At 39.6% G+C, this 144,179-nt stretch overlaps 7 protein-coding genes and 1 non-coding gene across 13 annotated transcripts; 6 read left to right on the top strand and 2 right to left on the bottom strand.

Moving 5' to 3' along the window:
* The first annotated feature begins 12,157 nt into the window (after positions 1-12,157).
* Positions 12,158-12,239, top strand: Trnas-gcu (transfer RNA serine (anticodon GCU)). The gene has a single exon. It is a non-coding gene; the product is annotated as a tRNA-Ser (tRNA).
* An 11,712-nt stretch (positions 12,240-23,951) lies between these two features.
* Positions 23,952-30,783, top strand: Zscan9 (zinc finger and SCAN domain containing 9). The gene is given in 7 exon segments (XM_074082686.1): positions 23,952-24,189; positions 25,030-25,430; positions 25,432-25,495; positions 25,653-25,838; positions 27,655-27,808; positions 29,285-29,587; positions 29,590-30,783. Coding segments are annotated over 7 exon segments (1,401 nt in total). The 5' UTR covers positions 23,952-24,186; the 3' UTR covers positions 29,880-30,783.
* A 5,181-nt stretch (positions 30,784-35,964) lies between these two features.
* On the bottom strand, positions 35,965-45,019 carry LOC109694828 (zinc finger protein with KRAB and SCAN domains 4). 2 transcript variants are annotated; one of them, XM_074082668.1, is made up of 5 exons: positions 44,358-45,019; positions 42,840-42,987; positions 41,374-41,456; positions 40,061-40,184; positions 35,965-39,429 (listed from the first exon to the last, which is right to left on the bottom strand). In XM_074082668.1, the coding sequence occupies exons 1-5, from the start codon at positions 44,706-44,708 to the stop codon at positions 38,567-38,569; spliced, it is 1,569 nt and encodes a 522-aa protein (XP_073938769.1). In that variant the 5' UTR covers positions 44,709-45,019; the 3' UTR covers positions 35,965-38,566. The 2 variants fall into 2 exon arrangements, with proteins under 2 accessions (XP_073938769.1, XP_020032605.1); XM_020177016.2 differs by having other exon boundaries at positions 44,271-45,017.
* A 29,672-nt stretch (positions 45,020-74,691) lies between these two features.
* Nkapl (NFKB activating protein like) lies at positions 74,692-78,301 on the top strand. The gene has a single exon (XM_074082670.1). The coding sequence runs from the start codon at positions 74,737-74,739 to the stop codon at positions 75,943-75,945; it is 1,209 nt and encodes a 402-aa protein (XP_073938771.1). The 5' UTR covers positions 74,692-74,736; the 3' UTR covers positions 75,946-78,301.
* A 5,518-nt stretch (positions 78,302-83,819) lies between these two features.
* Positions 83,820-93,344, top strand: Zscan26 (zinc finger and SCAN domain containing 26). Its single transcript, XM_020177029.2, has 4 exons — positions 83,820-83,879; positions 87,876-87,955; positions 89,336-89,453; positions 92,049-93,344. The coding sequence occupies exons 2-4, from the start codon at positions 87,941-87,943 to the stop codon at positions 92,921-92,923; spliced, it is 1,008 nt and encodes a 335-aa protein (XP_020032618.1). The 5' UTR covers positions 83,820-83,879; positions 87,876-87,940; the 3' UTR covers positions 92,924-93,344.
* On the top strand, positions 89,337-112,653 carry Pgbd1 (piggyBac transposable element derived 1). 5 transcript variants are annotated; one of them, XM_074082650.1, is made up of 7 exons: positions 89,337-89,453; positions 100,518-100,981; positions 102,393-102,537; positions 104,281-104,363; positions 106,980-107,100; positions 107,774-107,831; positions 109,994-112,653. In XM_074082650.1, the coding sequence occupies exons 2-7, from the start codon at positions 100,592-100,594 to the stop codon at positions 111,552-111,554; spliced, it is 2,358 nt and encodes a 785-aa protein (XP_073938751.1). In that variant the 5' UTR covers positions 89,337-89,453; positions 100,518-100,591; the 3' UTR covers positions 111,555-112,653. The 5 variants fall into 5 exon arrangements, with proteins under 5 accessions (XP_073938751.1, XP_073938754.1, XP_073938753.1 ...); XM_074082652.1 differs by lacking the exon at positions 89,337-89,453 and adding an exon at positions 97,478-97,681; XM_074082651.1 differs by lacking the exon at positions 89,337-89,453 and adding an exon at positions 97,478-97,899.
* A 1,760-nt stretch (positions 112,654-114,413) lies between these two features.
* On the bottom strand, positions 114,414-119,129 carry Zscan31 (zinc finger and SCAN domain containing 31). The gene is given in 5 exon segments (XM_074082687.1): positions 114,414-116,007; positions 116,511-116,661; positions 117,442-117,473; positions 117,476-117,913; positions 119,052-119,129. Coding segments are annotated over 4 exon segments (1,305 nt in total). The 5' UTR covers positions 117,822-117,913; positions 119,052-119,129; the 3' UTR covers positions 114,414-115,231.
* A 6,028-nt stretch (positions 119,130-125,157) lies between these two features.
* Positions 125,158-141,097, top strand: LOC109694831 (zinc finger protein with KRAB and SCAN domains 4-like). Its single transcript, XM_020177021.2, has 6 exons — positions 125,158-125,214; positions 132,151-132,620; positions 133,964-134,111; positions 134,426-134,490; positions 134,779-134,899; positions 135,931-141,097. Exons 2-6 carry the CDS (start codon positions 132,201-132,203, stop codon positions 136,779-136,781), a joined length of 1,605 nt encoding a protein of 534 aa, XP_020032610.2. The 5' UTR covers positions 125,158-125,214; positions 132,151-132,200; the 3' UTR covers positions 136,782-141,097.
* Positions 141,098-144,179: the final 3,082 nt, after the last annotated feature.

Raw genomic sequence — 144,179 nt, 5'->3', positions numbered from 1 at the left:
TTGCTGGATCATATGGCAGATCTATGTTTAGACTTTTAAGAAGTCTCCGTATTTTTTTCCAGAGTGGTTGCACTAGCTTGCATTCCCACCAGCAGTGTATGTGGGTTCCTTTTTTCCCACATCCTCACCAACACCTGTTGTTAGTGCTGTTTTTAGTGATGGCTATTCTAACAGGGATGAGGTGGAATCTTAATGTGGTTTTGATTTGCATTTCCTTTATGGCTAGAGATGATGAGCATTTTTTCATGTGTTTTTTAGCCATTTGAATTTCTTCTTTTGAGAAAGTTCTGTTTAATTCACTTGCCCATTTCTTTATTGGTTCATTGATTTTGGGAGAGTTTAGTTTTTTGAGTTCCCTGTATATTCTGGTTATCAGTCCTTTGTCTGCTGTATAGCTGGCAAATATTTTCTCCCACTCTGTGGGTGGTCTCTTCAGTTTAGAGATCTTTTCTTTTGTTGTGCAGAAGCTGACACACAAGTATTCTTTTTTTTTATTATTGTTTTATTATTCATATGTGCATACAAGGCTTGGGTCATTTCTCCCCCCTGCTCCCAACCCCTCCCTTACCACCCACACGTATGTTCTCCCTCATATGTGGACTTTAGACATAAGGCAAATACAGCAATGTAGTTGGACTTGTGTCACATGATAAGGGGTGAGCACTCACGGGGAGTATGGGGATAGCTAAGAAACCCAAAACAGGAAAGTTTTTGATGTCCCTACTATAGAGGAACTAATGCAGAAACCTTAAAGTGACAGAAGTCAATATGAGAAGGGGATCAGGAACTAGCGAAAATGTCAGGTAGAGATGAATCAACTTGGGATGTAACACATTTGTACATGGAAGCAATGCTAGGAATCTCTCTGTATAGCTATCCTTATCTCAACTAGCAATAATGCTTTGTCTTTCTTATTATTGCTTATACTTTCTCTTCAGCAAAATTAGAGATAAGGGCAGAACAGATTCTGCTTGAAAGCGAGGGTTGGTGGGAGGGAGAGGGAGTAGGTGGGGGGGGTGGGGGAATAGGGGGAGAAATGCCCCAAACAATGTATGCACATATGAATAAATGAATAATAATGGTAATAATAATAATAATACAAGGAATGATACTTGTTGACAAAGAATGTCTCTTGGTTTTTCTCAGGTCACACTGAGAAAAACTGAGGGGACATTTGACATTTAAAAAGAAGGGAAATAAATCAGATCCATGAGAACTAGAGATGACAAAAATGATACTCATCTTCTACAACTAGGTACTCTTCTAAGCAGATTAGCATCCCAAATAGCTGCATCGGTCAATTGATCTCCCGAATATTTGGAGCTTCTTGCCATGAGATCATGATAGAGATTGAAGTTATGAATTTAAAGTCAGGAGAAAATGAGAATACAATGTTTCCTCTGATTCGTATTGTATTTTCAGTGGATGTAGTTATAATGAATGGTAAGAAGACATAAGTTGAAGTAATTAATAATTTAAAGTATTTTAAATCTAATACTATAGTTTTAAAGAAAAGCAACCTGATCTTTACATCTTTATGGGCTTTCCTCATCTACAAACCAAGACCCCATAAACTAATTACAACAGACCCTCAGTGGTAACCCCAGCACATGCTACTATAAGTATTAAGCAGGGTATTTATTAAGCATCTCTTTATATAATAAACTATTTTAAAGATATATGCAGAAATGAGTAGGAAATAAATTAATAGTTGAGGAACTTACAATCTAATGATAGAGAATAAGCAACAGAAACAAGTAATCATAAGGTCCAGGTAAACAATGTTAAAGCAGTCTTGTTCTTTCTGGAGGAATCTTGACTAGAGGATTCAATGGGGGGTGACAGAAAAGAAGACATTGTTACTAAACTTTTAAAAGAAAACTGCAAGAACAACTTTGAAGAAAGGGAACAAATTGTTGACACCTCATTTATGATTACAATATTTATAAAGATGATAATTGCAACAAAACAATGAGCTTTCTTTGCAAAGAAGCACTTTGTCCCATGCACACGCATTCCCACTTATCTGCAGTTTAACTTTCTGTAATTTCAATTACCTGTAGTCAACCACATACAAAAATGTTGAATGGAAAATTCCAGAAATAATTCATGAGTTTTTTATTGCTTGTCATACTGAGTAATGTGATGAAATATCACAACATTGTACCCTGTCTCACCAAGAATGCTAATCATCCTTTTGAATGTGACTCTTCCACAGAATATCACACTGCATATGCTTCGTGTCCACTACTTACTAGCCAACTGTTATCAGATTGAATGCAGCACTGTACTTGTGTTCATATAACTCTTACATAGTAGCCTAATGTATGTCATGATGCCTATGTCATCCGCCTCCTTCAATTCATTATAAAGTCATTGTATCATCTTATATTACAAGAATAAGGGTGTGGGTACAGTATAATAAGATATTTTGAAAGAGAAACCACATTCACGTAACTTCTAGTATAATATGTTAGAGTTGTTTTGACTTTATTATTAATTATTATTATTAATCTCTTATTGTACCTAATTTATAAATTAACTTTATCATAGGTATATATATATATATATATATATATACATATATATATATATGCACATATCTATAGATGATAGAGAGATGGACGGATGGATGGATAGATAGATGTGAAAAATCAATATATATAGCGTTCAATGCTATCCTCAGTTTCAGTCATCCACTGGAGGGCTTGGGTATCTCTTGAAAATAAGGGGAATTAAGAAATGTGAACAAATATATGCATACATTACATGTATAAAATTTAAGTTCCATTTGCTCTTTAGGCTTTGTTACTATTTAGTGAAGTGCTATCTTTGAAAACTACTCCTTGGTACCCAACCAGAGTTGCTTCCTCTTCATTGATATGCCTTCAGAGTTCATAAATCCTTTTGAAAATACTGGCTCCCTCCAATAAAATATGACTAGGAAGGCATGCTATGCCAGTAAAAAGTATGAATGTAGCCATTTTGTCAAAATTCTTGCTGGGCACCAGTGGCTCATGTCTATAATCCTAGGTACTCAGGAGGCAGAGATCAGGAGGATAGAGGTTCAAAGCCAGCGCTGGGCAAATAGTTAGAGAGACCCTATCTAGAGAAATCCTTCCCCCCCCCCGCAATAAAAATAGGGCTGGCTGGTGACGTTGAAGGGCCTGAGTTCAAATCCCAGTACTACAAAAAAAGGTCCTTTTTTGTTTTAATTGTCTGAAATGCATTCAGAAGTAAATATAATTCAACATTTAAGACAAGAATGCCTTGTCTGTGGGACATCTTGTGGGAGTAGGGAGGTAAATATTTTGGAGTTAAATTATTTTTGTCTAATAAAAATAGATAATCCTTATTTGTATGTAATTTACTAAAAAATGAAATAACAACAAAATACTGTCTATGTGGCTAGATCCCCTAATCAGACATTTACCTGGCCAACCAGCAAGCACTTAATCAGAAAGGTCCTACTACATTGGAGGTTGGCGTTAACTATTGCAGCTTTTTCTTCTTCTTCTTCTTCTTTCTTCTTCTTCTTCTTCTTCTTCTTCTTCTTCTTCTTCTTCTTCTTCTTCTTCTTCTTCTTTCTTCTTCTTTCTTCTTCTTTTGGCTGGAATAGCAAAACTGCATGTGTTTTTTGCCAACAGATATTTTAATATCCCATCAAGTCAACCATCCTAGGAATTGCCTTAGGTTCTAATGTTTTTCCTACAAATCTGATTATATTCTACCAGAAACAAAGCAGGATGACAACTCTGCAATTTTAGCAATCTTTTCAGAAAATTTAACTATGCAAAGCATAAAAGGCCAAAAGCAAAACCAAAAAAGTAATCTCACTAATGTTTATTACAAAAACATAAGTGCACATGCAGAGTATTAATTAAACATACAACTTATTTTCTAGGATTGTGCTATTAGTGGATTTACTACCATTAATTTCAGATTTAGGAGCAAGAATGTTCACCTTTAAAAACCTTTTAAGGTATTACACAAATATACGCTTGTACCATAGACAGAATAAGAAATACCAGTTCTTGGGACACCAATTAGGGTTACCCTCAGTTGCTCTTTTGCAGTAAGTCTAGGCCAACCTACTTTTGATAGCATGTCACTTATCTTTCAAAGAGTTTCTCTTATAACCGTATTCTATGCTCTTAGATGCAATATAAGGTTACATTGTACCTCAAAGACTTTTTCAAAAGCTGTGCTGGTAAATAAGTAGAACCCCATTAAAAGAATGTATAAACTACCCACAAAATTATAATTGACCTAACCACCAATGTTAGAAAAAGTTACAATGTGAAAGGTCTTCTTCTTTCACTGAGCTGTTTTTCTCTGTTTCATTTATATCAGCTATTGGGTACTTTCAAATATTCATGGGGTACACTTTGTAATTAAAAAATAGATACCAGAAGTTGGTTCCTGGCTGTTCTGTCTAGTGTTGTTATCAAGTGACTGAAGGACTGGCCTTTGTTCCCTTTTAACTATCAGGACTTCCTTACTTATTTGAACATATAAAAAAAAATGCTAGTTTTCCAGCACAATCTTAAAGAGGAAATCACACGCTACTAGATTCTCTACTTCTTTCCACTGGGTCCCACAAAGAAATTAAATATGTGATTCTCAATATTTTTCCTCCTCTGTACTTATATATACAAAAAATGATTGGATCTCTCTGTCTTCTTCCCTGTGCGTTTGTGTGTGTGTGTCTCTGTGTGTGTGTGTGTATGTGTGTGTTAAGATCGTGATAGAATACACTTTCCTACACTTAGATCTTTGCCAACTAAAAAATGAAGGATCAGTGGTTTTTGGTTTTAGTTTTGGTGTTTGGATTTTTTTTAAGACAATAACATCACTTCAAATTTTTAAAGAATATGGTGTCACATTGAAGTTGTCAGCACCTAAGAGTTAGTGGAATTTTTCAAAAGACTTCAGCAAATAAATATCACTGTCATCCTAAATATACTTTACCTCTGGAAATAAACATAAGTTTTGTTGAGTTGACTTATCACAAGTTGATATCCAGCAAAACTCCCACAGATCAATAAACAGTATTAAAATATGTTACAATGTAATTTGCAAGGCATAGCCTTAGTTTATCAAAAGTTAGACTTCTCAGTTATTGAAAAGGTCTATGTCATTATTTGTACAGCATAGATACCTTGAGATTTCAAACAATTCTTTTTCAGGAAAGAGAACATTCTTACTAATTCTAGGTTAAAAGAAAAGAATGGAACCAGAAATGTGGTTGGAAATTGTGAAACTTAAATTCAGATAATTAAATGAGGGAGAGAATTTAAACCAAACCCCTCTTCCTTATCTTTCTTAAACCATTACTTAATCCTTCAGGACTTTGTTGTTGATCTTGTTGTTGTTATTTTGTATACAACATATATTTAGCAAATGTTATATCTTCAGTAGCTGGAATAAGCACATGCCTCCAGGTAATCCCCACTCTCAATTTAGTTGTGTGTCTCTTTTTCAGTTCCTAGATTACCCTGGGAGTGATACTGGGCTCAGCCCTGGTTCTGCCACTAACCATCTGCATTACTTTTTTTTTTCATAGTATCATTTTTACATTTACTCACATATGTATACAACTTTTGTGCCTCCACACCCACCCCCATCTTCCAGGCAGAACCTGTCCCACCCTCTTGTTCTCTGATTTTGTTGAAAAGAAAACATAAGAGAATGAGAAAGACATAGCATTTTGCTAGTTGGAGATAAAGATAGTTATACAGAGAGATTCCTAGCATTGCTTCCATGCACAACATGTATTGCAACCCACATTGGTTCATCTCTACCAGACCTCTTCACTACTTCCTAGTCCCCTTCCCATAGTGGCCTCTGCCAGTTTAAGATTATTACATTCGCTACTCTACAGTGAGCACATCAACCACATGCAAGTTTTAGGTTTCCTTCCCTTTCCCTGTTCCTCCTATGTGTGTTATTCCCTTAGTGTGTGACCCACCATTGCAGTTACTTCTATGTCTGAATAACAGCAGAGGTTTTCTTTTTTGTTTCTTTGTTTTGTTTTTTCATAGTACTGAGGTTTGAACTCAGGGCCTACACCTGAGCCACTCCACCAGCCCTTTTATGTGCAGGGTTTTTTAGAGATAGGGTCTTGCAGAACTATTTGCTCAGGGCTGGCTTCCAACTGCAATCCTCCTGATCTCTGCCTCCTGAGTAGCTAGGATTATAGGCTTAAGCCACCAGCACCCAGCTATCTTTTTTTTTTTTTTTGAAGAGATGAGAGCTTGCTATGCTGCCCAGGCTGGTCTCAAACTCCTGGGGTAAAGCTATCTTCTTGCCTCAGTCTCCTGAGTGCTGTGATAATAGGCATGCACCATCGTACCATGCTATATACTTTCTGTGTTTTAGTTTTTTGTTTTTGGATTTACTGGGGTTTTGAACTCAGAGCCTTGTACTTAGGGTAAGAGCTCTACCATTAGCACTATGCTCCAGCCCTTTTTGCTTTCATTTATTTTTCCGGTTAGGATCTCATGGTTTTTTCCAAGGATTTGCCTCAAACCAAAATCCTCCATTCTCTGCCTGTCATATAGCTGGTATTATAGGTATGTGCTACCACACCCAGCACCTTAGTATATGCTTTGGATCTTGAATGTCCCTCAAAGGCCATGTATTCAAGCCTTGGTCCCCAACCCGTGGGGCTATTAGGAAGTCAAGAAACCTTTAGTAGGTGGGGTCTAGGGAGAAGATGTTAGGTTATTGAAGGAATATCCTTGAAGGGATTGTTGGGATCTTGGACCCTTTCTCTCTCTTTCCCTCCCAGCTGCCATGAGGTAAGCAGTCTCCTTCACCACACATGCTCCCACCATGATGTACTGTCTACCACAGGCCCCAAAGCAATCAACCCTGCACTGAAAACCTTTAGACTATGGGCTAAAAATAAACCTTTTCTTCCTATAAGGTATTTATCACAGGTATTTGATTGTGATAATGGAAAGCTATCTAACACAGGAGAGGAAATTTTTTATCATGTCTTCATTTTTCCACAAGTGGCCTACATTGTAGAGTTGGGAAACATTTGAGACCTAATCAATTGTGAGTCAAAGAGAGTAAAAAATGTTCTGTCATCTTTTTGCCCATTTCCAGTTTCATTTTATTTTTTTGATTTTTCTTTTTTTTTTTTTTTGGCAGCACTGGCATTTAAACTCAGGGCCTTTTGCTTGCTAGGTAGCCACTCTTACCACTTGACCCACTCCTCCAGTCCTCTTTTATAATAGGTTTTTTTGAGATAGGGTTTCCCAAACTATTTGCCCAGGGCTAGCTTCAAACCACAATCCTCTTGAGCACTGCCCCCTCAGTAGCTGGGATTATAGGTGTGAACCACCAGAGCCTAGCCTTTTTGTTTTCTTTTGTTGAGACAGGGTCTCACTATGTAGCCCAAGCTGACCTAGAATTTATGCATCTTCTGTCTCAGCCTCCCAAGTGCTGAGATTCATAGGTGTGAGCCACTACACCCAGTCTTCCAATTTTTAAAAAATTTTCCAAAATATTGCTAATAAGTATTTGTGCAAATAGGAGATTTTATTTAAGACTTGATAGCTGAGAAAGAGGAAACTCAAATCCCTCTGGAATCTCTATTGCTGGTTGCTGATATTTCTTAAAATAAGCATAATAATTGTGGATAAGAAAATGAGCTATGTTCATGTAGCAGTACAGTCATTTTCAGCCACGAGACCCCTCCAAGATTTCAGAAGTAGAGAGTCCTAGAAAATATTAAATTGCAAAGTTGTAACACGTTTAAAAGTTTTGCCCTTTTCTTGGATTTTATCTAAAAAGACTCTTATGCAACCATAGTAAGTAAAGCAACAACTTAAGGTAAATTTCAGGGTAGGAATTGGCAAATCAAGTCTGCCAGCTAGGACAAGGAGACCGCCTGAAGAGGATAAAAGTCTGGACAGATCTTTGATTCTATTTCTACAGGCTATGCCATACTAATTACCTCCTTTGACATAGTGGCTCTGGGCAACTGGTCTTTGCCAAGCTTCTAGTACAGTTCATGAGCCTCCTTTCCAGCTTCTGTACCAAGGTGGTTTCCTTGTTCCCTACACCTACCTGAGGAGACATTCTTAACTGGCTCCCTTTCTCCAGTGCACACCCACATTCCATAACTTCCATAAAGGGTTCCTAACCAAAGACGTTCACCATCCACTGGGGCTCAGGGACCTCCAGGCTGAGCTCCTTCTTCATTTACCTCCAGGACTGCAATAATGTATTTACATATTAACATTTTGTTGTTCATCAGCGCAATCAGGTGTGCTAGTGCTAAGCCCTAATTACAAAATAGGCCTCTAGATTGTAAAAATCATACAATTTTTGATATATTGTTCAGTCTTAAGGAACTCATTCATTTGCCCACTTAATATCTTCTAAAAAACAAACGATCACCTTTAGGTAGGCTAGCAAAAATGTATACTTTATGCACAATGAATGGAATGGGTGCATTAGTCATTTCTGCTTGGACTTTTAAGACTCAGGGTTTTATATAAATGATAAAGCTAGCATTAAAGAATGAGGGTAGTGTCAGGCACCACCCTCCAGGAATTTCTACATGTTCAGCCCTGTCCTTTTGGGTTTGTATGGAGCCTTCTTTACTTTGGAATGATTAATTAAAATTTATTAAATCATTGGCTAAGAGTGATCAACTCAACGTTCAGTCCCTCTTCCTTTCTCTGAGGTTAGGGGAGTGAAGCCCAATTTCCAGTCCTCTAAGCACAAGATTGGTTGCCCTGGCAACTAGTCCCCATCCCCAGGACTATCCAGGAGCTCACCAAGAGTCATCTCATTAAACAAAAGACACTCCTATCAGCCCGGAGATTCCACTTGCCTAGATGCAGCACTTGGGTAACATGCATGATTTCCTGGGTTTGATCCCAAGAACTGCAAAAATTAAAAATAAATAACAGTAAAAAATTATTGAAAGAAGCCAGAGGAGAAAGAAATACCTTATTCATAGAGAATCAGATAAGACTGAGGTGTGGCTCAAGTTGTAGAGTGCCTGCTTTGCAAGTGTAAAGCCCAGAATTCAAACCTCAGTCCCACCAAGAATTTCATTTCCTATAGTTCAATGAGAATTAAGAAATAAAGTTAGAAAGCTTTTGTAGGAGGAAAGGGAAAACAGTAATTGCAATCATTATGCTGTCAAACACAAAGTGATTCCATATATAAATATATATACAAAATATATAAATATATATAAAAATATATATAGTATAAATATATAAACTATATAAAAATGATTGCTGTTAAATCCAGTGTCATTTCTTAATATCTTGCTTCATTTCTAAGTAGCATTTGGCTCTGCTGCTACTTTTCTGCCTTTAAATAATTTCTTTGAATTTATATTTATTTGAAAAATTAATAACTAGATAACATAACATATACTCATGATAAAGTAAAAGCTTGCAAAAATGTTGAATACAAAAAATTTAAAAGTTTCATAATTCCACTCTTAGAGATACCAGCTGTTAACAATTGCTATTCATCTATCAAGATATTTTTTATGTTCATATCAACCAGAGCCTTCTAGACTTCCAGACGCTGCAAAATGTTCATGTCATCTTCATTCCAAGTATATAGAAAATAAGAAATGCCAAATAAGATTTGAAAATATTGAGATACATTGAAAACCATTAATTTGACTTTTAAAAAGGAGATATTCGATGGTTAAATGTGTAATACATACAATACATACATATACATTCACAGTACTCCTCTGAAGATAATATAAAAACCTTAAGCTTAAGACCTTTATAAAATTGAGGCTAAAGCTAAATGAACCCTACTGATATTAAGTATCTATTGTGTCCCCCATCTAAAACAAAAACACTGTACTTACTGTTTCTGAAACTTGCCTTTTTTAAACTTAACAGTGGGAAAATATTTGCAAATTACTATGTGTATGCATTATTTATTAATGATCACATACTGCTCTAATTTTTTTGCTTATCATACGTTATTTAACGAAACATTCCATTTTGGTAGATTAGTAACTTTTAATGTTCAACTATTAAGAATAGTGGTCCAGCAGAGCACTGGCTGCTCAGCCTGTAATCCTAGCTACTCAGAGGGCAGAGATACCAAGGATTGCAGTTCGAAGTCAGTCTGGACAAATAGTTCTTGGAAACCCTATCTTGGAAATATCCAAAATAAGAAGATGCTGATAGAGTAGCTCAAGTGGTAAAGCACCTGCCTAGCAGTCATGAGGCTCTGAGTTCAAGCCCCAATCCCTGCCAAAAAAAAAAAAAAAAAAAACACTCCATGATGTGTATATTTCTCCAATTTACTAATTGGTTAATGGATTAACTATTGAATTTAGGGGAAGCACATGAACTGTACAATTTTCTTTTTTCAGTGCTGGGATTTGAATCCAGAGCCTTATGCATGCTAAGGGAGTACTCTATCGCTGAGCTACATCCCCAGTACTAGACTTTGTGAATTTTAATAGTTCGTATGCAATTGTCTTTCAATCTGGTTTGCCTAATTTAAATTTTTCATGGGCAGTATTTTAGAAATCTAGAGGTGGATGATATTTTAATGTTTTTGAAGGACTGAAGGACGGACTGCAGGAGGTCCCTAAAGGTGATAAGTGGTCAAGGAGACACTTCTCCCTAGGAAACGACCGTTTGCATCTGAAAGGCATCTCCGCTATCAGGCAATGCAAAAAGGCTATAAAACCCCACTCCCCACTCCGACCCACGGGCTCACTGCTTTCGGGTCCCCCTGCATTCTCCAATATGCAGTCTTTCTCTTCTCTTTTCTACAACTAAATTCTCTACAAATAAAATCCTCTGACCTCTACTGTTGGAGTCCACCGGTGCTTTCATCCTCAGAGCGGGCTCAAGAACCCTGAGCACCTGAAATTCCTGCGCGTGTCACCCGTGCATCATTTTAAATATCCTTACATATACGTTAAGATAAAAAGCTTCAAATACATTTATTCACCATTTGATTTTTCTCTTTTGAATTGAATAGATGTGGGATCTTTTTTGGAGAGTGACTTTTTTTTCTGCTGGGTTTTTTTTTTTTTCTTTTTCTTTTTTTCGGTGCTGGGGACCGAACTCTGGGCCATGCACTTGCCAGGCAAGCGCTCCTCCTCTGAGCTAAATCCCCAACCCCCCCCCCTTTTTTTTTATTGGATATAATTACAGGTTCAGTAGTTTATTATTTTTGTGTTAGTATAGTAATAAAAGCAACTACAATAATGTCAAATGGATTACACAGTGACTATTATTTGTTAGACAATTTTCTAAGCAGTATACTGATATTAACTCATCTAATTTTCATTACAACATTTGATTTTTTTTCTTTAAAACTGGGATTATTATTCTAAGAGGTTTAGTTAATCAAAAATATCTTTTCACCTTGATTTTGGTGTTCAGGTTTTGTATTAAATCTAAATGCTTCATTAATTCATTTAACAATCGATAGTTAATGTTTGGTTACGCTGGAAAAGCATGATGATAAAACCAAGTGTATTCCCTGTCCTGCATTGTAGAGAGTGGTCTAAAGCCAACTTCTGTGAAACTCTTATTTAGTTAATAGCAGAGATAGTAGGAGTCAGACGAAGCCCTACATACAAAAGACGTGACCAAAGCCAGACCCACCCATCGGGATGCGCGAGTTCACTACTTCCTCACAAAACACGTTCACACTTGCTGATTTATCACAGGCGAATCAGTGTCAAGTCCTGGAGAAGGTAACAAAATGCGGCAGAGCGGGCTTTTCCCGGCTGAAGGGCATATTACAGAAGCAAGTGGGAAAGAATCCCAGAGTCAGATTTCTGAAAACTCTCAGAAAACAGGAATCTGGGAGAAGTTCTGACCCGCAGGCAGGCAAATCGCCTCCCTATGCAGAATACAGCTGCAGAGGGATGAGATGAAGATCCACACCTTTGTCCCTAGGGGCAAGCAAGGCGGTGTCTAGAGCCGCGTTAAGAGGCGGTTGACTTGCGTCCTGAAGTTCATCAGGTATTCGCCAAATCACTTCACTTCACCACCCTAAAGTTTTGTTGTGGTTTTGAAACGTACTTTATGACATCTGATTCAGCAGTTGTGAAGATTAAGCTAGGGAAAGGGCTATTAGTAGCCTTGTAGAGAGGAGGAAATCGAGTAGAAGGAGGCTCCTGTGTGACGAGGTGGCCGAGTGGTTAAGGCGATGGACTGCTAATCCATTGTGCTCTGCACGCGTGGGTTCGAATCCCATCCTCGTCGGAAGCTTTTGTTCCAAGAACCCCAAACAATGGTAAATGAATTCCCTAGCACCCAGTTGAGTAATTCCATCAACCTTCCTCGTTTTCTGCTTCTTCGGTAGCACTCACCCAATCTCTGAACTTTTTGTTAGTTGGTTTATGGAATTCATCTTTCATTTCTCCAACAATGTTTCATTCACTCACAATTTTGCTTAGCAAATATTCCCCACTAAGAAAAAAATTGAAAAATCAATTGCAAACCATAGGAAAAAAGAAATTGCCTGACTAACCCAAAGAAACTGATAAAATCACCTTTGAATATACACAAAATTTTGTATTCTGAACTTTATGGGTTTTTAAGGCGTTTGGGGCAAATCTTATCCCTGGTACAGTTTTCAACTATTATCCTTTATGATAATTTTTTCTTTTACTTATTTTTGGAACAGGGTCTCACTATTGTTGCCTACACTGACCTTGAACCCCTGGGCTCAAAGGGTCTACCTCACCTGGCAAGTAGCTGGGGCCACAGGTGCAGGGCATGCTGTACAGCGTTCTTTGTGGGGACTATAGATTTCTTCCTGAGAAGAAAAGAGTATTGCATCATTTCTAAGTTTCTACTTGAGACTTACTCTTGGTTGAAAGGCATACTTCTTCAAACTGGAATTTGAACTCATGAGCTCAGACTTGCTAAGAAGGAGCATAGGCACTCTACTGCTTGAGCCACACCTCCAATCCACTTCAATCTGGCTATTTTGGAGATGGGGGGCTCCCAAACTATTTGCCCAAAATGGCCTCGAATAGCAATCCTGATTTCAGCCTCATATCTAGGATTCCAGGCATAAGCCAGCAACACCCAGCTTATTTCTGTTTTTTTTTTTTAAGTACTGCATTCACACAATTCAAAAACTATTAAAAGCTATACAGCAAAGTTTTCCCACCGCTTACCCTTCCTACCAGAAGGATTCTGTTCTTAGAGCTCATGTATCCATGCAAAAAAAGTATGCTTATATTAAAAAATTAAGCTCATATATGTTCTTGTAGTGCTGGGGATGGAATAAAGATATAATGCTAAGTTAAAAAGATCATGGTACAAGATAATAATATAGATGCCGCTTGTTAAAAGAGATAAAATGTCTCTGTATAATTTTGGATATACCATTTTGCATGGCTTTGTGTCTACATCTGTAATATAAATATCTAGGATACACTGTCTCCTAGATTTTTCATTTGTTACTAAGCCCAGCTCCGCAGGAGTTTGTAAACTTCCTGAGGGTGATGTCCATTTCTGAGTTCTCCAAGATTCACCCAGTTTGGATCACAGAAAAGAAGTAACACGTTGTGACTCAAAAACTCTACTTTGGAAAACAACTTTCTCACTCCTTGGAGTTAAATATATCATTAAGTTAGAAAGGAGTGTTAGTTAGAAAAGGTCCTGATGAGATTTGAACTCATCAAATCCTTTTTTGAACCCTTACACAGCCAGGGGTCAGTGTGATAAATGAACTGACTGCATACTAGAGTTTGTGCTAGAAGCCAAAGTGTTTATCCTGTTTGTGACGGAGCTGTGAGGTGGCAACAGCTCATCATAAGACTTGAAGTACTGGGTTTGGGTGAAGGGTAGGGAAACTGGAGTGCAGAACTTTTGATCTGTTCCCGGTGGAGAAAGGCAATGGACCAAGTGAATGCAGCTGTGAAGTCGCTGCCACACACTTCTGGTGAGAGAGTAAATTGCCTTTTGGGAGGGAAATTGGCACATTATGTATCACAATGTAAAAATAGGAGTCAGGCAGGCACAGTGGTGCAGGTCTGTAATCCCTGCTACTAAGGAGGCTGAGGCCAGTCTGGGCAGTACAGAAAGGCTCACACCCCATTTAAAAAATTCAGACTTTAAAAACAGACTCACATATATATAGCAAAGTTATTTTCATGGAAGTCACCAAGGGAATTCAGTGAACATCTGGAGGAGAAAGGGGAGTCTTTTAAACAAGGGGTAGTACAATATTAGATGGCAGCCATGCTGAAAGAGATGAAGCTCTTTCTTTCCTTATCTCATATTAAACACAAAAGTCAAGGTTAGTGGAGTAGCTCCAGAGGTAGAGCACCCTTCCTAGCAGGTATGAGTTCAAGTCACAGTACTGCCACACACACACACCACACACAGACAAACTCTCACAAAAATTAACTCGTGATGACTTATAGACCTAAGTAAAATTGAAAATTTAAACCTAAAACTTTAAAATATTTTTTTTTATTTTTTGAGACAGGGTCTTGATTGTAGTCCAGGCTAGACTTGAACTCAAGATCCTTCTGCCTCAACAGTGCTGAGGTAACAGACATATACCACTGCATGGCTTGACTTTCAAAATTCTAAAAGAAAACTTCAGAGGAAATCCTATGACTATGGGTCAGGAAAGTATTTTTTATTTTTATTTATTTATTTATTTTTTATTATTCATATGTGCATACAATGCTTGGGTCATTTCTCCCCCCTGCACCCACCCCCTCCCTTACCACCCACCCCACCCCCTCTCTCTCCCCCCTAACCCCCTTGATACCCGGCAGAAACCATTTTGCCCTTATCTCTAATTTTGTTGAAGAGAGAGTATAAGCAATAATAGGAAGGAACAAGGGTTTTTGCTGGTTGAGATAAGGATAGCTATACAGGGCATTGACTCACATTGATTTCCTCTGCGTGTGTGTTACCTTCTAGGTTAACTCTTTTTGATCTAACCTTTTCTCTAGTTCCTGGTCCCCTTCTCCTATTGGCCTCAGTTGCTTTTAAGTTATTTGCTATAGTTTGTCTGCGTTGAGGGCAACAAATGCTAGCTAATTTATCAGGTGTCTTACCCATCCTCATATCTCTCTTGTGGGCTCTTGCTTTTATCTTGTGATCAAAGTTCAATCCCTTTGTTGTGTTTGCCCTCGATCTAATGTCCGCATATGAGGGAGAACATACCATTTTTGGTCTTTTGGGCCAGGCTAACCTCACTCAGAATGATGTTCTCCAATCCATCCATTTACCAGCGAATGATAACATTTCATTCTTCTTCATGGCTGCATAAAATTCCATTGTGTATAGATACCACATTTTCTTAATCCATTTGTCAGCGGTGGGGCATCTTGGCTGTTTCCATAACTTGGAAACATTCACAATAGTGAATAGTGCTGCAATAAACATGGGTGTGCAGGTGCCTCTGGAGTAACCTGTGTCACAGTCTTTTGGGTATATCCTCAAGAATGGTATTGCTGGATCAAATGGTAGATCAATGTTTAGCTTTTTAAGTAGCCTCCAAATTTTTTTCCAGAGTGGTTGTACTAGTTTACATTCCCACCAACAGTGTAAGAGGGTTCCTTTTTCCCCGCATCCTCGCCAACACCTGTTGGTGGTGGTGTTGCTAATGATGGCTATTCCTTTATTGCTAGAGATGGTGAGCATTTTTTCATGTGTTTTTTGGCCATTTGAATGTCTTCTTTTGAGAAAGTTCTGTTTAGTTCACTTGCCCATTTCTTTATTGGTTCATTAGTTTTGGGAGAATTTAGTTTTTTAAGTTCCCTATATATTCTGGTTATCAGTCTTTTGTCTGATGTGTAGCTGGCAAATATTTTCTCCCACTCTGTGGGTGGTCTCTTCAGTTTAGAGACCATTTATTTTGTTGAGCAGAAGCTTTTTAGTTTTATGAAGTCCCATTTGTCTATGCTATCTCTTAGTTGCTGTGCTGCTGGGGTTCCGTTGAGAAAGTTCTTACCTATACCTACTAATTCCAGAGTATTTCCTACTCTTTCCTGTATCAGCTTTAGAGTTTGTGTTCTGATATTAAGATCCTTGATCCATTTTGAGTTAATCTTGGTATAGGGTGATATACATGGATCTAGTTTCAGTTTTTTGCAGACTGCTAACCAGTTTTCCCAGCAGTTTTTGTTGAAGAGGCTGCTTTTTCTCCATCGTATATTTTTAGCGCCTTTGTCAAAGACAAGTTGGTTATAGTTGTGTGGCTTCATATCTGGGTCCTCTATTCTGTTCCACTGTTCTTCATGTCTGTTTTTGTGCCAGTACCATGCTGTTTTTATTGTTATTGCTTTGTAATATAGTTTGAAGTCAGGTATTGTGATACCTCCAGCATTGTTCTTTTGACTGAGTATTGCCTTGGCTATTCGTGGCCTCTTTTGTTTCCATATAAATTTAATGGTAGATTTTTCAATCTCTTTAACGAATGTCATTGGAATTTTGATGGGAATTGCGTTAAACATGTAGATTACTTTTGGGAGTATCAACATTTTTACGATGTTGATTCTACCAATCCATGAGCATGGGAGATCTCTCCACTTTCTGTAGTCTTCCTCAGTCTCTTTCTTCAGAAGTGTATAGTTTTCCTTGTAGAGGTAATTCACATCTTTTGTTAGGTTTACACCTAGGTATTTGATTTTTTTTGAGGCTATTGTAAATGGAATTGTTTTCATATATTCTTTTTCAGTTTGTTCATTGTTAGTGTATAGAAATGCTAATGATTTTTCTTTGTTGATTTTATATCCTGCTACCTTGCTATAGCTGTTGATTGTGTCTAGGAGCTTCTGAGTAGAGTTTTTTGGGTCTTTAAGGTATAGGATCATGTCATCTGCAAATAGGGATATTTTGACAGTTTCTTTACCTATTTGTATTCCTTTTATTCCTTCTTCTTGCCTAATTGCTCTGGCTAGGAATTCCAGTACTATGTAGAATAGGAGTGGAGATAGTGGGCATCCTTGTCTGGTTCCTGATTTTAGAAGGAATGGTTTCAGTTTTTCTCCATTAAGTATAATGCTGGCTGTAGGTGTGTCATATATAGCTTTTATAATGTTGAGGTACTTTCCTTCTATTCCTAGTTTTCTTAGAGCTTTTATCATGAAATGGTGTTGGATCTTATCAAAGGCTTTTTCTGCATCTATTGAGATGATCAAGTGGTTTTAGGATAGGATTTTTTAAATGAGACCAAAAACATAAACCATAAATGAAAAATGACTTTTATTTCATCAAAATTCAAAACTTCTTGAAAACAGTGTTAATATGAATGAAAGGACAAGACTCAGATTCAAAGAAATATACACACACAACTTTTACAACTGACCAAGAGGAAAACAATTCCATCCTCCATAAAAATGGGGAATGTAAGGTACTGCTGAATTAAGACCACGCCACGTGTGGAAAGGAAAGATTTATTAGAAATCCAGACCACTGGGCTGCCCCTCCCCCCCAACTCACTTGGGTGAATTGGGTAGTGGGCTTTATAGGAGGGGCCAAGCCATGGGGGAGGGAGAGAGTCTCTGGTCTATGATTATCTGCCATCACCAGATGGAACAGATCCACATGCCTGGCTAGTTGAGTAACTGGAAGTTCCTGAGTTGTTTTGCAAGCTGAGAAACAATCAAGCAAGGAGAAACAAGTGGTCATAAATCAGGGGGTCTGGTTTTAAGGTGTAGCTTCGGGTCCTTCTGCCCAACAAGGACCTAACAGGGAAAAGATTTGAATTCCCACTTCAACAAAGAAGATTGAAAATAATAATCAAAGAAATTCAATTTAAAGCCATAGTAAAGTACTATTAGTCACCTATTAGAATGACAATTTTCAAAACATTTAAGGCAGCGTTAATGAGGATATGGAGCAATGAGACTTCGAAATGGTACAGCCACTTGGAAAAAGTTTCACAGTTTCTTCTGGAGTGAAACATTATATTTAGTCTATGACCAACTATTTACTCAAGAAAAATGAAAACATGTCAACCTGTACATGAATGTTTACAGCAGCTTTATTCACAATTACCTAAACAGGAAATAACTCAAAGACCCATCACGTGGTGAATGGATGAGCAAATTGTACAGCACTCTACAGTGTAACTCTCAGCAACATGAAGAAGAAACACAAAACAAAACAATAGCCACAATGAAAAAACAAGCTCATGAAAACAAAAACTGCTGAGAAGGTGGAAGAGGAAGGGACGAGAGGAAGGTAGGAGGAGGAATAAGAACGAGTGATAGAGGGGAGAATATTCTCAAAGTACTTTATGTGCACGCACGTGTTGGGTCTGGAGGGCAGATGAGTATCCCATCCCCCATGGACAGCACTAGCATTCCTGCTTCCTGAGGAGATGGAGGCCTGCATTCCTGCATCCTAAAGAAGAGATAGAGTCTGATGGATCTGCCACAGGGCTGATGAGCAAAATGCTCTCAAGATTGTTCCTTCCCCCAATAAAGGTGCTAAGAAAGCCCGCCAATCCACCTCCAATGAGCAAAACCCACCTAACCCAGAGTTAAAACGTCCATAAAAACCCCAGCCTTCACCAGAGCAGCGAGCTACCGACTTCCGGGCTCCGCAGCACTTCTCTAGGTTTAGCCTTTCCTTTCTCCTAATAAATCGCACTTTATACACCGGCTTTGGCTCAGCATTGAGCTGACTCACGAGCCAGTTCCCTGGCCTGTGAAGGCAAGGACCCTCGACACTGGCACGTAACATATGGAAATGTCGTCATGAACCCCCATACCATGTACAACTGAATATACAATAAAAAAAAAAAGAAACCTCTCATACACACAACATAAATGAATCTCAAAAGTGATTTCCCAAGTGAAAGAAACTAGAAACCAGACGCAAATGCTCATATTGTATGATTCCATCCCAGAAAAGGCAAAAATTAAAGTATAGCTATCTTAAACAAATAAAAATTCTTTCTTCAAAAACAGAGAGCAGGAAGGTAAAAACAGGTTCTGTCTGGTGGTTGGTACCAGTGGGAGGGGAGAGGATATAACTAAAGGGTGTACAAGAAATGTAGTGGAAATATCACATACATATGTATATATGTATATTCACATGAATGGACAATGGAAAAATGAGACCTGTTGAAACTATTCCAGGAATGGGAGGAGGGGAGATAAGGGAGAATGATGGAGGGAGTGAATTCAGCTATGATATATCGTAAGAATTTTGGTAAATGTCACAATGTGCCCCAAGTTACAGCAATAATATGACAATAAAAAATTAGAGCAAAAATTCTGTTATTGATTGTCAGGAACTGGAATTAGAGAAAAGTTTTGCAAAAAAGGAGCAAAGGGGATCCTGGGAGGTGCTATATACAAACAATATGTCTTGTTTTAGTGGTCTCTACATGACTGTATATGTTTACCAAAATTCATCCAACTATACATATGAAATATAAATTTCACTCTGTGCATAAACTTCAATAAACCTGAGTTTTTTTGCGGGGGAGTGGTTCTGGGTTTAAACTCAGGGCTTCAAGCTTACTATATAGGCACTGCTTGAGCCACACCTGCAGTCCAACAAACCTGATTTTTAAAAATTAATCTCATCACTAAAATTCCATTCTACAGAAATATTTGCATAAGTGCCTAAGTTCATCATGGTGTATATATGAACATTAAAGAATGTTTAGTTAGCTGTATTTGAAATAGAAGGTTATTATAAGACTGCTTAAACAAATCATAGTGCATCAGCTTAATTGTACTAATTACAACCATCAAAAAGAATAAAATAGAAAATGATAAAAAGTATCCTTCAGAACAATAATGTACAGCAGTTTCTGGTTTTGTAATTATAATTTTAGAGCACATGTCCAATTATATACTCATTTTTGAGTAGCTTGGAAGAATACACAGTTGGCACAGATTTTTAAAAAAAAAAGAATTGGGGGTGCAAGGACTCAGTTATTACTGTATTTGCTTTTGCAATATCTGAAAGGCATGTCAGGCAGAGAATCATATGAACTTTTGTCATTAAAAAAATCTGTATGGGGGGAATAAAGGAGAACATTGGAGGGGATGAATTCAAGTATGATATATTTGATACAGAACTTTTGTAAATGCCACAATGTACCCCCACCCAGAACAATAAAAAATAAATTAAATTAATTAAAAAATAAAAAAAATCTGTATAAGATAATTAATGGTCACTTATATGGAACTAAGTAGTCATATTTATATTTGGTGCTGACCACCCACCACCCTGAGCTGTCGGTGATGATGGTAGGAAGAATAAAGTAGAGTCCCCAACTCCAAGATTCATTGTCCTTTTGGCTGGGGGGGGAGATGAGGAAAGGGTGAGTGCTAAAATGCACGTGGGGCAGTAGTTGTGGCTGCCTATCTTTGTCCCAGAGGCTTTTTATCACTTGGGATCAGCCTTTTTCTCCTTCTGGCACTGGAGATTGAATTTAGGACTTCATGCTTGCAAGGCAACCTCTCCACTGTGTGAGCCACACCTCCAGTCCTTTTTGCTCTTGTTATTTTGGAGGTAGGGTCTAGCTTTATGTCAGGCTGTCTTGGACAGGGATCCTCTTGTTTTATGCTTCTGACTGTAGCTGGGATGATGGGTTCACACTACCACATCCAGCTTTTTTCTGTTAAGACGAATGGGATCTCATAGACTTTTTTTTTAACCCAGCTGACCTGGAACCCCCATCCTCCCAATCTCAGTCACCCAAGTTGGGGGTCAGCCTTTTAAGGATCTCAAAATTCCTGGGTTGGGGGATTTAGTGGCAACCATCCAGGAACCTCAAATCAGGACCCTAAGGTGGCACGAGGAATAGGCTGTCAGAGCAAAGAGCAGTTGGGGGCACTGATGGACTTCCAGTCTTTGCTGGATGAACTCCCAGGTTCTTTTAAGCTTAAAACGTTCTCTGAGTCAGAAAGGCTGGAATTTAGGAATCAGTAGAGTCCAAGGCAGAAAGAACAGAACAATGATCAATTCAATAATCATTCCTCCTACACCTGTTTTGCAATGTGCACTCTTACAACAGGTGCAGGGCTCTGAACCCAACTGTGTGCTCTGAACCCCTAGCGGGTGTTACATAATATGCTAGATAATATAATATGCATATTATCATTCTAATTATTTTTAAACCTGAATTCTTAAATTCATCTGCTCCTAAAGATTTATGTATAATAGGTTAATAAATAACATATAATGAACACACATGTACACATGTACTGGTCATCTAGATTTTATAATTATGTAATTTTGCCATATTGTTCTCTCTCTCTCTCCCTCTCAAAATCCCTGCTGCCCTCTCTCCCTCCCTTCCTATTTCAAACCACATCATAGACATCATGACATACCACACTTTAATATTTCAATACCCATGTTCAAAAAATATGAGCATTTTTCTATAGAATTATATCATTATCATACCCAAATAAAGTTAAAACTATTAGAGGAATAGTTTTCAATGTATGCTGTTTTATAACTTTTGTATTTTGAGAGACTATATAATTCATTCATAGATAATAAATATTTAAATAAAAATAAATTTAAAGTACTGTTTTATTTATTAATGGGCCTTTTAATAGTTAAAACTGTCAGAAAGCTATAGAATTTGCCCAAGGTATCATTAAGTGACAGAAAAGAAGGATCACAAGAACCCAGTAGTAAGTAGAGTTTGGGATAAACAAGCCATTTCATTTTAATTCCCAACTAAGTTGGGGCTAGTGTGAGTAGGGTTTTCACCAAGTTCTGACTGATGGAGCATGGTAGGCATGAAAATCTAAAAGGTGTCTACTTCTTTTGAAGAAACATGTTTTCTTTCAATTGTGGAAAGAGATCAAGTCATCAACTTGCACCAGGTAGCCAGCTTTTCCCACTGACATCATACCACATCTAGGTGTTAAGATGGGTTGCAGCTCTTACAAATTGGACCCTCAACACTGGTGGTGACTAGATTCACCTTTGCAAAGGAAAAATTTGTTTCGTTTGGTTTGGGGCTTTGTTTTTTAAAAAGGCATCGTGACAGCCATGGTCACTCTGCTCAAAATTTCCTTAAGTGAATATGTGGAGATAGCTGAAGAAAGAGGTGCTGTGATATCCATAGAGCAGGCTGTCTTGCTCATTTGCTTACTGAAGTCCTGACATCCTCAAACACATGAGGTTAGTGAAGACACATATTTGGACATTTGGCACCCATCTTCCATCCTTCCTTTCTTCCTTCTTCCCTCCCTCCCTCTCTCCCTCTTTCATTTCTCTTCCCTTCCTTCCTCCATTCTCTTTTTCTTTTTTAGTTTATGACATAATCCACAAGAGTCAGTATCCCAATATGCCTACTTCTAGATTTAGGTAATCCTAAATATCATTAATTAGTTTTGTAGTCAGCGCTTCTCTCTAAACTGGTGTGGCATTTTCAAATATTTCAGTAAGGGTTTTCAAATATAAGTTAAAAATAATCTCTTCTGAGCCAGGACCATCCATCATAGTACCGCTTACCCCCAAAGAGACAGGTGGGGTCTCTCAGAGCTGTTTACAGTAAATTCCAGTCTGCCACCCACTTAACTCTAGGATGAAACCTGTCTGAGTCCTGTAGTTGATCTACTTAATAAGCACATATAAACCAATTAGAGAGTCTAACCAACCACGGGTAAGACACTGGGAGAAGTTTCATGACGTTAAGAGAAGTTCCGTATAGAGATAAAGTTGTGTTTACTTGTCGCAAATGTCCAAAATGGAAGAGAATAATGTACTTAAATAGTCTACTCAAGTCCAAAAGAAGTTGAGCATTTACTCCTATTATATGGTTTGTTAGGAAAGTTTGTAATCAGGGCTTTGCAAATGAACATGGTATATTGGGAGACCATGATGAGGATTTTGAGCACATTTTCTTCATGCTCGTGTTCTACATTAATGTTGATGATTACATACTTAATTGGATATTTGGAAGAAATAGAAGTATGAAGCTTGTGCTTATTTAATGCCCTCACAAGGCTAGGAAAACAACTCTTTCGGTGAGGAAAACAATTAAGTAAATTTGCAGAGCTACAGTTTTGGAGTTAAAACACATCGTGAAATTTTCATTAACACACAAGATACTTTCTTCCTGTTGTAATAAAATAAATGGGATTAAAAAAAACAAAACATGTATGCAATGCCACCATTCTGGTTGTTATAATAAAATGATGAATGACTAACAGTACCTGTAATTGTGCTCTTTTGTGCCAATCAATGCTTATTTATTGGTTTTGATAGATTTAGTATTAGTTCTAAAGATCCAGATAATTTTTATAGTAAAGCAGGGGAGGAAAGAAGGGAGGGAGGGAGGACAAGGAGGGAGGGAGGACAGGGAGGGAGGGAGGGAGGACAGGGAGGGAGGGAGGGAGGACAGGGAGGGAGGGAGGGAGGAAAGAAAGAAAACGGGCCGGAATAGATTGTGCATGTGTTCTGTGGACAATGTGGAGCATAAAATGAGTTAGACTGACATGATCGACGTCTAAGATACAGTACATGAAGTGAAAACGTTTAAGTAAGTGGGGAGTCAAAGCTAAACGTAAAATAGCTTAATGCGATTGTGTGTGAGAGAGATCAAAATGACACAAATCCTGAGCTAACGGGGACGCAGCGGGATCAAAAAGGGACAGATAAGGTTCACCACTTATTTCACCAATCTTTATTAATTTGTCATTGTCTGAGAATTTTTTAAAGCATAAATAATGTACTAATTTTTACATATTTTTTAAGTCAGCATTTTGAATAGTGATCTATGCTTCATCAATGTTTTAAGACCTCTAGGCGGCACACACACGCACAAAATTCTGATTATGGGATTCCGGGCTGGAAAAGAACTGGACGCCAGGAGGGCGGGGGTTGACGCCCAGGTGGGCGCGCAGGAGGCGGGACACCGAGACGCGGCATCCTAGACCTGCCCGGAAGTGCCTGGGCGCTGTCCGCCCGCGAGGACTGGCCGGCCGGCACCGACCCCGCGGGCCCATTGTGCCCGCCGCGCACGGGTAAGCCCAGCGCTGTGGCCCCGCTCCTTCTCCCTCCGCGCTGGTGACGGGTCTCGTGAGTCGCCCCGGGAGCCGGGGTTGGGGAGGCTGCGGCTGTAAAAGGAGCGTGGCGAGTGAGCCTCCGCCCGGGGGCGGCTGGAGCAGGAGAGGGAGCGACGGTCTCTGCCCGGGGTGTCCGGGCGCCCCTGGACCGACCCGCGGCTATCCTGGGGTGTGGGGCAATGGTGAGGATTCAGTATGGCCTTATCTGAAGCAGCGGGGCCGTGTGGATAGCTCACAGGACTTGGAATCCACCTTACACTTCCTGTAAATTTAATTCAAATAATACAAACCTTAAACGGTTGTGTTGAACATTGAAATATCAAGAGATATTTGGATAAATACTAGTTTGTTCATTCAGTCAAGAACAGGAACAATTATTTCCATTCATTTTCCAGTTTTATTTTTATGAAATTAATTCAAACTTTTTTTTTTTTTTTTAGAGTCTTGCTGTGTAGCCCCGGCTGGCCTGGAACTTGCAGTCCTCCTGTCTCAGCCTCCCAAGTGCTGGAATTATAGGATTGTACACCACATCTGGCTGAGTTCAAACTTTTTATCTAGAATTTATGAGTGATCTGTTTGGTATTTAATTCATAGATTATTTCCTCCATGAACTCTGTTAGGCAAGGTTTTTTTTCCTTTCCTTTTTTTTTTTTTTGTAACATTGAACACAGAGCCCCACATATGCTAGGCAAGCACTCTATCCTGAGCTGTGTCCCCAACCCCCATTCAGAATTCTCTAAGATATTCTATTTCTTTTTCATACAGAGAAGCTGAGATTGAACGAACATAAGAAATTAGCACAAGGGCACACAATTAGTAAATATAAGAACCAGAATCCAACCAGGGCAGAATAACTTAAGAGTCTGTGTTCTTTGTGTTATGACTTATATTTTTCTATTATTTCTATTCTTTGGTACCAAATCACTTTACTTTCATTGAAAATCCTTAGGGTCTGTGATAATTACTTATATTATCAGTCATTGCCATTTTTTTTTCTATAAACAACTTGTTTTACTGTTTAGGAAGGAGCCTCCAAGGGTGTGTGCAGCTGCAGGGAGCTATTCAGGGTCAAGATAAATACTTCAAAAGAGTTTTTATACTTGGATGTTCAAGTTCCTGAGGTGTGGGAAGAGCTTCTGACAATGAAAGTGAAGGCAGGAAGTCACCTCCAAAGGCAGGAATTGAGACTGAAATGCAATAATCCTCTGGCAAGGGAAGTCTTCCGAAGACACTTTCAGCAGCTCTGCTACCAGGAAACCCCTGGACCAAGAGAGGCTCTTACCCGACTTCAGGAATTTTGCTACCAGTGGTTGAGGCCACATGTGAGCACAAAGGAGCAAATTTTGGATCTGTTGGTGCTGGAGCAGTTCCTGTCCATCCTGCCCAAGGAGCTTGAGGGCTGGGTGAAGGAACATTGTCCAGAGTGGAGAAGAGGATGTGATTTTGCTGAAGGATCTGGAGAGAGAACTCGATGAACCACAAGATGAAGTAAGGAGACTTTCTAGGGAAAAATGTATATATGGGACATCAACTACCCTTGTAGACTTGCTTTGTAGCCCCTTGACTTTGTTAATAAAATAATACCCCTCCTTCCTGCTTCCTTCTTTCTGGGAAGTGTATTTTCAGACACTTCTTCAGAAATCAGATATTGTTTCCGTGTGTCCACATGGTAACTCACAGACATGGACAAGTCCTCTCTAAAGAGATTGTGCCTCTAGGAGAGCAGACTTCACTGCTGAGTCTTCAGTCCCAGCCTACAGAGCCCAAGCTCACATGTGACCCTAGCCTGGAGTCCCATTCTATTGGAGAGACAGGTGAGAGTCATCTGATTGTTGAATGTATCCCACCTTCAAGTAAGCAAACAAATGAACAATTCAGAATAGAGGATATAGAATCCAAAGACTAATTACCATATAGCAGCATTTCTTACTAGTGTCTAGCTTGCTCATCTTTGTCCCCTCCCCCTTCATTGTCATCTTCTTCCCAAGTACCATCCTGGAAGCTCTCTGGACTTCTGGCACATGGTTCATTATGAAGGTTTTTGGGAATCACTGTGAAATATAGATTTAGAAAATGGACTTCAAGTTTGACAGACATAGGTTCAGACCATGCTTAGTAGGCCACAGCTATATGGAGAATGCAATAGAATCAGACCTGTGATTTCCTTGTATGTAATTTTGTGGTGGTAGTGGCCAAACTTGGGGCTGAGTCAGCTGCCTTACCATTCTAGCTGTCACTACAGGAATTGGCTCAACTTCTGTGTAATTGCCCAGTAGATATCAAGTAATAATATAACCTCTACTGGGTTTTGTTAACAGCAAGTTTCTTCTGTCATCACTTTCATTTTTGGCCCATATGTATCAAATCTACAACTAACCTTGCCTTTCTGTCTCTAACCCTATTTATTTTATCTACTCTAAAAATGATACAGTTACTGTAGATTTCTATTACATGGAATGCATGGCTTAAAGTATATATGTTGAATAAATTCTATGTATACCACAAACCTTCCTTTGGGTCCTATGACTTCACCAGATTAAAATTTCTTCTGGTTTCATTGTCTTCTTTTATGATCATGTTTTCAACCAGCTCCTTTATGTGTTTTTTTCTTTGCCCTATGAAACGAGCTTTTCATTTTCTAGCCATCATTTCCTTTCTTATCTTCTGAACTGCTTTAAAAACCTGTGAGAACTGTCTTTTCTAGGAAGTACATCTGAGTAAATTAGTCTGCCCACCCATTCCATCCATTGAGATGTTCATATGTTCAACAAATATTTATTAATCATCTACTGTGGCTACAGGAGAATATCCAGAGGGCAGCTACAGATTGGAGAGTTCTCCCTATAGGATATCAATGTAGGTGTTCTGTTACAAATAAAGGAAAGCCAGTATTATAAAGCAGCATAACGTGTTCAAAATTAAAAGGCCCTAACTTATGTTCTGGTTCTTCAACTTTTTAGCCAAGCATTTGGCTAAAATATTTAAAATTATTTTGTATCATCAATATTCTTTTTCTTTTTTTTAACCTATGCCACCAATTTTAGTCACATTTTAAGTTAATGCCAATTATAAGAATCCAAATAATGCATGTTTATATAGTGAAAAAACTTATCCAAATCCTACTACTTAAGAGTAACCTCTCATCAATTTGCTGTGTATTTTCCAGATATTTTTCTATGTGTAGAGTCAGTCTCACTATGTATCTGTCTTCCCTCTGGCCCCCAGTTCTTTAAAGATGTGAGATAATGACATTATGGGGTTTTGTGGTGAGTGACATTGTTAATACACACACACACACACACACACACACACACACACACACACATATACATATATATGTATGTACATGGAAAGTTGTATAAATGGCTATTATTAAAAGGTGGGACCGGAAGTATGGCTCAACTGGTAGAGAACCTACTTTGCAAGTACAAAGTCTTGAGTTCAAATCCCAGTCCCACAAAACAGATAAGTGTTAATTCCTTTTTCACCACCTTTCGCTGGTGGAGTAACTCAAGTGATAGAGTGCCTGCCTACCAAGCATGAGACTCCGAGTTCAATCCCTAGTACCACAAAAATAATTTTTAAAAAATTTTTAAAGTGGGAATATCTTACGTTTATATTCTTCCTAGTTCCCATGTTCATTTCAGATGTAATTGTGAAGTTTGGTCAGAAGGGCAGTACTAATTCAACCTGTGGCCCATCTCTTCTCTACAGAAAAATTTCTGCTTTCCAAACCTGTTGTGATCCCTCAGCCAAAAGGGAGAGGAGAGCCATCGCCTAACAACAGAGGAGTCCTAAGAGGTACCTATTCAGGACTATACAGTCGAGTGTGGAAGAAAGAACCAGATATTTTGGTCAGAAGAGGAGGTCAGAAGCCATTTTCCTTGTGCTTTATCTGAGTTACAAGGTAGACTCACACCTGAGGAGCCTGAGATAGCCTAAGAATACCACAGCAGCTATTCCCTAGTATTCAGACTATTTGGATCTGTTTCTCTCTGTTCTTATCTTCAACTGCTCCAAGCAGAGAGACTGTAATTGGGTTGGCTAGATACTACCCAATGTGGACCAGTTAGTCTTATGGAACAGCCTTGGTATTAGGTGCCAGTGCCTGAGTAGACAGTTGAGGCTATAATAGTAGGATTACTTTCAATTCTTTCCATTTTTCAATTATTCATTCAATAAACTTTTTTGAGCAGAATCGTGCCAGGCACAATTCTTAAGGAATAAAATAATCTTGTTGTCATGAAAATTAGACTGTAGCAAGAGAGAGACAATAATGAGCATAAAAAATAAGATGATATATTTTATGGAAGCAAAAATAAAATAAGGGTTAATAAGGGTACAGTTTTGCCAGGAGCAGTAACTCCCACCTATTGTCTCAGCTACTTGGGAGGCAGAGATCAAGATGATCAAGGTTCAAAGACAGCCCAGGCAAAAAGTTAGTGAGAGCCCCGATTTTAGCAAAAAAGTTGAATATGATGCACATACCTGTCATCCCAGTTATACAGGAAGCATAAGTAGGAGAATAATGGTCCAGGCAGGCTGGAGAAAAACTGTGAGAACCTATCTGAAAAATAACTAAAGCAAAAAGGGCTGGAGGCATAGTTTGATGGTAGAGTGCTTGCCTAACAAGCTGGTGGCTCTGAGTTCAAATTCCAGTATCACCCCCAAAAAAGTACAATGGAAAAGGCAAGCAGATTTTTATTCTAAACAGAATGAAGATAGGCCTTGTTAAGAAGGTGAGAGTTGAACAAAGACTTGAAGTAAGAGTGAGCCTTTCTCTTATCTGAGGTGAGATGAGAACTTTCCAAGAAGGAAGAAATAATAGAGCAAAGGCCTTATGAAAATGCACCTTGGATGGTTGTGGATTTGAAAGTTAGGAAGCATAATCTGAAGCACTTAGAATGGTAGATGCTTAATACTTGTTCCATGAATGAATGAATGAATACATAAAGTAATTTTGATTGGAAGGTGCCATTTTGAGGCCCCCTACCTCAAAAGTGGGAGAGAATTCTAAGAGAAAACACCATAGTCATTACCCTTCCATTTCCATGTAAAAGTAAAAAACTCTCCCCAGGCCAAGTCACATTGGTCAGACTAAGCTACATTTTGTCAAAGAGAGAAAACTTCCCTAGTTACCTAGGGGAAGGAATGTTCATACTGGAAATTCTCTTCTCACCTCCTGTTCTATTATATATTTCTGTTGACACAATCATCCTCCCATGAGCTCTGGGAGCAAGTGACACTTACCTAATCTTTTTTGATTATTTGTTTCAGATGAAATGACCCATGTTGAGGACAGAGAATTGTTGCTAAGGAAAGACTGTCCTAAGATAGTGGAACCACATGGGAAAATGTTTCATGATCAGACCTTGGAAGTATTACATCAGGAAGTTCAACATGGAGAAAGTAGTGCATGTAAGGGTGATATAGAGCAACGATGGGAAAACCCATTAGAAGATGGGCAACACAGATGGAACAAGTGTGGGAAAAGCTTTTCTCAGAGCTCAGGTCTCATTCAGCATCAAAGAATTCACACTGGAGAAAGACCCTATAAATGTAATGAGTGTGGGAAAGCCTTCCTCACCGAGGAATCCACAATATACAGAAATGGTACCACTGTAAAGAGTGTGGAAAAGCCTTCAGCCAGAGTGCTGGTCTTATCCAGCATCAGAGGATCCGTAAGGGGGAAAAGCCCTATCAGTGTAGCCAGTGTGGTAAGAGCTATAGTCGGCGTTCCTTTCTAGTCGAGCATCAGAGAAGCCACACGGGGGAGCGACCTCACTAATGCTCTGAATGTGGGAAAAGCTTTAACTGCCACTGCAACCTCATCTGCCATCAGAAGATCCACACAGTGGCTGATCAAGTGTAGTTCTTGCTTCTGCAAGTTTTCCAGATCATTGGGCATTTGTGTTGGGTAGGGAAAGATGAGACACTGCCTCTTTCTCCCTGTGTAGACTAAGTGTGTTTGGAACAAATGTTGACCTATGGCCCAGGGACTTCCTAAGAGGTAAGTTTGGGTTTTCGAAGTTGCTGTTTTCTCTTGTGTTTGTTTGCCCCTTTCCTGTGATTACCCCTGCCCTTCATATTTACCCTCTTTGAGATAGCTGCTAAACTGTCTTGGTGATGTAATAAATGGCACTGATCTTTTTAGCATGCCTAAAAGATCTGGTATTTGTGCTCAATTCCTAAAGAGAATAGAGTTCTGCTGATGTTTATAATAAATGGGTCTTTTGTGTTCCCAATGATCCATGCCTACATAGTAAACACCTTCCCACCCTACAGTGTCCTTCTGACACCTACCTGACTCTCCCTTGGAATAGTAGCCAGCATTGGCTGGGTGCTTTACTATTTACAGAATGTGTCCATTTACTCAACCACAACTGTCCCTCAAAAAAACTCCACAGGAGAAGGAGTATTATTATCCATTATATAGCTGAGGAATCTAAAACTCAGAAAACCCATACATCAGAGCCCAGGCTTGACTCCTAAATTTTTATTTTCAGTAACCACTTTGTTTTAGAATAATTTTAGACTTATAAAAAAGTTGTAATGATGCGCTTCTCATCTACTTTTTCCCAGCTTCTAATGTTAATATCTATTGTTAGTTAATTCCTTGGCTTTTTGAACACAAATCCTAATTTTTTTATGGGACTGGGATTTGAACTCAGAGCTTTGTACTACCAGAGCAGGCTCTCTACCACTTGAGTCACACCGCCAGTCCTTTTTGCTCTGGTTATCTTTTTGCAGATGTGGTCTCCCTAACTATTTGCATGAGCTGGCCTCAAACTACAATCCTCCTGATCTCAGCCACCCACATAGCTAGGATTACAGGTGTGAACCACCAGGTGCCCAGCTTTTATATATATATATATATATATATATATATATATACACACACACACACACACACACACACATACACACACAGTACTGGGGTTGAATTTAGGGCTTCTTGCTTGCTGATGGGTGCTCTACCACTTGAGCCACACTCCCAGCTCTTTTTGCTTTAGTTATTTTTCAAATAGGGTCTCATGGTTTTTTTCCCTTAGGCTGACCTAGACCTTGATCCTCCTATTTATGTCTCCCCACATAACTGGAAGGACAGGTGCACACCATCACACTCAGCATTTTTTGTTGACATGGGGTCTTGCTAACTTTTTGCCTAGGTTATCCTTGAACCAAGATCCTCCTGATCTCTGCCTCCCCAGTAGCTGAGATAACAGGCATGTACCATCAAGCCAGGCAATCTTTTTATAGTGTCATGGTTCATATTGGTATTACCAGATTTCCTCATTTAAACTTAGCCACCTAAAACTCCTTTAATTCTTTCCTAATACATCTTCTGTGTTACAAAAAGTTACCTGTATCCTGAGTACCAGGTCTCATTAAAAATTGAATCACCATCTGGCTAAGATGTGGTACAAGCTACTATATGAAATATCTTCTGTTTGGTTTAGGTCTGGAGAAAAAAATTTCCTCCATGTGTTGTAGTTCTTTTAAAAAATGAAAAGTTCTATAGTCTTGAGTATTCTCACATCTCCCAAAAGAGGCTCTTTCCCAGTAAAGTTTACTCATAGGGACAAAAAAATACCTCCTCCATAGTACCACAAGACTCTTGAGGCTCGAGCTTCCCAAAAGCTCTCTTTGCCTCCCATCACTTACTCCCTTTTATGATTTCTCTACCAAAGCTTCAGCCCCATTTCTTTCCTTTAATTTGAAACAAACTTAAAATACATTGACTTAGGTTGAGAGTAATAAGCAGATGTGGTAACAGAGCTTCCTCTTGATCTAAGTCTCTAGCTCCATTTTTCTTATTTCTCCATAGATGGCCTAAAAAGTTGGATAGCCCTTAATAAGAATTTCCCAACACAGGGAAGATCGATTACCTAATGCACAACAGACCAGCTCCACAAAATACCAGCTTGAACTAAAACCCATTTTCCCTTTTCTGCAATTCCTTTGGATATCAACTGCACAGAATGAGATTAACTATACTCCTTGATATGGATCATGACATACTGACATCACACTGGTTCACGAATGGTATGCTTTTGATTGTTACCTTAGTAAATTAAGTAACTACTTTTAAAAAGAGCAGTCTTCAACCTACCCCACAAAACAAAAGATTAAACCTTGGAAATCATCTATATATCTAACCTTTTGATACCCCTTTCTCAGCTACCTGTCCTCTTCCAATTGAGGGAACATCAATCCTGAATACTAATTTTTAACATTTCTTCTTTTCCTTTTTTATATGTAGTTTTTTGCATATGTGTGCAATCCTAAGAAGTAGTGTATGTAGTTTTTTGCATACACTAAGAAGTATAATTTTAATGTCCTTTTACAAAATTTTGAGTGTGGTATGGATATATCTTATTTCCACAGAACCTGATGGAACATATACCAAATACCTGGCAACATAATCATTTTTATCATTGAGGGTAGTAATAGCTGTGACAATAATGTAATCTACTACAACTACACCAGAAAACCAGAAGATAAAAGGAAGTAATATGTGATGTGTTGATAGAGTTGCTAGAGATGTATTCTCCATTTATCTGGAATATTGAAACTGTTCACACAACTCTGCTATTACTTCACTTATCTAACAAATATTTGTTATGTACCTACTGGTAGCAGAAGATATTTTAATTACTTAGGGTTCATCAATGAGTAAGATATACAAACACCTCTGCCTTTCTGGAACTTATCTTTCTAGCTATGGGAGTCAAACATTGGAGTTAATAAATAAGTAAAATAAAGTATACCAGAATATGATGAAATGGGACTGGAAGCATGGCTCAAGCAGCAGATTGCCCGCTTTGCAAGCATGAAGCCCTGAGTTTGAGCCCCAGTACTACAAAAATATGATAAAATGGTATTTTTAAATATCCGATGTAGATATTTAAATCCCCAGATTTTTAAATTCTGACCCAGCAGGCTCAGAAGAGGATCAGCATTGTAACGAGTAGAGGACAGATTGAGTTCTAAATGTGATAGCTGATGTAGGCCTTACTGAAAGAATTATCTCTGAGCAGAGCCTGAGGTGAAGAAGTTAGTCAAGTTAATTATTCTAGGAAGAGTAAGTAGCTAGAGCAAGTGCTTGAGTGGATGTTGTAGTCAAGAAACAGCAAGGAGGCCAGTATGATCAGAGCAAGAGAGAGATGCGATGAGGGGTAGGAGATATGTTCAGAGAAGCCGTGTGAAGCCACACTTCTCCACCTCCATAAAAGTTTTGGACAGTTAAATTTGGTGAAAATGAAAACCATAGAAGGGTTTTAAGTGGCAGGATGATGTGTGTGATCTAACATAGATTTTTAAGAAGATTTTAAAATAGTTGCTCTGACTGACTTATTGAGAATGAGTAGCAGGAATAGAAGCACAGACTCATTTTTGAGCTACTGGAATAATAAATTTGGAAGACAAATAGTGACTTGGTCAGGATCAGCTTCTGTGTCTACTTTAAAAGTACACCGCAAATGAAAACCTAGTATGTAAGAAAAGACAGTAGTTCTCAGACTTTCCAAAGGCAAAGACAGTGTCTTCTTCATCTTTAATTCCTTAGTGTCTGAACACATACACCATTGACTTTATTGAATGGATGGCCGAGAACACAAAACATTTAAAAATAGGGAAAGACTGGAATTTCTGAAAGCAGGAATGTGTACACACTTTGGATTTCAACAGTAGGTACCAAGAACTCATTAAAAAATGAGTCGACTCAATTTCCAGATTCATTAATTTAACAGGAACTCTGCTAACTGCCGAAGACACAAAGGTGAGTCCAACACATATCTCACCCTATCTCTTATGTATCTCTCAGCCCCATACCAGCCCTTCTTGTCCTGTGATATATACAAGTGGGTCTGAGAGGCTACAAATTCCATTTCCCAGGCTCCCAGTACTGATGATGAGAATTGGTGGGAGAAAAAAAAGGAAAAATGGTTAGTTTTAATAATTTAGTTAATGATTGAAACTAGTTATTTTGGAAATTATGCAATGCATAATCTGTTTAAGAATTCACTTAGAAAGACTGGTGGAGTGGCTTAAGTGGTAGAGCACCTGCCTAGCAAGTGCAAGGCCCGGAGTTCAAGTCCCAGTACTGCAAAAAAAAATTCACTAAAGGAAAAGGAAAAACCATGACTTAATTGTCTATAAATAAGTTACATTGGGATTGGTTTCTAGATCGCTAAAAACCTTAAAGCTCCAACATCAGTAGTTGAAATAAAAACTGGGATTTTGAGCCAGGTGTTGTGCTGTAATCACAGCAATTGCAAGGTTGAAGCAAGAGAATTGCCAGTTTAAGGCAGTCTGAAATACACAGTAAGACACTGTCTCAAAAATAAACAAATCAGGTGCCAGTGGTAGATTTACAAACCGGGAGCAGGTGGCTCACGCTGGTGATCCTACACACTTGGGAGTCTGAGATCAGGAGGATCGTGGTTTGAGGCCAGCTGGGCAGTGAGTTCATGCGACCCCATCACAATCAATAGCTAGGTATGGTGGCATGTGCCTGTCATCCTAAGCTATGTGGGAGACTTATATTGGGAAGGATCATGGTCAGCCAACTGGGGCAAAAAAGTTTACGAGACCCCAAAACCCCAACTCAGTGGAAAAAAGCTGGGTGTGTGTCACATATCTGTCAACCCAGTGAAGGCGGGAAGCTTAAACCAGGTGGATCCCAGTCCAGGCCGGTCTGGGCAAAAACAAGAACCCGTCTCAAAAATAGCCAGAAGATAAAAGGGCTGGAGGCATGGCTGAAGCAGTGGAGCACCTCCCTGATAAGCATGAAATCCCGAGTTCAAATTCCAGTGCTGAAAAAAATTAAAAAGCTAGGTGTGATGGTGGGCACCTTGCATGTCTGTCACCCCAGCAACATCAGGAAGTTTAAAATAGGAGGATCATGGTCCAAGCTAGCTGGGGCATAAACATGAGACCCTATACAAAAAAATACCTAAAGCAAAAAAGGCTTGAGGGTGTGGCTCAAGTGGTAGAATGCCTGCCTCACATGCATGAGGTCTTGACTTCAAACCCAAGGACCGCAAAAACATTGGAATTTGTGGTCAAAAAGCAAGGATTTAACTAAAAAGATGTAATGTTAACAGTAGAAGCCAGGTAAAAGGTATGTGAGAAGTCCATCATTGCAACTTTTTTGTAAGGCTAAAAGTGTTCCAAAATAAAAATGTTACTAAAAATAAATTTCATGGTTCAAGCCTGGGCTCTGACGCATGGGTTTTCTGAGTTGTAGATTTCTTATCTATAAAATGGAAGCCCAAAAATCGCATGTTCTCCCCCATATGCGGATTAGAGACCTAAAACAAATGCAGTAATATTATTGGCACGGGTCACATGCTAAGGGGAGAACATGCACAGGAAGAATAGGGAAAGGGAAGAAAACCTAAAACTTGAATGTGGTTGATGTGCACACTGTAGAGGAGTGAATATAGTAATCTTAAACTGGCAGAGGCCACTATGGGAAGGAGACCAGGAAGTAGTGAAGAGACAGGGTAGAAATGAACCAATGTGGGTTGCAATACACACGTGCATGGAAGCAATGCTAGGAAACTCTCTGTATAGCTGTCTCTATCTCAAACTACCAAAATGCTATGTCTTTCTCATTATCTCTTATGTTTTATCTTCAACGAAACAACAAGAGGGAGGAACAGGTTCTGCCTGGAAGCGGCAGGTGGCGGGGGTAGGGAAGTGGCCCAAACAATGTATACACATGTGAGTAAATGTAAAAATGATAAAAGAAAAAGGGAAAAATGGAATGATAATACTCATTCCCCTATGTAGTTGTGAGGAACAGCTGTGGTTGTGTTGATGGATGCACTGTACAAATAGGAAAGCATCAAACAGGAGGGGGGAAAAAAGCAGAAAGGGGTCTGCCTTGCTTCACTTGTAGAAATGAAGTAAATCAGCCAATCAGCCAACATGAAAATTCCTAAAAGTAATTTAGAAAACACAAAAAGTGGCATTTTATTATACTTTATATACTTGTTTCCTAACTAAGCAATTTTCAGAACCTAATTTTATTTGAAAATTACTTGATTGCCCCAAATAATCTATAAGCTTATTTTATAATTCATTCATTTATAAACATACCTTTGTTTTATACAAAGCGGGGTGTCTAAAGAATAGTAGCAAATTTATTTTTTCTTTGAAATTACACAATACTGCCAAGTACACAATACTGCCAAGATGTTTTTTTGGGGGGATGGTGTTGGTGATCAAACCCAGGGCCTGTACCTGGTAGTCAAGTGCTCTCCAGCCCCCTAGATGATATTTTTACCATAAAATGTCAGCAACTTTCCAGTGCTTACTGAATAAAGTTTAAACTCCTCACTCTGGAACCAAAGACCCCCCAGACATACCTATCTCTTCAGACTTGCCTTATTTACTGAATTTGGCAAAGTTTCTGCGATCTTTTCAGCTAACATGTCACTCTGTCCATGTGAAAATAATGGTTCACACAACCGGAAGTAAATCTTATCAACGTTATTCTACTAAAAGCCTAAGTATGTAGGTTTGTGTATGGCCACACACGTTACACACACACGCGCACACACACGCACATACACATATACACAGGTAGTTAAAAGCTTTGTCCCTTCCACTGTCTAGCGCAGCAGGCACTAAAAATACTTTTCTACAATATTTCTCTCCTCTACAGAGAATTTTAGGCGCAGAACTGAGCAACATGAGTGAAAAGAAGCACAGGGGTCTTTTGTTAACCTCACTAACTTACACTTGTATAATGCTTTCTTGTGTGTAAAGGCTTTCACATACATCTCGTCATATAACAATAGAAACAAATGCCAAAGAAAAATTAACAGAGTAGCTAGTCTGTAATAGGTTTGAGCATTTAAGATTAGGATTATAGCAAATATTTAGAGAAAGTGAAGATTAAAGGACAGAAAAGGAAATGGCTAGCTCTGTGGAGATAGAAAAAGTCAGGTTAGTTTAAAAGAAAAATTTAAAAGATTCAATGAAGAAAGTCAACAGAACTTTGGAAAGCTAAAAAAGTTTTAAACTGAAATGGGAGAATAACAAATGCAATGAGAGGTCATAGGGAACAGCCCTTAGGTTTTGAAAGCCCCTAGTCAGTCTGTGGTAATTCAGAGCAGGAATACAGAAAGATGCATGAGAATAGACAGAAACACTATGCTGGTGACTGAAGAAAACATGGTAAAGGGTTTTATCAAAGCAGAATCCACTCATGACACAGTCTGGCAAAGCCAAAGGGTGGTGTTATATACTCAAGCACTTGAAAAGAAGTTATTAGGCTTCAAAGAATATGGGTGGTTTAGGTGCAAAATGAGGGATATCACAAAAGTCTTATTTCTTATGATTAACACACAGTATTGAGGGTTGATTTCACATGTTGATACATTGATATTGTGGAGTCATTTTCCTTAAGGAGCTTCAGAACACATACATTTTCTCCTATCCCACACACTTGGGTCTCTAGTCAGACCAGCTGTCACTAACTCATTCTTACTATTCCCAACCTGAAAGGCAGTCTTGAAGGCATGAATAATAATTATAAATATTTGGTGTGAATCTTCTGACTTGAAGGAAGTTTAAGCTTAGCTTGGCATAGCCTTGATACAGTTGCCTTTACACTTGGGGAGAGGCATACAGACTGTATCCTAGAACTTGGTTAGGCCTGGGATATGTAAAAAGTAAGAAACAAGATATTGAACATTATATAATTTATATCAAAATTCATAATCACTTTGATCTGATAATGAGTTAATTTTTATTTACCCAACTGTGAGAAATTTCCCCCTAAAGAGTAGCAAACTTAATGTATACTAATAGAATTCTATCAGATAAGCAGTCTCCCAATGTCTTAATGATTAAGAGGCTGTTTAAGGCATTCTTACTATATGTACTGTCCTCATGAAGAAATATGGATTTCCCCACCCCAACTCTGGCAACACTATGCACTTGGCATAAATACACTAGATGGACCCAGAATCTAGAACCATAGAGAACTAGAATCAAACACAAGTAGCCTTAATTAGAAATTTCTCAGAAATCTAAACACAGATTTTCAAAGCTGTGAAGGTCATTTCATTAGTACATTTAGTAAATGTTTATTAGCACCTATGTACAAGGCACAGTGAGGGGTAAAAGACCTCAAGTATCTTACCAACTCATAAAGGAGTCATTGTTAGTAAAATGAATAGTAAGAGCAGCAGTCCCCAAATCAAGTCATCCATCCAGGAGAAAAAAGTGCTAGCTGAGAGCAATTAGCTATTCTGGAAGGACATTTAAGTCCAATGGGTAAGAATCAAACACACCAGGTCCTACCTCACCCAGACAACACTCTCATGGCCTCTTATCAAGTAAGTTTTGGTCCAATCAATCACCTTCTAGAATGTAGTAGATAATTCATCTCAGCCAGACTACATTGTCTAACACCTTTCTATTCCCAACCCAAAGGGTAATTTTGATGTGTATTGTTAAAGCCCCAGCCCACAACTTCTGTAGTCAGTAAGGGCTATAGTTAAATGACAAATAAACACCCACTGGCATATTTGGGGCAGATTATTGTGACAGAATTTTTTTCCCTACGTGGCTTCTCTGGTGTTGAGCAAGGTATGAAGTTCGGGTAAAGCCTTTTCCACATGTGTCACACTGGTAGGGTTTCTCACCAGTGTGAATTTTTTGATGTTCAATAAGGCTTCTATTCTGAGTAAAACTTCTCTCACACTCATTGCATTTATAAGACACGGGAGTTTCAGTGTTCTCCCACTGGCTTTCCATCCTACCCTGACCTTCCCAGGACACTCCACGCTCAGGCTCCTGAACATTTTTATCACTATGGATCCTCTGATGTCTCAGGAGATGGGAATTACGCCTAAAGGCTTTGCCACAGATGTTGCACTGGTATGGCTTCTCCCCAGTGTGAATTTTGTGATGTTCAAGGAGGCTGCAGCTCTGGCTGAAAGTTTTCCCACAGTCATCACACTCGTAGGGCTTCTCCCCAGTGTGGGTTCTCTGGTGTTTGATAAGGTTTGAGCTGTGACTGAAGACCTTGCCACAGTCTTCACACTCATAGGGCTTCTCACCAGTGTGAACTCTCTGATGAATGACGAGGGCAGAGCTCCCAATGAAGGTCTTCCCACAGTCTTCACACTCATAGGGTTTCTCTCCAGTGTGGATTCTCCTGTGCTTGGTCAGGCCTGAACTCTGAGCAAAACTCTTTCCACATTCATGGCAATAGTGTCGCCTACTCCCTGTGGCACTTTTCTGCTTTCGCTGTAACCTGGCCTCCTGTTCACCAGCTTCTGTACATGTAGGAACCTGGGCAATGTCTTCACTCAGATGGCATGGTATCTGCCCAAGCTCTTGTTCTGGAAGTTCCTCAGCTGGAGTCAAGTCCCTGGTCTTAGTCTGCATTTCATCACCTGAAATAACACATGGCCAATGACCGTCAACTATGCCCTACATGGGAGAAAAGCTCTGTGATGTACAGCAAGGAGGTAAGAGTTACAGAGGTCTCTGTAGGCCAAGGATGAGGATTCAGGTGCAGGAATGAGGATAGGAATAAACGGGGCTAAAAGAAACCTAAGAATGGGAATGGAGCCATTGGAAGAAGGGTACACCTGGGAAGGGAGGGAAGGGAAGGAAGACAATATGAACCAAGGACTGTGTTGACAGTACATAGTTTGGGGTTGGGGGCTCTACGAAGAGCGTGGCAGGGTGGTATACCTAGAATTAGATACTAAAAGGGCTGAGCAGGAGACTGTAAACAGAGTAAGTAAAAGTACTTCTGAAACATTCTGGAAGAAACAGAGAAAGTAGGGACTCAGAAATTGATCACTGGTCAGTGATTGTAGCTGACCAGAACACTGTCAGGGTAGAAAATAAAGCAAGAATCAGGTTTAAGTAGCTAGTTACACAGCTGGTCATTAACAGGGGCTCAGAAATGGTGGTTCTGAATCCAAACAAACTCAAACAGCTTCTCACAATCCAGTGCCCTCCAACAGACAAAGGGAAAAAGACACTTTTTGAGAAATTAGTGCCTGTCAGTCGTACCCAGCGAGGCCAAGCCGCCACATTTCTCCTGTCTTTCATCTCTGTAGAGCTTCATCTGAGACGAATCCTGCTGTGTCCACCCAGGGGACAGAGTTAAGGCCACATTTTCCATTTTCAGCAACCTCTAAAACGTAAGTAATACAACCTATTACCTCTTCTGTGTTCACAATCAAACCTAAAGTGGATCTGTGCAAAGAATAAGCATATCCCTTCCCCATTTTTTTGTGATACTGGAGTTTGAACTCTGGGCTTTACTCTTGCTAGGCAAGCACTCTACCACTTGAGCCATGCCTCCAGCCCTGAACAAATCCTTTAAAGGATCTCTTTAATAGAGCAAGAATGGCACACCTATACCTACTTAATCCTATCTCAATAACATCTTTATAAAAAACAAAAAATGTCAGCTGGGATGCACACCTCTAATCCAGCACTTGGGAAGCTAAGGTAGGAGGAGCTGGAGCTCAAGATCAGCTGGGAATACATGGCAAGACCTAGTTTCAGAAACAACAAAACAAAACAAAAAAACTGTCAAAGGTAATAAATATTACATACCTTAAGTTAAGTACTTTCATGTGACGATCTAAATAGTCCAAAAAGTGAAAATTCTTGGAAGACCTGCATTGTGGCCAATGTAACAAAAGTAGTGAAGCATATCCAAACTCTTCAAAAGAGTTGTGGTGTGCTTTGGCAAAGTGAAGGTGAAGGCAAAGGCTCATTGACATTAATGGCTTTTAAAAGACAACTTCTGGGTCTCAGGTAAGAAAATAACTCAGAAGAAAAAGTAAAGAATACCACAGAGAAAGATCAAGCAAGATATGAAAATCTAGGTTAAGTAGGCTTTATCCCTATTGTCATATCAGTAATTTTAGACTAAAAGGACATGCTGTGTTTACCCTCTTCAAGTTTAAGCCTTTGAGGGCAGAGGCCAGGCCTTTATATCCCTCTCCAAAACAAAACAGGGCTAGGGCTGTAGCTGAGTGGTAGAGCACTTGCCTAGCATGTGTAAAGTCCTGTATTCAAACCCCAGCATTGCACAAACACCATCACAACAAAATCCTCAATTTTCATTTCCTGAATTGCCCTTGTTGAAGAAGAAATCCCATTAATGCGAGAGCTAACCAAAGGGATGGGGTAGGAAAGATTTGAGAAGCACAGAAACCTCTCCAACATAGCAGGAAAAGAGGAAAAGCCTCTTCAGTGAACACTAAATGAAGGTATTCAACAATAAGAAAAATGGAAACTGGCTGCTAACAAGCAACACAACACCAATGAAGGGTGCTATGTGTTGGGGAGGGAGAGAAGCTCCAGCTCACCTGGGACTGTGGAGTTGACCTGACAGCTACCATGGCATCTTCATTGCAACTGCCTCCCTGAGGAAGCCCAGGAACCTGGAGAACTAAGAAAGAAAGAAGCTCTGGAAGAGATCTACCTTGGCAGTCAGTCTCCCTGTCTTGTAGAATCAAGATAAAAAATTAAGTTAGTAAATTCTTGCTGAGATGTTTATACAGAATGTATTCCTTTCCAAAGTACAGGATCCTTACCAACTCCAATCCTAGGGCCTAAGAAGATCTGGTATGCTCCTACGGATACAAAAACAGATACAAATACCATGGGAAGAATTCTAGGTAAGACTGGCAAGTGAATACGACATAAAAACAAAACAAAGCCTTTCACTTTTTGTGGGAGATGGGGATGGACAAGGTTTTTTGTTGTTGGCTAAAATGTCTTCATAGCTATTAGGGTACTTTCTTTGGTTCTGAAAAACTAAGAGGAATGAGATAAAGCTAACTGTCAGATAAGGAACATGGGAGTCTGCTTTTCTAGAACTTGCTCAAGACTAGAACTTTTTTAGAACTAGAAGGAACCTCAGCTTGCTCTATAAGAAGGGCACTTTGGAAGGAGCAGAAAAAGACTTGGTTTAGGCCAAAACTTCTGTGAGAAATAGAGATTGTATGTGGATAGCAAGTCTAAGTGTTGTACATCCTGAGAACCTGCCCAAATGTCCACAGCAAAGAACACCCTGGAACATAGAGTAGCTTCATAGTAAATGATTTTCACCCTGTTTTAGTTACAGACTGTACAGGGTTGAGGAGATTTATACTTTTTAATTTGCAGCAGTCCTTCTAGATATTCTGGCTGGCTTTCCAAATTCTGTTTTCTTCCACAGCACTTTTGAATACCTAAAATTGTATTGATGTATTTGTTATCTTCCCTACTAGAATATAAGCTCCACCAGAGCAAGAATTCAATCCTACTGATGGCTCTATTCTCAGTGTTAACAGCACTGGCTACCATAGGGAGGCTTCCACAAATATATATTGCACAAATGGACACTACCATGTTATTAAAAAATTCTTGCTGAGCATAGTGGCATATGCCTATAATCAGAAGGCTAAGACAAGAGAATTAAGCCAGTCTGTGCTATATATAGTGAAGCCCTGTCTCAATAAATAAATACTTTCCAGACACCAATTTTAATGAAGTCTTATTTACTATATCCAGGTTTGGTTAGGAAAGCTTTCTACTATTGTTTGAACTTCCCCTTTTGGTTTCAGTCTTTGAGAGGATCAGTGATGGGCATATCAAGTAACTGTTAATGGATCTATCTTTGAGGTGGCCCTTGAATGAAATTGGATGAGGTCTTTAGAATTCATATAGCCCAAGGCTGGAGCTGTAACTCAGAGTGCTTGCCTAACATGTGTGAGGCCCTGGGTTTAATGCACACACACACACACACACACACACAAAGAATTCAAACAGACTAGAAGATAAAACTCACCTTTTTCTTCTAAGGCCTGGGATCCCACAGATTCATGCTTCAGCGGAGCCTTCATTGGCTGGAATTGGCTACTGTGTGACCCCTGAGCTGGTGTCAACAATGCTACCTTACAAAAGAGCAGTTCTGGACCCCGATCTCCAGTTGGAACCTAAAAGCAATTCATTTACTTTTATTTATTTGTCAAACACTTCCATCATACTTTCTATGTGTGACTACTTTTTATTTTCCAGGCATTAAGTCTAGATCACCCATGTAAGCTGACATTATCTGGAATTTTATAACTGGGAAACCGAGGCCCAGTTTAAGCAGCTTGCCCAAGTCACCCAGTTCTAAGTAGCAATATTAAAATGCAAGCCCAGGCAGAATGACTACAGAGTTCACGCTTCCTCATGATACACTTTTGTGCTTTTATGACCTCCTTTGGAAACTCATGCTGAATTCTCAAAGATCTAGTATCTTTCCTTATCTGAAAAATGAATATAATTTCTAACTTACGGGATTTGGAGGAGAAGTAAATAAGATTATAGTATGGGAAATCACCCAACACAGGACTTGACATACAGTATATCCTCACTAAATGCAGGTTTCCTTCCAGACATTTATAGTTTAATTACGGTTTTCAAGTTACTTTCTCATATGCAGCTCAGAATTTCCCACATCCTTTATAAAGAAAAGTTAATGAGATGACTCTTTGCTGTTACAAAGCTCAGTGCAATAGATCCAAGTAAGAACCTTGGTTTCCTAGTCACTGGTTAGAAGGTTCTGGACACAAGTTCTCTGAGAGAAGGTGTACAAGGACACTGCATGATGCAAAGAGGAAACTGTCTCATAAAACAGGCCAGAGACCAGAGGAAAAAACATCCATTTTCTACCAGACGTTCAAAACCAGTGCATAGAAAAAAAATAGTCTTTATTTCTCAGAAAAATTTAGTATTTCCTTCAATTATGAATTGAAGCAACAAATCAATGTGGTCGCCAACAGAAACTGTGGTTGCCAACAGAAACTGTGGTTGTTTTCACAGCGCATTACAAGAAAATATCTTCAGTCATTCACGGTCATAATCTCTTTGAAACGACCAGTTATAGCCCTGCCCCTAGGTCACCTTGTTTTGCATATTAACTAAAAAGCACACACATATATATATGTATATATATATTTATATATATACATATATATATATATAAAACTTTATCACAAATTTGATATTTTGCTAACTGAATTTTAGTAAGATTGAGTTCTCTTGCAATCCTTTACATTCCTTTATGTATTTAAGCATAATATCTAAGAAGAGATTGAGGGTATTTTGCCTTAGTGCAAGGGTACAAAGCAACGGAGAACTCCTGCATCTTAAGGAATGCCCTTCGCTGCGATTTTGAGATTTCAGGATGCACCGAGCAGAGCTCTCAGATACTAAACCCCGTTCTTTCTACCTGCAGCATAGGCTCATCCAGCTGCCTCTCCAGATACTCCAACAGCACCACCACCTCCTCCCCACTCTCTGGATGCTGCTCCCGCACCCAGGCCTGAAGGTCCCCGGGCAGGATGGTGAGGAACTGCTCCAGCACCAGCAGCTCCAGGATCTGCTCCTTGCTGTGCACATCTGGCCGCAGCCACTGTCCGCAGAGCTCCCGCAGGCGGCCCAGCGCCTCCCGGGGCCCCGCAGCGTCGGGGTAGCGGAACGCACGGAAGCGCTGGCGGCAGTGCTCGGGGCCCCGGGCGGGGCTGCGGGGTGCGCCCTTGTCCGCAGCCAGGGCGGAGGCCTCCTCCTCCTCTTCCTCCTCCTCCTCCACCTTCACCGTCAGAAGCCCCAATTTGTCCTCTGCAGAGCGGGCGTCCAGGGCTGCGTTTTCTCCCGGTTCTCTAGCCATCCTGAGCTAAGGCAGTATTCGAGTTTCACTCTGCGAGCTGTTTATCTTCAGACGCTTCTTGGAAAACGAGAAATCACCATTTATCAGTAAAACTGGAAGGGGTTTTCTCCTCTCATGCCCAGGGGCCCAGGTCACTCTTGAGGCGCAGAGTCGGTGCCTTTGTAGAGTCCTCCTCTGCACCCACCCCAAATCCCACAATAAATATTCCCAAAGAATGTCCTCGGGGTAAAAATGAACACTATCCAGACTCGGGAGAATTTGAGGCTGGGGCACAGGAAGCCTTGGTGGGAACCAATGCCACTTCCTGGGCTGTCTAGGAAGCTCCGCTCGGTGGTTGTCTGAATTAACCCATTAGTGTAACCTCTACTCAAGAAAAGGTTGTTAAGGGAAAGAATGACAGACCCTGGATCATAAGAAATAGAACTAAGTCTTTAAATCCTGGAAGGATGTGGCTAGGTCCCCAATTTTTTCTGATATAAAACAGCTGGCATAAAGTTGACATTAAAATTTAGCGGGAAAGAAGGGTTTCCCCAGAATTTTCACAACTCTGGCAGGGGTTTTAGTCTTTCTTAGAAACATAAAGAAGCAGAACACATCGCCAGGCAATTGTCTGGATATAATGACTGGCCCTGGTCCTTGCCTCCTCCTCCCTCTTAACCTGCCACTTTCTTTCCTCCCTTTTATGGCCAAACTACTTGAAGGAACCAGGTGCCCAGTTGCTCATACCTGTAATTCTAGCTACTCAGGAGGCAGAGATGAGAATCCTGGTTCAAAACCAGCAAATGTTCACAAAACCCTGTCTTGAAAATACCCAACACAAAAAAAGGGCTGGCAGAGTGGCTCAAGTAGTACAGTGCCTGCCTGGCAATCTAGACCCCACCTCTCACCAATTCCTAATACACCTAGACAGAAATGGCAATGAAAATAACCAGAGATCCCACTCCAAGTTTCCACTTTCCACCTGTATGGCCTCTTAGGCAATCAAGCTTAACACCTCTGTCCAGTTCCATGAACTCCCTGGCCTCAGAGACCCTATTCTCTCCTGCTTTCTTCCTTCCATGTTCTTTCCAGCCTGTATTCACAGGCACAGTGGTTAGATAAACAGACTCTGAAACCAGATTACCTATGTAAATGCGTGTGTGTGTGTGTGTGTGTGTGTGTGTGTGTGTGTGTGAGACTGGAGTTTGAACTCAGGGCTTTGCACTTGAAAAGCAGTTGCTCTACCACTTGAGTCAAACCTCCAGACCATTTTGCTTTGGTTATTTTGGAGATGGGGGTGTCACAGACTATTTGCCAAGTTCCTCCTGAGCTCATGATATCAGCCTCCCAAGTAGCGTGGATTACAGGCATGAGCCACCTGTGAATCTGGTTTTACCACTTACCTGGTGGGTGATCTGATACAATGATTTAACCTTTCTGTGCCTGACTTCAGATCTACAAATGAGGATAGTAATAATAGATAGGAATGTCGTGGGCATTAGTAGGAATTAGATAATATTGTGAAGATTATTGTGTAAAGTACTTAGATTAATGTCTGGCATGTAATAAGCTAGGCCTACCCTAAACTAGAAGGAAGCACTGAGTGACTTGAGCCAGAAGTGACTAGATTTTAAGCTATAAGTGATTGAAGGTTATTTGGCTGGACTAAAGTTATCAGGAAGTGCCCTTTCTACCCAGTGGAATGAAGAAGCTAGAAAATGCAAGTTCAGTAGGTTATCAAATAAGAAGAAAAATACCTTTCTGAGTTTTTATTCCTCAGTCTATTCTTCTAAAGTTCAAAGGACAACAAAGAAGGAAGAGAATTGAAGATAACAAGAGGCCGCAAAGGCCATTGCAAATGAAAACTACAAAATATTTTTGTCTCGGCAGCACCAAACCACAGGAAAAGAAAAAGCAAGACAGTAGAGAGTAACCTCAACTTAGGTACACACAATCAAACCTTCAAACAACTAAGACAACTAAATGACAGGAATCACCACATACCTATCAGTACTAACACTTAATGTTAACGGACTTAATTCACCCATCAAAAGGCACCTCTTCACGTAATGGATTAAAAGCGAAGATCCAACAATTTGTTGCTTACAGGAGACCCATCTCACCGACAGAAATAAGCATAGGCTTAGGATGAAAGGCTGGAAGAAGATTTACCAAGCCAATGGCCCCCAAAAACAGGCAGGAGTAGCAATTCTTATCTCTGACAAAGTAGACTTCAAACCTACATTGATCAAACGAGATAAAGAAGGACATTCCATACTAATAAAAGGGAAAATAGACCAAAAGGAAATAATAATTATCAACCTGTACACACACAATGTCAACGCACCCAATTTCATCAAACATACCCTGAAAGACCTAAAAGCATATATAAATGCCAACACAGTGGTTGTGGGAGACTTTAACACCCCATTATCATCAATAGATAGCTCATCCAAACAAAAAATCAATAAAGAAATCCAAGATCTAAAATATACAATAGATCAAATGGACCTAGTTGATGTCTACAGAACATTTCATCCAACTTCTACACAATATACATTCTTCTCAGCAGCCCATGGAACCTTCTCCAAAATAGATCATATCCTAGGGCACAAAGCAATCCTCAGCAAATACAAGAAAATAGAAATTATACCGTGCATACTATCTGATCACAATGCAGTAAAAGTAGAACTCAACAACAAAAGTAAAGACAAAAAACATGCAAACAGCTGGAAATTAAATAACTCATTACTTAATGAAGAATGGATTATTGATGAAATAAAAGAGGAAATTGAAAAGTTCCTGGAAGTCAATGAAAATGAAAACACAACCTATAAGAACCTATGGGACACAGCAAAGGCAGTCCTGAGAGGAAAGTTTATAGCCATGAGTGCATATATTAAAAAGACTGAAAGATCCCAAATCAATGACCTAATGATACATCTCAAACTCCTAGAAAAACAGGAACAAGCAAATCCCAAAACAAATAGAAGGAGAGAAATAATAAAAATAAGAGCTGAAATCAATGAAATAGAAACCAAAAAAAACCATACAAAGAATTAATGAAACAAAAAGGTGGTTCTTTGAAAAAATAAACAAGATCAATAGACCCCTGGCAAACCTGACTAAAATGAGGAGAGAAAAAACCCAAATTAGTAGAATTAGGAATGCAAAAGGGGAGATAACAACAAACACCATGGAAGTCCAGGAAATCATCAGAGACTACTTTGAGAACCTATATTCAAATAAATTTGAAAATCTTAAAGAAATGGACAGATTTCTAGATACATATGAGCATCCAAAACTGAACCAAGAGGAAATTAATCACCTGAATAGATCTATAACACAAAATGAAATTGAAGCAGCAATCAAGAGTCTCCCCAAAAAGAAAAGTCCAGGACCTGATGGATTCTCTGCTGAATTCTATCAGACCTTTAAAGAAGAACTGATACCAACCCTCCTTAAACTGTTCCATGAAATAGAAAGGGAAGGAAAACTGCCTAACACATTTTATGAAGCCAGTATTACATTTATCCCAAAACCAGGCAAAGATACCTCCAAAAAGGAGAACTATAGGCCAATCTCCTTAATGAACATTGATGTAAAAATCCTCAACAAAATAATGGCAAACTGAATTCAACAACACATCAAAAAGATTATTCACCATGACCAAGTAGGCTTCATCCCAGGGATGCAGGGGTGGTTCAACACACGAAAATCAATAAATGTAATAAACCACATTAACAGAAGCAAAGACAAAAATCACTTGATCATCTCAATAGATGCATAAAAAGCCTTTGATAAGATCCAACACCATTTCATGATAAAAGCTCTAAGAAAACTAGGAATAGAAGGAAAGTACCTCAACATTATAAAAGCTATATATGACAAACCTACAGCCAGCATTATACTTAATGGAGAAAAACTGAAACCATTCCCTCTAAAATCAGGAACCAGACAAGGATGCCCACTATCTCCACTCCTATTCTACATAGTACCAGAATTCCTAGCCAGAGCAATTAGGCAAGAAGAAGGAATAAAAGGAATACAAATAGGTAAAGAAACAATCAAAATATCCTTATTTGCAGATGACATGATCCTATACCTTAAAGACCCAAAAAACTCTACTCAGAAGCTTCTAGACATCATCAATAGCTACAGCAAGGTAGCAGGATATAAAATCAACATAGAAAAAATCATTAGCATTTCTATACACTAACAATGAACAAACTGAAAAAGAATATATGAAAACAATTCCATTTACAATAGCCTCAAAAAAAATCAAATACCTAGGTGTAAACCTAACAAAAGATGTGAACGACCTCTACAAGGAAAACTATAAACTTCTGAAGAAAGAGATTGAGGAAGACTATAGAAAGTGGAGAGATCTCCCATGCTCATGGATTGGTAGAATCAACACAGTCAAAATGTCTATACTCCCAAAAGTAATCTACATGTTTAACGTAATTCCCATCAAAATTCCAATGACATTCATTAAAGAGATTGAAAAATCTACCGTGAAATTTATATGGAAACACAAGAGGCCACAAATAGCCAAGGCAATACTCAGTCAAAAGAACAATGCAGGAGATATCACAATACCTGACTTCAAACTATATTACAAAGCAATAACAATAAAAACAGCATGGTACTGGTACAAAAACAGACATGAAGACCAGTGGAACAGAATAGAGGACCCAGATATGAAGCCACACAACTATAACCAACTTGTCTTTGACAAAGGTGCTAAAAATATACAATGGAGAAAAAGCAGCCTCTTCAACAAAAACTGCTGGGAAAACTGGTTAGCAGTCTGCAGAAAACTGAAACTAGATCCATGTATATCACCCTATACCAATATTAACTCAAAATGGATCAAGGATCTTAATATCAAACCACAAACTCTAAAGTTGATACAAGAAAGAGTAGGAAATACTCTGGAGTTAGTAGGTATAGGTAAAAACTTTCTCACCGAAACCCCAGCAGGACAGCAACTAAGAAATAACATAGATAAATGGGACCTCATAGAGCTAAAAAGCTTCTGTTCATCAAAAGAAATGGTCTCTAAACTGAAGAGACCACCCACAGAGTGGGAGAAAATATTTGCCAACTGTACATCAGACAAAGGACTGATAACCAGAATATATAGGGAACTTAAAAAACTAAATTCTCCCAAAACTAATGAACCAATAAAGAAATGGGCAAGTGAACTAAACAGAACTTTCTCAAAAGAAGACATTCAAATGGCCAAAAAGCACATGAAAAAAATGCTCACCATCTCTAACAATAAAAGAAATGGAAATTAAGACCACACTAAGATTCCACCTCACCCCTGTTAGAATAGCCATAATTAGCAACACCACCAACAACAGGTGTTGGTGAGGATGCAGGGAAAAAGGAACCCTCATACACTGTTGGTGGGAATGTAAACTAGTACAACCACTCTGGAAAAAAATTTGGAAGCTACTTAAAAAGCTAGACATTGATCTACCATTTGATCCAGCAATACCACTCTTGGGGATATACCCAAAAGACTGTGACACAGGTTACTCCAGAGGCACCTGCACACCCATGTTTATTGCGGCACTATTCACAATAGCCAAGTTATGGAAACAGTCAAGATGCCCCAGCACTGACAAATGGATTAAGAAAATGTGGTATCTATACACAATGGAATTTTATTCAGCCATGAAGAAGAATGAAATGTTATCATTCGCTGGTAAATGGATGGAATTGGAGAACATCATTCTGAGTGAGGTTAGCCTGGCCCAAAAGACCAAAAATGGTATGTTCTCCCTCATATGTTGACATTAGATCAAGGGCAAACACAACAATGGGATTGGACTTTGAGCACATGATAAAATGAGAGCACACAAGAGAGGGGTGAGGATAGGTAAGACACCTAAAAAATTAGCTAGCACTTGTTGCCCTTAATGCAGAGAAACTAAAGCAACTGTGGCCAATAGGATAAGGGGACCAGGAACTAGTGAAAAGGTTAGATCAAAAAGAATTAACCTAGAAAGTAACACACACGCACAGGAAATTAATGTGAGTCAACTCCCTGTATAGCTATCCTTATCTCAACTAGCAAAAACCCTTGTTCCTTCCTATTATAGCTTATACTCTCTCTTCAACAAAATTAGAAATAAGGGCAAAATAGTTTCTGCTGGGTATTGCGGAGGTGGGGGGGAGAGGGAGGGGGCAGAGTGGGTGGTAAGGGAGGGGGTGGGGGCAGGGGGGAGAAATGACCCAAGCCTTGTATGCACATATGAATAAAAAAAAAACACTCTCGAAAAAAATATTTTTGTCTCTATGAACTGCCACAGGAACTACAGGGCACTGCTCATAAAGTATCATTGACAAAATCAGTGAACCTGGATCTGCTGAACCTCTGATCTCCACCTAATACTGTGCACAAGCGAGACATAGAAGCATAATAAATTAGCAGTTCTCAAACTCATTAAAATTATTGGGGGAGCTTTTAAAACATCCTGACATCCTGGCTGCAACCAAGATTAATTTAATCAAAATGTCACAGGATGGGAATGAGACATGTAACTTTTTAATTTCCTAAGGTAAAAACAAAACAAAACAAAAGGCTCTTACAAAATTCCAATATACTGGCAAGTTTGAGAACTAATGAGTTAAATTATACTTTTAAAAAGCAACCAGCCAAATCCAAACTGTGGGATATTCTCTAGGACAGAAGATCCAGGATCTTCAGCAAATAAATAGCATTTTTAAAAGATGCGGGGGAGATACTGGAACTGTCATAGACTAAAAAAAGACCAAATGGACAAATCAACCAAATGCAATGGCAAATTTATTTTGACCCTGATTAGAACAAAACTATAAAAAGAAATATTTGAGACAATTAGGAAAACTAGTACATAGTGTTATTAGGGAATTACTGTGAATTTAATTATCATGATATATGGCTATGGTTTTTGTTTTTGTTGGGAGAGGATGTTGTTTCTTTGTTGAAACAATGTCTTGTTATACAGTCCAGACTGGCTTTGATTTCACCCTTGGCTCATGATCCTCCTGCCTCAGTTTCCCAAATGCTGGCATTATAGGTGTGTACCACCATACCAGGTTATGGTTATGTTTTTTAAAAAGTTCTCATTTGTTAGAAATTTTATACTGAAGTACTTGTACTTTGGGTAAACTGATATTGTGTGTGAGATTTGCTTTAAAATATGCAGAAATAAAAAGAGATCAAAACAAAGAAAATTAGTGATATAACATGGTAATTATTGAAGCTGGATAAGAGTTATGACTCTTATATGAGTCTTATGGAGATTCATTGTAAAATTCTTTCTACACTTGTGTATGTTTGAAATTTTCTGTGGTAATTTTCAATTTAAATAAGAAAAATCCTACCTTCCTTCATTACTGAATAGTCAGATGAAAAATCATTAGTGGGTCCAAAGGACGTGGGAGAGAGGAGGTAGCAGTCCATCCTGATAGCAGAAATTCACAAATACTGAGAACATGGATTTTGAAGAAAAGGAACTAAAGTTTTATTAATTTTGTTTTGTCAGGCAAAAGGAGGACAGTATGACCTAATTCTTTAGAAAAAAAACTATTCCTACTGCCAATGGAGGGAGGAAAGGCCTTTAAAGCATAGGCCAGAACATGGCCTTCTGGACATTCATGCAGAGGCATGACTTTGAGCCAGTTGGTGACCTTGAGTCTGCTTAGTTCCCAATGTGCTGTTATCAGTCCTTTGCTGTTGTAGACATTTCTTCATTTGCTAATGTGCTGAATGTTCTTTCACTCCCCTGGTCAGCAAGATAAGGAGAGAAGCATGATGACCTTGCGATGAGCTGTCAAGACATTTTTTACTTCCCTGGCAGGGGAGAATGGGACAATAGGAAAAAAGAGAAAAATGTCTTTTAAATACGTGTGTAACTGATACCAGGCTGGTCAGTAAGGTGAGTAAGTTAATTATTGGGTTAAAACTAAAACTGGAATTTTGGACACATGGCCCAAACTTCTGGGACTCCACATGCCAGGTCCAGCTACCAGCCCCTAAATGCCAAGTAAAGGGGCATGATGAAGGCAGAGAAAGGAGATTTACTACATGGCTGTGGACATGTCATGGGAAGAGGCAGAGTAAGCACTCAGCTTATCTTCAGCCATCTTCAGGGAATAGACATGAGTTATAAGTTTAAGTATACAAAAGAACTGGAGATAGGGGACAAAGGTATGCATAGTTACACAGGTGTGTTCTGGTTTACCATTGTCTCAGTCCAAAGATTCTGAGAACGGTTCCAGAGATGTATCACTGTCATCACTTGAAGAGAGCACTTTGGTTCCCATGAAATGATTACTCCTGTTCCATGGTGCAGCTTCATCATTATAGGAAATTTTCCTCATTTAGAGAGATGGTCTGTCATACAAGTCTCCGCTGTTCCTTACAGGAAGTTTCAGTCCCTTGTCATAAAGATTGTATCAGTTTCCGTCCTTTCTGGAACCCAAGGTGAATGCAAAGTGACTGCAAAGAGAATGGCTTAGAGCAAAGACAGATACAAAATGGAGGAAGGGATACCAAGCTTCTGTTTAGTTAATTCATGGGCCCAAGTAAGGAGTCAGTGATTTTCAGCAAAAGCAATTTCAGCACCTCTTACAAAACTATAGTTGTGAGCATATGTAAGTGTCTATTCCTGTTACAATTCTAGTGTGAGTGTGGAGCCAAAATGGAATGAAGAGAGTGTCTACCTGAGTGTGGGGCAGAGCGGGGCAGGGGACTATGTGGGCAAACTAACAGTGGAACATTACTACCATCTGTTTCGTAAGCTTCATTCTGGTTTCACCAACTATATCATATGAGGTCTGAACCCAACTGAGATGAGCAAGAAGGTATGGGGAAATTGATCATGTCACTGGAGGGTGTTTGGAAAAGAAGAGATTTCCTCAATAGATGAGGAAAACTCTCAATTTTCCAAGCACATGGTGACTACTTGGGAACTTGGAATAAGGACAAAATGAGTTTTGAAGTAATCTATGAAGGAGACAAACAAGGTAGCAGGCCAGCAGAAATTTATTTAGCATAGAAAGACAAACAAGGGTGCAAGGAAAGAGGTAGAATAAGCTAGCAGCATCCTCTGACAGCTGACAGAAGGCAGGAGCTCAAGACTCAAAGGATTGTCTTAGACCCAGGATTATATATGTCCCAAAATTGGGCTGGAATTTTCCAGTTCAGAACTGATCATCTGGATGTATGGTTACCTAGCAACTTTCCAATTAACCTCTTTTGATACCATCACTCAAAACTAGAGACAAAGGGTCTGGGTTGACCTTACAATTGAAGAGTCTTGTGTCATGGGTGTCTGGTCTTTATGGTCATTCTTTAGGTATTCTTTTCTGGTCACAGTGAACAGCAGACCTTGGGAGGTACACATGTTTCCCAAAGATGGTGATTAGCCAGGGGGAGAAATGCCCTGTCTCCTTCCCATGAGCCACCTGTTCACACCAAATTCTTCACACTGAAACATATTCCTCCCACTGGCAATAAAAAACTATAAAACCTGACATCCCCAACCCAACTCAGGGGACTACCAGATTGGTCCTGCCACATGCCTCTCTTTGCAGCCTTTTCTATTGCTTCTCTGCAAATAAAATTCCTTTGTTCTTTGCTTGAGTTCCTGCCTTTGATTTCTATCTAAGCATGGAACAAGAACCCTCACCACCAGAGAATTCCAGCACATCAACTGGTGACCACAAAAGGACCCTCTTCTTCATTTGAGGTCAGTACAGGTTGTACCAAACTGGAGGGGTCTACATAGGAAGTGGATGTGATCAACCAGCACTCATGTGGAGACTGTCCTCCAGGAGAGCCCCCCAACCATGACTTAGCTATGGTGGAACTCTTAGGCCGACATTTCTCTCTTTTAGGCAATTCTCCTTTAGGACAATTTCCTCACACAATCAACCCCAGATATTCATAGAAAGCTTCAAAAACTGGTGGCTAAAAGGAGCAGAGATCTGGACCAATTGGTCTATGCAGCTCCATCTGTATACCATAATAGGGACTTAGAAAAAGAAAAAAAGGACCTGGAAAAGGAAAAGAGGAAAGATAGATGGCAGGAGGCTCTGATCAAGTGCTCCCACCTAATGACAGGTCCTTCTCATCTCATCACCAAAAGACCAAAGGAGCCCCAGGTGATATCATCAAAAAGCACAAGGTCAGCCTCCTTATTGATACTTTTCAAACTATCCCTTTCTTACCTGGACCCAGGTCCTCCAAGAAAATTACTGTTTGGGGCATATTGGGCAAGCCCCTAGAGCATAATTTCATTTAGCCTCTAGCCTGCTCCTGGGGAAATTTCTACTTCTGTATGCAGGAATTACAGAGGTCCTTAACCCAAAAGGGCTCAAGACAGGCATGAACAAGACAAGACACATATCGAGAGGCTCAGCAGGCTGATGACCAACTGGCCAAATTTTATTTTTCTCAGCAAGCTTTATACAAAAGAGGAAGAGACTTAAACATCAAAAATACTCTGACCTAGTTATAACTTTTCTGTTTTTGCCATCCTATATTTTTACTGCCAGTGTCCTTGACTAAGTATAAACTCCTTTTCAGTCAAGGGAAACCATTTAGCGTTCCTTCCCACTGTGATAGAGACATGGTGCACCTGCAGATTCTGACCTTGTTGGAATGCTGCTAAGCCACAGAGACCTTGTAAGACTATGGCTTTTGGTTCCCAACATCTGTCACCCCTTTTTAATTGTCCCAGAAACCCCTACTCCTCTGCTAGGGTAAGACCCTAGGGTAAGATCTAAATTGGGGGTATGGCTCCTTTTACCCCCAGGAGAGTACTTTTGCTTGCCTTTGATAGAGGAATAAGTAGACCCCACAGTGTGGACAGATCGGCATACTGTGGTATGGGCACAGACAGTAGTCCCAGTCCTAATTCATCTCAAGGACCCCTCTCAGTTCCCCCCGCCCCCCAAAAAAAAACAATATCCCTTAAGACCAGAAGTTAAGAAAAGGCTAATTCCCGTAATCAAAGACTTAAAGAGACAGGGACTGCTAATAGAGTGCTCCAGCCCATATAATACTCCTACTCTTGGGGTCAGGAAGGGACCTAACAAATTGAGGCTAGTCCAAGATATCCACCTGATCCATGAGACAGTAAGGCCTCTCCACCCTGTAGTTCCAAATCCCTATACACTTCTAGCCCATATGCCCCCAGGTACTGCTTACTACTCTGTCCTGGGCTTAAAGGATGCCTTCTTTTGCATTCCCTTGCACACCAAAAGTCAACCTATCTTTGCCTTTGAGGACCCCACATGGAAGGCCAGACAGGTCACCTGGACTGTCCTCCACCCAGGGATTCAGGGACAGCCCCCATCTCTTTGGGTTGGCTCTAACCCAGAATTGGCAGAGTGGCAATAACCACAAGCTACTCTGCTACAATATGTAGATGATCTCCTCCTCTGTGGGCCAACAGAGCCTGTCATTTCATGAGCCACTAAATCCTTACTAAACTTCTTAGCAGATAGAGGTTATAAAATCTCTAAAGAGAAAACCCAATTGTGTCAGTCTAGAGTTACATATTTAGGTCTTGTCCTGGAGAAGGAGATGAAGGCTCTAGGAGAAGATAGAATCCATCCAATCCTGATGTTTCCTCTACCTAAGACTCTAAAACAATTGAGGACCTAGGACAAATTTTAAACTCAAAAGGAGGACTTTGACTGTATGACAGCTGTCTACTTAAATACCAGGACCAGGAACTGGGAGAGATGGAAATAACTTTAAGAACCTGTCAGAACCTAAACCCTGCATCCCTTTTACCAGAGATTGGGGGATCCTGAACACTCATGTGAGGAGGTGCTTATGGAAAATCATGCTGCCCAACCTGACTTGACCGATCAGCCCTTAGAGGACTAGTATCTAGAATTATACATAGACAGCAGCAACTTTGTCAAGCATGGGGTCAGACATGCAGGGTCTGCAGTTGTGACAGAATTTGGCACCCTCCAATCAGGTCCTCTCCCCCCTAATACAAGTGCTCAATTGGCAGAATTAATGGCCCTAACAGAAGCCCTAAAACTGTCAAAAGAAAGTCAACATCTATACAGATTCTAAGTATGCCTTCCTGATTCTGCATGCTCATGCAGCCATCTGAAAGGAAAGGGTATGCTAACCAATGGGATCTCCCATTAAACATACTCACAAAATACTAGCCCTCCTAGATGCTATTGCCTAAAGAGGTCTCAGTGATTCATTATAGAGGCCACCAAAACTGGGAAGATAAGATAATAAAGGGAAATAAAGTGGCTGATGAGGCAGCTAAATGGGCAGCCATGCAGGAATATACAGCTGGCCCTCTTCTCTGGGAAGGGACTCTCCTCCCCCTGGAGAGACCATAATATTGGCCAGAAGAAAGTAAACAAGTCTCAGACCAAGGGTACCAGTTGAATCACCAGGGCTGGTGGGTGTCTCCTGAAGGAAAGCTATGGATCCCTAAGGCACTCCAGTGGAAAATTCTTAAGACTCTCCATCAACTTTACCATTTGGGCTTAGACAATACTTTAGTTTGGGTCAACAAAATGTTTGGGGGGACTAAATTAAGGAACACTGCCCAACAATTTGTACAGGAATGTGAAAAATGCCAGAGAAATAATCCCAATAATAAAAGACACCAGGTGCCAGGAGCCCAGAGACAGGAGTCCTATCCTGGGAAAGATTGGCAATTAGACTTTACTTATATGCCAGAGAGACCTAAACCAAAACTACTGCTAGTATTGGTGGACACATTCACTGTATGGGTAGAGGCCTTTCCTTGCAGTACAGAACATGTTATGGAGGTGGCCTGAGTTCTAATCACAGAAATAATCCCTTGCTTCAGTCTCCCCAAAAGCTTTCAAAGTGATAACAGGCCAACATTTAAGGCAGAAGTAACTCAGGGACTCTCTACAGCACGAGGCATAAAATACCATCTCCACTGGCCCTGGTGTCCACTATCATCTGGAAAAGTAGAACAAACTTTTAAAAAGACACCTGGCTAAATTGGCCTAAGAAACCCACTCCCCCTGGACCAAGCTCCTCCCTATTCCTCTCATAGGCTCAGAAACACCCCAGGCAAGAAAGGACCAACCCCTTTTGAACCAGCCATTGGTTAGGCAGGCCCTTCCTAACCAATGATGTCCTTCTTAATGAAGAGATAGCTTAGTTAATATCTCATTTCACTCAACTTGCTAAATTCCAACAAACACTCTCAGAATTCAAACAAGCCACCCCTTGTTATAAAGGGACTTCCTCTCTTTTGCTCTGGTGACCTAGTCCGAATAAAGTCTTCAAATCCAATCCAGGACTTAGACACCCCTCCCAATAACTGGGCCATATCCAGTCATTCTGTCTACCCCCACGCCAGTGCAAGTGGATCCATCACTTGAGAGTCAAGGGTTGACATCCCACTGTGACCATCTTATCTCCATCTCTGGACCCAGAATCAGAGCCTGCTTCCCTCTTGTGTGAACCTTTGGATGAATTAAAACTGCTGCTCAAAAAGAAAACACCTACAGATACAGATAAGTCATCTCCATGAGCCCTCTCAATCCAAACCTCCAATACCTCCTAATCAGTCTATTCATTCTGTTTGTAATTACTTTGGGATCAGGACTAGCAACTACAGTCCCTTCTAATTGGACTGGAACTCAAAACTCAGCATTAGCATGTTCCTTTTATTTGCAAGCTATATTGCTATGGGACTTAGTCTTCTGGGTATGCTAGTGCCCCTATATGGGAAGAGCTACATCCCTTTGTGGGAGGCCAATAGGTTTTAAAACCTCTCTTGAGTATTTGCCCTTCCAAAATCCCTACTACAGGGTTGCTTGGCTTGCTATGAGAGACTAACAGCCATTCACCTGCTGGCATGGGTCTTATTAAATTTTGCAAGAGTTCCTTTCCCTTCTTTGATATTCAGGCCATATAACTTCTCCTATGAGATGGTTCCTCTTACAGGGGTCCCATGGAAGAACCAATCTACTATGTCACACTCTTGGCTTGGGTTCATTTCTCAGACAAAAATTTAGATGTTTAATGTCTCTGTCCCAGCCAGCTATATACCAGTTTATCATTCATCACATAAATTGTCAATAAAGGGTCTAGGGCCTATACTCCAAAGAAAGGACATATTCGACTTCACCACGCTTAGAGGGGACTATCATCTGGCAACCAGCTGGTGTTGTAAGAATAACTCTAAGCACCCCACTTTTATGGGTCCCAATGTGCAAGCCTCATCTCCAATCTGACCAAGTCCTCAAATCTCAAGGGTAAAAACTCCTATTGTGTACTTGCTACTGGTCAACACCAATGAGTCTTAATTAAAAATACAAAGGTATTAAAAAAAACTGAATAGCTCTATCTTGCCACCCCCCACAGGGAGTGCCTCCATCTTTTACCAGCAGCCTTAATATCTCCTTCTACCTGTTTCCAGGAGATACCTCTCAGGCCAGACTAATAACACCCAAGGGATTTTATGCTTTGAGGAAGGATATTGTTTTGTTGGAAAGTTACAAAGAAAGGACCTGGTATGGGGATTGCCGTGCCTACACCCAAATCATACTTGAGGAAATTGGGCAATTGCCTGACTTATACCTAATTGTGAGCATCTCTTTTTGGGATAATTCATAATACAACAGACTGAATTTTCCCAATAGATAAGAATGACTTCCCATAGGGATAAAAGAGGGGTTATTATAATCATTTTAGGGATAATGGCATTGATTGCAGCCCTAGCTGGAGTAAGGTATGGGGTGATCATCAACCATGTAACTGCAAAAACCTGTCCAAAGTAGTAGAGGGCACCTCAAATCAAGCTGCCCTTGCCGTTAAAGACATGCAAAGATCTTTGTCGTCCCTTGCCTGTATGGTCATGGAACACTGCCTAGCCCTAGATTTTCTTTTGGCTAAACAAGGAGGGGTATGTGCCATCACCAATACTTCCTTTTGCTCATATATAAACATTTCAGGCATTGTAGAGGAACATACAGGCTACATTCTCCAACAGGCTAAGTGACTCAAGGAACATTCCCTTGAAACTCAGGTATCCACACAGGTATGGGATCAAATAAAATGCTGGCTCCTCTCTACGACATGGTTTCTACATTTTCTGGGTCCTACAGTTGCCATTATTCTCTTATTTGTGTTTGGGCCTTGCATTCTAAACTTACTTGTCAAGTTTGTTTCTTCTTGCCTAAAGTCCATCAAACTACAAATGCTGATGGAAATGAAGACAACTTATTATCATGGTCTGTCAATAACCCCTTTCATGATCAGCCATGACACCTCAGGCCCCTTTTTCACCCCCTTTCAGCAGGAAGCAGTTACTGAATAGACTTCATTATCCCTGTTCCTAACAGCAGTTAGGGTGATAACTGAGAGGGAGGTCTTGAAGGATGGACTGTAGGAAGTCCACATATTCCCCAAAGATGGCTATTACCTAGGGGGACAAATGCTCCATCTCTTTCCCAAGAGACACCTGTTCACACCAAAATCTTTTCACCGAAGCATACTCCCCTCACTGGAAACAAAAAAACTATAAAACCTGATGTCCAACCCAACTCAAGGGTCTACTGAAAAACAAACAGCAAACCATCACAACACACTGACAGCAAGGGAGAGGCTGACGGATCACTGACCTTGCCCCAGAGAGAGGGGGCAAGGCAAAGAAATAAGCCCCCAGTAAACAAGTAGTAGAGGGCACCTCAAATCAAGCTGCCACCTCCAAAGTGAGACAACTGGTGGACTACAGAGCTGATCTCCTGAACCTGAGCACAGCATGCAAACTTAAACTGCCACACCTCACTGAGGGAGGAGCTGACCAAGCAGCTGCTGCTGAAAGACAGAAGAAAAAACACTACCCACAAGCCAACCACCTGGCAAGACTACAACAAAGCTTCTGCTTAAAATACCAACACCAGAACTGGATGCCAGAGGAGTAAATCAGAACTTAAACTAAGACTGAAATTCTATTGTTCCTGAACCTGGAGTTTGGTTTGTTTGTTTGTTTGTTTTGTTTCTTGTTTGTTGGTTCATCTCTCCCTGTTGATTTCTTTGTGTTTTTTGTTTTGTTTTTTTTTTGTTAGTTTTATTTTTTTTAAACTTATTAATTACTTTTACTTTTTTCTTTCTTACTAAAACTTTAAAATGCAATCTGTTTTCATTTCAATAAAAAGATGATCACTTATTTTCAAGTCTTTTCTGTTACTAAATCATTGAAATCAACACATAAGTGATAGGAACAAACTATTACACTTCTTTGCTATATCTTTGAAATGTATTGTATTGTCATTTCAACATTAAACGACATAAGTAAATTATTAATTTGCCATCCTATATCCTTTGTTTCTAAGTCTTGAATATACACTATACCTTTTACAGTTATGGTACATGATATTTTGGAGTGACCAAGTTTCTAGGGCTCAATAGACATGTGTGACTATTGTGTTCCTTGGCAGATAGGGTGACATTCTAATGGAAGAGAAGAAGGAGTACATACATGTGGAATGGTTTAGACCACAAGGGAGTTGTACATGATACATTAAGAGACAGAAGTAGAGAGGTAAGGAAATAAGGGAAGTGTTGTGGGTTGGATCTTAACTTCTTTTTTTTTTCATTTTTCTTTTATTATTCATATGTACATACAAGGCTTGGTTCATTTCTCCCCCCTGCCCCCACCCCCTCCCTTACCACCCACTCCGCCCCCTCCCTCTCCCCCCCAATACCCAGCAGAAACTATTTTGCCCTTATTTCTAATTTTGTTGTAGAGAGAGTATAAGCAATAATAGGAAGGAACAAGGTTTTTGCTGGTTGAGATAAGGATAGCTATACAGGGCATTGACTCACATTGATTTCTTTGTGTTTTTTGTTTTGTTTTGTTTTGTTAGTTTTATTATTGTGGGTATTCTACTTTTCCTTTTACTCTATTATCCTTTTGTTCTTTTCTCTTTCTATACTATCAACTTAACCATTATCATCCCCTCATCCCTACTCTCACCCCCTTTGCTCTCAATCCTTCTGTGCTAAAACTCATTGCTCCCCTATCTCACAACTTATTCTATCCCCTCTCACCCACTGTCTTCCCAGTCCTCACCTTCCCCTCCCATTCTCCTCAAACATGTCACCTCCCTCCTTCACACTCATCACCCACTGAACACCCTACTATACCAACTGTATACAACCCCAAATCCTTGCAGACCCTAACACAAACACCCTCTTCTACAACAACAGAAATATACCCAAAAACACAAGGAACACAAAACAGCAGCCCCCAACTGCTTTCCCCACCCACCCACCCCAATTCCCATCTCCAACTTTAGTGCCACCCTATCCAACTCCCCCAAATTTCTATAGCTAGCATTACAAACATTAATCCCCCACCTCCCACTGCTTATAGATATTACCACCAGGGGATCTTCTATATAGCACATAAACTACTGGTCAGGTATTAAACTCATGAATTAGTTAATACTAAATTACACCCAGACCAGGGACGGAAATAGCACACACATACTCAGCTAAAAACCCAATACAGCCACAAAACAAAATTAAATCAAGGGAAAGAAAACAGATGACTGAAACCACCAACTAGATTATTAAGAACATGGTTCCACAGTACCAAGTGGAGCGATGGGAGGAAGAAAATGGAATGGAAACCATTCTCCCCCAAAAAATAATTTAATACAAGATTCAGAGGGAAACAAAGAGAATGAATACCCAGTTCGAACTCCAACAAAACAAAGATAAATGGCACCAAGGAATACAACGATGTCCACAAGAACATCCTCAAAGAATAAATCCTGCAAGTAATCACTGAGAATTTCATGGAGATGATACTAGACATGGTTAATCAAAACGTACAAGAGGAACTCAAGAAATTTCAAGATACCAAAAATGAAGAACATAAGAAGACACATAAACAAATAAATGAACTCATAGGTGCCCTAAATAAACACCAAAGTGAAATAGAGAACACTACAAATACTACAAATAGAGAGATAAATGAATTAAAGATGAAAATAGACAATATTAAAGAGGAAGTGACCCATGATATGGAAAACCTCAGAAAAAAACAATAAAACAAAAACACAAAACACAGTAGAAGTCCACTCCAGCAGACTAGAACAAGAGGAAGACAGAATCTCAGAACTTGAAGATAAAATGGAAATTAAAGAAAAAACTGAAGAGCTATTAATCAAACAACTCAAGTCCTGCAAAAGGAATATGCAAGAATTCACTGACTCTATCAAAAGACCAAACCTGAGAATCATGGGCCTTGAAGAAGGAGAAGAGCTGCAAGCAAAAGGGATTTATAATGTATTCAATAAAATAATAACAGAAAATTTCCCAAATCTAGAGAAAGTTATGCCCATTCAGGAACAGGAAGCCTCCAGGTCACCAAACAGACTTGACCAAAATAGAACTTCCCCATGACATATTATCATTAAAACAACATGCACAGACAATAGAGAAAGAATATTGAAGGCTGTAAGAGAGAAAAAAACAAATAATATACAAAAGTAAACCCATCAAAATCACAGCAGATTTCTTAACCGAAACCTTAAAAGCAAGAAGGGCATGGAATTTCAGGCACTGAATAAAATAACTATCATTCAAAATAGATGGAACAATAAAAGTCTTCCATGATAAGCAGAAACTAAAACAATATATCACCACCAAGCCACCATTACAAAAGATTCTTCAAGGAATTCTGCACACAGAAAATGAAAACAAACAAAACCATAAGAGGACTTGCAGTACCAAACCACAGGAGAAGAAAAGACAAGGAATCAGAGAGTAACATTGATTCAGCTGCACACAATCAAACCCTTAAAAAACAAAAACAACTAAATGACAGGAATCACCACATACCTATCAATATTAACAATGAATGTTAACAGACTTAACTCCTCCATCAAAAGACACCATTTGGCAAACTGGATTAAAAAGGAAGATCCAACAATCTGTTATTTACAGGAGATCCATCTCATTGACAGAAACAAGCATGGGCTTAGGGTGAAAGGCTGGAAGAAGATTTCCCAAGCTAATGGACCCCTAAAACAGGCAGGAGTAGCAATACTTATATTGGACAAAGTAGACTTCAAACTTACATTGATCAAATGAGATAAAGAAGGACACTCTAAACCAACAAAAGGAGAAATACACCAAAAGGAAATGATAATTATCAACCTATAAGCACCCAATGTCAGTGCACTTAATTTCATCAAACATACTCTGAAGAACCTAAAAGCATATATAGACTGCAACACAGTGGTAGTGGGAGACTTTAATACCTCCATCACCAATAGATAGGCCATCCAAACCTATAAAATTTCTTTATTTTCAATAAAGACATTTTAGAACTAAATCATACCATAGATCAAATGGACCTAGCTGATGTCTACAGAATATTTCATCCAACTTCCACACAATATACATTCTTCTCAGCAGCCCATGAAACTTTCTCCAAAATTGATTATATTTTAGGGCACAAAGCAAGCCTCAGCAAATATAAGAAAAGAGAAATAAATCCCATGCATTCTATCTGATTACAATGCATTAAAACTATAACTCAACAACAAAAACAACAGTAGAAAATATGCAAACAATTGAAAGCTGAATAACACATTGCTCAATGACCAGTGGGTCAATGATGAAATAAAAGAGGAAATTAAAATATTTCTGGAAGTTAATGGAAATGAAAACACAACCTACCAGAACCTATGAGACACAGCAAAGGCAGTCATAAGAGGAAAGTTAATAGCCATGAGTGCATATATTAAAAGGACAGAAAGATCTCAAATCAATGACCTAATGCTACATCAAAAACTCCAAGAAAAATAAGAACAAGCAAAACCCAAAATAAGCAGAAGGAGAGAAATAATAAAAGTAAGGGCCAGAATTAATGAAATAGAAACAAACCAAAAAAATAAAAATAAAAAGAATCAATAAAACAAAAATCTGGTTCTTTGAAAAAATAAACAAGATTGACAGACCCCTGGCAAATCTGACTAAAATGAGGAGAGAAAAAAACCCAAATCAGTAAAATCAGAAATGCAAAAGGGGAGATAACAACAAACACCACAGAAATCCAGGGAATCATCAGAGACTACTTTGATAACCTATATTCAAATAAATTTGAAATTCCTGAAGAAATGGACAAATTTCTAGATACTTATGACCATCCAAAATTGAACCAAGAGGATATTAACCACCTGAATAAATCTATAACACAAAATGAAATTGAAGCAGCAATAAAGAGTCTCCCAAAAAAAGAAAAGTCCAAGACCTGATGGATTCTCTGCTGAATTCTCTGACCTTTAAAGAGGAACTAATACCAACCCTCCTTAAACTTTTCCACAACATAGAAAGGGAAGAAACACTGCCTAACTCATTCTATGAAGCCAGTATTACATTCATCCCAAAACCAGACAAAGACACCTCCAAAAAGGAGAACTATAGGACAATCTCCTTAATGAACATCAATGCAAAAATCCTTAATAAAATAAAGGCAAACCAAATCCAACAACACATCAGAAAGATCATTCATCATGACCAAGTCGGCATCAATCCAGGGATGCAGGGTGGTTCAACATATGCAAATCTATAAATGTAATACAGCACATTACTAGAAGCAAAGATCAATCATCTCAATAGATGCAGAAAAAGTCTTTGATAAGATCAAACACCACTTCATGATAAAAGCTCTAAGAAAACTAGGAATAGAAGGAATGTACCTCAACATTGTAAAGGCTATATATGACAAACCTACAGCCAACATCATACTGAATGGAGAAAAATTGAAACATTTCTATTGAAATCATGAACAAGACAAGGTTTCCCAACTCCTATTCAACATAGTCCTGGAATTCCTAGCCAGAGCAATTAGGCAAGAAGAAGAAATAAAAGGAATACAAACAGGTAAAGAAACTGTCAAAATATTCCTATTTGCAGACGACATGATCCTATATCTTAAAGACCCAAAAAAAAAGACTCTACCCAAAAACTCCTAGACACCGTCAACAGCTACAGCAAGGTGGCAGGATACAAAATCAACTTACAAAAATCATTAGCTTTTCTATACACCAACAATGAACAAACTGAGAAAGAATATATGAAAACAATTCCATGTTCAATAGCCTCAAAAAAAATCAAATACCAAAAAGTAAACTTAAAAAGGATGTGAATGACCTCTACAAGGAGAACTACAAACCCTGAAGAAAGAGATTGAAGAAGACTACAGAAGGTGAAAAGATCTCCTGTGCTCATGGATTGGTAGAATCAACATAGTAAAAATGGCTGTACTACATGTATAATGCAATTCCCATCAAAATCCCAATGACATTCATCACAGAGATTGAAAAATCTACCCTAAAGTTCATTTGGAAACACAAGAGACCACGAATAGCCAAGGCAATACTCAGCAAAAAGAGCAATGCTGGAGGTATCACAATACCTGACTTCAAACTATATTACAAAGTAATAGCAATAAAAACAGCATGGTACTGACACAACAACAGATATGAAGACCAGTGGAATAAAATAGAGGACCCAGATATGAATCCACACAGCTATGCCCACATTATTTTTGACAAAGTCACCAAAAACATACAATGGAGAAAAGACAGCCATTTCAACAAATGTTGCTGGGAAAAGTGGTTATCTGCCTGAAGAAAACTGAAACTAGATCCAGTTTATCACCCTGTCCTAGTATCAACTCAAAATGGATCAAGGACCTTAATATCAGACCTGAAACCCTGAAGTTAGTACAGAAAAGACCAGGGAATACTCTGGAAGCAATAGGTATAGCAAGGACTTCCTCAATAGAACCCCAGCAGCTCAGCAACTAAGAGAAAGGATGGGCAAATGGGACTACATAAAATTAAAAAGCTTCTGGACAACAAAAGAAATGGTCTCTAAACTGAAGAGACCACTCACAGAGTGGGAGAAAATATTGGCCAGCTACACATCAGACAAAGGACTGATAACCAGAATATACAGGGAGCTCAAAAAACTAAACTCCCCCAAAATCAATGAACAAATAAAGAAATGGGTAAGGGAACTAAACAGAACTTTTTCAAAAGAAGAGATTAAAATGGCCAAAAAACACTGAAAAAATGCTCACCATCTCTGGCTATAAAGGAAATGCAAATCAAAACCACACCAAGATTCTACCTCACCCCTGTTAGAATAGCTATCATCAAAAACACCAACAACAACAGGTGCTGGCAAGGATCTGGGGAAAAAGAAACCCTCATACATTGCTGGTAGGAATGAAAACTAGTGCAACTACTCTGGAAAACAACATGGAGGCTTCTTAAAAAACTAAACATAGATCTGCCATATGATCCAGCAATCCCACTCTAAGGGATATACCAAATACCTAAAGGAATGCGACTCAGGTTACTCCAGAGGCACCTGCACACCCATGTTTATTGCAGCACTATTCACAATAGCCAAGTTATGGAAATAGCCAAGATGCCCCACTACTGATGAATGGATTAAGAAAATGTGGTATTTATACACAATGGAATTTTACTCAGCCATGAAGAAGAATGAAATCTTATCATTTGCAAGTAAATGGATGGAACTAGAGAACATCATCCTGAGCAAGGTTAGCCAGCTCCAGAAGACCAAAAATCGTATGTTCTCCCTCATATTCGGACTTTAGATCTAGGGCAAAGGCAGTAATGTTTTTGGACTTGGGCCACACACAAAGGGGAGAGCACATACAGGAGGAATGGGGATAGGTAGGAAACCCAAAACTTGGAAGTGTTTGATGTCCCCACTGCAGAGGAGCTAATAAGGTAACCTTAAAATGACAGAGGTCAATATGGGAAGATGACCAGGAAGTAGCGAAGAGGTCCGGTACAGATGAATCAATTCAGGTTGTAATACACTTGTGTATGGAAGCAATGCTAGGAATCTCTCTGTATAGCTATTCTTTCTCAACTAGCAAAAATGCTATGCCTTTCTTATTGTTGCTTATGTCTACTCTTTAACAAAATTGGAGAAAAGGTCAGAACAGGTTCTGCCTGGAAGTGAGGAGTTGGGGGGAAAAATGGCCCAAACAATGTATGCACATAAGAATAAATGAATAAAGAGAAAAAAATGTCAAAAAGAATCTGTAGTATTGAATTGGAATTAAAAGTGTCAATGTGAACTGAAGTACTGAGGCAGAATAGGGAAATTTAAAATAATAAATATTAAAAGAGCCAAATCAGAAATTAAAATAGAACCGGAAGTACAAACTGAAAAACTAGAGCAGCAAGTGCTCTTCATGGTACCTTCTCTTTTTAGATGTCAAGTTAGGGGCTATTTGTATCTGTCTCCTCCTTGAGATGTAAAGAAGCTACAACTTTTGAATGTGTAGGTGTCACAGAAAAATTAAAGGCCAAACCTGGCAAATGAAAGGCCTGAATCTCACCTATGTTTTGGGCAAGCCAAGACAAGACCACAGCTCCATGTTTTAGAATGATAACAAGACCCATCTTGGCTATGTTTTGAGTAATAGAAATACCCTGAACCTACTAGGATTCTAATAACTAGGGTTGCTAGGTAACATGAAAGTATAAATATATCAGATAAGAACCATCGTTTTGAGTTTTCTTCATTCCTGTTTCTCCTGTTTTACTAAAATAGATCCTTGCTGAACTTTTACCTGTTGAGACTCATTGTGAGACCCCCTTGAAGTGCTTTTACTGTGGATCTGACATTCTTGTGATTTGTCTGAAACTTGGGAAACTGAGCAACCCTCACCTCTTCCCTTCTCCCATAACAGTCCCTTCTATATTTATAGAAATATAGACGTAGGTGCATAGGTGTGGAAACACACACACACACACACACACACACACACGACTCATATAAGCTAGGAGTCTCCTGGAGACAAGACCATCAAATGCTGATGAATTTCCAGCATTGATAAGGGTCTAGATATCTCAGTTCTTCCCTACTGTTAAATGCTCTCTTACTCTTCCCAGTTCAGGGGAACCAAGGAAACATATTTCCAAGTCTTGAAGTCACTGTGAGCTTGTGCATCACAACAAACAATAGAAACTATCTGGGAGAGGCTCCTAAGAATATCCCATCTCCCCACTTTCCCACCCTAATATAAGAAATCATTCATTGCAAAAAGAATTGAGAAAGACAGTTAACACTAAAAGAAATTGTAACAAAAGCTAGTCATCAAGACACTAAAGAAATTTCTTCCATTAAAAGAAGAAATAATAATAGTAATGGTAATAATAGTAAATTGTTACATCATGCTTACTCTGTACCAGTACTATTTCAGGTGCTTTACACACAATTTGTTTAATCCTCAAGGATAATCTTCACAGTTTCATCTAATGCATTAGGTGATACCATTAACCCCATTTATAAAGGAGTAAAACACAGTACATAGACGTTAGGGATTGGCCAAAGGTCATAAAGACTGTAACTGGCAGAACTCAAACAGACTAGGGGGTGGAGACTGGGAAGCATTTCAAAATCTGGATCCTTGACCCATAATGCAACAATAACTTAAAGCGCTTAGTACTGGCCTTTGTTTCCAAGGGAGCAAAGAAGTAAAGGCTCACATTTTTAAAGGCTTATCTGTATAACCCAAGGATCCCCAGTCTCCCAAAGACTTAAGATACCAACTCAAGGAAAAGAATCCTGATCATAACACAGTACTGAACAAAGGGGACCCTCTGAGGGGACCAAAGGCTTCATGGAAAAACAGGGTTCTTGTGGCTTGTGAAAGACCTTCCAACACCCAGGGGCCCTAGAAAGTGCATGAATTCAGCCACCAAAGGAAACATGACCCTCACACCTGGAAATGGTGCCTCCTGTTCACCACATATAGCATCTGAAACTAGCAAGCCACCCACAGGACAGGACACAAAGGCCACTTCACGGCCTCTGTAACCACCTGCCTGATACACTCTGTCCTATACTTAGCTCCTCACCCAGTGTTCTCCCCTTTTATGTGGCTATTAAAGAGGCTTTAAACAATGATTCTTTCATATACATCAGAGGGAGAAAAGCAAGGTTCACAGCTTTGTTTTTAATTTTCTACATGTGTCAACATAGAAGGTATTAATAAGACTATAAATTACATTTGCGTGGACCTTGCATATTCAAAAGGAAACCCTGGAAAGATAAATGAGAAAATTAGTGACAGTGGTTATTTATTAGAGTTAGAAACTGAGTAGGTGAAAAGACAGAGGTAGGAGAAAGAATGATTACTGTACACTTTCTAATAAAGTTTGAGGTAAGTTACTGCATTATCTAATTAATATACCCAATAGAGTAAATGAATGGTGCTGACACAGAAAGACAGAACTTGAAACACTCATGATATCATGGAACTGATATAACAACTTTGAACTCTCCCCCAAAAAGCACTATCTTAAAATGATTGACTACTCCTAGTTTAGTGGTTTTCATAGGAAAACCACTTAAACTATCAGGTCACAAGCACAGACTTCTTAGAAAAAGTATAAAAATAAATGTGCAGATACTGATTATTTAAAACCTTACAAAGGAAATGGGTTGCTTGTATCCCATTATGCTAAATTCTTTTTTAGTCTGCTCAAATGCAAGCACAGTTTTTGCACAGAGTAAATTACAGTGCAAATCACTGAAATAATACAAAATTGGTGCAGCATTTCACTTAACCTTGTAACCAGGAGTGCTAGTCCAGAAGCCCAACCATGGGAGTTCCAACATGTTAGGTCTAGCCACTTGCTCCAATATGACAAATAAAAGGATGAGTAGTGGTGAAGGTCAGAGAAAGGCAGCTTGTTACACGACATGGACACATCACAGGAAGAGGGAAAGTAAGCACTTCAATCCATCTTCAAGGTACAAATATTAGCTTTAGGTTTAGATAGAGGAAGAATTGGGGAGGTGGCAGGGGGTAGGGGGTGGGGAGAAAGCTATGCACAATTAAACAGTCCCATACAAGCATGGCTTGACCATTATCTCAGGTTGGGTTCTACAGGAGTTCTGAAGTAGTTATTGATGTCATCACTTGAGGGAAGCAGTCTGGTTCCCATGAGATGATTACCCTGTTTGAGGGTATAACCTGTATAGGTAATTATCCTAGGTGGAGGGGAGGGTCTGTCCTATAAGACTCTGCTGTTTCTTTTCTTAAAGGTCATTTTGGTCCCTTGAAAGGCATTATATCATTTCTATTCTTCCTGGAACTCAAATTACAAGGTAACTGCTCAGAGCAAAGGCTAATGTAAAATGAAGGCAGGAAGCCCAAGCTTTTTATGATGCACCCAGCCAACTTTTGGGTCCAAGGAAGGAGCCAGTACTTTTTAGCAAAGTTATAACTTTATTCTATAAACACCACTCTGTGTCAAACATTTTTGGTAGATGCTTCAAAATGCTTCTCAAATTTACACAAAGTAGAATATTGTCCTTATTTTTTTTAGTATGGAAGATATAAAAACTTTAAAAAGTGGAAGGGGGTTGTCTTAGTCCCTTTGACTTCTATAACAAAATACTATAAACTGGCTGGTTTATAAACAACATAAATTGATTCCTCACAGTTCTGGAGGCTGAGAACGTGCAGGCATATATGGTGTCCAGTCAGGGCTTACTTTCTGTTTCTTAGATGGTACCTGCTAGCTACGTACTCACATTGTGGAAAGAGGAAGGCAGCTCTCTGGGATCTGTTTTATAAAGGCACTAATTCCATTCATGAGGGCTGAGGCCTCATAACCAAACCACCTCCCAAAGGCTCAACCTCCTAACATCACATTAATGATTAGGTTTCAACATACAAAAATTTTTTTGGAGGGAGGAGGAAACAAACATTCAGACCATTGCAGAGGCACAGGTAGAGAAACAGTTCTAGATTAAAGATACTAAGGTATTGTGATAAGTAAATGCAATGAATGATTCTTGAATGGATTCTGATTTAAAAAAAAAAACACAACCCCACTTGAAAGACATTATTAGAACACCTGAAGCATTTTTAATACATCCTAGATATTAGATACCACTAATACTTTTAAATAATATTAAAGCTCTTCAAGGTAATGATATAAGTTCTTAGGTCCTTTTTAAAGGCATTAATAACTGAGGCTTATAGGAGTGAAGCAGTATAATGTCTGTAATTTTCTTTCAATTGAGTAAGAAGTAAAGTTATTTGGTTGCTGGTGGCTCACTCTTGCAATACTGGCTACTTGGGAGGCTGAGGTCAGGATGATTATGGTTGGAAGCCAGACCAGACAAATAATTCACAAGACCCTCATCTTCAAACAAACCAGAGCAAGATGGACTGAAGCTGTGGCTGAAGTGGTAGAGCATCTGCTTTGCAAGCACGAAGCCCTGACTTCAAACACCAGTCCCACCAAAAAAAAAAAAGTAAATTCTCAACAATTACTGGATAAAAGTAAAGGACATATGGGTATTTATTTAACTTTTCTGTAGTTTTGAAAGTTTTTACAATAAAATTTGTGCAGAAATTTGTAGAAAACAATTTTGAGAATATTAAACTATTACCTGTAGGAGCAATTTCATTTTTTTGGTGGTGCTGTGACTTGAACTCAGGGCTTTGCACTTACTAGGCAGGTACTCTACCACTTAAGCCATGGTTGCTTTGGAAATAGGGTCTAACTTTTTGGTCAGGCTTGCCTTGACAGTGATCTTTTGCATTTTATACTTCCTGCCTTGACTAGGATGATAGGTTTGTACCACATTTTTTCTGTTGAGATAGGGTCTTGCAAACATTTTTGCCCAGGCTGGCCTAGAACCATATCCTCCTCAGCCTCTCGTATAGCCAGAATAATAGATGCATGTCACTGCACCCAGCTATTGGTTGAGATGGGGTCTCACAAACTTTTTGCCTGGGCTGGGAACTGTGATCCTTCTGATTTTAACCTCCCAAGTAGCTAGAATTTCAGACATGAACCACCAGCTGTTGGCTAAGAGCAATTTCATTTTAGCCAAGTTGTTAACATCTGGTGCTTTTCTTAATAATCATAATATCCTTAAAGTTCTTCAAATATATTTCTGTTTTATGCTAATGAATATTTGATCATCTATACATAAAATTTAGAAAATAAAAGCCCCATCACTCCCCAAAGGTATGGCATGTATTTACTTTTATTTCTAAGCACACATTTTGCTTTTCCTGCTAAGTCAGGGTTAAGCAAACTACTGTCTACAGACCAAAATTGGCCCACTATTTTTGTATGGCCTGAGTAAGAAATGGTTGGTGGTGGGGAAGAATCAAAAACATAAAATGTAGTGGCATGTGAAAATTATATGCAATTCAAGTCAATAACCATAATAAAATTTTATTGTGACAGAGCCATGTTCATTCATTTACATATTATCTGTGTCTGCTTTTGCCCTATAAAGGCAGAACCCCACTTAAGTAAAATGTTATTTTCCCAAAAAACATTTCACTTTTCCCATTAGAAGATATATATTACAAAAAGTACTTAAATTTTATTTTAAATAAAATAATTCCATTTTATCAATTTAAAAATGTGTGTAAGTTTATTTTCTTCCTTATGTATAGGACTGGAGCACAGCTCAGCAGTACAGAACTTGCCTAATATTTGTGAAGACTTAGGTTTGATCACCTGCATATACATATATACCTCCCCCCACACACACATACAAAGAATGTATATAATATCCTCAATATTGTCTCTTGGTCCACAAAGACTAAAATATTTTCTATTGGCCTTTTACAAGAAATGTTTGCCATCCCTGTTCCAGGCAATAGTTTTCCTAAGAAAAAATATATATTCTAAAATTCGTTTTGCCATGTGCTATTTGAAAGTAGTATTCTATCAATCAATTTATTAATATTTGAATTCTCCATCAAATACTAAATGAATTAATTTTAGTTATCTCAGGTAACATTCAAAGATCCATTTAATTGGCCTATCAAGTAGTTTATAGCTGCAAAGGAATTTTTTCTTTACTTATAATTTATAGTACTTACCTTACCCATTGATATTTTTAATATATATGTGATCACTCACATATTCCCACCTGTTGGTCAGGTCCTAAATTATCATGCTCTATGTCATGGCAATAATACTTATCCCCTTCAATCACATTACTAAAATTAGACCAAAGATTAGTCCTATTTAATTTCCTCATTTTACTGTTTAGAGTGCTAGCAAACAGGAAAACATCATTTCTAAATTTGAACTTAGATTGTCCATCAACTAACTGAGCAGGTCCACTTAAAGAGAATCATGGTGATTGCAATGTCTATGTATATTTTAAGATCAATCAAGGGAAATGATTTTGCATGGAATGTTTGCCACTTTAGAGAGTGAGACCTAAAGTGTTTTCGAAAAGTGGTTCCAAACTACTAAGTTTCTGAAGAAATGTCTCTAGATTGAGAGACCCTCTACAAGACTAAGTTGGGTGCTTCTGTGTGTTTCTGGGGTGGAAAAGTCTGAATTTAAGAATTAATATCATAATCTTCAGTTGGCTCAGAGACTGAGCTCAAAAGTAATTCTAGTCTTTGCTTCCAGTAAGAACAAATAGGTTGGAAAAATCACTAGCCAAAGACGTTTCTGCCATGAAAGTGGCCACAAGTCCTTTTTTTTTTTTTTGGTGGGGGGGAGTGGGCGGGAGGAACAGCATGGGTAACAGGCATCCATAGGTAATAGAATACATAAAGAAGCCGAAAGTGAGAATGGGTGAAACAAAGAGTGTGTGGCAAGCCATAAAAAGCAAAAATCCAAGAGAAGACGGTGCTTGAACAGTAGAGAGGGTCATTGATGTGAATTCTTCATCAGGTTAGTGAATGTGTATTCTGAAAACGGGTGCGCCCACTTCCCTTCACCCACTTCCAAAAAGCATGCTTCCTGTACCCTCCACCAAGGCCACGCAAGAATTTGGTCTTTGTCTTGCAATAACTGCGGAAGCAGAAACGGAAACGGCAGCGGAAGCGGAAGCCGTTCGCTGGGAACCGTTTCTAGTGCGCCTGCGCACTTGGGAACCGTCAACCCGCCTGCTCGTCTGTGGTAACCGCCTGCTTGACGATTTAAAGCACCGCTCATGGCCCCAGTATCTAGCACCGGCTGTTGCGAGAACACCTCCGGCTCTCGGAGACTGCGACGCAGCTCGTCCTCTGGGAGCCCGCCATCCACACGGAACAGATGCTCCCCTCGGGGTGAAGGTTCTCGACCTCACTCCTGCAGCCGCGATGGTCTCAGGCCTCAGTGGTATAGGGTGGGCTTTCGTACTTCTTGCCGGGTTAGCCGCTGTGGGTCTCGAGAGCGGCCCTCCGGGCTCCGCACCTATGCCTTTTCGGCTTCCTCCTCAATCCACTATAGCGGGTACCACCGCCACCAGCACCGCTATACCGGAGACCGAGAGTGGGTAGAAGATTATGAAAAGGAAAAAGAAGAGAGCTATCGGCAAAGGAGGCTGAAGGAGAGAGAGAGAATTGGGGAGTTGGGAGCCCCTGAGGTGTGGGGGTTGTCACCAAAGTTTCCCGAGCCAGATTCTGATGAACATACCCCAGTGGAAGATGAAACAGAGAATCAGAAGAGCAGCAGTTCAGATTCCACCTCTGAAGAAAAAAGAAAGGCCAGTCATTCAAAAAAGAAAAGGAAAAAGTCCTCCAAAAGAAAACATAGGAAGTATTTTGATGATGACACTAATTCAGATTGTGACACTAATTCTAGCTATGATGATAGTAAAAAGAGAGTCAAAAAAGCCAAGAAGAAAGAGAAGAAAAAGAAACACAGAGCCAAAAAGTACAAGAAAAAGAAGAATAAGAGAATTAAAAAAGAATCCAGTGACACAAGTTGTAAAGTTTCAGAAGGAGAGTTGCCAGAAGGTATCTGGATTGAACGGTCTAAGACTACAAACAGCATGGATTTAATAGGACCAGAAGCACCTATAATACGTACCTCTCAAGATGAGAAACCTTTGAATTATGGCCATGCTCTGCTCCCAGGTGAAGGTGCAGCTATGGCTGAGTATGTAAAAGCTGGAAAGCGTATCCCACGAAGAGGTGAAATTGGGTTGACAAGTGAAGAGATTGCTTCATTTGAGTGCTCAGGTTATGTCATGAGTGGTAGCAGGCATCGCAGAATGGAAGCTGTACGACTGCGTAAAGAGAATCAGATTTATAGTGCTGATGAGAAAAGAGCCCTTGCATCCTTTAACCAAGAAGAGAGGCGAAAGAGAGAGAATAAGATCCTCGCTAGTTTCCGAGAGATGGTATACAGAAAAACAAAAGGAAAAGATGACAAGTAAGGGTTTATTGTGCACCAGGACTTTTAACAACAGAAGTTGTATATGACCATAATAGTACTTAAAAGACTACACTGCTTTTGTACTTACTATGGTAGTAAGTCTCTCAGGAAAAAGCTGCTTTTGAGATTTGCAATTTATTTTTATTTTTTCATTTTAAAAATGTGTATGTGATTTAAAAAATATTCAAACATTGTAAAACGAGTTTGTAAAAGATACAGGGTGCTTTAGCCTTCCAAAGAGCAGAATAGGACCATCTAGACTATCAAGAGAAAGGAAAAAGAAAAAGAAAAAGAAGGAGAGGAGAGTTGTCAGAGTTCATGAAGAAGAGACCAGAGCAGGAAGTACTACGTGGACAGAACAGTTTACATCAAGAGACTGGCTCGCTAGTCTCTTGACAGGACTTTAGAGTAAAGTCCACTTATGGTCTACAATAAGGCTTTTGCTGTCATTTAATGATATCTGCCTGGTATCTCACCCTGAGACTTTAGTTCAGCTCTACCCAAACTGTCTCATCTCATTTGGATAACCCCCTTTTCAAGGCTCAAGATACTGGTAAGCTCCATAGGCTTCTAGAATTTGTCAGGACAGTGTGAGGTAGAAGGATACATTTGCCCCAGTGTGTCACACTGGGTGTTAACACTACCACACCAGCTTGCGGTTTTTCTCAGATGGGGAACATTAGTGAAAGCCATGCTATTACATCTGCATATTTCCATTTTTAGAAATAAACTATTTATACCATACTATACGTAGGGATTGACACTTTGCTTTTTTTCACTTAGTACATCTTGCAGATGTTGTATTTCACATATAAATCTCATTTTAAATGACTATAGTATTCCACTGACTGAAGTGTTACTGGACATGGGAGGTTATTTCAACTTAATGACAATGGAAATGAAATGAAACTAGAGATTAAGTTAGGTCAGGGAGATGAGACTGTGGTGCAACACTAATTAAAAGCCATCAGACTGTTTCTGCAGACAGAGGAAAGAGTCAAGCTTTTATTTCTTGTGCCGGGTTTATAAAAAGCAAGTTAGGACCTGTTGGTTTTTCATTAGCTGTGGGCACCAGTCTTGCAAGGTGTTTCTCTGTGCAAACATTTTGGCCTTGAGAAATGGGCAGTTTACTCTGGAAGCTGTTAACATTTCTTCTGATGACATCCCATCCTGATTAAACATCCTGGCCTTGTGATAAGGATGAGCTGCTGTTAAGAGAATGCATGAGAAGGGATGGCAGAAGACACACACTTTGCTATTAACTAATAAGTTTAAAGAACCTTGTTGTAGGATTTTTAACAGTAGTATTCCTTGTCTAGTTTAATTTTGCAGACGTTGAGGCAGACATCCAAGCTTTCTTGGCATACCTAGAGTTTGAGTCTGATAAGATTGCCTAACAGAGTGAGGGGGCAGGAAAGAATATATATTTTTTTAAATAGGTAAGAGGCTATGGCCTAAGGCAAGATTGTTTGGAGAAGTGAGGAGAAAGGAAAAATACACATCACATTTCTAATGGGTAACAGATTTTGAGCTGAGGCATTGGGTCTGCATCTGCCCTTTGTCCTTCATGGAGGTCCCTGTTTGTTTTAGAAGGACCATGTTTTATCAAATGTTTAGGATGTTCCCCACACAAAGTCCAGTCCTACCAGAAACAAAAAAAGATGTTCCCCATATTTTGCTATATTACACAGTACTGTAGTGAAAATCTTTGTGAATGTTTGACAATATAGCGTTAACATATGCATTTAAAACAGAATTATGGGGTCAAAAAGAATCCTTTGAGTCATCTAGAAATGGTCACCTTGAAGTGTAATTATCGGGTCAAGGGAAAAATATTTATTATATTTTAGGCACTATAGAAGGTACTGGGGATAAAACCATATGTTGACCTTGATCTTTGTCACTATAGAATTTTTACATTCTAACGGAAAGACAGACTTTTAAATGTTAATACATAATTACAAGTTGTAGTATGCTTATTAAGAAAATTAGGCTAGAAATGTAAGATAGACTTTTTTTGTTTTTCTTTCTTTTTTGCAAATAAGATAGACTTTCTTGATAATTGTCAGGGAAGTCTAAGAATGTCATATTTAAGCTTTGTTGTACTTTTAATTTTTAAGTAGATATTGCAACATTACCTTCTAATAAAATACTAAGATCCACCAGTTTATAGACCAACATCATCACTGATATGGTACTTTCAAAAAGCTTTTGTCTTTGTTATTTGGTAGGTGAAAATTGCTTTTCACTCTTTTAGCTTTAATTTAATTTTTTGTTAAGGTAGAGCATTTTTGTGTATTTATGGGTGTTTTAAAATCCTTTTATTTTATTGTGAACTGCTTTCATTATAACATTTGTCCATTATCCTATAGAGTTGATAGACTTTTTCTTACTGATCATAAAAAACTCTTCAAGTAGTAAAAAATTCTCTTTATCACATATCTTGCAAGTGTTTGTCTCCACTATTTGCCTTTTTACTTGGTCTTCTAGTAGATACTTGATCATATTGCCCTTTTCCTTAACAATTATCTTTGTCTTTCTCACTTGGGAAAAAGATGAGCTAAGAAACTATAACTTCTAAGTAAGATAAGAAAGGTGGGCCTCCTTTCATAAAAAAAAATAGATGCAATAAATAGTATATTTATCAGAATATTCTCAACAGTTCTTTTGTTGTAGTTAAGCTTCACTTGCCATTTAATGTTTCCATTCAAGAAGGACTGGTGGCTCATGCCTGTAATCTTTGTTACTCAAAAGGCAGAAATCAGGAGGATTGCAGTTCAAAGTCCAGCCCAGGAAAATAGTTCTCAGGACCCTATGTCGAAAACCCATCACACAAAAGGGCTGGTGGTGTGGCTCAAGGTGTAGGCCTCCAGTACAAACCCCAGTACTGAAACAAACAAACAAACAAAAGGACCTGGCCAGTAAATCTTCCTTAAAAGAGATATTGAGATTTGTGATTTAATTGCATATCACTTTAGCACCTCCCCTCCCCCTGCCCACCCTGGAACTTAAAAACAAAAGAACTTTCCCTTTAAAGTAGTTTTGCTTAACAAAAAGAAAAAAAAAGTACTTTTACTCAGAATAAGTGATTTATGATTTGTGGAGTAGAAGCAAAACAGCATAAAAAAAAATTTGCGTTGTTTCAAGAAACCATCAGAATCACTTCATTATTAAACTCTGCTGAAGCAGGAAGTTGAGCAAACTAATGACACTACTGCTGATTAATTTATAATTGTAAATTTTATGAAATACCATTAATTTTCTTATGGACCATTATTTTATGACTTCATAGAATTATCTAAAATAATATTTAAAAAATAACTCCTCCAGTATAAGGAGCTCTAAAATGTGTATTTTATGGCAATTTTTGAAACTTCTATAGCATAAGTGAAGGAATTTCTGACCCTTAGCTATCAGCAGCTCAGTGAACAAAAAATTATGATTTGGCAAAATTCCTGTCTTTTAATTCTTAGTCTGTGATAGATTTCTGTCACTGTGAAAAAAAATACATGAGGAAAACAACTTCAAGAGAGGAAATACTTATTTTGGCTCACAGTTTCAGAAATTTCAGACCATGATTGATTGGCCCTGTCACTTTAAGCTTATGGAAGGACAGAACATCATGGCGGTAAGCATATGATGGATGACTTCGGTTCACCTCATGGCAGCAGGGAAGCAAAAGAATGAAGGAGGGGCTGGAGTCCCAATATCCTCTTAAAGGTACACCTCCAATGAACTAATTTCCTTCCTTTATGCCCTGCCTCCTAAAAACTTCAACACATTTCAATAGGGCTACAAGCTGGCAATCACATCTTCAATACATGAGCCTCTGGGGGAAATTTAATATCCATACCATAATATTGCCCACAAGTTCAGTTATATTTTTATGGAGATACTTCTAAGACTTCACCATAAAATATAAAGAAAGCTTTTAGGTTGGGATGTGCTTATTTTTGCCTTATAAAAGAAGTACCCACCCATTCCTATTTTATTAGGAATATCTCCTTTTAATTAGAAATGCATGTTGAGTTTTATTTAATGACTTTTTAGCATTTGTGAAAACCATATAACTTTTGATTTGTTTGTTTGGGTGGTACTGGGGATTGAACTCAGGGCCTCATGATTGCTAGGCAGGCACTCTGCCACTTGAGCCACCCCACTAGCCAAAGACCATATGATTTTTGTTAAACCATTAATATTATATTAATATGATGACTTTAAAAGTTATTGACTTCCTCAGCTGGGGACTTGGCTTAAGTGGAAGAGCACCTTCCTAGCAAGCAAAAGGACATGAGTTTAAACCTCATTACTACCACCAAAACAAAAAACAACAACAAAAAAAAAAACCTAACATAGTTATAGACTTCATAATATCTAACTATGGGTTAAATTTATACATTCATTTGTAGGTTTTCAATTGTTTAGAACAATTACTAGACACATAACTTTCTACTTCAAAATTCAGAGTAATGGAAGAAATTTTGCTGTACAGGTAGAAGTAAAAGAGCAGAAAGCATCATCACATAAAGATAAGTAAAAATCTTATGCGACAGCATGTGGCACAGCTTGCAGTGTAATAGTGCTTCCACTGATGATATGGAGAAACAAGCTCGGAATATCCAGTGAATGTACCTGGTGGAAGCAGAAAAATCACTACAGGTTGCAAAAACAAGGATAATCCTGGAAAATGAAAATCTCAAATTTCAATGATTAGCAATCAGTAGTCTGAGCTGGTAAAATGATATTTTTATTTATTCTCACTTTATCTACCCCTTCCACAATTTACACACAGAATAATGAAATTTAAAATGTGTATTCCTTGCTAATCACAGTGTGCATTTGTAGTCCCAGCTACTCAGGCGGCTGAGGTGGCAGGATAACTTGTATACAGGAATTCAAGACCAGCCTGGGGAACATAGTAAGACCCCGTCTCAAAAAAACAACAAAAAGCATGGGGTGGGATATAGCTCAGAGGTTAAGTGTTTGCTTAGCATGTACAATGCCCTGGGTTTGATCCCCAGTCTGAAAAAAAAATTGCACACCTTGAATTAAAAAAAAACAAAACCTCGTCTTTGTTAAACTGCTAAAACAAAACAAAACAAAACAAAAACACTCTGATTTGTTTAACCATTTAAGGGTTTGATTTTCACAGAATATCCATGCAATGCCAGTGATCTCAGTCTTGGTAGTAACAGATTTAAGAAGCTAGGGAGTTTGAGAGAGAGATAGAGAGTAAATAAATTAAGATATATTTGCTTCCTTTTTTAAATTAAGATTTTTTTATGTTTGTGTCTAATAAAAGTTTTGAGAGAAGCCCATCTTTATGGCTAAACAATTAAAGCAAATGTATGAGTTTTCCCCTCAAAAAAAGAAGTAACTTCTATTTATATTGGGTGTATACGTTATCCTCGCAAAAAATTTTAATTTAAATATATTTAATGTTTACTTTTAAAAGGTATTTTCAAGTTTCTGCACTCAAAGAGAAAAAGACAACTCTTCTCATTATAAAGTGCTTGGGGTTTTTTTTCATGTCATAGTACAGTGGTTCCTGTGATATTTAATAATGTCAAATTCTATCAGCTGATCAATTAAATCAAAAAGTTTGTTCAGATTTTTTAAGGATTTATTTTATTCAAAGATTATAAAAACACAGTTTGTGATAAGATGGGCAGGAGAGGGACTATCTCTATTCTCTACAATTTATTTTGGTAAGTTGATATCTGATCCTCTTTTTCTCCCTGAAACCTACATTAATTACAAGTAAAAATATTTCTGATTATTCTCTTCCATATCAATAGACTTAAATTTTTATTACTTTAAACCTTTCAATTCAAATATTTCCATGGTTCAATTAAAATTTCAAAATACTTTTAAGGCAGGATAGATTAAGGAAAATGAGGCATAGGAAACAGCAGCCAGGAATTTAGAGATAAACACTGTATTAATGAATACTTCATTAAAAGCACACAGGCCCTATTTGCTTTAAGGCTTACACTCCTTCAACAAAGTGCAACATTTAGGTGAAAGAAAAGGACAGAGGGAGAGAGTATGTGTGTGTGAGAGAGAGAGAGAAAGAGAGAGAGAGAGAGAGAAGGAAGAAGGGAGGGAGGGAGAAAGAGAGAAAGAAAGAAAGAGGAGAGAGAGAGGAGTGAAGGAAGGAAAGGAGGAAGGAGGGGAGGGAGCGAGGGAGAAAAAAAAGGGAAAGGAATGGGAGCAGCTCCCTCCCTCTGACCTTGCCTGCTTGCCCAAATCATTAATACACTCCTGAAACTGAACAGATATCTTAAAAAAGATACTTAGCCTGCGAAAAGATAGAGAAGTAATTTTAAAAAACACTATGAAGATAGCTCATTTGATCTCAAAAGTGTTTGCAAAGGAAAATATTTATCTCAAGCATGGACACCTGTCTTAAAGGGACTATCTGGCAGAACCAATTCTTTGTTTAAGGAGATGCTTAATCATCCATGTCATTATGTCCCCAAATATAGTGAACAGACCAACACTGCAATCCCTGGAATAATGGAATATACCAGTGTTCAGAACAAAGGGAAGTACTCATCCCAGAGTAAATTAGGGTCAAACCCCTAACTTACTTTTTCACCATAAAGACCCTTGATGTTACAGCATTCATTACACCTGTTATGAGATGTGCCTACACTCATCTCTGGGTTGTGTACTATCTATCTTTCCTTTGCTTTACTAATAAACTTTCTTGGTCTCTACCTTGGTGTGTCCTTAAGTTCTTTTTTGCGACATCACCCTTGGTACCCCAAGAGTCAACTGGAATTCTTCTTCATTTTTGGAGACCTCCTCCCTGGAACACCACCAGTTCCAGTAACACTTTGTGGGGGTTTTTTTGTTCGTTTTGTTTTGTTTTTTGGTAGTACTGGAGTTTGAACTCAGGCCCTAACACTTGCTAGGGAGGTGCTTTACCCCTTGAGCCATTCCACCAGCCCTCCAGTAACACTCTGACACTTATTTTTGTCTGTCCTGTGTTTGGTGATTTTTTTTAATTGGGAAGAAATGAAATGATATCTGAAATTTAGTCCTCTAGACTTGATACTAATCCACAAATACCAAGAGCAGGGTTTTGGTGAAAAGGAAGTAAAGGCTTATTAATTTTGCAAGGCAAAATGAGAACTGCAATAAGGTTCTGCCTCAAAAGCTGCAGTCCTACTCCTAAGGGCAGAAGACCTGTTTTAAAGAGAAAGCCCAGGAGTATGGGCTTCCAGGTATACTTGATGAGGCATGACTTTGGACCAGATGATAACCTTGGTTCTGCTTATTTACTGATGTACTGCGTTAGTCTCGGAAGATGGAGCTGTATCTCTTGCTGTCCTAAGTGTTCCTTCACTCAGTGAGGTAAGGTGAGGAGCATGATGATCTTGCCTGGAGCTGAAGAGATGCTCTTGAGTTCCCTAAAATGCTGTCCTAAATGCTCCTTCACTCAGCAAGATAACATGGGACCTTGCCTGGAGTTGAAGAAACTTTCTTGAGTTCCCTAGAATGGGGGGATGGTAGAGGGGAGACAAAAAAGCTGAAAAAAATGTTTAAAACTTTAAAAACTTGACTAATCGAAAGAGAGTCAGTACGTTATTGGGCTAAAACTACAGTTGTGAGCACGTTTATGTGCCTGGTCACATTACAAAAGTATGTGATTGGTTTATTTATGTGGGTGAGCTATTAGTGGTAACACTCAACTGAGCTGGCCTATTTTCACCCAAATATAATAAATTTCCGCTTTCAAATGAAAGCAGTAGCAGTGAGCCAACAAGCTCACACTCTCAAGCCACCCATCCTGGAGGACAAAGCCTGACACCATAGAGTCGTGGTCCTCCAGCGGCCCTAGAGTGGAGGCGACAGCGCGCGGGGTGCCAGAGCTGACACTACGAAAAGCTAAGACGCAGTTTGGCTGCTGCAAAGGGTCTTGGCCAGGTGAGTGGTGTTTGGGCCCCAGCTGGGACAGAGCTGAGGCTATGGGGCTTGGGAGTGGCGGCTTCCTGGCTGGTGTAGAGAGGCGTTCCGGATCTTGGAGTTGTGAGGATGGAGGCGGGGTACCGGGCGGGAGGGGTCAGCCCGGGGCCTGTGAAAGGGATGAAGCCGAGGACCTGGTTAACCTGCACAGCCTTCTGCTGCATATTGGCCTTCCGTTGAGCGCAAATAGGTTTTAAAGGTAGGTCTCACTGAGAAGGTATTGTTTGAGCAGAAATCTGAAGGAGGCGAGATTTCTGGGTAGGGAGACAGCAAATGCAAAGGCCCGAAAGCTGGAGCTTGTTCATCATATTTGAGGAAAAACAGGGAGACCAGAGCGATTGCAGTGCAGTGAATAAGGGTGACTTTGGAGGGACTGATAACAGAGATTAGACATATAGGAAAAGTGGACAGTGTATTGTGTAAGGAATTTGATCTTTTCTTGGTGTTTTTGCAGGAGTTTTAAGTGGAAGAGAGACATGATCAGACTTGAAATGGCTTATGCTTTAAAGCATCTCTATCTGGGAACTCATGATGAGAGTAGACTGTAGGGGGGCAAAGATGAAAGCCAGAATACTTAAAAACTAGGAGTAATTTTTAAAACTTGCAAGTAATTTAGGTGGGAGATAATAGTCTTGTGTCAGTATTGTGGCAGGTGTGGTTACTAGTAGTCATATTATTGATCTGCTTTGAAAGTAGACCCTCCAATATTTGCTACTGGAGCAGGTGTAGGCTGTAAAATAAGAGAGAGGACAAAAATAAAACCAAGGTTTTGGGACTGTGGATACAAAAGTGGTTAGACTGAAGATCTGAGGTTGCTTTGAAAGCTGTGTAAACTCTTCCACACTCCATGTCTCAAGTTCCCTTCTTTGTATGATAAGGTTAAAGAGGATGATTCTTTATAGGTTTATGCGAGTATTAAGTGAATTAATGTAAAGCAGGTAGAACAGCTGTGCTGACTTTTTATTATGTCAACATAATAAACATTTATGAGACATGAAGTATGAGTGGGCATTAACAATAAGAAAAGTAAAAGGATTTTATGGGTTGGAGATTATATATGAGAATCTAAGAGCAAGAAAGAGTAATACCAAGTTTGAGGAGCTGAAAGTAGTTCACTGGATCATAAAAAAAAGTATAAACGTTTTGAACTTGATCTTAAGGGTCATGATGGGCCACTGTCTATAACAGGCACAGTAGATACATAATATTTCATAGAAAGATCACTGATGGCAATGCGGAAAACAGATTGGTATCAAAAAGACCAGTTGCAGTAGTCTGAGTAGGAGAAGATGGTGGCAAAGGGGATAAGGAGAAACGGGTGGCTATTTTAAGCAATAAAATCAGTAGAAGTTGACTAATCAGATACATTAGTTAAGAAAAGAGGGAATGGTCAGTTTTCTGACTTAAATAGCCAGGTAAATGGAGTGTTCCTTAAAGGCAGGTTGTTAAATTGATATACTTTGTGTTCATATATTTAATCACATCTTAGAAATAAGCTACCACTAATTCATCATATAATATATACCTATATTAGTCAGGGTTCACTAGAGAATTAGAACCAATATCTCTACTGATTAATCAGTAGACAAGTAGATATCTAGAAAGAGGTTTGTTCTAAGGAATTGGCTTGTGATTATGGGAGCCAGAAAGTCTCGAGATCTTCAGGGTGAGTCAATAAGCTAGAGACCCAGGAGAGCAAATGGCTTAGTTCTAGTCCAAGCAAAAGTCCTAGATCCAGGGTGACTGATGGTGTAGTTCTAGTGTGAAGGCCAGCAGGCTTAAGACCTGGGAAGAGCTGACATTTCATTCCATTCTGAAGGCAGGGAAAAGCTGATATTTGAGTTTGAAGGCTGTAAGACAGAGAGTATTCTCTCTTATTTGGGAGAAAGTCAGCCTTTTTGTTCTAGATAGATCTTCAGCTGACTGGATGAGGCCCAGTCATTATGGAGAACAATCTGATTTACTGAGTCTATAGTCTACCAATTTAAACATTAGTCTCAGCCAAAAACACAGTTACAGAAACAGTCAATAATGTTTGACCAAATATCTGGGTACCCTGTGACCCAGAGTTGAAATGTAAATTAATCACCACAATACCAAACTTTAATTTTTTAGCTAATAATCATCACTTTCCTGGACCTTTTCATTTCCATTAAGAATACAGCAGTAAACAGGTCATAGTAATGTGTGTCTCTAGTCCCAGCTCCTTAGGAGGCTGATGTAGGAGTATTGCTTGAGCCCAGGAGTTTGAGGCCAGCCTAGGCTGGCAAGACCATGTCTCAAAAATAGGAATACTAGCATTTGGCTTTTAAAATTTAAAGTCATTTTGTTTGTTTGGTTGGTTGGTTGTTGATTTGATTTTGGGATAGAGTCTCAGTGTGTAACCCAGGCTGGCCTCAAAGTCAACATTCTTCTGCCTCTACTTCCCAAGTGTGGGAATTACAGGTATGCACCACTACTCCTGGTTAGGAGCTGTCATTTATTCTCAGCAGTTAAGAGAGTCAGGCACATAGAAAACAATCAGTAGATGAGTTATGAATATTCTTATTCTCTTAGTTAATTCTGATAGTGACTTAAAGAATATTTAAGTGGTTTTATTTTCTTTGTATCTTCCCCCTGCACCACTCAATATTTTGAGAGTTTTTAAATCTTTCAGAAAAATTGAATAGTACATTTAATACCTTCATGTGTCAGCAGTTGTCAGTTTCTTGCTACATTTGTGCATGCTCACTCTTTATACAGTTTCCCCCTAAACATTTGAAAGTAAGTTTCAGCATGCATCTTCTGAAAATGACGATATTCCTTTTTATAACACAAACTGCTATCTCATCTGAGAAAATGCTATATCAAGGGTTAGTATCCATTTTCTATAATGGGACAGATAGTGAACATTCTCAGCTTTGCAAGTGATCTGATCTCATGGCACCTACTCACCCCTGCCACTGTAGTAGGAAGAAATGTGCCTAGACAGATGAGTATAGCTGTGCTGCAGTAAAGGAATACAAAGACAAGCTTTGAGCTCTATTAGGTCTTCTGGGCTATAGTTTGTCTACCCTATTCTGATACATCATTCATATTCAGATTTCTAAAGTCTTTTTTTTTTTTTGTGGTACCGAGGCTTGAACTCAGGGCCTCACATTTGTGAGGCAGGATCTCTACCACTTGAGCCCTATTTTGCGTTGGATATTTTTGAGACAGGGTCTTGTGAACTATTTGCTTAGATTGGCCTGGAACCACAGTCCTCCTGATCTCTTGTCTCCTGAGTAGCTAGGATTACAGGTATAAACCACCTGTAGATTTCTGAAGTCTTCAAAAAAATTTTTTTTAAATGTAAGAGCCAAATTTCACATAATGCATTTACTTGTGTCACCTTAACATAGAACAACCTCCCAACATCTGCTTTTTAATTTGGGGAAATTGTTTGAGTCCATGCCTGTTGTAGATGAGCTGTATTGTAGTTTTATCTGAGTTTTTTTTCATTGAATTCATGGTAAATGCTTTTAGTAAAAGTGCAATACAGATGATAAGGCACATGATGCCAGTTGCCTTACTGTTGGTGTGTTGCTAAGTTAGATAATTTGGTCAAGCGTGTGACTGCCACATGCTTCATGTTTCCCTGTGTACTAATAAGCAATAAGCAATGTAGTTCTCTGAGACTGTGAGAATGTCTGTTCTCTCACTCTTTACCCAGCAGTTTTAGCAAACATTTAATGGCTCTTGACTGAATCACTTATTTTGAGGGCTGCCAAATAGTAATTTTTAAATCTATTATTCTTGCTACAATAGTTGGCAGTATATACAAGAGTTTTCTCGTTTTGTTTGTCCATTTAGGAATGGCTGTTTCTGAGAAAAACAAATGGGTAGTAGGAAACATAAAGCAAAAAAGGATTATAGCCATCAATATTACTATTACTAGTAATATAACTGTTTCTGCGATTCTTGTTACTGTATTTTCAGGAGTATCCTGAAGATACAGTTAAAAGAAAGTTTTCCAAAGCAAAGACAGCAATTTGAAGCTGGGGATGGCAGCAGCATTGGTGAGTGCTCATTCGCTGATTCCACTGAATCTGAAGAGGGAGGCAATAAAGGAGGATCACTATATTACCAGAGTCCTATGCCACACGTCTGACTCTGAGGTCCCAACAGACCAGATTTGGCCAACTGCCATCTCGAGAGTCCAATCAGAGATGAGTAATGGTAAAACAAGAAGGGAATTTATTTTTCAGTGTGACCACACTGGGAGAAAACAGGAGAACCAATGTCCTAAGCCCTATCTCAGGGATTAGACAAGAGTTTCAGATTATCTAGGGAAAAGACAAAAACTGAAGGTGAAGGAGACCAGAAGTATGCATAGTCATAGTCAAGCAGTCTAGACAAACTGTTCTGGTTGATCATTATCTCATGTTTGGTTCTGAGAGGTCCTGCTGGCTCCATGAAAATCATTATTTAAGGGAGCAACTCAGTTCCCTTCACCTCTGCTTGGGAAGAGGTTCCCATCATGGAGTGATCTGCCTGCAAGGCTTGCTGTTCCTGGAATCATGAAACTGTCTTAAGCTACTCTTAACTTTTCTTTAGCCTTGAAGGGGGAGGAGGAAAGGTTTAGTAAATTTAGGGCCACTTGGCCTTGTATTGCCAATGTTTAGACAAGCACTCCTTAAATGACTAACAGGTCTGTGATAGAGTTGACTCTTAAGTTTAAGGTAGTGAAGGAGATAGCTGCAGGTCCAAGTGAAGAGCTAGTGCTTTTAGCAAAAACAGCCTTAATTCCCTGTTATAACTACTCTATTTGGGAACATGAATTCAAACTGCAAGGAAACAGCGAAGGGAGCCATTGTGCAAACAATTCAGGCAGTTGCGCTATGAAGAAACTGCAGGACCTCGAGAGGCTTTGAGTCAACTCCAGGAACTCTGCTGACAGTGGCTGCAACCTGAGACCCACACAAAGGAGCAGATACTGGAGCTGCTGGTACTAGAGCAGTTTCTTACTATCCCGCCTGAGGAGCTCCAGGCCCAGGTGCAGAACTGTCAACCACAGAGTGGGGAGGAGGTGGTGGTTGTACTAGAGGATTTGCAGCTGAAACATGGAGAAGCAGGACAATAGGACATAAGGGTCAAATCTGTGCTCTTTTGCAGGAAAGCAGGAGTTACAACTTGTGGCCAGACAGGTGGACATGAGTGCAGCAGCGGGCAAAGAAATGCTAGGCTTTGGTTCAATTTCTTATAAGTCTGGGTTTTTATCTTTATAGGTTGTACATCAACCTTATCTGTCATCTGCTGAGATAAAACAGAATGTACTCCAGATTCCTCATCCCATTTTCTTGTCCCTGTAAGGTTTCCCTTTGTTCTCTTTTCTAACATTGATGTATTTTTTTCTGAATTACAGTTTCCTAAATCCACATGTATCTGATTGTCTCTAGGACCCAGATCAGGGAAAGAAACAAAAACTGCTAGTGGAAGAGACAGTCCCTCTCAAAGCAGTGCAGGAGCAGCAGGTCCTGCCTGACTGTGAAGTTCAGAAGCCTGAGAAAGAGAAGGGTAAGAACTGGGTATTATTCCTGCATGTGAGATGGAATAAGCTATGCACATCCCTCTGCCTTAGCACCCTTGATATTTTGTGTTTTGTTTATGAGGCATGTTTATTGAGGTATGATTTATATCAATTAAGATTGATTTTTTTTTTGTAACTGTACCAGTCTTTGAGTCTTCACAAATGTGAAATAAGTAAGGTCATCTAATCAGCACCATTATCAAGAGATAAAATATATCCATCACTCTAAACAATTTTTGAACAAAATACCAAGGAAAGGTAAATCTGGACCTTCACCTTGCTCTTCTCTCTATAGTAGGGATGAATTTAAAAAGTAGTACTGGTTTCTCACCCAAGGCAAAGAATCTCAGCCACATGTCTCATTACTCACTTTTTCATATCTCCTTCAAATTATCGTAAATGGCATCTTTTATTTCTAAATGTCATCTTGTATTTTTTTTATGTTTTGTCACTAAAACTTTCTGTTCCTTACATTTTTTTTCTTTTCTTTCTAGTCTGAGTCTGATATTCTCTCATTCTCTCTCTCTCTCTCATTATTTGGTACTTCCATTGAAGTTAAGTTACCTCCTCATTGTTCTCCATCATTTAAACATGAATTCATTAATGTTTCTCCTATCCATAAAATCCTTTTAGTGAGCTGGGTAATGTTACTCTATTTCTTTTTTTGCAGTGCTGGGATTTGAACTCAGGGCTTTGCATGCACTGCGCAGGTGCTGTACCACTTGAGCCTCTACTCTGCCTTTTTGCTTCCTCATTCTGACTTTGCATCCCTGTTCATGTTCCTGAACTTCAAAGACTTAACTCATCTGCCCATCCTTCTTATCATTTTGCCTGAATATAGATCTTTTTTCTTTATCTTCTCTTACTCTTAGGACTCAGGCCACTTATTTGACAAACATTTATTTAGTGTCTGTTATTTACCAGGCACAGTGACTTGGGGGATTGGTTCAAGTGACAAGGCCCTGAGTTCGGTCCCTAGTACTGTAAAACAATAAAGTCTGTTCTGCATATGTTCACAGTCTCTTGAGGTGTTGGGGGTTGTGGTAGGGGATACAGACATATGAACAAATTACTGGTATTGAGATATAAAGACTTTTTTGAACCACAGAGGAAAGCAGTTACTATTATCCAAGGAGATCAGGAAAACACAAGGTGTGCTAGTCAGTTTTTTATCATGTGAGAGCAATACCTAAGGAAAACAACTTAAAGGAGGAAAGAGTATCTTGGCTCATCCTTTCAGAGGTTTTGGTCCAAGACTGGCTGGATCCATTGCATTGGGCCTGAGGCAAAGCAGAATATCATGGTGGCAGGAGCATATAGCAGAGGCTGCTCATCTTATGGCAGCCAGGAAGCAGAAAGAAAGAGACACGCACAAAGAGACAGACAGGCAGGAAGGGGTCATGGACAAGGTATATCTTTCCAGGGCATGCTCCCAGTGACCTACTTCTCTAAATAGGGCCCACCTCCTAATTTCCACCATGTCTCAATAATGCCATCAAAGTATGAATCCATCAATGAATTAATGCATTGAGGAAGTCAAAGCCCTCATGATCCAATCACCTATCAATAGCATTACCAGCTGGGACCAAACCTCCAATACATGAACCTTTTTTGGGGAGATACTTCATATCCAAACCACAACACAAGATGTTTTTGTGAATGTGCTACTCTCAAGGTCTTAATGGACCAATGTTTTAAATTCATTAATTTAAAACAGAGGACTTACATTACTTTTCTAAGTTTACATACTAATCATTGACAAAATTTGCCTGAGGTTCCTCAGTTCACCTAGCTTTTTTATTTTCTGTGACAGAATATATATAGTCATATGACTATGTAGTTGAGAATGTACATCATGCCCTCTAAGACAATTGGTTTGCTTGTTTGCTAGCTTCAGACACACAGCTTCTGTGTGTGCTGTGTATCACATAAGAAAGATAGATGATTTAAAGTTACCTCTCACCACAACCCTCCATCCTTCCCCAAAGTTAGTCACTATTAATTGCTTCTCGTGTATCATTCCGCATATTTTATATATTCACAAGCAACCACAGCATTTTTACTTTGCACACATAACTTGATTTAAATTTTTCCTTCTAGTTTCAGATTCCTTTCCTGAAGTGCCAAAACCAAATAATTATGATATATATTTAATGTTTCAGTGAGGAGACAAGGATTTGTAACAGGCTAGTGATGGGGGTTTCTTGTCTTCTCTGGGCTTAGGAATAAGCTCATGAGACAGGGATAGTGCACACACAGGTAGATTTATTAGAAAAAGAAAAGGCTGCAGTTAGAGCAGTACAGCAGCAGCTCCCCGCTGAGGTGAAGACTGGGGCTTTTTATGGATGCTTTAACTCTGGGTTAGGGTAAGGGTTAGGTGAGTTCTTTCCATTGGTCGTGGATTCGTGCACACAGGTTCTCTTTGATGAGCTGGTCTGTTTGCTAGTCACTCCCTTATGGAGTGCATTCTGTTTATCAGCCCCATGGCAGATTTATGAGGCCATGTATCTCCTTCTTGGGGTGCAGGGCTCATGGTGCTCTCCATGGGGGATGGGATACTGACTCACTCATCTGTCCTTTAGGTTCCCACATCCAACAGATTGAGAATGGGAAACTTGTAGTGATAGAGTCTTGTGGAAGAGTGGAAGCATCTAGGAAAATAGTTGAACCTACCCAGGCCCATCATGTGGACTCTGATTTGCAAAGGGAGCAGGCCAAAGCCAAGGATAAGACTGACTATAAATGCTCAGACCTGACTGAACATGAAAGTACACACACAGGAGAAGAGCTCTGTGAGTCTGAAGTGCGTCAGAGTTCTACTCTTAGTGGACATCAGGAAATCCTCTCTAAAGAGAAAGGTCGTCAGTGCCACGAGTGTGGGAAAGTCTTTCAGAGGAGTTCACACCTCATCAGACATCAGAAAATTCATCTTGGTGAGAAGCCTTATCAGTGCAAAGAGTGTGGAAACGTCTTCAGCCAGAACGCAGGCCTTTTGGAACATCTCAGAATCCATACTGGAGAGAAACCTTATCTATGCATCCATTGTGGAAAGAACTTTAGGCGCAGCTCTCACCTTAATCGACACCAAAGAATCCACAGTCAGGAAGAACCCTGTGAGTGCAAGGAGTGTGGAAAAACCTTCAGTCAGGCCCTACTCCTCACCCACCACCAGAGAATCCACAGTCACTCCAAAAGCCATCGGTGTAACGAGTGTGGAAAAGCCTTCAGTTTGACCTCAGACCTTATTCGACATCACAGGATTCACACTGGAGAAAAACCTTTCAAATGTAAAGTATGCCAGAAAGCCTTCCGACTAAACTCACACCTTGATCAGCATTTAAGAATCCATAATGAAGAAAAACCCTTTGAGTGTAGTGAATGTGGAGAAGCCTTCAGGCAGAAATCAGGTCTTTTTCAGCATCAGAGACATCACCACAAAGGCAAACTGGCTGGATGAGGTGTTCTCTCCTAGTAGAACATCAGAAAGGGTCCAGTGCAAGCAAACAACACTGTAGGAAAAAGTACCTCTAGCCAACTGTGGCATCAAAGAATACTTAGAGGCCAAGTTGAAAGCTGTTTGTCTCTCCTTTATTTTCCTTAAGGTCATCTTTGGGCTACAATAATTTCACCCTGGATGGTACTGTGGGGTCAAAGTTAAGCAGCATTCTTCACTATAGGACTTCTCAGAACTTTTACTGTGACAAATGCATGATTATGTGTCTTGAAGTAATAGCCTCATGAATGAATGAAGTCTTTGAAATCAGTAGCAAATGAAGTGTCCACAGATTTACAGATTTATGCACAAGTACAAGTTGATATTTTTGCAAATGCTGTAGCAATAGATACCTATAAAATAAAAGTAATGATGTTTGGAAATACACCATTCTCAAAGGTGTCTCAAAGTATGGGTTACCAGTGAACATTATCCCCAGTCTTCACTCCCTCCCTCCCCATGGCCTTATCTTCACAATTCCCCATACACAATGGAAATATTTCAGAAAGCAATGTCTTCTACTGGTTAACTATAAAACCTGCCCTCAGGATCAGCTCATGTCATTTTATATTTCCCACCATATTATCTCATCATTTCAAGTTAAAAGTTTTACTTAGACTGTGGAAGAGATTCCCCTAGTCATTCAAATGAACTGTGTTGACTTAACCCAAATAGCAAATATCTTACTTGGTAACTCCAGTGCCAGAACAATGACTTCTGCATAGACACTATTCAATTAATGTCCAGTGAAAGAAACTGGACTTACTCCCTTTAATATTGGTGATGCAGTTTTTAAATGTCGCATGTTTGGAATTCTTTGAAAGCCAAAAAAAGTCAGCTTGGAGAGGAGATCATGATCTTTATATCATGAATATAAGAATATCATGGTAATGATGAATATTAAACTTAGAGAAGTCTGCTCCCAAGTAAATCATCAGAATGGTAAACACTGCTTACTGGTTGGTAGTAGCTGCACAGGACACTGCTCTCTGAGAAGAAGTCTTCTTAGTCTACGAGCGTGGGAAGATTGGTGAACACTCACAGTGATTATAACTAGGTTCAACTGCATATAGCTTACAAGCAATAAAATAGCAACTAGGTAAAAGCTCATTTTCTTGGTCTAATAGGGAAGACTAGAGTTATAGTCCAGTTCTGATAAGGTGATTCCATAGCATTAGTAGGGTCTGTCTTTTGCCTATCAGCTTACCATTAACCATGCCATCAGTTTTTAAGGTCATGTGATCCTTGATGGCTGCTGAAGCTCCAGCAAAATAACAGACAAAAACCAGAAGGACAAAAAAAGAGGCTTCTTGCAGTTCAGTCAGCTCCCTATGAGCAATCTTCCTAAAAACTGCTTAGCAGATAGGTCTTAGGCTAAAACTTTAAAAAAGGAAGCAGGAAAGGGTGACTTATCCTGAATTGCACAGTGCCCAGCTGGGAGTTAGGCTTCTGTCACTAAAGATAAAGGAGAGTATTGGAATGGGCACTTAGTCTTTTGCCTTCTTCCTGATCCTTCCCACTTAGATCTGACTGGGTGCAAGCTGACTCGAAGCAACAGACAATACCATTTTCTAGAGGGAAACCAAATATGTAGGAAAAGCAGATGTACCTTTTTGAAACACTAAACAAAAAGTCCTAAAAAAGTCAATATTCTATTGCTTAAGAAGCCATAAAACTATGTATGTTTTGTTCTGCCTTTATAAGAAAAATTAAGTTGATGTCAGGGATATTTTCCCAAAGTATTCTGAGGGCAAGGTATTCTGAGGAGCTAAATACCTAACTCTATTTCTTAATTTAAATTTAAATCTGTCTAATTCTGTTCAGTTTAAGAAAGAAAGTACATAGAACATTTTATTTATTATTCTTATGGAGAGATTCAAAGTTTGAAAAAAAAAATATATATATATATATTCCAGCCATCATTTGCCGGGAGCAATCTGGTTGTGATAAGAAATCACTGCTGTCTAGGGGGTAGTTTAGAGGCTTGTAAAGATGTTATCAATTAGTCCTGTTCTTCCCTGGATTCCAAGGTGGCTGTAAAGTGAATGCAGGAGAGAAAGGCTCAAAGGACACAGATCCAAGATGGAGACAGAGATGCCAAGCTTTATCCTGCTTTCATTTATCCTTTAGACACTTGCAGGCCCAAGTGAGGGGTCAATGTTTTAGAGCAAAAGCAGTTCCTAAGTACTATTATAAAGCTGGTACTATTTTTGTAGACACTTAGAGGAGCAAAAGAATGAACCAGCTTCTGAAGCAGTAATCCCATGAGGGCCTGGAGAGACTCAGGAGTAGCAATTTTAGCCCCCAGCTTCTGAGACCCATTCACAAGTTGGTCTTGCTACCCCATGGAATAATACTTTCACTAAAAGATTCTTTTAGGCTTGTTTGAGTTCATAGAAGATAGTTTTCAATATAAACTGCATAATATTCATAGTATATGTCCCTATTGATAGTCATTTGGCCATCAGTCATCAACTGGTGACCAGCCACCATCTAGAAGGTATTTAAAGGCTGCTAACCCTCAATTTATAAGCATACAAAAAGACACCATCAGAGATTGCAAGGATTTTAGGAGTTGAATAGGAAGAAGCAGAGAGGCACCCAAACACCATAGTATCCATAGGGTTTGCTCTTGGTGTACATTTTATGGATTTGGACAAACATAAATAACATGTATCCCTACCTTATAGTTTTACACAGAGTAGTTTCACTGCCTTAAAAATTCTCTATGCTTCACCCACTTATCCCTCCCTGCACCCTAACCTCTGGCAACCACTAATCTTTTTACTGTTTCAGAATGTCATATAGTTGGAATTATACAATGTGTATAATGTGTAGTCTTTTCACATTGGCTTGTTTCACTTATATACATTTACATGTCTTCCATGGCTTTTCATGGGTTGGTAGCTCTTTTTTTTTTTGCATTGAATATTTCACTGGGTGCACTACAGTAAAAGACATATCTGTTATTCAAAAGACAGGACTGTTACTTAAAATATAGAAAGAATTCTTAAAACTCAACAGTAGGAGAAAAAAACAAAGAATAAGCTAAAGAGCTTAATAGATATCCCATTAAAGAAGATATACAGTTGTCAAATAAGCACATGAAAAAGATCTACAACATATGTCATGAGGGAAATGAAAATTCAAATAGTAAGAAAACCATTACCAATTAGAATGGACAAAATCTGGAACACTGACCACACTGAGTGCTGGTGTGGTTGTGGTGCAACAGCACCTCTCATTCGTTGCTGGTGGAATGTAACATTGTACAACCACTTTGGAGGATGGTGTGGCAGTTTCTTTAAAAGTAACATATTGCTAGGCATGGTAGCCTGTAATCCCAGCACTCAGGAGTCAGAGGCAGGAGGATTCCAAGTTCTAGGCCAGCCTGAGATACAAAGTGAGATCCTGTCCCAAAACCAAGGGCCAGAGATGTAGCTGAATGGTAGAGTCCTGAGCTCTGCAAAACAAACAAAAACTAAACCACAGTCTTACCACATCATCCCTATTCCTTGATGCTCACCCAAAGGAGCAGAAAACATGTCCACACAGAAAGCCACAGACATTTATAGCAGCAGATTCATAACTGTGAAAACTCAGAAAGAATCTATGTCCTTCAGTAAGTGAATGGATAATTAAACTAGGTCCCGTTTTAGAAGACATTTTATTATTACTGAATATTTTTATTACTGAACACCTTTTTACATTTATCATTTATTTATAACTCTGGTTTTTCAAACAGCCATATGCACCTCCTTTGCCAATTTTTCTATTAGTCTCCTTTTGCTCTTAAACAGCGATGACCTTAAAAATAGGGAAGTATCAAGATTTTAAATGCATATGCCTTTTGGTGAGTTCCAATATGCAATATTTACTCAAAAAATACATTCATAAAATAATATAAAGGAACCACCATTTAACTTTCAATATCAATAGCATAAAGGCAAAATAATTATTTTTCTATGGAAACAGTAATATAGACAATACCATAAACAATGTTCTCTGGGGAGTTCTGAAGTCTCAAAGCAAAGAAAAACTTGAAGAAAACAATAAAAGCAATTTTTTAAAAAACAGTGTAAAGATATTGAATGGTGTTCCCTGTAGTACTCTTTATATAGAAACAGTATTACCCCAAATATAATCAATAGGGATAGTTAAATAAATTATGGTGGAAACATACAATGCTTAGCTGTTAAAAAAAAAAAAACACTAATAAATAGCTACGGAAAAATCTCCAAGCTAATTTAACCAAAAAAGCTAGGATGCAAAATTATATTGTGGTCCCTTTGCTTTTATCATTCCGTTAGCTTGGTGAAAAAACAGTTTTGGGGTCCCGGGTATCGGACCCAGAGTCTGGCGCGTGCCGGTATAACGCTCTACCCTGATGTACATTCTGAGCCCTATTTTATTTGGAGTGATTTACATACACGTGGGGTGGGCGCAGCCGGGCTCCGCCCCGCGCACCAGAGAGACGAGAACGCGTTCCTAGAGAGGGCGGATCCGGCCGGAAGTCGCCGTGACCCGCGCGGCGGGAAGGAAAACCTGCAGTTTCCAGCTCCGGCTGCAGGAAGTGCCCCTGGCCCCCAGCACCGATGCAGGAAGCCCTAGGTGACACTTGCCCGCGCAGCTAGACCGGCGACCTGGGTTGTGGGGAGATCACCCGGCACTTCCCAACTGTGGATCCCCTGGCCTCCTCGTTCCGCGGGAACCTTTCAAGAGGTCGGCCACATCTTTGTTGTACACGTTCCCTGAACTTTTAGTCTTAGCCAGCAATTGGACACGCACTTTCTGAGTTCCAACTGTCTGCCAGACTCTGTGCTAGGTGCTGGCGTGCAGTCTTAGGATACAGTCTGAACCCGCCAGAGTCCTGGCTCCTGGCATCTCAGTTCATCTGTGCACATTCATCAAGAAGCCCACCAGTATTTGTTGAGTGCCAGGTACGTGCTGGGCTTGTAGAGTCTATGCAGAGATGAACCCCTGTCCTCAAGGTGCAGGAATGGCAGTGGAGTGGTCTGTAGTAGGAGATAGAGAGGTGGGTACAGTTTTCCATGGGAACTTCACACGGGCACCTATGTGGCATAAAGGACAGAACAGTTTTCCCCATCTGTGGTCGGGGAAGGTTATACAGGTTTATAGAACGCGGCTTTTGCACTGGGCCTTGGGAATTTACATTAGAAGGGTGGTCCTGGCTATAAAGTACAAAGTAGGCGGAAAGAATTTAAGTAGTCAGCGTGACAGTGAATGAGGAATTTGGTAAGACCGTGGTTTTCTTGAAGGTAGAGTCTTTGTTCCAGGGTTAGCTTTATGCCTGGAAAATAATTAGGTGCCTAGTAAATTGAATAACAAACAAAACAGTAAAACTCAATAAAGTTTGCATCTCTGGGAATTTGAATTTAGTCCAAGGAAATTTGTAGGAAAAGCGGACTTTTCTCTGCTCTCACACTACAACAGTTATCACTGACTTCTGTGACTTCAAAAGCTGTAGAGACTTCCCACCAACAAGCAAACAATTCCTCACCAGACACCACTGGGTATTCCCTAATTCATTCTGGTTCTGACAGTGACACATCCCCTAGGTTGAGGACTCAGTTGCACAAGACTGCCTCCCATTTCCAGTGTCAATTGTTATTTTGCCTGTGCTCTGACTGTCTGGGTAGACAGATTTCAAGGAAACACTTATGGTTACTGGTGTATTATAAAGGATATAGATGAAGAGTGTAACAGGGAAAAATTAAGGGGTGTGAAACTTCCATGCCTTCTGGTGATACCAACCTCTAGGAATTTCCACATGTCCAGCTGTTTGAAAACTTCATGAACCCTGCCCTTTTTGTTTTTTATGGAGGTTTTATTCCATAGGCATGACTGATTAAATCATTGTTCATTGGTCACTAGCTTAACTTTCAGCTCCTGCTCTGAGGTTGGAGGTGAGAGGCTGAGAATCTCCACCCCTGTAATCTTGCCTTGGTACTTTAGTGACCAGCTCCTGTCCTGAGGCCACTTAGGGGCTGCTAGCCTGCAATCATTAGAATATAAAAACTTACTCCTTTGAAGATTTCAAGGATTTTAGGAGTTGTATCCCAAGAAATGGGGCCAAATAGCAAACATATTTTACAGTATCACTTGGAGATATGTTGAATGTGGTCAGAATTGCACTTTAGGAAATATTAATCCAATGATGGGAGGTTGAGTAAGAGGACACACAGAAAATTGTAATACTGGATGAACATAGTAATAAGGGAATAAAAAGGAAGGAATAGCTGTAAATGGAATTTTGTAGAAAAAAAAGTGTACTCAGTGATAGGGCTGGGTGTTAAGCCTAAATGTGTGGAAGATGGTGACACCAATAGCAATGGAGAAATACAGAATGAGTGCAGCTTTGAGGAGGCTCTGATTTCGTTTTGAGATGGTGCAGTATAGGCCTACAGCTCAAGACATCCTGCTGTCATTTGAAGATGTGGGTCTGGAGTGTGTAAGGCAAGTTGGAGCCAGGCAAAAATTTGAGTGTTCTTGGAACAGAGAGATATACTGAAATTGAGATCACAAAAGGAGAAAGTAAGAAAGGATAAAAAAAGAGCCTGAAGTCTGTGTACTGTTTGACCTGTTTGTTGTTGCATAAAAATAAACTAAAACTTAGTGCACTGAAAACAATTTATCACAGATCTGTAGATTGACTGGCTAGTTGTACTGCTGGTCTCACTTGGAGTTACTCATATGGCTACAGCCAACTAATGAATTACCTACGCTCTAGGCCCAGGTAGGATTTAGCTTCAGAGCCTTGCTTGATTCTGCATGGCTGGCTTGGGCTTCCTCACAGCATGGCAGTCTCATGGCAGCATGCCAAAAGCTGTAGGGACATTTCCTTTTATAGTATCATGTCTGTGATATTCTGTTGGTCAAAGTAAGTCTAGGCCAGCACAGATTTTAGGGGTAAGAAAAAATAGATTCCATCTCCTGATGAGAAGAGTGGCAAGATTTTATTCCAAAAGATATCTGAGGATAGGAGACTTTGAAAACAGACTACCATATGTATATTTAATGTAGAATATTTAATACATAGAGATAGATGACCTTTGAGACTATACTATCTAGCCAGAAAGGCAGCCATCTGGCTTCTCTATGGGTAAAACTAAATTATCCCTGCACCCCAGCACAAGTGTAAACTGCTTAAGCATTCTTGGTTTTTTGTTTTGTTTTATTTTTCTTTTCTTTTCTTTTGGGACAGGATTTTGTTATGTAGACCAGGCTGACCTTGAACTTGCTATATAGCCTAGGCTGGCCTCCAACTCCCAAGTGCAGAGATTACTGTAGACATTGACTATCACACCCGCCAAGCATGCTGTTATTAACCTTTCTTCCCCCATATACTACTTCCCTTATAACTGGGCTCAACCCCTTTAGTGTTCAAGATATACTTTTGATTCATTTCACTTATAATAGAAACAAGCAGGGTCAGCTTTTGAGCATGACCTACAATGGGAACAAAAATAAAAGTATGTTACATAGTGTTTTGAAACTCTTGTAATTTTTGTATTTCTGATCATTTCTTATACTTTAGATGTACACTTGGGAAAACATTTCTGAAGCATAGACTTCAAGCAACTGAATCTTTCTCTAGCTTCTAAGCTCAGCATGTATGAAGCTTTGCCAGGTTCTGAAAATGAAGACAGCCTCATGAATGTGAAAGTGGAAGATCCTACCTGGGAGCAGGCATACCACTCACAGGAGGGCAGCTCCCATACTCAGGAGCTTTGCCGACTAAGATTCCGGCAGTTCTGTTACCAGGAGGCTCATGGGCCACGGGAGGCTCTGTTCCAACTCCGAGAACTTTGCCATCAGTGGCTGAGGCCAGAGATGCACACAAAGGAGCAGATCCTGGAGCTGCTGGTGCTAGAGCAGTTCCTGACCATCTTGCCCAAGGAGCTGCAGGCCTGGATGCAGATGTATCGTCTGCAGAGTGGGGAAGAGGCAGTGACAGTGCTGGAGAATCTAGCCACAGGACATGGAGACACAGAACAGCAGGTAGGAAGACAGTGAGTGTGGAAGTGTGAGAGAACAAATATGGAATGTGTATCTTTAATGTTACCTTTATTTCGAGATAATTTTTAACTTACAGAAGGATTGGAAGTGGAACTGGTGGAGTGGCTCAAATGATAGAGTGCCTGCCTATCAAGAATGAGGACTTAAGTTCAAACCCCAGCACTGCAGAAAATAAGTAAACAAAGTAAGAAGGGTTGGGAGGACAATGTAGAGAATTCCTATATACTCTTCACCCACATTCACCATTGTTCACATTTGTTTCATGGTGTGCCCCACCTAACTCATCCCATACTGCTGTGCAAACTGAATTTTCTCATCTGTATATTCGTATACACACACACACACACACACATATACTTTTTTTTTTTTTTTTTTTGCCCTGAACCTCTTTTTCTTTAGAAACACTGTAGTATTTCTGGTTTTTTGGTTTGTTTTTACTGGTTTTCCTTTTTCTTTTCTTTTTTTTTTTAGGCAATACAGGGGTTTGAACCCAGGGCCTCACCCTTGCTAGGTAGGCATGTTTACCACCTGAGCCATTCTGCAAGCCCTCAGTGTGTATTCTGAAGAGCGAGGGCATTATTTTGCACAACTAGAACAACAATTATCAAATTTAGGGAAATTAAATAAAATTATTAGGATGCTATAACACTAGTCCTTATTCAGATTTTGCCATATTTTCCCAATAGTGTTCTTTATGGCATTTTTTCACTTGGTCTAGGACATAAGCCAGCATCACACATTCCATTTAGTCTCCACAAATCTGTTCAGTCTTTTTTGTCATAACTTATAAAAATATAAGTTCAAGCCAGTTTTTTAGGGTTTTGTTTTTGAGAATGTCCTCAATTTCAGTTTATCTTATATTTTCTCCTGATTAGATCCAAGTTGTACATTTTGCTTAGAATTTCTACAACAGAGGTGATGTTGTATTCTTGTTTTCTCCTCAGTTTGTCATTTCAGAAGTCACCCAGTGTTGATTTATCCCATTACTAATAAGGTCATGGTAGTGCCTGTCAGATTTTTCACTACAAAGTTTACCATATTCCCCTTTAAAATTACTAAGTAATTCCTGGAACATTTTGACAGTTAAATATCCTAGTCCTCATTAAACTTTTGCCCACTAGTGTAGGCATTCATCTGGTTTTTGTGTTTGTTTTTCTGGGCAAGGATCCTTTACCCATTTGTCTACCTTGCTTGCTTACTGCTGAATCACCAAATACAGAATAAGGCCTGGCTTTTAGTGGATATACAGTCCTTATTTGTCAAATCTGTTCTGCTTGCTCCTTTTTTAAAAGATTAAATGGGGCTTGTTCTATTTTCTTTTGGGGAAGTCCTTAACTGCTATTCAGTCTAGTTCCTTCCAGGATGCTTTTCAAAATGAATCTTTTGTCTCTAGGCATCTTTCTACATTCAGGGACAGGACATGCACCTAGTTGTGACAGAATACCAGGGAGCCTCTTTGGGGTGTCAGAGCCTTCAGCTTCTGCCTGGGGTAACCACCCTGATGTGTGAACCTCCACAGCTCCCCAAAGAAGTGAGTGGTGAGTGCCAAAGGGTGAGTTTAGTGTGGACACTGAGAGCAGGCCTCCAATACATGGTCTTCTTAGTAGAAACTTTGTTATCTGTGTTCTCAAGTTTGTTTGGTTTGGTTTGATTTTTTGTTGTTGTTGCTATTGTTTGTTTTTTTGTTTGGGGTGTGTGTGTTTGGTAGGGAGGGTTGAGACAGGGTTTCATTATATACCCCAGGCTAGGCTGGAATTTACTTTGTAGCCCTGGCTGGCCTTGAACTCATGATCCTCTTGCCTCAGCCTCCTTTAGTGCTGGGATTACACACTTGCCACTATGCCTTCAAGTTTTTGTTTCTTGTTTTTATAGACACTATGATTACCACAGTACTTAATATATTTATCATCTCAGTTGCCATTTGTGTGTGTGTGTGTGTGTGTGTGTGTGTGTATGAACACCCTTGAAATCTACTCTTTGCAAATTTCAAGTATGAAGCTGGACATGGTGATGCATGCCTGTAGTTCCAGATACTTGGGAAGCTAAGGCAGGAGGATTTTGAACCAAAGAGTTCAAGACCAGCCTGGGCAACACAGCTAGACCCTGTCTCAAAAAAAAAAAAAAATCAAGTATGCAGTATGTTATTATTAACTGTAGTCACCACACTGTATATTAGGTCTCCAGAACTGCAAGTTCATGCCCTTTAACTAGTTTTTGGTTTTGTGGTTTTGTTCATACCTGTATCTAAGCAAGCTTTTAAAAAGTAAGGAATTACAAAATGTTAGAATTCTAAGATCTTCTTCCTTGGTTTTTTTCCTTTTTTTTTTTTTTTCTTTTTTATTTTTGTGGGATTGGGGTTTGCACTCAGTGCCTCATGCTTGCTAGGCTATCACCCGAGTCACTCTGCCAGCCCTTTTTTCTGATGGGTTTTTCAAGATAGGGTCTCACAAATTATTTGCCCGGACTGGCTTTGAATGCAATCCTCTGATCTCTGCCTCATGAGTAGCTAGGATTACAGGCAGTGAGCAACCAGCACCTGGCTGAACTCTAAAATATTCTTATTCAGCATTTTTAGTTAATAGTTAGGAAAACCAATACTTACTTCAAATAGCTTGTACAGGATCGACAGAAGCAGAGCCACTTCTAAAATGTAAGACTTCTGCGCTTTGACCAAAACTCTTTCACTACCTCATGTCTATCTATATTCTATATTTCTAATTCTCAAAAAAAAAAAAACCACTAATCAAAACAAGCAAACAACAGCAACAACAAAAAGACAGATCAGAGCAATTTGAATTGGATTTTGTGCTGTACCCCTCAAAGTGAAGCACTTATCATCAGCTTCTTTCTCTCTGTTTTCTTAAGACAAGTTCTCATTATGTTGCCGAGACTTTTTCTTTTTTTTTGGTGTTACTGGAGTTTGAACTCAGGACCTCACACTCGCTAGGCAGGTGCTCTTAATGCTTGAGCCACTCTGCCTCTGCCATCCCTTCTCTCCTCTATTTTTTATTTGAATTTTGCTTTATGTATGTAAAAATGGATTGTTGTAGAGCACCTTATGAGTTCATAAATCCCACTCAATTTTAAAATTCCACTCAATTCTAAAATTCTAAAGTTTTAGCACTCCTGACAGAATGAAATCAGTCTCAATACTCTAAGAGATTAAGATCTGTATCTTAGTTTGGATGTTTAACAAACATAAGGTTAGGTGGTGGGGTTCCAAAGAGCATTTCTAAAGGACATTGTGTCTCACTTAGGACCCTTGTCTCCTCTCTTTACAGGGTTTGCTCCCCAAGGAACTGCCTTTCCCCAGGAAGAAAGTTGTAGAGATATGACACCTGAGTTTAACCCGCCCAAGTTCCAGGTGAGCAGGTGCCTGGGCTTATGAAATTTAAGTAGCAGTCCTCCTCCTAGAGCTCTTCTTTGCCCTTCTCTTGATCCATACTCCTCACCCTGAAAGCCTTTTGGTGGCACAGTTCTTTTAAGTTCAGTTTGTCACAAAATATCACAGACCATGTGTTCATCATCCAAGGAGCTTATAGCGTTTTTAGGAGGCCCATTGAAATCTCCAAGTATGGGAATGAGGGTAGAGTTAGGTCCTTCATTTCAGAAAATTCCTCCACTTTGCAGGATGTGGTGGTGCATGCCTGTAATTTCATCACTTAGGAGGCTGAGGCAGGAAAATCACAATTTGAGGCCAGCCTGAGCTACACTTTGAGAATGTGTCTCAAAAAAAGAAGGCTATGAAAAAAGAAAAGAAAGTGCCTCCACTCATTTGATACTGAGTGATCAATGATTTGTTTCTTGGGGTCTTCAGTTTCTCTCTCCAGACTGAGAACCAGAACGCTTTTCTCCTATTCTTTTATATTTTCAGTGTTTGACACACTTCCAATTAGTATTTTTGGTGATGATGATGGAAATTCTGTACACCCAAACAAAATGAACCAGTTCTTCACAAAATGAATGTTTTTTTTTCCTTATTCTCTTAGTGAGTAGTTAATTTTTTTTTAAATTGGGCTGCAGGAATAGTTCAGTAGTAAAGCTCTTGCCTGGTATGCATGAAGCTGTGCATTCCATCTCCAACAGCATGCACACACGCACGTATGCATACACACAAATTTTTTTTTCCATTCAAGTCCTCTTGTACACTACTGCTACATTAGTTTTCTCAAGACACCAGCTTTATGGTCTCCTCTCCTCTCAGTCCTTTTCTGTAGCTTCTTAATGTTCTTACTTCCATCAGATCTAGGGCCTTTGTTCTTAACAAGTACTTTATCTCCCTGAAAAGAAATGTGTGGACAATAAAATCTACTTATACACAATTTAAATATCAACCTAATTGCTATAGATGTAATATAATATGTAAATAAAGAAAAAGTGATTTCTGTGTTTAAAAAGATATATATTCCAGAGTGCAAATGGTTGGACATGATTACCTGAGGACATAACAAAGTAGTTAGATGTTTGCCCTGTTGAATAATCAATAAATGTGAATTAAGGAGGAATAAGATCAGAAGTCGAAGAAAGTCAAAAGGTGGAGGTGTAAGTGGACAGTGAATGAAAATTAGTATTGAGTCAAGTAAAAAAAAAAAAAAGATGAACCTTAATAAAGTGAGGCTAAGACATGGATTGAATTATGTCCCCTCAAAAGGTATGTTGAAGTCCTAACCCTGGGTACTTGTGAATGTGACCTGCTTTGAAAATAGGCTCCTTGTAGATGAAGTTAAGATGTCATTCTGGATTAGGATGGGCCCTAAATCCAATGACTAGTATCCTTATATGAAGGCCAAGTGAAGACAGACCTGGGGAGAATGCCTGTGATAAATGAGGCAGAAACTTGTGTGATGCATCTACAAGTGGAAGAATACCAAGGATTCCCCATAACTACCAGAAGCCAGGAGAAGGGCAGGGAAGATCCTCCCTTAGAGCAGTCAGAAAGAGGATGGTCCTGCTGATACCTTAATTTTGAACTTCTAGCCTCCAGAACTATGAGAAATAAATTTCTGTTGTTTTAAACTGCCAAACTTGTGCTACTTTGTTATAAGAGTGCTAGGAAATAAATACAGATTTCAAGGAAAAATATATTTTGGTAAAGAAGGATGATATAATTTAAATATGGAAGGCTTTTCAGTGTCAAAATAATTCTGTTTGCAGTTTGGGTGGGCTAGTAGTGAGATAAAAAGAAAATGTGTCTTCTGTAAAAGAGTAGACACTGTATCCTTTCAGGCAATCTGAAAGAGGGTATACTGGAAAATAAAACAGAAAATCAGAGCTTTATAAAAAGCCATGAGGTAGATCTTTGGAGACAGTGTCAAATAAACATATAGAACCATAGACAACCCCCAAAATTATTGCGGAAAATAATTTTTCTAACTTAGATGTCATTGATAGCTTTGAAATATTTAAAAATAGATTTTACTAATGAAATAAATCTCTGCCTTTACATTAAATTCCAAGTCTGTTAAAAGGAGACTAAGAACTCCTCCATTGTATATTTGCAATCATTTTAATTGCAATTAATTAATTGCAATTGCAGTAAGTACAGTATGGTATTGGAATGCTCTTCAACCATAGAAGAAAATAGTATCACAATAGTAAGGAGAACAGTTTGAATGACTCAAGTTTTATGACAATGTCTTATTCCATGTAAGTTTCCTTCTCTGAAGCATTCTTAAATTACTTTTTTATTCAGTATCATCGCATAAAACACTCACAGGATTCTTATATTTAGGTGTGGCCAATTTGTATTGATTGTAGGCTTGGTTCATCGGGACACTAAAAGTCCTACAGGATGTGAGACAGTTCTCTGTATTGTGGGACTCCCCCATGCACTGACCTCACTCTGAATGGCACTGGCATCATACCAAAAAGTTCACACAATTTACAGAATGTCCTGAGTGGCAGGTACCAACTCGTCTAGAGTATGATATTCAACATCCTTCACAACTAGAAAACTAAAAGGCCATTTTTTACCTTGTAGATGCTTGTGAAGACTGGGGAGGAAACAGACCAGGCTTTTGCTCCAGAGGAATGGCCTCGTCTGAGTCTGGCTCAGAGTAATGTCTGTGGGAATTCAACTCAGGAGGATATAAGTCTGATGAGTAAGGACAGGCTTCTGGCTGATCCCATTTGTGCTTTTCTTTTCCCATCTCTGTCCTGATTTGGCCTTATAGCCCACATTTCCTATAGGTCCTCACTCTCCCTTCCTTTCTTTTGGCTTCTGCCTCCAGAATTCTCTTGGCCCTTATCATTTTGTATCCTTCCCAATCACATTATCTTCTATTGCTAATCGCCTTGGTTATTGATTCTTGTGATCTTCCCTTACTATTCCTCCCCATTCTGTGTTCCCCTCTGTGACTTCTTTGCATCTTTTCCTTCCTTATCAAGGGTTCCATATAACTTGTCATTTTCAGATATCCCTTCAGACCTAGAAGTTCCATGACTGCCTCTGCCTGATCCCTATTTACCTCAGAGGACGTTCTTTTCACTGAGAACACTGATGTCCATGTTTAGTTTTCTTTAAATGTGCTCTGCCCTATTGGGCCCTGTCCCCAAATGGTCACTAGTACCATAATCAACCTTTCCCAGTATCTTCCCATACTGTGCCACATTTCATAGGATCACTGAAACACCCTTGAGACATCTGTTGTTTTATTTTAATTCAGGACATTTATTCCCTGCCCTAGATAATGTTTTTTTTCCTAAATTAATGGAAAAAATAATGTATCGTTTTAGTAGAAGAAGTTGTAACTAAAAATGGTTTGTTTAATGTAGAGCAAGACAGTTTTGAAGAATTGGAACAAGGTGTCAAGACCTCAGGAATACCCAACAGGTGAGGGATGATGGTTCTGAGTACATCAAATCCTGCAAATGTAAGAAATTGGAATGAAACCAAAGAAACCAATTAGTCAATGCCTGCTTCCCCAGAATAATACAGAATTAGTTCCACTCTCACTTCTGTGATCATAGGAGGCTTGCCAACAAAATGACCTGTCAATATGTAATAATTATACAAAACCCGATGTTGGCAGTTACCTCCAGCAACCCTATCCTGACCTAATCTGACCTGCTTGATCACTCTTTCCAGTGCTCCCTTATATTCTTATGGAGGTGTAAATGGAGAGGCCAGAAAACAGAATTTACAGAGTAAAGTCTTAACTGCCATGACAGTTAAGAAAGAAATATCAGAGCTGGAAGAAAACTTACAGAGGACAAGTAGGGTATTTTCAGCTTCCATGAGGAGACCTGAACAAGGAATAGATCAAAAGGAATGTAGATGATAAAGAGAAATTAAATATAGTAGTAAGCACTTCATTAAGTATTGGTTGTAAGACTGAGTGAAGTGTAATGTAGATACTTCTAAAGCAGAAAGGAAGGATCACACAGAGGCAGAAGGTTGGCTTCTAGTATGGGCATTAATTTCTCAGAGACTTGACAAAAAAGGAAGAAGGAAACAGGTTGGAAATTAGCCTAAAGAACAGGGCAGGGAGTCGAGATTCTCCTTAATATTTGTTCATCTTAAGGGAAACAGCTAAATCCCAACTAAAATAGATTTTTTTGGGGGGAGGGAGGATGCTAAGAATTAAACCCAGGGCCTCCCCATGCAGTATACACCAAGCTATACTCCACTCCTTAAAATAGAAATATCTTGAAGCTTAAGGAGAAGTGAAATTTTTCATTAAGCTAGTGAGGACTGAGCCAAACTACACTGAAGAAAGAGATGTGATGCTCAGTGAGTTAGCACGGAGTTATAACTGGAGAACAGGAATTTGCTTTCATGCTCATTGGGCATATTCAGGATCAGGTTGCTGAAACCATGATTGCCAGTGCCTATAAGGATAAAAATACTTTGTTTCACATCCCAAAAAATCTGAAGGTAGGCTGCAGATTTGGTGCAGCAGCCCTACCATGATGTCAAAGATCCAGCCCCTGGTCAAATACACTCCTGTTCCAGTCCCCCATCCCTGCCCCACTTCCTTATCTCATTCTTTCCTATTTCCCACTTCTAGATCCTGCCCTCACCATATTGGCCTTAATACACTGTCGCTCTTGGAGTTTAGATCTCAGCAGAAAAAAGGCTTCCATGTCATGACAGGATTCATGGAGTATCCCTGAAGTTGAGAATGTCAGGATACTCTAAGATGAATGTGTTAAATGGATACTACAGGTAGACTTGAAGACTTCCAAAGTGAAAAATGCTTAAGTAAATGAATATATGCAGTGTAAATTATATTAAAGTATATTTTCTGTTTTTTTCCTTTCATGTCTTCTAAAATTAGAGTAGTTTATGGATAGGACACTAGTAAATAAAATGTGAATATCTAGAACTAAGAAGTGTAAAATACTTTTCATTTTAGTAATGTTAGCTTATTATCTTTGTAAGTCCATAAAAATAAGTGCAAGGAATTTGAGTTTCTTTTTTGTTACTCCTCAGAGAAATATATATACCAGCCTAAGTTGTTCCTTGTTCAGAAATTCAGTGAGAGGTGTGAGGAGGCCAGGTAAATAACCACCTCTTCCCTCATGTAAGTTAAGAATTAATTGAGGGAATACAGGAGTAGAACAGATGGTACCAGGAACCTCAACTGCTAAAAGAAACTAGATTGGATAAGTGGCTCAGAGGCAAAGCTAAAAGGCTCATGCTGGCAGAGTGCAGCATACGTTCTCCTGCAGAGGCCTGGTCATTGCAAGTTATGGCAAAAGTGAGCATGGAATGTCTGTAGCTTGCTCCTAAAGAGGACAGAGGAAGGGACTGTGCTAAGTAAGGATACCCAGTTTCTCCCTGATTCAACAGTTATGTCATAAGGAGTGAATGAGAATCAGGGAGAGGCCAGAAATGTTAGGTTTAGCCGAAGTCTTCCCTATGGAAACATGAGAAATGAGAAATAGTATTTGCTGTGCCTCTCCCCCCCCCAAGAAAAATGCTTCATACTTATGTATGAAATAATGAAACTCAGGATTTTTGTAGCTTATGTTTTTTTTTTTCTTTCTCAGAGATTGTGCACCCATTATCCCTTATAGTACTGCTGTCCCTATTGAAAAGACAGTCTCAAATTTGAACACTCTGAAGGATCGTCACCCACCCCGTGACTCCTGGGCCCGGATGCACATTGCATCCTTGCAATATGCAGCAGGAGACATTACTCGAAAGGGGAGAAAAAAAGACAAAGCTCGAGTGAGTGAACTGCTCCAAGGCCTTGCGTTTTCTGATGACTCAGATGTGGAGGAAGATAATGAGCCTGAAGTACAACCTGTGCAGAAGAAGCTAAAAGTGTCGAGTGTCCCAGAGAAGACTTGGACTAAAAGAGACATTAAACCCAACTTTCCAAGCTGGTCAGCACTGGATTCTGGACTTTTGAATCTCAAGAGTGAAAAGTTGAATCCAGTAGAGCTCTTTGAATTATTTTTTGATGATGAAACATTCAACTTGATTGTCAATGAAACTAATAATTATGCTTCTCAGAAAAATGTCAACTTGGAAGTCACGGTTCAGGAAATGCGGTGTGTGTTTGGTGTCCTGCTTTGGAGTGGATTTGTAAGGCGTCCTAGAAGGGGAATGTATTGGGAAATTTCTGATGCTGATCAGAACCTGGTTAGAGATGCAATTAGAAGGGACAGATTTGAATTGATTTTTTCATACCTGCATTTTGCAGATAATAGCCACCTAGATCAAAAAGATAAGTTTTCAAAACTGAGGCCTCTCATAAAGCAAATGAATAAAAATTTCCTTTTGTACGCTCCCCTAGAAGAATACTATTGCTTTGACAAATCAATGTGTGAATGCTTTGATAGTGACCAGTTCCTGAATGGAAAGTCTCTTAGAATTGGCTATAAAATTTGGTGTGGTACAACCACACAGGGTTATCTGGTTTGGTTTGAGCCCTATCAAGAAGACTCAACCATGGAGGCAGATAAAGATCTTGACCTTGGGTTAGGTGGAAATCTAGTAATGAACTTTGCTGATGTTCTTTTAGAGAGGGGTCAATATCCCTATCACCTGTGTTTTGATAGCTTCTTTACAAGTGTCAAATTGATGTCAGCTTTGAAGAAGAAAGGGGTGAGGGCTACAGGATCAATTCGAGATAACAGGACAGACAAATGTCCACTTATGACTGCAGAAAATATGAAAAAAATGAAGAGGGGGTATTTTGATTTCCGAGTGGAAGAAAATGATGAGATAATTTTGTGTCGTTGGCATGGGGATGGCATTATCAGTTTGTGCTCAAATGCTGTAGGTATAGAACCAGTCAGTGAGATAAGTTGTGTTGCTGATGGTGTAGAGATCCCTCAGATAAGTCAACCATCCATAGTGAAATTGTATGAGGAATGCAGGAAAGGTGTAGCTAAAATGGATCAAATTATTTCCAAATATAGAGTAAGGCTAAAAAGCAAGAAATGGTATTCCATTTTGGTGAGCTACATGGTTGATGTAGCCATGAACAATGCATGGCATCTGCACAGAATCTGTAACCCAGGCTCCTCTTTAGACCTCTTGGATTTTCGGAGATGTGTTGCACATTTCTACTTGGGACACAATGTTAATCTGTCGGATTAAGGCAGTGAACAAAATGTGGACAGTAACAAGACAGAAAATTTATAACTACTATTGGATTGTACCCTACCAAAGCAAATCTGATATAGATAGTGCAAGTATTAAGTAACTAGTATTTTTTAAGTCAAACATGGAATTTCAGAAACTATTATAATAAATAAGGTTAAAAGTTACCTGTGAAAATGTTGAACCCCAACTGATACATTTTTCTATATATAATTTTGTGTCCTATGGAAAATTACTTATTTGAATTGCTTATTTTGTGCATTAAAAGAATGAAATACTACTCCCCTCCTTATCTCTAGAGAATGCCATTTTTAAAATTCAAGCAATATCATAGTAACTATAGAATGACACTGAATCCATAGCCCAACGTAGAGATACTGCCCATGACTTAAGAATAATCTAAACAAAATATAAGTGGTGAAGACGCTAAAGACCTCAGCCTTGGTGTAAAACTCGATCAGATTGTACATAGTTAAGAAGAACCAGGCATGAGACAGAAGTAAAGCTGCGCTTTTGAGTAATGTTGAAGCGAGTGGTGTGTCTTATGACTGAGTTGACAGCAGAAATCAAAAAAGTGAAGAAAACATGAAGCAAATCAGTAGTAACAGCGTCATCATAAAAAGAGTACAACAGTTAAGTCAACATAATGCCCAAGGTGAAATCATTTTAAGAGATGAGTGAGTACAGGATTAAGGTCATCAGGAGAGATGCTAGGAAAAAGTAAACTGTAACTCCTGAGTGTTGTTGAAATCTAGTATTGCTGGATTAGTGCTAAGAGTATTTTTCTGGTTTTCTCCCCTGCTGCAATGTAAATGGTGCAAGTGCAGGGACCTGTGTGTACTCTGTTTACTGATGTGTTCCAGGTCCTTAAACTGGTGCCTGTTCACCCAAAGCAGGCACTCAGTGGGTGCATGTGGACTGACTAATGCCTCTGCCAGTGGTCTGACCCTCCTTTTCAAAGTCTCTTGGTGCTCCTGTGATCACAGGTACTGAAAATCCTTGTCACTGTCACTGAGGATGACAATGAGATCAGATGCTACAAGACTGGACTTGATCAGTGGAACAGAATTTGGAAAATAAACAGCCAAACAAAACATTGCCAGATTCTCTTCAATTTTTTTGTTATTGCAGGGTTGTTCTATCAGGCTTTTTGTTTTCTTCTCCTATCCCCCCACACCCATCCATTTGGGAGGCCATCCTTCACTTAACTTTTCTCTATTACCCTTCTGGCCTCTACTTTGTGGCTTCTTTCTCCTCTCTGAGTTTTCCTTTGCCTCTCTGAATAGGTGAGAGAGGAAGGGGCTGTCTGAGCATTGTGGCTGGAGTCACAGAAGGACCAAGCCAGATGCCAGTGCTGAAAATAAGTATGGCATGTTGTAGCATCATAGGAAGGACATTACTTGAGTAGCTCAGGAAGCCCAAGGGACTGGGGGTGAGGGTTGGTGGGACTGCAAGGAATGCTCAAACATGCAACAGCCCCTTTCCTTTACCTTGAGAGTTCATGTGAGGAGGAGAGAAGAGGAACAGCAGCTCTGTAGCAGCAGCCTTTTCTAAAGCAAACATTTGTATGTGCCACTTAGACTTTCTGGGTTAAGATTTAGTTGAATTTGTGCCACAGCAAAGGACACTGCCTTGCTCCCCACACCACCTCTTCCCACCTACCCACTGCATTCACAGGCATCTCACTCGTTTTAGGGCAGGACAGGCATGGGTCAGGCATAGGAGCTACATGCTAATGCAGAGGCTGCTGGTGGAGGGATGGGAAGGAAGCTGTCATTTGCTTGGCACCTCTAGCATATTGGAAGGACTGAACCAATACTTGGAGCTGTCTGGGGTCTGGGTATTTATTATGTGTTCCATGAGGCAGCAGTGGCAGTATCACCTGACAGCTTATGAAAAATGTAGATTCCTGGATCTCCTTCTGAAATTTCTAATTAGAACCTGCATTTTAATGAGATCCCAGGCAATTTTTAGGCACTCTAAAATTTGATAAGTACTATTCTAGATCATCTGAATTTAGCTGATTGCTAATTGTTCAATTCATGAATGAAATGATAAATTTTAAAAGGGTTTTATGTGGTTCCAGGACTATAAGAAATAAATATGTGTACATGTGTGTGCATGTACACTTTAAATTTTTAAACAAATTTCAAAGGACAGAAACTTTTCTCTTTCCTCTTTTCAACAGGGTCTCACTGTGTAGCCCAGGCTGGCCTTGAGCTCATTCCCATGTAGCTGGCCTTGAAACTGCTATCCTCCCCACCTCAGCCTACTGAGTGATGGGTTTTCAGGCCAAGTTTAGAGCAACATACTTTAATACTAACTTCTTATCTACTTTCTCTTAAAATACTGATTCAGATTCTGACTGTGGAGAAAAGTATAACAATGTAAGCAGAGGCATTTAATACCCTACTTAGTTTTAACATGATACATAGAACATTTGTTCTATGTACATTCATTACTTGGTATTAAATTATTTCTTATGTAAATCATAGTACTAAATTAGTTTATGGTTTAAGCACTTTATAAGTTTGTATTCACTCCTTCTTGTATATCCTATAAGGAGGTTACTGCTATCATCCTCTGTTCTCCAGATGGCAAGACAGTAGCACAGGGGCACTTAGATAAGTTGTCTCAAGTACCACAGCTCACAAATGGAGAGGCAGGATTTGAATCTGGACAGTTTAGTGCCAGAGCATATGTTTAACCCTGACAGTAAATGGCTTAAGCATGCTGGTCTCCCCAGTTAAGCAGCAAGGTCAGAGGTCCCTTTCTTTACAGAGCTACATCAGTGATGCAGTTTGCAATGGCACTCAGAATTGCTGACTAACTCCCAAAAAGCAGTGGTGGGAATAACATTGATGATAGAAAAGGCTGGGAATTAAAGAGGTTCTTTTGGAGAATAGAGATTGTAAGGTGTCATCTTACTCATTATTTATGACAAAAAATGGAAATCTTAACTATGATAATGACTGCCCTGAGAATTTGGAATTAAATATGAAATGAGACATAGATTTCTAAACTATGAAGATAAGATAATGGTGCTGAGTATACCACCTCTTCTGGTGAAAGCATCACAGAGGTCATCTGTCACATTTTTTCTTTTAGGTGAGGTTTCACTATGTTGCTCAGGAAGACCTTGAACTCCTGGGCTCAAGTGATCCACCCACCTCAGCCTCTCAAGTAGCTGGGACAACAAGAGTCTGCCATCATACCCATCTACCCATCACTTCATTTGGGGAGACCACATTAATGTGTTCTTGTGTGAATGTGGAGGATTCTTATTCCTAAAAGCCTTAAATGTGTTTAAAATATAACTCCTACCAAAAGAAAAAAGACTCACCTCTGTATATCTTTGAACTTACCCAATCTTTAAAAAGTATATACAGCTACTTTGGGTTGAGTGTTCAGTTTTACTGAAGAGCAGCCTCTACATAACAATTTATTTTCACATAAGATTTGGTTTTTAAGGGAAATCATTAGGAATGAACCAAGAGATAGGGGAATAAGGAGGCAGCCTGGCACACCAAAGACACTCATTGGGAGATACCAGCATCTGGTTTGCAGACAAGGTATTCATTCCAAAGCAAAACATATTGATAGGAACAGAATAGACCACTTGAAAATCCAATTCTTTGACATAGCATCACTTAGGGGCCTGGGAGTCCATGGACTTAGTCCAATTCAGCAACAGTGTGGATTCTAAAATGCCTAATAAGTTTGCAGTAATGACTGAAGGCTTTCCCACATTCATGGCACTCATATGGTCTCTCTCCAGTGTGACTTCTCTGATGTTTCATAAGGAGTGTCCGCCTACTAAAGCTTTTACTACACTGACTGCACTGATAGGGTTTCTCACCAAGGTGGATGCGGAGATGCTGGAAAAGCCCAGCATTCTGACTGAAGGCTTTACCACACTCATTACACTGATAGCGCTTCTCTCCAGTGTGTATCCTCTGATGCTGGACAAGATATGAGCTAAGGCGGAAAGACTTCCCACATACTTCACATTCATAAGGTTTTTCCCCTGTATGGATTCTTTTGTGTCTAATGAGGCCATTACTGGCAGTGAAGGCTTTCCCACACTCCTTACATTGATAAGGTTTCTCTCCAGTGTGGCTCCGCTGATGTTCATTCAGCCCTGATCTCTGACTGAAGGTCTTTCCACATTCCTCACATTCATATGGCTTCTCTCCAGTATGTATTCTCTGATGCTGAATGAGGACTGAGCTCTGAGTGAAGCTTTTCCCACATTCATTGCACCTGTGACGTCTCTCTCCAGCAGAGTTTCGATGTTGTTTTTTTACCCTGCTGTCATGTTTACAAGTTTCTCTGTACTTAGAATCCAGAGGAAAATCTCTTTGGAGTTTGCTATCCCCAAAATGTTCCATTTCTTTTAAAACATCTTGCTGCAATGCCAACTCCTGGTTTTCAGACACAGTTTCACCACCTAGAATAATAAATGGACTAAGCAATGTCATTCATTTAGGAAAGACCACTATCACAGGATGGGAATGGAAAGATCTATTATATCAGACAGATATATTCCAAGAATGCAAAACTGGCAATGTAATGTAAAGAGGTGTTAAATGGGCACCAGCACTACTGAAACAGCTGGAGAGGATCACCCAGAGAAGGTGAGGCTCCCAGAGAGGATACACAAAAACAAGTACAACAGAATATTCACTGAAAGATAGGCACAGTTTTAAGTATTGAATACATACTAACTTGTTAAATTCTCAATTAACCCTTTGAGGTACTATGATTATCCCCATTTCATAGATGCAGAAAAGGAAGGCAAAGGGAGGTTATCTGATCTGTCTATTGTCAAGAGCTACTTAGTAGCAGTGCTTAAATTCCAATACATAAAATTTGGTTCAGAGTCCACAGCCTTATTAACATCCTATATAGAGCCACAAGAGATCTCCTAAACAGACTTGCCAAAGTCCTTACCTTGTTCTCGAAATTGGTGAAGGCCGAAAGATTCATACTTGAGCTGTGTCATCATGAACTGAACCTGGATGACTGTTGATTCCTGCTTGGCCTTGAGAAGTACCATATCTTCTGAGAGCACTTTAGAATGTTCATGCTCCTAATCTGGGACCTGAAGCAGGTATATTTGGGTTCATAAAAGAAGGACTATGGGAGCAGCCTAAGCTAATATTTAATGAAAGAGATCACATGGAACCACATGAGACATTTTCTTAAGGAATGGCTCAATGCAAGGACCAGAGTTTAATTTCAAACCCAAGAGAAGGGAGAAAACAAGAGTGTGATAGTTTAAAATAGGTCAAGTTTCTTCAATAATCCTCCCTTTAAAAGGTAGAATCTAATTTTCTTCCCCTTAAGTGTGAGCTCTACTGGACAGATCTCTTCAACTGAATAATAGGTGTGGTAGAAGTGATGGTATATAACTTTTGTTTCAAAAAAGTCTTGTGGCTTTTTCCTTTCTCTATCTCCTCTGGAGGAAGCTAGCTAACATGTCATGAAGACACTCTATCAGCCCTAGGAAGAGACCTACATAGTGAAGAACAAAACCTCCTGCCAACAGTCAGAGAGCAACTGAGGCTACTGACAAGCATATAAGTGAGCCATCTTGCAAATGTATCCACCAGTCTCAGTCATGTCCTCAGGTGACTACAGTCATGGTTAACATCTTTACTGCAACCTCACAAAAGGTCCTCCTAAGCAGCTTCTAATTCCTGACTCACAGAAACTATTAAATAACATAACTGCTGTTTTTTTAAGCTGTTAAGTTTTAGGACTAATTATTTACACAGCAACAGAGAACTAAGACATATAACTATAGCCAATCAACCTATGAAATCAAACTTCACCCTTCAAATAGTATTTAAGGTCTAGAAGCCCATCTTCCTCCTCTCACTTGTTTCCCAGGCTCATTAAACTCTTGCTCCGATCTTCAACCACAGCCATCGCCTCCTCCCCACTCTCTGGATGCTGCTCTCGCACCCAGGCCTGCAGCTCCTCAGGCAGGATGGTCAGGAACTGCTCTAGCACAAGCAGCTCCAAGATCTCCTCCTTAGTGTGAGTCTCTGGCCTTAGCCACTGATGACAGAGTTCCCGGAGCCGGCTTAGAGCTTCTCGAGGACCAGGGGTCTCTTGATAACAAAACTGCCTAAACAGTTGGCGTGAGGCCTCCTGGCCAGAAAAGCTGTTCACTTGAAGGTAGGATTTTTGATCCCAGAGTGGGTCTTCTTCCACCTTCACAATCTTAAACTCATCCTGTTGCTCTGTTGAAGCCATTCTGGAATTAATTTAGAAGGTTCAAGCCAGCTTGAGATGAAGGAAAAACTGATTTAAGATTCTTTGATTTAATCTTCTTAAGGAGGACACACCTAATGATAGAACATTATGTATCAATGGAACATAAGGAAGCAGTGGGAAAAATACAAAGAATAGGAATAACAATTAGAATGCTATCATTTATGTTAATAAAATGTATGCATAGATATTTGCTCACATGTGTTTAGAAACTGGAAAAAGGATATGGCAGAGTACATTAATGTACTGTGAGGCACACTCCTGGAGTAAGCAGGAGAGCTCTTCCTAAATGTGGGCATCAGTTTCTATGCATTACCTGTAATCCACAGAGAATTAATTCCACAAATATTTACTAAGTGCCTGTTATGTGTTACACAGTAAACAAGGAGTGAAGAAACCAAGAGTCTGTGTCCCCATTTTCTTTCACTGAAATAAAAACATGGCAGAAAGTATAAAAGTTCTTTTCTCATTAGCTTCAGCATTTTTAACAACAACAAAGAGATCATGTAAATCATAAACCACCTGTATTGTAAAATAATCCAAAAGGATAACCAATTATGGTGACAAGGAAACAGAGGAACAACTTAAATACCATTAAAAAAAAAAAAAAAACAAGCAAATCCAGAAACAGAATCCTCTGTAGAAAGACTAGTGGAGTCTCTTCAACAAAGCAATGGGATAGGAAGACGGGAGTGGGGCTGGAATGTAGTTCAGTGGTAGAGCCTTTACCTAGCATTCGTGAGGCCCTGGATTCGAGCCCCAGCACCAAAAAAGAAAAGTCCAAATAAACAAAAAGAGGGGAAAGGAGGATTATACTAGATTAAAAGAGATTTAAAAACTACATGCAAGAAGTGGTCTATAATTGAATCGTGGGGGAAGGGGATTTGACCATGAACTAAACTAGGTGTCTGGATATTAGAGAATGCTCCTAGTCTTAGCCGAGTCTGATAAAAAATGTGGTTATGAAGGAAAATATCCTTAGAGATGCATTAGGAACTATTCAAGGTGTGCCAAGTTATGATATTAGTAATTTATTTTACATGGTTTAAAAAAAAATACATGCAATAAATGCCCCATAATGCTAACATTTGTTAAATAAAGGTGATGGGGGTGGGGCTCAACAGTAGAAAGCATGCTTAGCCCTGAGTCCAACTCCCCAGCACCAAAAATTTTTAAAAAGAGAGATGGTCCTCCCGCTCCCTCGCTTTCTACCTCGGGACCTCGGGTTGGGCCAGGAGGCTGGGACCTCTCCGGTGTCACCCACAGCCGCTGCAGGCCCGGTGGGTGCCGGCCGCGCCTGCGCAGACCTGCCCGCCCCGCCCCGCCCCCTCCAAGGCAAGGCCTTCCACTCGCGGAGCCCAGGCTGTCACCTCGGCGATCCAGGGAATCCCGGGACCCCGCGGCGCGGCTGCTGCTCTCCAGGAACAGCAGCGGCTGTGACACCTCGGTGACTACGTCCTCGCAAAGCTCGGTGCGAGGCGGAGGGATTCTGTGTGGAGCCTCTGGGAGCGACGTGGACACAGAAACGCAAAACGCTGGGGAGGGAAGGAGCTTCCAAGTCCCTCTACTAGTCATTCTGTCCCCGACCTCGGATCTCTTTGACATCATAAAGGGGAGAGGGATAGGGTGGGAGGACGATAATACAACATGGTTGCTGTTTTATTTTGGTGTTCTCTTTTTCTCTCAACCTTTGTCTTCTGGAATCTCAAAGTCTAGGAGGAGATGGGCACGTAAACAAGTAACTGCATAGGACACGCGTGCGACATGAAGTAAAATATTTGCAAACGGGTTAGACTAGTAAATTCTGTGTACGTATAACAGGTACTTGGAAACTATAGCTGAAAAGTACTGACTCCTCACTTGAGCCCACAAGGGAACTAAAAGCAGGATAAAGACCTGGTATCCCTGCCTTCATTTGGGGGATCGGATACCTGCTCAACTCTGCAGATAGACACGTTGATCATTCAAGAAATGTCTGTCAAAAAACTCGTCACACCCAGCCCTATCTCTTAACCCAGGACTGCCAGCTTTTACTGCATCCTTCTCCGGACTCCCTGAAAAGAGCACCAGTGGGCCCAGCACTTCGCAGCTATTTTCAATTCTTGTCTGGCTTCCAGCAACAGGCAGCGCTGTCTCGCAGTGTTACAGCTGCTGACCAAGCTTCAGGTGTTGGGACCTTTACCTCCTTGGGCAATAGTGTTGTTCTCAGGCTTACAGTTCTCAACACCCTTGGCCTTGACAGCAGCTAGTGTTAGAGTTCTCCAGCCTAGGGTGACTGAGATCCTTGGTCCTTAAGTCTTTGGCAGCTCTCTGGAACTCTTCCAGCAAACGGGCCACAGTTTCTCATTTTCAGCTCCTCACACCCTTCATTGTCTCTGCTGTGTCTACTCCCCACCCCAAGTTGCTCTCTGGAACTCTTTTTTTAGCTGCCCTCTTGCTGCTGCTACTTTGGACACTACCACCACTCTGCTGCTGTGGTCTGCATCTCATGTTACCAGCTCAGCCTACTCTACTAAGGATACAAATCAAAAGTAGGCAAGAAGAGACCACTTGAGAGAAGCTGAAAAATGGACCTAATCTTGGTGTCTTCTGGCTGGCTCAAAAAGTGAGCCAAACAACGTGCTTCTATAGCCAGAAAGGTCTATACAGTATAGTCCTAATGCTTGGTCACCAAGGGAAGTACTCCTTTGGTGTACTTACCCAGGCCCCTTCTGGCCTGAGTAAGAATGGCTGCTAGAGTTCACTGAGGCTTCAACAGCACAAGCTGTATGAAACAGTTATGGCTAGTTAGGCTTTCTGGAGCCAGAGTTGTGCTTTTACCATAAGCAGCTACAGTGACCCTGTAGTTTCCTCAATGCACTGGAGTGTTAAAAGCAGCCAGGCTGAAACGAGGACAGTTGGGTCAGTTGCTTGGGTAATATGCCTCTGCTTAAGGCAGCCCAGGAACCAGGCAAGAAGGGTCTGACAGCTGTGATTTAGGAAATCAAATCCCTAAGCCCTCAATAGTTTAGCTTATTTAAAGGAATAATGAACATTAAAAGTGATGCTTACAATAAAGGTCTATCATTAACACTAATAGTGTGTTAACATTTAGCAGTGCTTTACTCTTAACCAGATACCCCAGGGGAAAGTTGGGTTATTTTAGCTGCCCTTAGGAGAACTCTATTGCCCCCTTAAGCAAGACTATCTTGCAGAACCAGAATTGAGATGTTGATTAAAATCCTTTCCTACAACTTCACCATTACTTTTGTTTTCTATCTTTGGGACAAATGGCTGAACCTGACATGTTGGAACTCCCAGAGTCAGGCCTATGGCCTAGGACTCCAGTTACCTAAGTATACAGAAAATAAATCTATACATTAGGAAGAATTTGTGGCACAGATGAGAGAAAAACCAGTGGAGCAAAATAAGAGCCATAATTTCCAATGTACAGAGGAAAAGGAGAAAAAAAAAATTCTGGAAAGGAGAATGGATTATACAAAAACCAGGACTGGGGCAAGATGCTTGGGTGCATACAAAGAATTGGGGTGATCATCATTGCTGGAAAGTAGAATAAGTAGCAGGAGATGCTAACTTTTCCTGGTACCCTAATCCAGGAATTTGGGCAATATGGTCAAATCTGTATTTAGGCATGCCATTGTGATAGCCTTGCAGAACACACAAAGGAAGGAAAATAAGAAAGGAAGGAAGGAAAATAAGGGAAATAAGAACACAGGCAAGGAAACAAGATAGATTTTTACAAAGTGAAAATATAGGCAGGGAAGCCAGTAAGAAGACTGCCATAAGAATCCAGGTAAAGATAATGACGGTCAAAGTCAAGGCAGTAGCCACAGCAATGGAAGGGGACAGATAATACATATCAAAAGGTTTAATTGATTTTTATAAGTTCATTTACTCATTGTACAAATTCTGTTTAATGAACTCTTTGTGTCAATGGTTTGCTCTGGGGACTGGATATAATAATGATGAGGAACACAAGGTCCCCACCCTCACAAAACTTGTGATAGAAAGAGGAATTGAGAGGGAGATCCAGCTTATACAATTTGGGAAACCCTCTTTAAGAAACAGAATTCAATGGGCTGGGGGAGTGGCTCAAGTGGCAGAGTGCCTGCCTAGAAAGCACAAGGCCCTGAATTTAAGACCCAACCCCCCAAAAAAGTGAAAATAAAAAAAGGATACAGAAGAAACGGAATTCAAAATCATAAAAACAAATACAGATATAAAAATGGAGATTTAGAATGGAAAATTACATTATGTTACAAATTTTAAAGTCTTCCAAACATCACAAGCAAAAATCAGGAAAGTAATAGTTTTAGTATTTAAATGCCTGACACATTTCACTAATTAGTTGACTTTATATTCATGGACTTCTTCTCTGTATATTAATTTATAACTTAAGTTTTTAATTAATTAATTTATTTGTTGGCAGTACTGGGGGGTTGAACTCTGGGCCATGCTCTAGTTATGCAGGCACTCTATCACTAAGGCACTGTGTCAACCCAAATTTTTCTAGAAATAATAAAAAGATACTGTAGTCTTTAACATGGCTGGTTAAAAAACATTATTTATTTATTTATTTGTTGGTGGCACTGGGGTTTGAACACAGGCTTCACACTTGCTAGGCAAGCACCCTTACTGCTTGAACCATCCACCACCCCTTTCTTTATGATTTTTTTCTTTTTTTGAGATAGGGTCCGGTGGACTTTTTGCCCAGGGATGGCTTTGAACAGAGATCCTCCTTATCTCTGCTTCCTGAGTAACTGGAATAATAGGGATGAGCCACCAGCACCCACCTTACAAGTATTTTGGGTAAATGATCAAGTTTCTTTCAATTATGAGCTATGAAATTTCAGAACATTTTAAGTTTTTTGTCTGGGGAATAATTTCAGAATTTTTGTGTTGATTACACTTAACTAGTTGGTCTTGATGTCCTTATTGTCAATGCATGTCACATTTTCTTTGTCAGTGTTGCTATTTTATTCAAGTGTGCAAAAATTTTAATTTTTGCAATGTGCTCATTGAGGAGTTATTTACTTCTCTTCATTAATTAGACTGTTGATCAATCTAAGAGTATATTAATCTATTCAAAATGACTTTTCCTCTTAATGAATTAGTGCTTTCATATAAACTGAAATTGTTTTTGTGTTTTGTTATAATTTACTTCCTGAAGTCAGAATAATTTCTATTTTTTTGTTTCTCACATTCCATTAATTTCTTTAAATTTAAATTTGTTTTTGTTTTGTTTTGGGTTTTTTTTTTTTTGGATGGTACTGGGGTTTGAACTCAGGCCTTCACACTTGCTAGGCAGGTTATCTACTGCTTGAGCTACAATGCCAACCTTCAATTGTTTAATTATTTTTATTTTATAGCTTTTCATTTGCTTCTTATGAAAATATCTTTACAAATTGAAGTTCAAATGACTTATTTCCAACAATTGTCCCCTTACCAGATGCCAAAATTGTCTGTCAGGATTTCAGTGCCACTAACAAGAGGAAAACATGCAAAGGGGAGTCTGATGCGAACATGCTCTGTAGTCCTTATGCTGTAGCCAGGCATCCTCACACGGGGCAAAGAGGCTCTGCGAGCCTCTTTTATAAGAACACCAATTATGTTCATGATGGTTGACCTCTCTCGACCCAACTACCTCCCAAAGGCCACACCTTTTAATATCATCACCTAGGGGGTTAAGTTTTAACATGACTTTTTTTTTTGAGTTTAAACTCAGAGACTTCTGCTTGCTAGGCAGGCACTCTACCACTTGAGCCATTCCCCCAGCCCATTTCGTTTTGGTTATTTTTTAAATACAGTCTTAGCATTTATGGGCTGGCTCACCCGCACCTCCAGTCTCCTATTTGTGCTTATCGAGTAGCTGGGATGACAGATGGGCACCACTACATGCAGTTTTTATTGGTTAAGATGGGGTCTCATGAACTTTTCACCCAGGCTTGCCTCAAACTGCAATCCTCCCAATCGTCTACTCCTGAGTAGCTAGGGTTACAGGCACACTGCCTGACCTCAACATATGATTTTTGAGGAATCACAAATATTCAGGCTATAGGGCTGGAGTCAGCCCCTCCCCCAAGGGAGGGGCTCAGCTCAGAACTAGAAGAGAGTGCCCTAGCTTATGACTTTCCACTCTGGGAAAAGAGAAGACATTGGATTTTCCAGGGGAAGGGAGAAATAGAAAGCAACACAATAATAGGAAATTTAAATAGTCCACTTTCAGTAACAGATCACTCATTCATGCCAGCAACCTTACTGGAATTGACTTCTGTGTGACATGTGAAGTAGAAATCCAATTATATTTTATTTCTCCATTTGGATATCCAAATGTCATAGTACTATTTGTCAAGTAGGTCCTTCTTTCCCTGAGTGATTTGGAAGGCTACTTCTGTCATACATCAAGCATCTGTATACAGATGTTTATTTCTCAGTTCTTAGTTTTGCTACACTGATCTGTAGTTCTGTCAGCACTACACTATCTTAACGACTATACATTTATAGTACCTTTTTATATGAGCTAGGGCAAATTTCTGCATCTCCTTCATTTGCTCAAAAAATTCCTTGAATCTTCTTCACTCTTTTGTTATTCCATATAAATTTAAAATAGACCAATCAAGTTCTACAGAGCACACTATTGGGATTTTGATTGGCTTTGCGCTAAATTATGTATTAACTGAGAAAGGAATGACATCTTCAAGATACCAAGTTGTCCTGTACACAGACATAGTGTATATTGCAATTACCTATCCTTAATAAAGCTTTATAGTGTCTTAATTGAAGCATCTGTATTTCTTTCCTCCTGTAATTGTCTTTTTAAAATTGTTTTCTAACTTGTGATGGTGATGGAAAATGTAATTGTGAATACCATTTTTTTAATACAGCAACTGTGCTAAACTTATTAATCATCATAATTTGAGTGTTAGATTGTCTTGGGTCATGCTCCTTATAAATAATGTTTTAATTATGTAATGCAATTAGCTCTAAAAATTTAAAAAGTGTATGTTAACACTCTTCCTCTCACCCTTGTATTCTCTTTTCACTCAGTTTCTAATTCACCTGTGACAGGTGATCACTATTATTAATTTTCTTAGGTATTTTCCCAGGGTTTCTTTGTGACTACACAAGCATTTTTTTCTCTTCTATCTATTCATAAAGGCAGTAAACACACAGAATTTGGGCCTTGCTCTTTTCCCTTTGTTATCACTGGAAAAATCATCTTTCAAAAGTCTCTTTAACAGCAAAGAGGGGAAGGGAGGAGGAGAGGTGGGAAGCCAGCAAACGACCGAGTGCCTGTCAGGGAGGTGGCTAGAGAGGCCCGGAAGTGGCCTCGGTGCCCCGCCCTGCGGGTGGCTTGCTACTTTCGGACACTTTTGTGAGTATGGGGTGAGTGGGAGACACCGTTGGGCGCCCGCTTTGCTGTGGGTTAGGTCCCCTCCCGTGGCTGTCCTGCCAGCCTGCGGTTCTTTTGTTCCGGGCAGGGTGCGTTTGCGGGCATCTGTGTGTGGAAAGCAGCCTTTTCCCGGCGGGTCCCCGCAGCCGGGGCTCCCAGGGAGGGAGGGAGACCCTGGGACGGGCGCGGCCGGGATGCGCTTGCGGCGAGTCCCGCGTGGGCACCCTGGGCACCTGGTCGAGGGCCTTCTCCGGGCGTCTGGGTTTGGTCCCTCGGGGCGTTTGGAGATGGGATTCTTGGGTCCCCTAGGTGAGCTTTGATAATGGGAGCGGTTACCTTTTTGCCGTTCCTGGAGATAAGGTCGGTTCCAGGGTCTTTACATTATTCTTGTGTTACTGGACCAGAGCCAGAATTTTGGAGTCGGAATGCCCGATTGGAATCCGGCCTTCACCACTTATTGTCTGGGTGACTTCTGCCCACTATTTAAACTTTTCTGTGTCTTATTTTATTGCTTTTTAAAACGAGGAACAGGTTATCACCTAGCTCACTGGGTTGTGAGGATTAAATTAGTATGTGTAAGGTGCTTAAAATAGTACCAGACACAAAATAGGCACGATTTAAAGATTTGCTATTACTGTTCTTAAGATTACTACTTTTCTAACTATGACAGCATATTACCTTCAATGAGGAGTCTTGGTGACTAGCTTTTTGTTACTGATTTTTTAATTTTAGTATCATCATCAGAAATGGATGCTTTCTGAATTTTAGGAGGGAAAAATAAGATATTTTGAAGAATTGTCAATCCCAAAACAGACAAAAAAATTCGTTTTGCTGTGCATTGTGATGCTCAGACTCACAATGTTTTAAAACTTGGGGACACGTTTTCTTTGGCTTGAAACTCAGGAGGAGCAAGAGAGGTCTCTAACAGTGAGGAAGGACTAGGACTCCTGGTGTAAGCAGAAATCATCTGTCTTGCTCAGTGCTGGGGATCTGCAGGTTTTCTCCCAGAGGGAGACATGAATATTACCTGAGTTCATGCTAAACCCTACTTTCAACTTCAACATCACAGGCTTCGGTGTAGTATTCTCTTTTCTATATGTGTAACTTTCTTCTGAGCATGAGGAACCTTGCCTTCATTGCCTTCAATGTATTTACTTATCTGAGAACATTTCCTATTTGTAAACAATTTCCTATTCCTTCTTATTCTGCTCATTTGGGCTTAGGCCCCAAATAGGACAGGTGGTGAAGCCTGAATGAGGGCTGGAGAATAACTGGTAGAAATGTTTCAGCCCTGATTTTCCTGCCGTAGCCTCCCTCCTCTTGCCCCCTGGACAACCTCCTCACTTCACTTGGGCTTCAGATTTACTTTGGGCTGACTGTGGCCTTCTATCTCACCTCCCTTGGCCCCACCTAAATGCTTTGGAATGCGTTATTCAGGAACAAAGAAAGGTAAGATTTTTATCTCATTTTTAAAATTGTTTTGGGGAAATTTCAAACATAAGTATAGAGAAGAAATTACAAGTGGCCCCAAATGAGTATTGCCATTACTCAACTTCAACAACCATCGTCTCTTGGCATTTTCTTTCATTCTTTTCCCTCTCCTCCTCTTTCCTTCCATTTCTCCCTTCTTCCCTTCCTCCCTCCCTTCTCTTTTTCATGCCTCCTTCCTTCTTTCCCTCTTTTGTCTTTGTCTCCTCCTTCATCTCGCTTCCCTTTCTTTCATTTATAGAAAATTGGAGGCCAAGACATCCTATCAGTCTATCCATGGATACAGGCACTTCAGTGCTAATTTCTTACCTATAGGGGCTTTTATATTAACTATGTATCATTACACAGGGAACAAAATTGACAGTAATCCCTTAATATCATTGTGTTCAAGCTTTCCTGATTAGTTCACCATTTTGTTTATTTGCTAAGTCTATTCAGTCTCTTTTAAAGTCTATAACAATCCCCTTTCTCACCCTCTCTTTTTTTTTCAATATTGTGGTTGAACTCAGGGCCTCATGCTTGCTAGGCTGGTGCTTTACCACTTGAGCCACTCTGGTAGCCCTCTCCCCCTCCTTTTAAAACAAGTCTATTTGCTGAAGAGCCTGGGTCTTCTAAACTATAAAGTATCTCACATTCTGGCTGATTGGCTTTTTTTAGTATCTTTAAATTATTAGTTCTTGAACTTACCTACACTTTGGAATCATACAGCAAGTTTTAAATATCACTGATATCTGAGACCCACCCCCTGAGTCTGATTTAATTAATCTTGGTTGCAGCCAGGGATCAGGAAGCTGTAAAGGTTCCCCCAGGGAATCTAATGTGTAGCAAAGTTTGAAAACCTTTCATTTGATTTGCTCTTATATTTTACCTGCACACTAGCATCTGGATCTGAAGACTTGATTAGGTTTAGGCTCACTTATTTGGGTAATATTAGCTCAGGTAGTATTGTACCATATCTATAGCAGCTCATTAGGGGAAGTATTTTCTGGCACTTTTCCTTTATAACAATTGACGAATTTTTCAGTTTCCTAACTTCCTTCCATCTCTGTTATCCTTTGAACTATAGAAAGATGGAAGAAGAATCAAAAATTCAGTGGGGGTATGGACTTGGAAGCATTTTTCCCTTAGTAACCTCTACCAATCTTACATTTTCTAGCCTCTCCATCCCACAGAGCAACTCACTGACATCTCAGCTCAATCAATTCTGTTTAAAATCTAGTTTCATCTGGTTCAGGTCTCCCTTTCCTTTTAGGACAAGCAAGGGTCTCATGGCTCCTGGGAACACCTTTCAAGAGAGGGATTAACCTGTGAGAAACTGAGGCATGGAATGGCTAAGAAGTAATAGGTCCAAGGTCAGATAGGTAATAGTGGCAGAGGTGGGATTTGAATCCAGTATCCATATTCTGACTATGACATGGGATAATTTGCCCAGCCTGGTTTGGCATTGGTTATGCATACTGCTGTCTGTGCTGTGAGACACATTAGGCAGCATCTGAATGCTCATTTGTCACTCATCTTGGCAGCCTTCTAACCTCCAAAATTCCACAGTGAGGGAAAGGCAGGACATCTTTCCCTTTACCCCTTATGAGACTCCCCATGTACCTCCCCAGGAATTTCTGCAAGGGTGGTAGACCCCAGTCCCTGTTTCCATCCACCTGCTGCCTGGTGTTCAGCCAAGTGAAGCTTAGGAATCCTTATGTTAGCTGTTTCTGTTCCCTGGCAGCAGCCTTTGCTCTTACCCACCTGCTAGATGATTCCCTTTTCTTGTTTGTAAGCTCACAGGCCCATAAATTTATGGCACTGCAACATATCAGCAGATTTTCTAATCTAGAATTCTACATTTTCACTCTTTATGGCAGTCATTTTAAGCCCTCAAGCAGAGTCTGGAGTTGTTTTTGATTGTCATGACTAGGGTGGATGATGTTATTAGTGGGTAGCAGCTAGGAGTGCCACTAAATGTCCTAATTTACAGAACAAGTCCTCCTGCTCTCCATGACACAGAATTACTCCCACCTAAAATGACAATGAGAAACCTGACTACAGAAATGACTGTTAGCCTAATGCTTTTACATTCATTCATCCTTTTACTTAAAATCCAACCTTATTCTGTGTGTACTATGTCAGTACCTGGGGAATACAAAGATGAATAAGCTAAGGACAGACCGTGTTCAAAAAACTTGCACTCTGCCTGGCACTGGTGGCTCACGCCTATAATCCTAGCTACTTGGAAGGCAGACATCAGGAGGATTGCAGTTTGAGGCCAGTCTGGGCAAAAATAGAGACCCTGTCTCAAAAAATTCCCAACACAAAAAGGTTTGTGGAGTGGCTCAAGTGGCAGAGTGCCTACCTAGGAATTCAGGACCTGAATTCAGACACCTGTACCACCAATAAACAAACAAACAAAACAAAAACACTTATACTCTATCAGCATGAGTAATTTTTCACAGAAAGCAAGGATTAACAAATAGTATTGTTGGATTTGGGGGTGAGGGGGGCTGTGCTGGGGATTGAACTAAGCGAATGTATCTCCAACCTCCAGCTTGTTTTTTTTTTTTTTGGCGGTACTGGTGTTTGAACTCAGGGCCTACACTTTGAGTCACTCCACCAGCCTTTTTTTGTGATGGGTTTTTTTCAAGATAAGATCTCATGAACTATCTGCCTAGGCTGGCTTGGGACAGCAATCCTCCCGATCTCTGCCTTCTGAGTAGCTAGGATTATAGGTGTGAACTACCAGTGCCCAGCTCTTACTTATTTTGTACCGAAGAGAGGAAGTGCTATGGGAGAAGGCAGTCATCTGTCCTAAGCTGGTTGAAAATGGCTCTAGAGAGGAGGGGACATTTAAATTGGGTTTGGGAGCTTGAATACTGTTTACTGTGCAGAGATATGGCAATAGGGATGTAAATACTGTACTAGCAGTAAACAGCTTGGCAGGTCAGCTGCTGACCTCTTGCAAATTCAGGGAAACTTTGTGCCTATTTAAAAAAACAGACGACTGACTGGGAGCATGACCCAAGTGTATAGGTTCAAGTGCCAGTACTCTAAAAAAATTAAATAAATAAAAATGAAAACAAAAAACCAGATGCCTCTATTGAGTATACGTAGTCTGGAGGGTCCAGGTTTGTGAGCGGTAACTGAGCTCCTACTAGTATCCCTTCAACTGGGTGCTCTGAGCAATGCACAACATGCATGACCCTGTGATATGCCCATATTTCATAGGACTCACCAGTTCATGGGAGCAGAAGATCAGTGGGGTATGTTGTAAAAATTGGTGCTTTATCTGGCAGGGGAATGCCTTGGTTAGGTATTTTAGAGAGCTCTCTGGTAGCAGCCAGAGGATGAAGTAGGAAGTTGGTAGGGTTGGAAGCACTTAGCAGGCTGGAGACAATTACAAGGGCCTGTGCCATGCTGATAGCAGGGAGGATAGAGAGAAGGAACAGATCCGAGACATTCCAGGGGTAAAATAGATTGCAGTAAGTGACCCATGTGGAACTGAATAAGAAGAGCAAGATTCTGCGGAAGCCTAGCAGGTGGTACTGCAGTAGCTAAAAATGCCATACTGGGGAAGGAATAGGAGAAGCAGCAAGAAAATCGGTTTGGTTTGGGATGATCGAATTGGATGTTTGCAAGATTTCCAGGTAGAACTGTCTGGAAGGCAGCTCAGGATAGGGATGAAGAATCCTTAGCTTAGAAATAGGAGTTAAAATCTTGCAAGTGATTCAAGAATATGGAAAGAAGGGCTGGGGGACTGGATCAAGTGGTAGAGCACTTGCCTAGCAATTGTGAGGCCCTGAGTTTAAACACCAGTATAACCCCCCCCAAAAATGCAAAGAATGAGGAAAGAGAAAAGGATCAAGAACACACTCTTACTTAAAAGAAGAACAGCTCCGTGAATTATGCTATTAACTGACATTAATATAGTACTTACCACATGCTAGATACTATTCTAAGAGCTTCATACATAAACTTAGTGCTCAGCTGTCTGCTATTATGCTTTCTACAGATAAGAAAATGAGGCACAGAGATACATACTTTACGGAGATCACCCAGATCAAGCCAGGATAGTTAGGAAAGTCTGTGCACCTAACCAGACTGTGATGGAGTGCTGAGGACAGATACAAAGAAGGCAAACAGGAGAGAACAAGGTTCCTGGATGTAGGAACAAGTGAGTTTCTGGAAGCAAATGGCAGCATTAGTTTGGTCACCTAAATAGCCAACTGAAGGAAATACCTCTGGTTACTTCTGCAGGAGCAGCCTTAGGGCCTTCTCATGGTCTGCTGTCTATCGTGTTGAAGGCTTAGTGGGAGGTGAGAACTGGATTCTGAGCCTGGAGGGCTTTCTTTCAGGAAGTTTGGCCCTGAAGGGGAGGAAAGAGAGTGGCAGATGGGAGGATGTCAAGGCCCAGGGACAGCCCTTGCACTCTCCAGGGCACGGACTTGATGTGCCCTGCTTCTTTGATGTTTCTGAGAGAAACAGAAGTTCTTCCAACTAAAAAAGCCTAGGGAAGCTCTACTTTCAACTGAATTTAAGCATCAATTTTAGGTCATTTGTTTGGGGGAATCTTACATGAGAGAAACTAGAGTATCACTAACAAGCAACCAGGGTTTAAAACTTCAGTGGTATTTCTTCTGATGTAGGGCCTGCCATCTTTTTTTCCCCTTTCCCTAAGTGTGACTTGACCACAAAGAAAACCTACTATCCTTTTTCCTATTGTTGCCTAATAGTTTACCAGACATTTACAGCTTAAAACAAAAATCTATTTATTCCAGTTCTGTAGATCAGAAAGTCAGGCAGACTCAGCTGAGTTCTCTGTTTAAGGTCTTCTAAAGCCAAAATCAAAGTGTTGGTAGAGCTAAGCTCTGCTTTACAGACTCTGACATGGAATCCACTTAAAAGTTCATTGAGGTTGTTGGTAGAATTAAGTTGCTTGTCATCAGTCTGATCATTCTGATGAGCTATCTCATATTCAAAGTCCTACCCTGGACATGATGGTGTACCCCTATAATCCCAGCATTTGTCAGGAAGTGGAGGCAGGAGGATAAAGAGTTCCAGGCCTGGACTACATAACAAGATCCTGTCTTAAAAATTAAACCAAAATGAAGTGCTGGGGACTGGGCAGGAAACCCTTGGGGTCATCTTAGAATTGGACTAATCACAGACCTGGTTGCTGAGGGACCACTCTTAGCCAATCCCTGAGGGGCTTCCTAGAGAGTTCAAGAAGAGCTCTGGGTCTTCACTGAAAGTTGAGTGTTCTCTCTTAGTCAAGGGTGTGGGAGGTGTTCAGGTCTACTCCCACAGACATCCTTCCCGGAGCTTACTGTGGGGTTCAGGTTTGTGTGATGAATCATCTACTTATGAGGCCCAAGAGGCACTTGAACATAAAGAAATCTCCACAGTTACATCATAGATGTAACAGGCATTTCCACCTTTCAGGAATCTCTTGAAAACCTACAGGTGTCGCGGGAAAACTGCCTTGTCTAAAGATGGCGAGACAATCGAGGGAAAGCGCAGCTCTGGATGACCAATCTGCTGAAGACCACATGGGGCTTCTGGTCATAAAAGTGGAGGAGGAAGAGGCTTCCACCTTTGCTGAGACCAGTTCGCCAGGCAGCCCCGCCCGGGGCCCCGAGCACTGCCGCCAGCGCTTCCGTGCGTTCCGCTACCCCGACGCTGCGGGGCCCCGGGAGGCGCTGGGCCGCCTGCGGGAGCTCTGCGGACAGTGGCTGCGGCCAGATGTGCACAGCAAGGAGCAGATCCTGGAGCTGCTGGTGCTGGAGCAGTTCCTCACCATCCTGCCCGGGGACCTGCAGGCCTGGGTGCGGGAGCAGCATCCAGAGAGTGGGGAGGAGGTGGTGGTGCTGTTGGAGTATCTGGAGAGGCAGCTGGATGAGCCTATGCTGCAGGTAGAAAGAACGGGGTTTAGTATCTGAGAGCTCTGCTCCGTGCATCCTGAAATCTCAAAATCCCAGCGAAGGGCATTCCTTAAGATGCAGGAGTTCTCCGTCGCTTTGTACCCTTGCACTAAGGCAAAATACCCTGAATCTTTTCTTAGATATTATGCTTAAATACATAAAGGAATGTAAAGGATTGCAAGAGAACTCAATCTTACTAAAATTCAGTTAGCAAAATATCAAACAAATTTGTGATAAAGTTATTATATATGTGCTTTTAGTTAATGTGCTGAATAAGACACCTAGGGACGAGCTAATAACTGGTCATTTCAAAGAGGTGATAATTGTGAATGACTTTGAAGATATTTTCTTGTTCTAATGTGCTGTGGAAGCATTTGCGGTTTCAACTGGTGACAAAGTACTGCAACTGCTTATGCCATGTTAATTTGCTGCTTCTATTCATAATTGAAAGAAATGCTAATTTTTTTTTTCTTAGAAACTAGTAAGACTAGTTTTTTTCTATCCAAGCCTATCCTTTTGGTAGAAAATGGATCAGTTTTTACTTCCATCTTCTGGCCTGTTTTATGAGACTATTTCCTCTTTGCATCATTCAGACCTTGTACACCTTCTTTCAGAGGACACATGGCCAGAACCTTCTAGCCAGTGACCAGATCACTAAAGTTCTTGAGTTAGATCTGTAACAGTGAAAAAAAATCTCAAGTCTCAGCTTAACTCCAAAAGGATGTGGAAAATTCTGAGCTGCACACGAGAAAGTAACCTGAAAAACTATAATGTAACTGGAAGGAAACCTGAATTTAATACCCATGTCAGGTCCAGTTAGGTGATTTCACTTACTGTCATTTTGTTTACTGGTTCCAACAACTATATAAACTAGAAATTATTATCCTTAATTTTCAGATATAAAAGATGTTACTATTTTTAAAGATTTTCTCACTATTTTCCAAAGGGCTTTCATAAGCACACAAATACGTGTAATAAGGCATAGTGTAAAGGTTAAGTGTGGACTCTGGAGTAATTTTACATGAGCATCCATCTTAGCATTGTCAGTTACTGACTGAATGACCGTTAACTCACTGTGCCTCAATTTCCCCATCACAAAATGAGGATAACAGTATCTCCCTTATAAAGTAGTTGTTGTCTTTGTTAAATGAGTTTATATTTATTTTGGAGTTTTCTTTTTTGGCAGTATTAGGCAGGTGCTCTATCACTTGAGCCACACTGTCAGCCCTGAGTTTGCATTTATAATGCTTTTGGAAGCAGTGCCAGGCACTGCTGTAGTGCTGTAGATGTGTCTGATGAATCAGTGAAAATAAAAATAAATGAATGACTTCTAGGTCCCAGGTGGTGATCAGGAGCAAGAACTACTCTGTTCCAAGGTGGTACTGTTGACATCAACCCAAATCACACAAAGTAGCCAATTCCAGCCAATGAAGCCTCTGTTCAAACAAGAATCTCTGGGATCCCAGCCTTTACAAGACAGAGGTGAGTATTATCCAGGCTATATGATTTTTGTGTGTGTGTGGTGCTGAGGATCAAAGTCAGCCTTACACATGCTAATCAGTCTACCACTGAACTACATTCGCAAGCTCTTGCATGGTTTTGCATATCTACAGAGAATAAGATCTCTTAGGCTATAGGATTAGATCTGGTAGGGATCAAGTATTTTGGAAAGGAATTTAGTCTGTATAAATTTGGTTTTGCGGAAATTAACTAATTTATTTTTTAAACTTGTATTCCACAAGAAAGAGAGGCTGAGTGTCAGGGTAGATCTCACCCAGAGCTTCTTTTCTTCTTAGTTGCCCAAGGAGGCAGTTGCAGAGAAGACACAATGGTAGCTGCCAAGCTCACTGCAGAGTCCCAGGTGAGCCTGGAGCCCATCTCCTTCTCTTAATGCCTTTACTACCTTGTGCTTCTTGAAATGTTTCTCCCTCACCATTCCATCTTTACCCCCTTGCTAGGTCCTCCACCCAAGTCCTAGATAGGATGGGAATTTCCTCATCTTTCCCAATGATGCTTATCCCTGTCTAACTTCATATACATGCACACTTAACAACTTCTCCAAATTTATTACTAGTTTGGAAAATTGATTGTGCTTCCCAGATCTTTCCTATTTCCATCTCTTTGGTCACCCCTTCTTCTATTTTCCTAGGGGTTACTGAAAATGGACGATGTAGTCCTGACCCTCTCCCCTGGGTGGACACAGCAGGAGTCATCTCAGATGAACTTCTATAGAGATGAAAAGCAGAACTGTGGCAACGTGGTCTCCCTCGGTAAGACTGAAGAGCACTAATTCTCTCTCCTAAGGTTTCTTGGCGTCCTTTGTGTACTGGAACTTACTAGCCCTGATAGGCTGTTAGATGCTGTTGAACCCATTATGTTTGGATTCCGAACCATATATTTTTGAAACCCTGTTACTAACTCCTTAACCCTTGTGATCTTGCTTTCTTTGCCTTGCCAGTATTCTAGTCAAGGTGAGTACATGGAAGGTGCTCAACAAATGTTAACTGTTGGAGTTTAAAAGTAGAGCACTTGCCTAACATGCATGAGGCTATGGGTTCAGTTCCCAGCACCTTTTAAGAAAAAGTTGATTTCTTCCACTTCCTTTCCTGTTCCTACCCATGCCTGAGGAAAAAGCCAAGGGGACTCTTCTGGAATGTGCCATGGAAGCATAGAGTGTGTGAGTTAGAAGATTAACTGCAGACCCTAACCTTAGAGGTGAGGGTGTAGAGGCACAGAGGGTTATCTGACTCATCAGAGGTCACATAGCTCATTGGTGGCACAGTGGACTCTCCATCTTAGATCTTCCAGGACCAATGTCTATTCTGTTTGGGGACACTGCCTCTTCTTGGGGCGCAATTCAAACTGACCAATTTCTGAGTCTTCATTTTGAGTTCTTATATAAAACTTTAAAAATCCTTTAACTTGTCCAGTTTACTGCATTTTCTGTGCTTAGCCCTTAAGGTATCTAATCCTAGGTGAATGGCCCTACCTTACTATTATTAGAGTTTTGAGGCCCATCCACCCCACTGCTACAGTGTTTTCCCCGCACAGTCCTTGGTTCACACCACCCTCCCTCCACTCCCTCCTTTCCCAGTTGTACGCTTCTTCCAATGGCCCCATCGCCATTCTCAGGTCTCCCCAACACTCATATTGTTACCTTTTATTCCCATCTTTATTCCTGCACCTAAATCCTCATCCTTGGCATGCAGTCCTCTGCATTTCTTACCTCCTTGCTATTCATCACAGAGCTTTCCTCATATGTAGGGCAAAATTGACAGTCATTGGCCATTTGTTGTTTCAGGTGGTGAAATGCAGTCTAAGACCAGGGGTTTGACTCCAGCTGAACTTCCTGAGCAAGAGCCTGAGCAGATGTCATGCCACCTAGGTGAAGACATTGCCGAGATTCCTACATGTACAGAAGCTGGTGAACAGGAGGCCAGGTTACAAAGAAAGCAGAAGAGTACCACAGGGAGTAGGCGGCACATTTGCCATCAATGTGGAAAGAGTTTTGCTCAGAGTTCAGGCCTAAGTAAGCACAAGCGAATCCACACTGGAGAGAAACCCTATGAGTGTGAAGAGTGTGGCAAAGCCTTTATTGGGAGCTCCGCCCTCGTCATTCATCAGAGAGTTCACACTGGTGAGAAGCCCTATGAGTGTGAAGAATGTGGCAAGGCCTTCAGTCACAGCTCAGACCTTATCAAACACCAGAGAACCCACACTGGGGAGAAGCCCTACGAGTGTGATGACTGTGGGAAAACTTTCAGCCAGAGCTGCAGCCTCCTTGAACATCACAGAATTCACACTGGGGAGAAGCCATACCAGTGCAACATGTGTGGCAAAGCCTTTAGGCGTAGTTCCCATCTCCTAAGACATCAGAGGATCCACACTGTGGATAAAAATGTTCAGGAGCCTGACTGGGAAGGTCAGGGTAGAATGGAAAACCAATGGGAAAATACTGAAACTCCTGTGTCTTATAAATGTAATGAGTGTGAGAGAAGTTTCACTCAAAATACAGGTCTTATTGAACATCTAAAAATCCACACTGGTGAGAAACCCTACCAGTGTCATGCGTGTGGAAAAGGCTTCACCAGAACTTCATACCTGGTTCAACATCAGAGAAGCCACATAGGGAAAAAAAATTTGTCACAGTGACCCATGCCATACATACCAGGGTTGGTGCTATTTTGTCATTGAACTGAAGCCACCCTGGACCCCTTACCGGCTACAAATGCTATGAGCTGGGGCCTTACCAATACACACCAACAGGTGTTAGAATATATAGAGTCTGGCTGAGATAGAGTATCTTCTACATTCCATAAGGTGACTAGAAAAATACTTATCTTCCATCGGAAACTATGGGAGAGTTGTCTGGAAGAGGAAGGACCAGAATTGGAATTAAATATGCTTCCAGAGTGGCTAATTGCCTTCAGCCAGCACTTGATGTCTATGGGGTAGATGGCTGTGATTTGGAGGCTGGTACACTGATCATTCTTTTTGATTATAATGAACCCACCACTGTTGATCAAATTCATGAAGTCTTACATCCCCCCTTCTATGCCTTGTACACAGATGCTATACACATTCATTAGATGTACCAGTGAGATTTCCTACAGGTAAGCTGCACAAACTGTATCCTCACTAAGTTCACACTCCAGGCCAGTGATTCACAGCAAATAGTTAAACCAAGTATTACTTTTGGCCTCAAACTCTATTAATTAATGTGCAGCAGTCTTGATCTTGATTCCTGTATCACCTGTGTGATAACAGCTCCTTAATTATTCACAATGAGAATTTAAGCCATTAAATTTTCTCTTCTGGCTACCTATTTCCTTTAAACATACTTTATAGACCATCTTTTTTCTTTTTTTCCTCATAATTGTGAAAATTTCAGTCTTGTGGATTCGAGAAAACTTTTTTTTTAGTCAGCACTTTTTTTTTTACAAGGAGTAATTGTGTATCTTTCAAATAGTTGTTTCTACAAAAGTTTCAGGATGTCAGGCAGAGAGTCTGGCTCAAGTGGTAGAACACCTGCCTAGCAAGCACAAGACCCTGAGTTCAAATCCCAATACAGCCAAAAAAAAGTTTCAGGGCCACTGGCTTCTTACAAACTTTGTTAGTCTATCCTTCTTTTTTAGAAATATGCTTTCATTTTTGCATATACTCACCCTTCTCACTTGGTTTTGGCACCAGCAATCTTCTATATTTATAATACCAGCATAAGACTCTGGAATTTGGAGATAGCAAACTTTTCTGTTCATATTTCACAGCAGTTTTGTTGTGACATTCTCTCCTCCTATATGTATATTTATTAGGAATTGAGGTGTCATCCAAAATCCTTAGTAGATTTCTCCAAGTCATTTTTTTAAACAGTTTCCAGAGCTTGGTACTTCAAGGTTTTCAGGGATCTAGAAAATCTGACAAATCTTAATGTAAATTATTTGTATTACAGTGTTAAAACATTATTTTGCTGTATGAATTAAGATGAAAAAATTCATCTTATGATTTCTAAACTTTCTGAACATACATTAAGATTCTGCAGATTAACAAAATCAGAATGTATGTGAATATAAATATATGTGTTGGGGATCTATTTAAGGAATTGGTTCATGTGAGTATGAAGGCTCAGAAATCCCAAGTTCTGCATTTTGTAAGCTAGAGACCCAGGAGGGAGCTAATGGTGTGAGTTTCAGTCCAAAAACCAACAGGTTTGAAACCCAAGAAGAGCGAATGTTTCAATTTGAGCCTGAAGGCTAGGAAAGGCTAATATCCCAGACCAAGACAATTAGGTAGAAAGAGTATCCGTTATTTGAGGGCAAGTCAGATGTGTTCAGGCCTTCAACTGACTGGATGAGGGAGGGGGCAATCTGCTTTACTGAATCTACTGATTCAAATATTAATCTCTAAAAACACTTTCATAAATGAAAAAACAAAACACCTCACAGGCATACTAAGGATAATGTTTGGCATCCCGTGGCTCGGCAAAGTTGACACATAAAATTAACCATCAGAATACTGTAGGTTCAGGTACTAAATCATTAAAACTTTTAATCTGGTCCCACCTTTTGATCTCTAGGTTTTTCATTTAGCAATAGTAGTCTGGGAAGGATGTTTGCAGCCTCTCTGCTTATAGATCAGCATAGAGAGGGATGGCATGAGGCTGAGAGGTAAGAAATAAATGATTGGCTTACCAGTATCCAGAGTACCCTCAGCATCTAGCAGAGTTCCTGTTGAGTGAATAATTTTAAAAACTCGCTGATTCACTTGTTTTTTGTATTAATCTAAAATCCCGGGTACTTACTGCTACAGACCAAAGCATTTGACATTCCTGTTTTCGGAAATAAAAGTTCACTATTTCTAAACAAGTTGTCTTTTCAACCATTCATTCGGTAAACATGATCATGATAGGTCAGGTGCTAATGTTCTTTCCCTTGAGGGGCATGATAACTAACTGCTCTCCTGACTTTTTAACCTAAGGTATGTTATCCATGCTTGTACTCATTTCGTCAACCTAACAGTCCTTCAGGGGAATGACTGCATCATGGCTGCCCGGCAATTGCATGTCTCCACATAGACCAGGACTTAACACAGCTGCTCCAAGTCCTGTCATCCACCTTGAACCTAAGTGCACAGTTTCGTGAGGACCATTTCCCACTTAGCAATCTATCTACCATGGAGGCTGCCATGACTTACTTTCCTTGAGGAATAAGGCTTTCTAACACTCCCCATTTAAAATGCCACAAGCTTATAAAACTGTCTGCAGTATGGTATGAACACTTCACCAAAAGAATGGCCCACTCTAGTGATACAGCATTATGGCCTCTTTTGGTGTCATCCTGTGGGAAAAGGGACCAAAGGAGCTTGCACATCTTGTACTCTTGATTTTGCTTTCTATATAAATTTAAAAACTGTTTCCGGTTCTTTTCTGTCAGCCCTTTCCCAACAAATTTAGTGTCAAACATGGAGTTAGTAATGTCATAAAATGCCCTTTTAGAAGACAGATACAGTCATGCAGGACAGGGATGTGATGACTTCCTGAGATTTGGTAGTTCTTGCCTAAGTGGTGGGTAAGAGGGGAGGAGTGTCTTCCATTATTGCACCTATAATGGTAGGTTAACAGGATAGGGATTAATTCTCCATGATCCAATAACATGCTACCCACTGATGAAAGCTTGGAGGTAAGTCACTGCAGGTCGGATTAAATCTAGTTACCTTAGCTTTTAATGAGTTTGTTGAGGCTGAGTGGACAGCTAGCATTTTTTTTTAATCTTACTTTTAAGACAAAGTCTCATCTTGAACTTGAGATCCTCTTGCTTCAGCCCCGCATGTGCTATAATTACAGTAGTGCACCATTACCCTCGGCTTGCTACTAAAAATTAAGCATCAGTGCAAACCTGTGTTTACAGGTGTGGAAGTGGTATTTCCATGCTCGTTGATCTTCTCCCTGTCCTACATCCTAACCACAGTTTTAAAAACGATGGTGCTCTAGTCAATTTTGCAGGATAGACTCTTCCACATCACTCCTACAATCCTTGAGCTATTCCACTCAGGATGTAAGTCATCTCTTTGTCTAGCATATCACACTACTGCATACACACTACCCTCTTGTTGAAAACTCATAGCCAAAGTATTGACCAAAATTATGGTAAAAGTGGTGAGAATGGACATATTTTCCTTGGTCCTAATCTTTTGGGAAAAGCCCTTCCACAAAGGAGTATGAAGTCAGCTGTAGGTGCTCTGTAGATGGTCTTTATGAAGTTGGGGGCGTTCTCAAAATTTCTAGTGAACTGAAAGTTTTTGTCACAAGTGAGTGTTGGATTTTGTCCAGTGCTTTTCCTATGCCAATTACATGATCAATATTTATTCTGTAGTCTGTTAATACGATGGAAAAATAATTTTTTAATGTTGAAAGTCCCACATATTAGAATAACTCTCACTTAGGCATGATGTCTATTTTTATGACAACCTAAGTTCAACTTGGTAATATTTTGTGGAGAGTTTTTGCATTTAATGATGAATACTGGATTGTAGATTTTTTATTTCATACTGCCTTTGTCTCTTTACAGTATTAGGTTAATCCTAGCTTTATAAAATGAGCTGGGAAGCTCTTCTATTCTCTGGACAAGATTATGTAAAAATTGGTGTTAAGTCTTCCACACATATTTGGTAGAATTGTCTAATGAGGACCTCTAAGAAGAATTTTTTAATTATGAATTCAACTTAATAGTCAAAAGAACATTCTGATTATGTGTTTCATTTTGGTTTCTGTGCTTGCTGAAGAATTGGTCCCTTTCTTCTAAGCTGTCAAACTGATGGGCATAAAGTTGTTAACAATCTGCCCTTATGATCCTTCTAATAGATGCAGGATTTGTAGTGATATCCCTGGCCTCATTTCTGTATTAGAAAATATTTTTGTCTTGTCAGTCTTGCTAGTTTGTTTTACTGATATTTTGGAGACAGCTTTTTGTTTCATTGATTTTCAGATGTTTTCCTGTTCTCAATTTCATTGATTTTTTTTTTCTTGTTATCTTATGTCCTTCTTTTTGCTTTCTTGGTTTGTCTCTTGATCTTTTACACTTTTGAGGCAGGAACTTATTACAGACTATTCTTTTCTAATATCAATATTCAATATTCTTATTTTCCCTCTGCATTCTTTAGCAGTGACTGACCTATTATAATAGGTTTACACTTTAATTCCACTTTATGTTTAAATTTTTTTCCTTTGAGATTTCTTCCTTGAAATGTAAAAGAAAGAAGAAAATTACTTAGAAGAGTTTTTTGCTTAATTCCCAAATGTTTGGAGATTTTCCTTCTGTCTGTTAAGTTTGGCTCCACTGTGGCTGGATAAAAAATTCTCCATGATTTTAATTGCTAATTTGCTTTGTCTTAATGCCTAGTGTACAGTCCACTTTTGTTACTGTTCCATGGATTTTTTTAAAAAGATTAATGTTGTTCAGTTCTTTATTTTTGCTGATTTTATTGCTGGGAGTGGTATGTCAGAGGAAGTCTGCCAAAACAGAATATTTAAATAATATCCAAAGTATCATAATGTCCAGCACACATATTTTTTAAATGCTAAGAGATAAGAAAACAACCACTTGCTCTCCGAAAACTATGAGAATATCAACTCAATAGAGAAAATCATCAACAGAAGCCAACACAAAGAACACAGAGATGCTGGAATTATTTGAAAAGGATTTTAAAGCAATCATAAAAATGCTTCATTGACAATTTAGGAAAATGTTTCAAACAAAGGGGAGAAAGGAAGGGAGAGAGAGGAATGAGGGAGGGAGGGAGGGAGGAAAAGAGAAAGGCTCAGCAAAAACCAGAGGATGTAAGACCAAAATTGAAATTTTAGAACTGAGAAATACAATAGCTGAAATAAGTCCTTGGGTAAATTCAACAGTATTTGGGAATTACAGGTTTATCTAGCACTAAATTTATGTGGTCTCCATTGACACTGCAAGATATGAGAAAAAACAAAAACAAAAAAATCACCAAGGGAACTCCCTGGTTCTTTCTTGGATTGTTAAAGTTTCTGTTTTCTTTTCTCCATGTTTCAGAATTTTCATATTTGTTTTACATATAACCTCTAGGGCTTTTAGCCATACTTAGCAGGAAAAATATAAATGTATTTGCTCCATCTTGGCAGGAACTGGATGCCCATACATTATTTTTCATTTGTGTTTGTCTGTTTTTTTTACCTAATAACAATACCTACATTTCCTGATCTATAAATATTTGTTGAATAAGTCAATCAGAAACTCAGATTGTGTGGCTGCTGAAATGATAGGAATTCCTATAATGTGGCCAATGGATTGTTACTGCATTCATACATCTGACAATAAGAGTAGCTATGTCCACATTTTTTTCAAATTAATAAAAAGTAGCAAAATTAGTTATTAAATAATTATACTTGGTCTAGTAAGCACAGTATTTCAAAAGTAGGTTAAGGACAGAGAATATCATTCCTGTGGTGAAATGGGTGAAAAATCCTCTACCATTTCTAAGGATTGTTTATACCTAAAATAACTAAGTTGTGCAGAATTTGTGTGGAAAAAATTCAAACCCGTATGTTTGAGAATATCCTCAATTACCATACTTATACTTGAAACATAAAAACAGACTATATCTAAAATTAGGCTAAGTAGCTTTTATGAATCTTCAATATTACCTTCAATATAGTAACTCAATAACTACTCCAATTACAAAATAAATTGACCAAATAACAATATAATATACAAGATATATATGCAGGATTAAAGGTAAAATCAAAAGCTTCTAAGAATAGATAAATCTGGAGTCCACTATGAAGAAATTAAAGGACCAATGCAGAAACTCAAAACAAACTGGAAGCTGGGTGCCTGTAATCCTAGCAACTCAGGAGGCAGAGATCAGGAGGATCAGGGTTTGAAACCAGCCTAGGCAAGCAGTTGCCAAGACACTATCTTGAAAAAACCCATCATAAAAAATGGCTAGTAAAGTGATTCAAAGTGTAGGCCCTGAGTTCAAACAACAGCTCCCCCACCCCCCGCCTCCAAAACAAAAACACCTGGAAATATTTCACATTTCTATAGTGCAAACATTTGGGAAGGGACCTGCTGATTGATGAAATTACTCTAAAGGCTGGTACAGAATGAAATAAACACGGCAGTTTAGACATACAAATCAAAGTAATAACTCAAGCAGTGCTTAGCTCAGAATCCAGGCTTGGATGGCCCAGGAGTTGACTTAGCATGTTTTCCAACTGTAAACAAACATGAAGTTGAAAACACAGACTGTGTACTCAGGAAGGGTGGGATGGCTTTCCTCTTATAAGAGGCAGAAGAAAAGTCTGCAAAATCCCACTTCCCACACACCCCATTCACATCATCCCACACCACCAGTCATTGGGGACTCGGAAGAATAGTCTGACCACAAAATGTATGGAGTTGGAAGCCCTTAGGGCAATACCACTCTAGTACCTCAGCTGCTCAGTGCCAGCTCCAGAAGAGCCTACACTACACCTGGCCCACCTAAACCTGCAAAGTATTTAAAAAGAAAATTATGTGCCCATTTCACATGAACATTAATGAAAATGTACTCAAAAACTGACAAGCTAACCCATTAACACATTAAGAATACATCATGACATGAGATTTATTCCAAAAATGCAAGGTTGGCTTAGTATCAGGAAATTCTTTTATACAATAATAGTTAAGAGGAGAATGTGACTTCAATAATATAAGCTAGAAAACCTTATATACAATGCTGGTAATCTTATCATCTCTCAGCCTTTTCAGACCAAGTACAGAATGCAGATAATCTTGTAAAACAGTAACTGTGATACTTATGTAAAAAAAAATTAGGGATGTACAGCAGACACAACCCATGATCCTAAAACAACCACTGCAAAATTTTGAAATACAGTTTCTTTATTCAGTAATCTACTATAAACTAGGTAAGTCTCATTCTGCATAAGTGGGAACATTACCAAATTGATGAGTTTCTTAACATCTTCTCCTCTTTCAGCATGTATTAAACTTAAAAGGAAATAAGGAAGTACCTTAAAGT

Source organism: Castor canadensis, chromosome 8, assembly GCF_047511655.1.
Source record: "Castor canadensis chromosome 8, mCasCan1.hap1v2, whole genome shotgun sequence".
NCBI classification, from domain to species: Eukaryota; Metazoa; Chordata; class Mammalia; order Rodentia; family Castoridae; genus Castor; species Castor canadensis.
The sequence above is the reverse complement of the archived record's forward strand: the minus strand, read 5'-3'. Positions and strand labels throughout refer to the sequence as shown.

What these genes read in the sequence shown, in the direction of transcription:
- LOC109694828 (XM_020177016.2), bottom strand. Translation starts at nt 44,708, where the DNA reads ATGGCTAGAGAACCGGGAGAAAACGCAGCCCTGGACGCCCGCTCTGCA. An exon ending in TGGATGAGCCTATGCTGCAG is followed by an intron (nt 42,988 to 44,270) that starts GTAGAAAGAACG and finishes AATTGCTTTTAG; the next exon opens with GTTCCAACTGGAGATCGGGG. An exon ending in TGGCGGCTTGGCCTCGCTGG is followed by an intron (nt 39,430 to 40,060) that starts GTACGACTGACA and finishes GTGTTATTTCAG; the next exon opens with GTGATGAAATGCAGACTAAG.
- Nkapl (XM_074082670.1), top strand. Translation starts at nt 74,737, where the DNA reads ATGGCCCCAGTATCTAGCACCGGCTGTTGCGAGAACACCTCCGGCTCT.
- Zscan26 (XM_020177029.2), top strand. An exon ending in GAAGCCTGAGAAAGAGAAGG is followed by an intron (nt 89,454 to 92,048) that starts GTAAGAACTGGG and finishes TCTGTCCTTTAG; the next exon opens with GTTCCCACATCCAACAGATT.
- Pgbd1 (XM_074082650.1), top strand. Translation starts at nt 100,592, where the DNA reads ATGTATGAAGCTTTGCCAGGTTCTGAAAATGAAGACAGCCTCATGAAT. An exon ending in GCTCCCCAAAGAAGTGAGTG is followed by an intron (nt 102,538 to 104,280) that starts GTGAGTGCCAAA and finishes CTCTCTTTACAG; the next exon opens with GGTTTGCTCCCCAAGGAACT. An exon ending in ACCTCAGGAATACCCAACAG is followed by an intron (nt 107,832 to 109,993) that starts GTGAGGGATGAT and finishes TTTCTTTCTCAG; the next exon opens with AGATTGTGCACCCATTATCC.
- LOC109694831 (XM_020177021.2), top strand. Translation starts at nt 132,201, where the DNA reads ATGGCGAGACAATCGAGGGAAAGCGCAGCTCTGGATGACCAATCTGCT. An exon ending in TGGATGAGCCTATGCTGCAG is followed by an intron (nt 132,621 to 133,963) that starts GTAGAAAGAACG and finishes AATGACTTCTAG; the next exon opens with GTCCCAGGTGGTGATCAGGA. An exon ending in AGCTCACTGCAGAGTCCCAG is followed by an intron (nt 134,491 to 134,778) that starts GTGAGCCTGGAG and finishes CTATTTTCCTAG; the next exon opens with GGGTTACTGAAAATGGACGA.